The sequence below is a fragment of the Microtus oregoni genome, unplaced genomic scaffold (genome assembly GCF_018167655.1).
Source record: "Microtus oregoni isolate MIOR12 unplaced genomic scaffold, Mior012 000010F_ref0000083, whole genome shotgun sequence".
NCBI classification, from domain to species: Eukaryota; Metazoa; Chordata; class Mammalia; order Rodentia; family Cricetidae; genus Microtus; species Microtus oregoni.
Genome location: NW_024543069.1, coordinates 53,841,115 through 53,985,293, shown reverse-complemented (window position 1 = coordinate 53,985,293; position 144,179 = coordinate 53,841,115). Strand labels below are relative to the sequence as shown.

The 144,179-nt window shown below is 40.9% G+C and overlaps 1 pseudogene; it reads right to left on the bottom strand.

Moving 5' to 3' along the window:
* Nucleotides 1-48,166: 48,166 nt before the first annotated feature.
* On the bottom strand, nt 48,167-91,685 carry LOC121452789 (annotated as a pseudogene).
* Nucleotides 91,686-144,179: the final 52,494 nt, after the last annotated feature.

The window sequence follows — 144,179 nt, the reverse complement described above, 5'->3', positions numbered from 1 at the left end:
CCAGTGTGAAGTTAGTGTCTCATCTCCTGAGCTTTCCATCCCTCAGCCTCTCAGCCAGGATCTCTTAGCTCTTTCCAAAGCCTGAGAGTTTGCTCATCTCCAGAAGAGCTAAGGTTTCAACAGTTCTCAGGGGCATCTCATAGTCAGTGAAACTGATAGCTTGGTACCCGAACATCCCAGCTTGCTTTCGGCTTGGTGAAACCACCCAGAGGTCATCCATTGACACTTTCTAGGAAGAAGCTGATCCCATGTCTCTCCAACAGGAGCAACCTGTCTACCTGCATATTGCTTTGGGTTTTCCCCTCTCCTGCCCCTTTCCTCTGCTCCTGGCACTCCTGAACTCTTTGGGATTACCTTCCCCATACATAGATCCACTGTCATGTTCCTCTGACAAGCTAGGACTTATTCGGACACCCTTGCCTCAGAACTGATGCTCTTAGCCCTACAAACATCATCTCACACACAACTTTTCAAAGTCGCTTACCTACGGCCTAAAATAGCTAAACAAACTCATATTTGTATTATGCCCAAACTGTCAAAAACCGTATCATACACACCCAATGAAGCCATAGATTAGCAGATAGGATTACTTTCCCTCTGGAATAATAAGTTTTAACTTTTAAAAATTAAAGTGAGCATTTCCTTTACTAAAAGCTTTAATTCAACAAATGCTCATCAGACCCTGATTGCACCCTACTGCCCATGCTGGGGAGAGCAATCTTTAATCATTAACTCAAAAGGAGATGGCAGTATGGTGATTATACTTAATTGTCACAGTAACTCGACAACAATAGTATTAATAACTATTATTAATAAAACACACACAGGGACCTACAGTACCTCTGACTCAATAGAGAAAATTGGTTTGCCAGTTCCCTATCTTTTCCCCAGACCTCTTATAAGTGCCCCTGTCACATTGCCCAGCCTCTATCATCATTCTCTGCTGTGTCTCCACAGACCTGAGTTCCACAAGAACTCCTGCACCTAGCACTTTTTCTGCAGATAGCTAAATAATATTCTATTTAAGCCTTGTGGTAAGAGTCTAAACTAAATATTAAGCATATTCCTTCCTTTAATCTGCAAAATAATCCTACAGTGTAGGCTGCATTATTGTATTCACGTTACCTTTCTGGTTCTGCTTTTTCTTTGATTTTGAGATGAGCCTCACACTGTGCCCCAAGTTGATTTGGGACTCCTTATAAAAAATAATTTATTTGATTTTATTTCATGTGCATTGGTGTTCATCTGTGTTCATCTCCTGCTTCAGCCTCTTCAAGACTGAGTTTATGTTACATATTTTTTTAATGGGAGGATAGAAGGGGTGTGCTCAGTTGATACACCTAGTAACTGACCCCGGTGATTCAGTCCTAACACCCGAGGTGACCCATTACTCTTTTCTGTACCGTGTGACCCTGTCACTAAACTCTTCGAAAACCAGAGAGCACTATACACGGTTCTGATCACTTAAAATTGTTCAAATCTTTGCCGCTCTAGCCAAGTATCTCATTGTAGGCTTCGCCCCCAGCTAATGAGACAGCTGCCTTCCTTCAATTAACCTTTACAAAGATCAGGCTGGCTTACCATTAGCTCCCTAAGGACCTCTTAAATCACTCACCCACTCACTCATTCATTCATTCTTGCATTCATGGGTTTTCATTTCAAATTGCTTCTCTGTGAAGCAAGTTGGGAAATTCTCATTTTCACACATCACCTATTTTGATGGATTCTCCTCAGTTATTCTCTGTCTTCATGATTGACCAGCAGCGTTTATATGTTTTTTCCAGCCATCATCTCCATTGTAGCAGCGAGCATTTGACCCTCGATTGCTCTCAAGGAGATACATCACCAGGATTTTATTGTTGTTTTTCACTGAGATTTCCTGATCTTTGTCACTTCCTAATCTTTGAAATCTTAGTTTGCACACATAGTCAAGCAAACACACACACACACACTTAGAGCATTGTGTATTACACTTATATATATACATATATATGTATATATGTGTATTATACATCATCTATAAATCTACTTAACAGAAGTGACAAATTTTAGCACTCTTGTGGGATTAATAGAGAAGTCTTTAATTATTGACTAGGCTGGTAAATATGTCAGGCATAGGCATTTCTGGCAACGTAGTCATGGAGAGTCTTTAGATGAAAATGTATCAGAATATAACCTCACACATTCATTCACATGCTGTCAATGGCAGCTTTTGTATCACCACCACACACTGAATATTCATAAGAGACCATAAAACCGGAAAACCTAAAATATTAATGCCCTATATTATTTTAGAATTCTGCCGTTACCATGTAATAATAATGACACACAAAGACATTTCCGAATGATGGCTTTCTGATTTACAAAATCATCCTAAACATAAATGAGGATGTATAACTGACATACCTTCTAACCTGTAATTTGTGTGTGTGTGTGTGTGTGTGTGTGTGTGTGTGTGTGTGATGCACGCATTCATGTGGGCAAAGGCACGTGTGCATGTGCGTGCACAAATGTGTGAAGGCCTGAGGACAGTGTTCGGTGTTATCTTTGATAGCTCTCCGTCATCTTTTCTGAGATGGGAGCTTCTCACTGAAACTAAAGCACATTGCTTCAGCTCCGTTTGCTAGCCAGCAAGCCCCAGGGATCTGCCCCCTGACAGCCAGAATAGTAGGTACATGCTGCTGCTCCCAGCTTTCCATGTGATTGCTGAAGATCCAAACTCAAGTCTTCATGCTTGCGAGGCACACACTTTGTTACTTTGTTTACTGAGCTGTCTTGCCAGCTCCATAGCTGTCAATTTGCATCACAAACTTAACTGTAAACTGGGTGGAGAGAACAACATTGTGGACACAGCATTTAGATACTTACCATATACTAAATCACTCCCCAAAGTGGTCCAAACCCAACAATTCCTTATTCTTAACTTTTTGGCTTAATTAGGTATTGGTTGACCTTGATTATATTCAATCAAGCAGATTCGGTTTTTACTGGGTTCAGTCACACACTTTGTAGTGGAGTGGAGATTTCACTTTTCTGTTATCTATTTTTAGTCTCTTCTTGGGGTTTCCTCGGTAATAATAGAGGAGCAGAGAGCAACCATTTCTGTGGATTCTCTGAAAAAGAAAGTGCAAACAGAATCAAGAATACAAGCAGCCAGTCAGGCAGCCACCAAGAGGCTTCATGGCAAAGGGTGTGGGCACAGGGGATGGAACAGGCTTGCACTCCCTCATGGATTGTATCAGCTATTGTTTGAGGAGCTGCTGTTTCTCAGACTGTCACAGTGAAGGTGAAAATGGGTAGAATGTCTTTGAGAAACAGTTCAGCAGCACATAAAAACATTACACATATGTGTAGCATCTGACTCTGGGAAAATTATGCTAGCTGAATGAATCATTATGGATATAAATAAATACTTATCAACCAGGATGCTTACTATGCCACTGCTCATAAGGCAAAAACAAACAAACATACAAACACCTAGAAGCAAGGTTTCAAACCTAAAGTCATTGTGAATAAATTATGGCCCACCCAAATGACATAGTCATGTGGAGTCATTAAAATTCAGAATAAAATGTGCCCCTGCATCAGCCAGGGTCTGTGTTGATGTCCAAGACTCCTGCTGCCATCAAGGGCTGTGTCGATGCCTGGGATCTGGGTCCACTCCTGGGACAATGTTGGTGTTCAAGGGCCCTGCTGCCGCGGGGTCCATCTCAATCTGAGTGACCTGCACCGCCTGCCAGGGCGATGGTGACATCCAGTTCTGGTCTGCTTCCAAGGGCCATGTCTGGGTCTGAGGCCCAACTGCAGCCAGGGTCTGTGTTTTGCCATCAAGGTCCACTAGGACATCAGGGGTCTGGACAACCACCTTGTGCTGTGTTACTGTCCGAGGCCATGCAGGGCATACAGATCGGAGTGGCCTGATGTTGTCAGGGCCAGGTCTGCTGCCAAGGGCCATTTCTGGGTCTGTGGCCCTACTGCAGCCACCGTCTGTGTTGATGTCCGTCACTGTTGTTATCATCAAAGGCAGTGAGGCTAAGGCTACAAGGGTTGGCCCCGCCCCTCACTGGCTGCAGTACCTCAGAGAGCAGGCCCCGCCCCTCACCAACTGCAGTACTCCTGAGAGCAGGTCCTGCACCCTGTTGGCTGCGGTGTGAGTGAGCTGGCCCTGAAGGTGTGAGCGTGAGCAAGCTAGCCCCACTATCTTTCTATTACTAGGTGGTGTGGGCAAGGGAGAGATGGCCCTCTCACCCACTGGATCCTTGCCACCTATCGCAGGGAAGTGGATCTTGTGGTCTTGAGAATGGGAGAGCTGACCACCTGTGCCCCACACTAGCATCAGCGCTTGGGAGAATAGGCCCTACACTTCAACTCGGCAGCACAGTAGACCTGGTCCAGTTTATGGGGGCACAGGTAATCCAGCCCTGAAAACATGTGGGGGGATCTGAGCCCGCCTTCACCTGCCATACTGTGGAGTGTGTGAGGGAGAGATGCCCCACCTTGCCACCTGCGGCAGGCAGGACAGCTGGTCTCAGGTGCATGGGAGCAAGAGAACTGGACCTGCCCCTCATCAGCTATAGCACTCAGGAGACTCAGGAGTCTGGGAAAACGGTAGCGGTGTGGGAGCAGATGAACCCACCCAACGGCATGATATCAGAACTGGCCTGACTCCTTGTTGCCTGCTATATTGGATGAGCTATCCCAGAGAATGCTGGAAAGCTCACCCACGGCTGAGGGTAAGGGAAAGCTGACCTGCATGCTGACCAACCCAGCTACCACCCAGGTCGACAAACAGGGCTATGAGTTGGCCCACCCCACCATGTCCCTCATCTACAAACTGCTGGAGCATTTGAAGAGACCAGACACGCAGATCCAAAGCTTCAGAATCTCCATGACTCGGGACATCAACAGTACATATTAGAGGAGTTTAGATGAGCGCCCAGTATCGAGAGTGCAGCAGAAGACAGAGGCCTTGAACCAGACCAACGACTCATTGCAATGAACACTTAAAAGTAAAGACATACTACGGACTAAAGGCCACATTACATTCCACGCCAAGAATTTTGTTTTGTCTTTGTTTTGTTTGGTTGTTTGTTTTTAGATTTTTCTTTTAGATTTTATTTTATGTTGGGGGTGAGGTTGCAAGGGCAGAGGGTGGTTATAAAGGGACAGGGAGATGAATGGGATTGGAATGCATGATATGAAATCCACAAAGGATCAATAAAAAGTTTTAAAAAATCAGAATAAAGGATAATTATGCTGTTCAAAATATATACTATATATATGTGTATATATATATCATATAGTGAAGGTCACAATATTTTCTATACTATGCATGGCTGTGTTGAAAATGCATTTCTTTGCACTGATGAGAAATTGTCTATCTGCTAAAACATCAATAGTGGTTATATATGACAAATAAGATTAGTATTGAAGCTTTTATTTCTTTGCAATTTTGATGGGATTGCTCATGTTTTCAAAATGTTCATGTGCTACTTTTGTAATAAATTTTTTTGCATGAAGGAAAACAAATATTTAATGTGAAAAATTTCAGGAAACAAATCCAGCAAGAACAAGCAATGTAGATACAATGGGCTGCCCATCCTTGCTTTCAAATTTCTTCTTTGTTCTCCCAGAGGCATTGTGAGACAATATGAACTTCATCTATTGATTTTAAACAGCATTTTATAGCAAGCAAGTAACTTGTGGAGCAAGACTCTACTACGTCTGTAGAGTTATGCATCAACTGTATTGTGCTTGTTTAAGTTGTTTACTATGAATTAGAATCATGATTATTCTCTGTCTCTGCTTAAGTATTTTTTTTATGTAGAGCTATTCCTTTGCCACTTGCAAAACTGTTGCTTTAACTTTGAAATACCTGAGCAAAGGCATATTGTAATATTGTTGTCAGTTTTCACATTAAGGTATTAAAAAAAACTACACAATTGGCAGTGATTGGTGTATAAGAATGAAGCTAGATTCAGTCTACAAACGTGATGACTTACATTCGTTTTCCTTCAGTATTTTGTTTACTCTTCTATTATAGTTCATGTTATTCTCTCTATTAAGGTTTATGTCACAGAAAGCATGCCCCCCTTCCACAGCTATCTTTAGTCAACAAGACTGTGTCTAACACAGCTTCGGTTCTCTTTTCAACCACAAACCACTCGTCAATGTTTCTGGATACAATGAAGCAGTGGATCAGCTGTTGAGAATACATGGAAGAACAAAACAGTGACACCCACTAATTTTGACAAGTATATTACTTTAGTGGAAAAATAATATTAACAATAGGAAAATAAAACTAGCTATTGCATGCAGTTATATTTTAGTAACATGTGCTTACAGCGGCAATTGCTCAGTAAAATAAGTGAAATACCTACAAATACTGACTAACAAGCATACTAGCAGCATATACATTGTAGGGTTTGCTATGAGCAAATATTGCTGTCAGTACACACATGCTCCTTTCCTGAATATTTTTAAAACAGACATTGAAAAACTTTGAAAATTGCTTGTAGTTTTTCCCATACCACTACAAACAATGGTGTGGGAAAGATCTTGAAGTGAATGGATAGACAAATTGTAGTAACATTGTATAGTGCTAAAAAGTTATGAAGATAAGTAAACAAGAGCCTTAGATGTCAACATAGATGAATTTTATAAAAATAGTGTTTCCAGGGTGATGATGGCACATGCCTTTAATCCTCTGCCTCAGGAGGCAGAGACAGGTAGATCTCTCTAAGTTCGAGGCCAGCCTGGTCTACAGAATGAGGTCCAGGATACCTAGACTACACAGAAAAACCCTGTCTCAAAAAAAAAAAAACAAAATAACACACACACACACACACACACACACACACACAAAACAAAAAAAAACTGTTGAAAATGTTGCAAAAGTAAGTTTGGGAACTGGAGAAATGTTGGGTACACACATGTAATGCAAGTTCTGATCTCCTGAACTGTAAATGCCAGATGGGTATGGTGGCCTACGTATAATCCCAGTGCTTGGGAGGCAGAGGCAGGAGATCCTCAGAGAAAGGTGAGCAGCTAAACCAGTCATACTGGTGAGCTCTGTGGTCAGCTGAGAGATCTTGCCTCAGTGAGTGAGGTGGAGAGTGACTGAGGAAGATTTCTCAGGCCTCTATGCATACATGTACCCACACACATGTAAACATGTATAAATACACAGACACAAGCACAAAATGATAAATTTGTCATATTTGTAAATGAATCTAGTCAAATATAATTTTAAATCACACAAATAATTATGTGTATTTTATGAAGGTAGACATTTAAACATGAAGAGAATGAATATAAGCATTGTCTCCCCTATCCACTTTCTATATATTAGATGGGCATTATGAATAATAAACTACCACTCAGCAGAAAAATTATTGTTGAGTATAGATTACCCTTGATGAGAAGCCGACACAGAACTTCATATGCACTGAATATGTTTTAATATTGCTTGGTGGGGAAGATAGAATTTCATGTTATTTGTCTATCTGCATATCTCAAGTAAGTGTGATACAAATTAAATAAATAATGTTCTAGAAGAACAAGCTATGCATTGCTAAAAACAAGCCTGACTACAAAGATAAGGAAGTATTTTCATCAATAGATGACAAAAACAGCAAATGGAGAAGAATTACTGCAGGGTGTCGGGATAAAATAAATGTATTAGGATGAAACTCAAATACGCTGGAAGACTATGAACTCAGTTACTACAGAGATCAAAGCGTGTTTCAATGTGTGTCCATTCCGGAAACATATTTATGCTGACACAAATATTTGTACTCACAGGCTCTGACTTTGAACGAACTGCTTACTTAATGTTGTGGATGTTTCCATGCTGGAGAATTTAGCACTGTTAATCTTCTGCCACATTTGTGCTGGGTCCATTAGGCCATTCAAATCTTGTCTATCTTTATTACTTGTTACATTTCTGGTAAATGTTAAAGCTTCACCGTTCCTTGGGTGCCTGTGAAGCTGATGAATTCCTGCGCTGCTGATGGCATCTCATGCTGATCCTCTAATGGGTGTGCTGAAATGCAATCTGTGGGGCTATTTTCTCTCCTTGGCCCGTGCACAATGTTATAATCATAACCATGTAGATACTGTAAACCCCATCACTCAGAGCACATTGCTGCCTTGAACTGTGAACTGCCAAATATTGTCATGAGTACCTGATGATCTGTTACCACCGTAAATGCTGAGCCAGAAATGAGTAGCTGACAGTGTAGGATGCTGGGATAGCTGACAGGTCTCTCTCCCACTCCCACGCATGGTTGGGACACTCTTAAAATCAGTCTTGCACAGAAGAAAGTAAGTGCACTTTCATCCAGGGTGGAACTCAAAATGTATTTCCCTAGATTTAAGAAAACCACCATGAATCTTGTGATAGAACCCTGTTTTTTTTTCTATTAAACTGTGAGGTAATGGCCTGTAAGGTTGGATATTGCAGAGCATGCAAGAGTTATTGCCTTCATTGTGATTTGTGAAGTAGCTAGAAATACACAAAATTATTTCACAGTGCCTGGCATTATCATAGCATCCCAGGCAACACAGCAGTAGAAAACACACATGTCCAATGGGGCTCCAAATTCTCATTTTTCAGGCAATTGAGATATGCTTGGAATTTGCAGCTCCACGTTTCTCTCTGTAAAATGGATCTAGAAACAGTGTTTGTGTCCTGAAGTGTTCTGGGGATTAGATCCTACTTAAAAGAGGAAAAAGCTCAATCACTGGGTATAAGCCAGGAAAATGAGCTACAGGATACCTTTTTTCCTCTTCATCTTGAGACTAAAATTCAATTACAAATTTATTTCATTTGATGCCTTTGTTTATATTTTCCATATTAAAAAATAAAATAAAATATTCTAAAGTTAATATACCAAACGCTTCATATAGCTAGGGGACTAAAGCATCACTTTATGTTCCAAAGACATGAAAACACTCACCATTTCTGTAAATATTTACCTTAGTATGCCCCTTACTCCTTGATATCTGTAAAGAACATGTGTGAATTTTCAATATTTTTTTTTTGGCTTTTTGAGTCAGGCTGTCCTGGAACTAGCTCTTGTAGACCAAAAAGACCTCGAACTCATAGAGATCCACCTGCCTCTTGCCTCCCAAGTGCCGATTAAAGGCGTGTGTCACCACCGCCCGGCTCAATAATCTTTTGAAGATTAATTTTGGCTATAAAACTTAAAGGACATTTGAAATTTAAACATAAATTCCTTTGTATAAATATAAGTTCAATGTGTGCCTTTTGCAGAATTCTGATTTCTTTGATCTTAATAAAGGATTTAGGTTTGTTTATACCTAACCTCCAACCACATGCAGGCAAGATATGGCCTTATGTTACCCATGATAAAATAAGGTGCTGCTTTGCAAGAAGTGTAGTCTTCTGTTCTTTCAGTACTTCTATCACTTATCTGAATTAAAATGTATACCAGTTAATGGCACATATTGTACTCATCTTTCACCCAGTTTAACTGCTGCTATAACCTCACAAGGGAATCATTCTTATCTCTACTGTCCATTCAAGAATGAGACTTGGGAAGACTGATAAATATTCCAAGATTATAAAGAGAGTGAAAAGCAGAGGTAGGATTCAAACCCTTTCCTGTTGAGTGATAATTTTCACCTGGTAACTAAATCAGCTAATTTGATTTTAAAATAGGCCCAGAGTTCTTTAACATCTTTTCCTACAAAAGATGGAGCCCATTCCCATCCCACATCCTGGTGGAAGCGATCGTGGCTTCTGAGGCACATCTCCAGCATGGCTGCTTCCTCTTTGCTCCTCCTCTTGGTTCAGCACACTGGAGAAAGTCACCTCTTGTGTTGGAGGAGCTCTGTGGACGCCATGAGACCTGGCGTCTCCTGGAACAATCAGTACCAGCTTTCCTAACATGAGAGAACCATCTAAAAAGGAGTTGTCTTATTTCAGAGTGACCAATACGCAACCTTTGAATAATATCTTGGTCATAGCCCCATTAAACAAGCTGAATCAGAACAACCTCTCGGGGTTGATGCCAAATTCCTTATAACTGTGTAACATCTCAATGTCAGTTGTTAACTTAAGCAGTTAAGATTTGGGGTAATTTCTTTTGTAACAAGATGGCAGCTCACAGGACACATAAAAACATAATTGACATATGAAATGATCACAACTCTTGGGATCCTACATCAAAATCAATAAAAAAAAAACAAGGCAGTTACTGTTCTAAACAGTTAAAAGCTTTTGCACAAGTTCAATTCCAAATATGAGACAGTTAATTCTGAAATTACAGGAATTGATCGCAATTTCAATCTGGACTAACATTGTGTTTCTCTGGAAAAGAAAGATCAATATTGTGTACTATGTACTCTTATGTGGGCTGTATTCATGGAAACAGAGGGACAGTCCCCACTGTGTTATCTGGACAGATCAGAGTATGTCTGGGAACCTGGATTTCTTCGGGAGATCTATAGTAAAGACACCTGTTCCCTTCTAGGACAGTGACCAGCATTGCTACAGGCTAAAAACGGTACTTCCAAATTTGAGGATCTTGGATGTAGAGAAAGAAAGTCCCATGAAGGTAGCTTTTCAGCCTTGATTCTTTCAGGTAGGCCTCTTTGGCTTCATGGAGCAGACTAATGATTGGTCAGAAGGAAGTCCTAGGTGGTCCAAGGAGGACTCAGAAAAGTTCTGGTCACATCCGTGGCAGAGGTTTGATTGTACAACCCAAAGGTCGTTTATAATTGCAGGTCACTGACATGACATAGTGTTGGGGAGCATCAGCCTAGTTGACCTGAGCTAGTCGTGTTCTTCATTCTTACCTCTTCTTGATCCTAGAAGAACCTGACTGCTTTTTGTGTCACCGTGTATCCTCCAAGTGAGACCCATGCCATCACCCTTGCATGGGGGTGGGATTTGCTCAATTTTCTGGGACACACCTCTGTTTGAGATTAACTTGTAAACAAATTGCTTCACTGTCCTAATCATTCCCCAGTGTATATATACAATCAACATACTGAAATATATGTATTTCAGTTTTGCTTCTTTATGCAAATATACACAATTTCAATATGTGTTCAGGTGGTACATGCTGCTTTTAGTGTGATATATTTTCCACCAGGTGTTGGATTACCATGCCTTTTCCTCCTGTATCTTCCTTAGTCTTCCTCTACACAAAGTTTATCCGTTTTAGCGGTTCAGGGACTGCATTCTTCCATGTGCCTGTCCATGCTCACATACACATAAGCACATACATTTTAGACATCCACAAACACAAAGGGGCTTTTGGTGTTGGCTTATAAATAGGCCATTTTATCACATCTTGCCTCCAGTTCTCATTTCTACTTTCAATACACAAGAGAACTCTTTTGCCCAAAGTGTAATGATTCTTTTGTTTTGGTTTTGTTTTTGTCAAACTAATGCATGATTTTTTCATTGTTACTTTAATTTGCATTTCTCTGACTTCTTTGTCATTTTGAGCTTCTTTTTATGTCTGTTGTCATTTGGATTTTGCTCTGCTATGAATCGCCCATTCATAGTTTTGGCCCTTTTACTACTGGGCCTGTCCTTGTCAATGTCAAGAAAACTTGTTGTGCTAACGATAGTGTCCCTTTAATGACGGCTACTGAATAAGCAGGGCACATGTAAGCCGTGATAAGAGTGAAGACTGCTTTGTGGAATTCCTACTCTTCACTCTGAAGCCCTCATGGCTCCTTCTGTGACAACAGAATATTGATGCATTGGATAAATGGTCTTTCCATGGTCATCTCTATATTAAATTGTTATGAGTGCTTAAATGCAAATTACAGAAAATAAAAGCTGGGGAATTTTCCTTTCACTTACCACAGATTATGTTGTTTCCTATTCAAGAAAAAGTGCAAACTTATTTCATTTTGAGAGGAGTGCCCATTTTTTAGGTCACTATACCAGTCTGGTCTGATTGTGTTTCCTGGAATAGCATAACTGCCTTGTCTTGATGAAGGAATGCAGGGACCTCTGGGTCCTAGGATGCACAGCACCATTCTGCAAAATCTCTATAGCACTTTCTCCCCTCACTTCAATATTTTACCGAAAATCACATATATCTGCCCAGCTGATGTGAGAGAAGTTAGAGGGTAGCTGAGAGAGGGGCTGTTTAAAGTAGCATGCCCTGCATTTGCTCCAGTAAGAAATATTACAAGCCAAAAAGTTGCACAGATGGGGAAGAGAGTATGATTAGTCAGGAGTAAAGGGCACTTATAAACATCCTGGAAATGGACTACAAGGTTGGGACTGAGTTTTCTTGCAGCCAAATAAAAGAGAGAAAAGCAATTACCTGCAAACTCCACAGTATTCACAAAAGTTAAATATTAATCTGTTGCTCGGGACACAACTCAAGAATGCCTATAACTTGACCAAGGTCTAATGTTTCCATAGGGCTTTTCATGCCACAGAGGATGTATGTTAGAGCCTTAGTTTATTTTTAGCTGAGAAAAGGGGCTGACCTGGATCATTGCCTTAATTTCTTCTAAACCTTGTAGACTCTGAAATTTTGCTTTATTATGATGACATGTTGCTTACTGTCCAACTTTCCAGAGATCATGTCATATGGCATGGAATGTGGGCACATGATTCTGGTCTTATAATCTGGTTATTAGAATCTGTCAAAATTAAGCGCAAGATAGAAAATAAGAAAACCTCTTTTTGAACCTAGCATGAGGCTTTGTAAGCATCCAGTATCTATGTTCTATAGAAAGGATGTGGAAAGAGAAAATAATTTTATTATTATTATCTTTATCATCATCGTGTGTGTATTATGTGTGTGTGCAAGCATGCATTTGTGTGTGTGTGTGCATGCATGCATACAAGCTCAGCATTTTTCATGATACACATGTGGAAATCTTATATGGGATTCCCCTTTGTATCCTATGAATACAATTGGTTAATTAATAGAGAAAATTGGCTTGGCCTGATAGAATAGAGTAGAGCTATGCAGGGAAAACTAAACTGAATGCTGGAAGAAAGGAGGCAGAGGCAGAGAGAAGCCATGGAGCCCCTGCCAGAGACAGACACGCCGGAACCTTGCCAGTAGACCACGAGCCTTGTGGTAAAATATAAACTAATGGGAATGGGTTGAATTAAGATGTAAAAGCTAGCCAATAAGAAGTTAGAACTAATAGGCCAAGCAGTGATTTAATCAATACAGTTTCTGTGTGGTTATTTCTGGAGTCTAGGCAGCTGGGAAACAAACAAGTGGCCACCTACAACAAATTGGTGCTTCAATGTGGTTGACTAAATCCATGTAAAACCTTAGAGGGCTTGGAAAGGAATTCTAGACACTAAAAAACAAAATTTAATTGCGTTTTTTTTTGGGGGGGAGGGGTGGGCTCTGCTTGCCGGTGGCATGCTACAGCTCCATTAAGAGAGGATTTCCTAATTCAGAGGTAGCAGAAAAAAAAAAGCCACATGGCTTTGAAAAGACAGTTTTCTGGGCCATGCTGCCAGTGTGAACTGGCTCTTTCAGGAGGCTGAGCATTTAAATGGAGTTTGTGGACAGCATGCTGCAAGTTACTTGATGGCAGTATGGGCCAATTGGTTATCAGAGTTGAAGCTGTGAGGACAGCTCCCACCCAGCAGTCTCAGACACTAACAATCTTCCATTATGTTGTACTGGGTGGAGCAAAGAGGAGGGGCCCTATTTCCCCTAGCAATGTTGCTGCTTACGTTCACAAGAAGGGCTTAGCATTTTAAGAAGCATTTCTTTCTCTTTTTTTTTTTTTGCTATAGATCTTATCATTTTATTTTTGCTGTTCTATTTATTTTCAGGTCTCCCATCTTTTTTTTTTTTATTGAGAAAAAAAAATTTCGGCCTCCTCCCAGCCTCCCACTCCTCTCCCCCTCCCCCTACTCCTCTCCCCCTCCCCCTACTCCTCTCCCCCTCCCTCTCAAGTCTGAAGAGCAGTAAGGGTTCCCTGCCCTGTGGAAAGTCCAAAGTCCTCCCCCCTCCGTCCTGGTCTAGGAAGGTGAACATCCAAACTGGCTAGGCTCCCACAAAGCCAGAACATGTAGTAGGATCAAAACCCAGTGCCATTGTCCTTGGCTTCTCAGCAGCCCTCAATATCTATCACCATGCACAAAACTCAAGTCCAAATGGATCAAAGACCTCAATATCAGTCCGAGCACACTGAACCTGATAGAAGAGAAATTGGGAGGTACCCTACAACAGATGGGCACAGGCGATCGCTTCCTATGTATAACCCCAGCAGCACAGACATTAAGGGCAACTTTGAATAAATGGGACCTACTAAAACTGAGAAGCTTCTGTAAAGCAAAGGACACTGTCATTAAGAAGCATTTCTAATCAGAAAAGAATTATAGATATGCAATAAAGACAAATCCAGATGGAATAAATCTCTAAACAAGTCACAGTGTTGGATAAATGTACATAGGCCTGGGAGAGGAAAGAAAAGAATATAGAGAGTTATAAAAATGAATGGATTTTAAAAAGCCTTTAAAGAGACAGAGTATAAACAGTCATAGATTAAAAGGAATAAAGATAATAAAATAAATATTAATAAGTCATAGAATAAAAATAAATAAGCCACATAATGATGGACTATACCCAGAGATTCTGGATTATGTATTTATTGTGTTTTCTTTGAATTTTTTGACTGTGAAGGAGTTAAGTACAGGGAGATATTTTATCGTATGGTCTGCTAAGATAAACCAACATAAAAGTATCTTGACTTCAGAATTTGGGTCCAAGGATATGTTGCTTTGGAAAAGAGGTTCTTCTTTTGTTTCCACAGAGGATGAGAACTTGTAGATATTTCCAGACTAATGGGTTTTGTGAACTGTGATCCCCCCAAGAAGTCACCTTGAACACCCCTCAAAAAAATTACTTTGTCCAATAGGCAGCAGAAAGCAGTTTGAAGAGAACTATACCCAAATTTCCCAAATAGTGTCTATAAATGTTTCCATTCAAAGGGGGATATGCTCTAGAGATGTACTTTGGTAAGGATCTTGGTCTATTGGTGCAAATTTAAGATCAATCTTGTTATATGTATTTCTGGTCTTTATTAAGGTGTATTTGTCCAGTTCACTTAAAAATGTATTGTATAATTAAGAAATATAGGTTAATAGATAGTCATCCATAATAGCCAAGCCTGTAGTCATGTTAGTTAGGTTTTCTAGATATATAGAGATATATTTCAGTTAGGTTTCTTCAAATCTTTTAGAGACCTTCAGAATATGGCATTTAAAATGGTTTAAGAACTTAGGACTTTTAATGGCAGTGAGACACATATGCTCCTGGCAACACCAACTTACTTGATGAGGAAGATGGGCATTGAAGAGGCTCCTTATGGAGTTTGTTAGCCATTTGGTCAAGAAACTGCTCTTGTATGGACTGCTTGATTCTATACTGTATGAACTGGAAATGTAATACCCACAGAGAAATAACTGCTGAACTTGTCTAAAGGTGAGATAGTCCTTCAGGGTTTCTGCTTCATGGAAGAGTTTGCCAGACATTCTGTAAGACATGGAAGAAAGTGAATGAGAAACTACCAATATAGGCAGAACTGTCTTTGAAATTTCCTGTTTCATGGAAAAGTCTGCTGGATACTATGGGTCTATAGGCTAAAGATGGATGCCCCAATGGTATAAAAGAACTTTGGATGACTATCCAGGCAGTGAAATGTCTCTGTCAATTCTAGAGTTTTGGGAGTTACTTACAATATACTTTCTATTAACTTTGATAATATATCCTTCTGGAGTCTTTGATGGAGTTGAAGAATTTATGGCTATAGTTATAGTTTTCCTTAGTTTTTATAAAAGATAAAGTAGATATAAATACTGTAACTGTAATTCTTGCTTGATACTTGTTTTGTGATATATAATTTTGCTATGTTAAAGTTAAAACCTTCTTTTAAACAGAAAAGGGGAGGTGATGTGGCATTCCCCTCTGTATGCTGTGAATACCATTGGTGAATAAGGAAACTGGCTTGGTCTGATAGGGTAGAACAGAGCTAGGTGGAGAAAAACAAACTGAATGCTGGGAGAAAGGAATCAGAGTCAGGGAAAAGCCATATGGCACCACAGGAGACAGACATTGGAACTTTACCCAGTAAGCCACAGCCTCATGGCAATACACAGATTAATAAAAACGGGTCAAATTTTTTTCTGCTCCCCTCCCTGCCTCTCCCTTCCTCCCTTCATCCTTTCCCTAAGAAAAATGTAGAACTCAATAAAAATCAAGTAAATAAATCTTAAAAAATGGATTAAATTAACATGTAAGAGTTAGCCAATAAGAAGCTAGAGCTAACGGGCCAAGCAGTGTTTTAAATAACATAATTTCTGTGTGAATATTTAGAGGCTGAGCAGTCAGGAACAAACAAGCAGCTCTCCTTTCAACAGAAGCCAGAGAACAACTTTGAAGACTTAATTCTTTCCTTCCACCATAGGCCCTGGGAATCAAATTCAAGTTATCAGCTTGAATGGAAAGCACTTTCAATTGCCAAGCCATCTTTGTAGCCTGTGAAGCAAAGTATCACAGTACTATATCCAGGTACAGTGGATACACCTATAATGCAAGAGAATCTTGAGTTGCAGGCCAGTCTCAAATATACAATTGGGATGCTGTCTTTAAAAAATAAAGGACCAAACCAAACCAAATACAACAACAAAATGTAACAAGAAAGATAGCTCCTCCATCATCATCCTCAGGAACAACATGACGAGACATTTTACCTATGGTCAGGTTAGCACATTTCTAAGTTGACTTTAAGTAAAATAATTCCCACAGTATTTTTTAGCTAGTAGCCTATTCTTTGAACTGCATATCCAGCGAATTGAAAAAGCAGTAGAGCTTGTGCACGTGTACACTCAATAACATGCTGTGCATGTTTTCCTACTCTTCCTTCTAGTTTTCTCTATTGCCGATATTTGCCTTCATATAGAATGTTTGTCATAACTGCTCATCCCATAATGCTATCGATAATTAACCAGAGTACATGATCTGTTTTAGGGTACATTCCTTGGTTTCTGCAGTTCTCAAGGTTTGGCCTGATGCACAGTGTAATGGAGCCACCATTAGAAAATCACAGAGGCCAGTTTCACAGTCTGAATTTAGGTAGAATGCTTCCAGTCCAATTTTTTATCACCTCATTTTAACACCTTGCATGAAGCCCTCTCATTCATATTCAAGGACAAATGTTATTACAATGTTCAAGTCCCCAAATATGCGCACCTATTTCAACTTGGCACATACATGGCCAGTACATCTGTTTTTAGGTTTAATGGATAATCTGAGGAAACTAGGGCTAGGTTTTCACTTTGTGAGTCTAAGTTGACACTTTCCATAGAAATCCAGAAATACTTGAGACTCTTTCAGGGTACTTAGTCCCATCATCAATTTATTATTCCAAGAGAGCACATGGTAGCTTAGTGCAACATTTTGATGCTACAACAAGATGTCTAATTAAATATTCACAACACAGCACCTAAGCAGTCCTTTTCTAAGGAGCATTATACTATTATAAATATTTGATGAATTCAATGGACTGAATTAGTTCTATGAATTTTGGAGTGTTGTAGATTCATACTATGTAGTAAATATTTGAATCTTAGGAATACGGAAGCATACCATTCTCTTGTTAATTTACCACCTGTCTTTGAGATGTATTGTGCACACTCAGGAAGGATCCATTACCCAAACATCTCCAAACACAGCCATACCTTTACTCCTTGTTTCGGTGCTGTTTCCTGAGGTGGCAAGCAGTTTTGCATATCCTAAGTGAAGCCATCACTTAGACACATTATCGCCTTCAGCCAGTGAACAAATCCTAAGCGAATACACACAAAAGTAGAAAGAAAGATTTATGTTTATTTATGTGTGATTATTCATTCAGTCAACAGATCTTATTGAGTCCCTACCACCATGTGCTATGAATTATAGTCAATATAAGAACAAAGGATTTGAGTGGTAAAACAGATGAGATAAATAAATGAAGTTTAGTGTACACAGACATAGTCTTTTAGAGTCCCAACCCTAATTTTATAGTTCCGCTGAGGATGTGTAAGAATTGAATACCAAAACCAGGAACAGAACTCACTTTGGTACACACACACACACACACACACACACACACACACACACACTCTTTTTTTGCTAAATAATACTCTTTTATTCTAAGAGACCTGTGATTTTTTAAATATTTCTATTTGTACGAATAATATTCCTTGGGATAACTAGAGGAGAAGGAAGATGCTCACTAAATTCTTGTAGCGATTAATTTAATTGCCTAAGATGAAAATGAATTTGAAATTGTTAGCTAAACACATTCTCTGGAAACCTAAGTATTGTTGCTCTTTCTCGAGTGTGTTGCAGATTAGAATTTCATCACTGGCATTAAAAGCATCAGGGACATGTTGAATTACTTTTCTGATGATATCTTAACAATTTTTCAACAGCTGAGCTTATTTTAGACATTAATCTTTGAGACAGTCTCAAGAAAATACACACACACAAATAAAATGTTTCTCAAATAACAAGACCTTGCAGCGAGTTCTGAGGGTCACCTTTGTTCAGCTCTGGTACAGAAAAGGCAGATGAACCACTGAGCAATTGAACTGTATCTGTTAAAATTGACCAGATAATATATGTGTCTTCTGTTTCCTATCGCTGCATCTGTGTGATTCACACCAATGCAAATTCTAACCTACCTCTATAATTCAGTTTAAGAAGAGAAGGTACAAAAGATGTATTAGTGCATGCTGCTGGATCACTCACTGTCCTGATTTTATCTCTGCCTTCTCCATTCCTTTACATTAGGTTCTCCATTTTTCTTAAGGTTTCATGTTTCTTCATTTTTATCATGTGGCGTCAATAATTTTTCAGCATTTGCAGCTGTTTTAGGCTGGAGAATAGATCAGCCATATTCTTAACGGAGCACTTGAAATTTCACTATAATATCCCACAGGCAGAAGCCTGAGTTTATTAAATTACAAATGTATGTAGCACGTTCAAGGATGTTGGAATCACAACAAATGGTGTATCATCTAACATATGGAATAGAATGTTTTCTCACTAGGCAAAGATTGCTTTCATCATCTCAATATCATCAAAGCTTTAAGCTGTATTTAAAGTAAGCCAATAGAGTGGGGCACGCATTCAGAGGACATATGCAACATTTTGATGCTGCAAACAGAGCCCAGGGAGCTTTTCTTCTTCCCAGGTCTTCTGCACCTGAGGATTGACCTTCACAGGCTCCATGTGAACCACAGGTTGCAAAGAGCTCAAAATAACTTTTATAGTTTACCACGGTGCTTTCATATAATTATCTCATTCTGATCATGTTTATGACCACATAAGGAATCCGACTCTCAGCACCACACCTATTATACATATGGTGCTTTGTCCTCAGGGTGCTGAGTAGAAAGGAAGATAACAGCATCACATGGCTATTATAGGATTCCGTCCTCAGAGCTTCTATTCAGAGAATCTTTTCACTTTTGTTCCCACAGGAATATGTACGTGATCTGAGCACGAACTGGTTCTCCTCTTAATCAGTAGCAACCAACCAAATTAAAATATGATGGGAAAGTAAATGAGACTATTTTATTTATTCAGATCAATGGTCAGGGAAAAAAAAATCAAAACAACTCCAGTAATGTAAAGTGCTCACCCTTTCTGCCAGAGGATTGTAAGCATCCTGCCCAAAACTCTCCTTTCCTCCTGGACACAATCATAGAGCTCAACAGTCTGCTTATTCACTTGAGTCCAAATTGCAGACATTGTCACATGGTCACCCTCTCTATATGCTCACCTGGAGCCAGGAAAGCACAGTATCCTCAGAGAAGCCCCTGATCTCTGTCTGGTGGCATCTGCTGACCCTGGAAACCTATGGCCACAGTTTAGAGGTCGACGGATGTTAGGGGAGTTATGCCCAAGGAGTACCATCCACCCAGGAGTGGATTCTGATTCTCTAAGAAGCACTCACTAGGAGGGTATTAAGTAGAGACTCATGGGAACTGTACTAAAAGGAGATAAGGTGGATACGGGAAGGGGAAGAGGACCTTCACAAACTAGGCAGGTTTGACTTCAGGGAAGTGGAGGAAAGGGGGTTTCGTTGATTGTGACACAGCAGCCTATGGTTTACCTTCATGGGTCAGCAAAACTGTCAAGAAGTTTACTGAAAAGCAGTCCCTCATCTCCAAATGTATGTTTCCTTTAGCATTTTCAGCTCCCCATAATCACAGGCAGAGAAGAGTATATCAGCGGTATGGTCCCAGCCCCAACCTGGCAGTGGGTTCTGGTGACTGGTCACTGGGGCTGTCATCTGCTTCTGTGAGACATACTGTCGTGGCCTCTTTTTATCTCATGTTGGATGAAAACCCTGGATCTATGAGGGTACATTGCTGAGCCAGGCTCCCCCGCAGATGCTTCTGGTTCTGAGATGGGGTACCAGTGATCCATTGCTTCAATCTTCTTTATTGGCTTTCCTTGTCTCATTTCATACTGTGACTGTGCTTTCTAGGGTCACCTCCCAAATACATGATGCACTGTCAGGTTCTCCTTCCAGGATGTCTTTTGGGAAGACAAGGTCTTTGACTGTTAATTACTGTAACGGCTGATCTTGAGGAATGTTATTCTGTGGTTTGAGTCGCCTTTGTGCCTGTGCTCAACATGGCAGTACTAACTGTACTGAATTCAGTACTGAATTCAGCATCAAAATAATTGGTTATTATCTGTCTGTGAGCACCAGGGTTTTTCTCGCTCTTACTTGTTCCTGAATTTCACCACTGCCTTAATTTCCTAATTGCTGACCCCCATTAAAAAACATTTGAATAGTTCCTAATACACTTCCTCAAAATGTTTAAAATTGTTTTTCTATTTTGACAATGTGAGAGAGTGGATAATTAAGGCTAACAAAGTCATGTCAAACTATTCACAGAAAATTTTCGGTTTTATCTTGGAGAAATACATGTAACGAAATGCATGGTGCCTGGTGATGTGACCCTGGACCAATGCTAGGAAGAGAGGAGCATAGGATTGATACCTAAGGTCCATCCCCAAAGCCTGGAGGACAATATACATATCCCACCCTAGCAGAGCAAGATGGGTTTTTGAATTTTACATCATGACTCATCTTAAAACTTTCATTTTAAAAAGCAAAAGTCAGTCAAGTGATTAGGATAGAGCTCTCATGCCAAAATCCTCAGATTGGGTCCTAACATAGTAGCAGTGTGGGTGTTGTTGCAATGGACACTGCAATAGTCCAATGGACACTGGGGCCTCTTTTTCCGCTACAATGAGTCAAACATAACATGGCTGTATTCCATTTCTGCCTGTTTGCCCCTTACCATAGTGTCTGCCCTCTCCGTGAGTGAGTTCCATCCTTACCGAGTGCCTCAGTCTCTCTGAGGTCTAAAGTGCTCCCAGTACTTGATGACATGCCCTGGGGGATCTTTTTGAATCTTCAATATCAATTCACTTCTATTTATTTTCTCTGTTTCCCCTCCAAATACTAGTAGAAGAAAGTCACAATCATGGTTCTGCTGATCACTCAAGAAAAAGACTGCCCATCTTTAATATCAGGATACTTACAGATCTCAGTGTATTCCAGCAACAAAAATTGGGGACTGTTCTCTCATAAAGCAAACTTGTTCCCACCAAATATTTCAGAGCTTTATATTTTATATATCTATTTATAATTTAAATATAAGGTAATGATATACATATGATTTTTGTCACTCTAGTTCTTGTTCAAGGATAATTAACCCTCACTGTGAGCCAGGCACTGTGCCATTGTTCCACAAGCATTGTCTCTCTCACAGTAGCACTGTGATAAACCATGTTGCAGCTCTCTGTTGGTCGGTGAATAGTAGTCTGGGACAATAAGACATCTTATTAAAGGCTTAACAGGCGAGGAGCAAAGACAGGATTCAGGCCCAGCACTTGCATTCCAGAACACACGTATTTAACCCTTACCATTCGGTGAAGCAGTTCTCAACATGTCCTGGGCACTGAGAGCAATTAGCACTGCCCAGGAACTAAGCATTCTTGGGCTTCACTTTAGATCTACTGGATGAGATACAAGGTAAACCCCAGGAACCTGTTTTTTAACAAGACCTCCTAGAAATTCCAAAGTATGCTAGATTTGAAAACGATACCTGGATGCCACTTTAAGATACTCACACTTCCTATATACCACTGATTGCTTTCTATTTATTCCACTGCTCTTTGGAAAACGACCGTATATTCTTTAAAGATTAGGCAGAGGCGGGCTCAGGGGTTTTATTCTCTGCAGAGTAAGTCCTCATAGGATCTCCCATCTAGTAGCTATTAAGATGAAAGGTAAATGCTGCCATTTATCTTGAATGACTTAAGTTCAATTGGGTGTAAAGAGGAGACTGTAGATTAGTGAACTTTTCTGCCATTCTTTGCATCTCTGGCACCCTGATATTGTTCCTGTCTCTCATCACATGTGTTTGTGATAAGAAGGAGTTACATGACTATAAAACTAATACAGCATTTTGCTTGCATGTGCAATAATCATTAAAAGCACAGCATGAATCATAGCAACATATGGCATTTTAAAATAAGCTTTTCAGTGATGCCAGGGGATGCGGAGCCTGTTTGGCTCTGCCACAGAGTGTATATGGTACTGGTAAGCAAAGGTTGGAAGAAGTGGTTTCTCTGTGGAATACATCTGAAAGATTTCGACTCCCCATGCACAACATTGGCACCACACTCATCTCACAAAAATAGTGAGAACATCGAGAGACTTCTCTGAACTTGATTTTCAAGCAAAGCCCTCTAGAAATACGCAGTTATTATTATTAGAACCATTATAGCGCAGGAAGATTGCAATCCCACAACTGAATTACATTCATGTGGCAAACTCTGGCTATTACATGCAACCGAGCACAAACAATATGTCTTAGAAAGCACTGAGACTTATAATTATAAAAAGAATTTGAAGTGCACAGTGTTCTGCAATTTCTTATCAGAGATTTAATTGAAGAGTTCCTTTATTTTGCTATCTCAAGGATGGCGTTATATGCCCATCACTGAAAGGGGGAGATAAACAAATTTCATGCTCATTTTTCATCTCTTCACCAGTAACAGCATCCTTATTCATCAGGATAAGTTCTCTTTCATAATTTGTTAGATACTGAGACTTATCTATTCATAGCAATGCAAAGGATACTTTCCTCTTAATTCTCACTCCTAGGCATTTCTGTTAGCCTTCAGTAAAGTAAATACATTGATTGCCAATGTATGCCCCAAGTTTCTTCCCAGCTACAGTTTCTATAAACTCCTCTTTCTGCAGGGGCTTTGTCTCTATGGACTAACGTGCTAAGTGTGCCTTTAGCTTTATGTGGGTATATGTGTGTGTACACACATATGTGTGTGTGCATACATTTAGGCCTGTTGGTCCACTTGTACTTGTGCATGCATGCTGAGGGCAGAGATCTATGCTTGGTTCGTTCTTCACTACTTCTCCACCTTATGTTTTCTTTAGAGGTGTCTTTCACTGAACCTGGAGTTTACCAGTTTAACTAGAGTAGCTGGCTAGGGAGCTCCAGGAATCCTCCTGTCTCCACCGCCATTCCTGGGATTATAAAAACACAGCTGGGCCTGGATTACTAGTGGTGCAGGGGATCTGAACTCAGTTCTCCAAACTGTCATGGAAACCACTTTCAATGACCTGAGAATAACTTGTCATTGAGTAGCTTGTTCCAGCTGGTCATTTTAGGGAAAGCAAAAATTAACAACTGAACAATTCTTTCAGATAATTCTGAGCTACAGAATTATTTCAATGTGGTATAAAGGAAGGATTTTGCTATCAGGCCTTGGAACATGTTCCTGGGGGTATGGTCAGGTCTCTGAAATGAGAAATTCACAAGCCACAACTGCCTGTGGACAAATGGTGCTTTTCCTCACACCACATGGCTTCACCCCCCTCTTCGCAGGGTGGCATTACTCAGACTCATGCCTGTCATCAAACAGGTTGGCATCAATGCCAATACCAACCTATGTGGCACTTACATTGCACTTAGAAACAGTTTTTTTCCCTCAATATACTTTGATTCTATTAGTCAGAAAAGTGTCATAATATATTGATTTCATGGCAGCAAGACTCCTTACTGCTGGAAAAATGTCAAAATGAGCAGACAAACTCTCATAGCTGAAATGGGAATGGTGCTCCCTTGGGATGCCATGCTCTGACGCAGCCAGCGCATAACCTGCTCTAGTCTGCACACACCCTTGGGTTCAATGTGAGTTTGACAAGCACCTACACTTGCCTCTAAAGATGGGGACGGTGAGGTTTTAACATGACCAGCAGGAGGACTCGCCATCATAGAACACTTGAGCCTGAGGAATTTGTGGAGACCAACAGAGAATATTCTAGACCTATCAAGCAAGTGGATTCCCATGTGATGAAGGCCAACTCTTCAGAGTGGGATATGGTTGTCAACAGTAGGGCAGTCAAAGAGACACCTACAATAGAACATTGCACATCTCCTCTATTACCATTCGGGGGAGAATTACCACAGCCAGTTTTTTTGGTTTTGATGTTGTGGCTGCACAACCCTGAAGTAATTTTATTCTGTTTGGCCTCACAGTGCTATCATAAAATATTGCCATAATCTTTGTGTGTGTGTGTGTGTGTGTACTAGGCCACATATCACAGGGTTATTTCTTCTCTGTTCAAATTCTATTTCAGCAAAGGAATTATTGTTCTATATTAAATTTGGAGTTTTTCAGTCTTGACATTTTGCTTAGGTTAATGTTCCCGTTGTTTATCCTTAGAAAGTTTGTGAAATGTTCTGTATTCAAAACAAACAAAACAACTTTTAAAAGAAAAAAGCTTGTTTGTGAAGTGGATGCATATTTTCTTGTATTTAAAAAAAAAAGGTGGACAAATATAAGAAAGTGATAAGAAGATGTGATCTTCAGGCCAGTGGTCCCTCCAGGGACAAAAGGAGAAGCCATAACTGGGCTCCATTCTTCATTCAGAACAAAGAGGATGAAGTTTATGATTACAGATAAAAAAAACTGCTTAATTTCAATTTAAAATCTCTTTTTTACCCAAAAAACAAATCCTAAGAGGAGCAAAAGTAAAATATCCTGGTTTTAAACTTTCAAGTTATCTTTGAACCTCCAAACCCCTTCAGGACCTATCAACAGAGGATGATCAAAACCCTACATACCTGTTGAAGAATTATTCTAAATAAATGACAGTTTTAGAAAAGAAAACGCATTTGATCAACATAAAAAAGGGTGACAGTGTACTTCTGTTCCTGTTGATGGACAAGGTCATCAGGGAGAGGAACACAGGCTTGGACAAAGAAGGAAGACGCCACAGAAGCAGCGAGAGGCGGACCCTCACTGACAGAGAGAAAGAGATACTGAAAAGTGGCAAATGCAAGAAGAGAGAGCAAAGTTAAGAGACACTCGGGGTGTCTTGACATAAGAGGTTTTGGCTTTTTTATTAAAAAGAAAATAGTATAAGAAGTGCAGCGAAACTGGCTGTAAAACAAGACAGAGAAGTCAGATGTCCAGGGACCAGCTGGGCAGCCAACTTCCTTCTGGTGTCTGAGCTTTAGAGATTTCATAAAGAAAATCACCCTGTGGGGCTCTCTGGGACTGGGCATGCCATGGTGGAGGGTTTTGACAAATATTTGTTACTCAACAAAGGGGTGGTTTTATTGTTGCCATATCATATCCTCTGCTTTTGAAATGCAAAAAAAAAAAAACCCTTAAAAGGTGACCTTTTGCTTTTCAAAGTCAAAATAATTCAATAATTTTTATGGTAATTTTTGACAAGGTGAAAAAACCAGTTCTTCCTAATTGTTTCTCAAAACTCTTTAACAATGTGACATGTATACAAACATATGTATTCCATATGGGGAGGCGTGTTTGTATGTATGTATACGTATGCATAGAGGCCAGTAGAAAATGAAACCCCCAATGTCATTTTTTAGACACTGATCACCTTTTTGCTTGTTTTGAGGTCTCTCACTGGCCTAGAGCTCACCAAGTATGCTAGGCTAGCTGGCCTCTAAGCACAAGGGATCTGCCGGCTCCACCTCCCCAGTGTTAGGCTGACAAGTGCTTGTGCCACTGTGTGTAGCTGTTGTTGTGAGTTCTAGGGATTGAACTCAGGTCCTGGTGCTTGCAATTCAACCTCTTTACTGACTGAGCCTCCACCCCATTACCACTGGGGAGCACTGAAAAGATCGCGGTTGCCATGTTTTTACCTCTGAAATAGTCTGACTTCCCTGGCCTACGGAGGGTCCAGGCATCTTGAGTTCTTAAATCCTCTTCAGGCGACTCTGATGTGCAGGCAGGATTGACGCCCCAGCCTCCAAGGATGAGCTGGAACTTGGCAAGTCTCCTTGGCAAGGGAGACTACTTTGCAGAAAGGAAGAACAGCATGTGGGGAAAAACACGGGTATATGGATCCAAATGATGTGTTCAGGGAATTGGGTGTCATTTATTTGAAGTTATGGCAGGCGCAAAAGACAGGAGGTGATGAGAGAAGAAACTGGCTGGGCCAATTATAACTGTCTTTTCCAAAGATACACATTTTAAAGATTATTTTATTTTTCTAATTACGTGCATGTGTGTTGTGCACATGTGTATGAGTGTGGGTGCCTATAGAGACCAGAGGCATTAGATTACTCTGGGGTTGGGATTATAGGTGGTTATCCGCTACTTCACGTGGGTATGGAAACTAAACTCTAGTCCTTTGCAAGACCTGCATACGCCCTTAGCCACTGAGTCTTCTTCCCAGGCCTTCTTAAATACACATTTGTGGAAAAATGCACATAACATAAAGCTTATAAAAGTAATTAATTTTTAGTGTCCAACTCAGTGGCATTAGGCACACTCAAATATTGTGGAGCCATCACTACTGTATATTTCTACCCAAACAAGAAACTTGGTAACCATTATACACTAATTCCGTATTTCCCCATTTCCAGCTCTGAGAATCTCCATTACACTCTGGATAAAAGTGTCTATCTTCAACCAGTAACTGATGGAAGTAGATGCAGAGATCCACAGCCAAGTACTAGGCTGAGCTCTGGGAGACTAGTCGAAAAGAAGGAGGAGAGATTATACAAGCAAGGGGGTGTTGGAGGTCCTTCTGTCTATGTGTTGCTTCTGTTGGTTAATGAATAAAGGAACTCCTTGGCCTGTGATAGGGCAGAGTAGAGCTAGGCGGGGGAAACTAAACTGAATGCTGGGAGAAAGAAGGTGGAATCACAGAGATACCATGGAGCAGCCAGAGGAGAAAGACATAAGCTGTTAGCCAGAACCTTGCCGGTAGGCCACAAGCCTCATGGTAAAATATAAAATAATGGAAATAGGTTAATCTATATAATACCTAGCTAGCAATATGCTTAAGCTATTGATCAAGCAGTTTTAATTAATATAGTTTCTAAGTGATTATTTGGGGAGCCTGGGCAGCTGGGAAATGAACAAGGGGTGTCAAGATCATGACGGGAACCCACAGAGACAGCTGACCTGAGCTAGTGGGAGCTCACAGACTCTCTGGATTGACAGCTAGGGAGCCTACATGGGATTGACCTATGTCTCCTGCATGTGGTGACAGCTCTGTATCTTGGTCTGTGGGGCCGACTGGCAGTGGGATCAGGAGGGCATGAATTGACTTTTTGGAACTTTTTCCCATAAAGGGATGTCTTGCCCAGCCTTGACGCAGGGGGAGGAACTTAGTCCTTCCTTAACTTGATATGCTATGCTTTGTTGACTCCCATGGGAGGCCCACCCCTTTCTGAATGGAGGAGGAGTGGACGTGGACGGGGAGGGGGGGCAGCAGGTAGACAGGAAGTGAGGAGAGTGAACAGGAAGAGGGAGGAGAAACTGTGGTTGGTATTTAAAATAAATATAAAAAATTAATTAGAAAGAAGTACCTGCTTTAGCTACCTTACATAAGTGAAACCGCACAGTTTTTGTCCTTTTGTATATGGCTTATTTCACTTATCACAGAGTTTTTATGTTCATCCATGCCTTAGAACATAATACAATTCCATTCTGTTTTGTAGTTGGGTAATAGTCTGCCATCTGCATGAACTTTGTTCATCCATTCATTTACTGGTGTGCTTTGAGTAGCTTCCATCTTTTGATAACATAATAAATGAATGTGCTCTGAATATCTACTCTGCTTATTGACTAGAATAACACGGGGACATTAGGAAATCAGTTCTACGTGGACCTTAAGTCAACCAAATTGGGCTCTCAGAAAATGTTCAAAAAGTTCTGCCAAATGATTCTGATTGAGCAGCCAGAAGTAACCTGCTATTATGCCAGTACAGGTTAAGGCACAGGTGAATTCCTTTCAGGGTGAATTCCTTAAGGATTGGTGTATAACAACTGTCACAGTGAGAATTGCTGTGAAATAGTGTCTTCTGAGAAGTGATGGGACCACTGCACACACGAACCCATCATATCTGTAGTTGCCTGCATGAGAAAAAGCTGGGATCAGCATAGACTGAGGAGGGACTCGCAAGGCCCCATCCTTAGCTGAGGAGCTCTTTGCAGTTGATGGCTACAGCGGGAGGAAGAATTTTCTTGAAGGGTGTGGGCCTTCTATGTTGCCCATGCTCCAGTGTATGCATGCACTTATAGCAGCACTGACTTACTCAATGTGTTATTTTTAAAAAAAAAATGGAAGAAGAGGGATAGAAGTGGAGTTGGAAGATGAATGTGGTAATGATGGGATCCAAGAAGAATTGGAAAGAGGGGGAGTGGAGAGATACAACCACAATACACTGTACACCTGTGTAAAACTGCCTAAGAATAAAACATGGGTGTTTGCTGTTGTTGGTTTTTAAGATCTAGAATACAGAACAATCACTTGGAAATCATGTTGCAGAAGCCTACTAGATGCCATTCTCAGTCTGGAGGAGTCGAATTTCATGAGATTTTTGTTAGGAGGCTGATATAAGTAGCCTAGAACTGGGCTTTGAAAGACATCAACTTCAGAACTGTCCAGGCTCACACAGTAATATCGCGCATCTTTGGCTCATTTTTGAGAACCACACTTGAAATTAAGACTTCAAGAGCCATTTGCCACGGGCGAAACTGAGGAAGATCATGGAGGTGACTGAGAAAATTTGTTCTTTGTAATGGAGAAACAACAGAGACTGATGGAAACACCACATTGCATATGCTTGATAAATAGTATTGTCTGTGTTGTCAGAGAATACTGGGACTCCCATCATGCTGTTATTTTTCTTGCTGCATTAATTTGAAATAATATTTGGAAATTATTACATCTACCAATGACTTCAAAGAAAGACTCAAAGATGATTAAGCACAAACCCTTAAGAAAATCTTTACCATGGCACTCTATGTCATCTGTGTGAGAACGCATGCCCTACAGTGGAGGCTGACTAAGTTAATGTTTGCTTTACAAGGTAATATTCTTTAGATCATGATATCTTAACCCTGAAACATGGATGTTTAACTTTTTGATAATTCATTTGTTTCTTTTTGTTATACTTTCAGGAGTGTTGATCATTTATTCCACACCTAAGTGTGTACGTAATGAAGTGGCAATCTATTTGTCAAGTCCTCATGCTCACTATGATAAGCAAGCTTTAAGGCTCATCCAACCTTCTGTGTTGTCGCACACAAGGTTGTTGGTATTTGATGTGTCCAAAATGAAGAAAATTCTATGTCTTCCCAAGTATGAATAAGAATGCATGTTACTTAACTGTAAAATTATGAATGATACAATTTTGTACTCAAACTTCAATTGCTATAATTCTTTTGATTAACATGCCCTGCTTCTTGTTTACTTATGCCTGGAAGACTTCTTTGTCCATAAGAATAAACAGAATTTTGCTATATGTGCTCTGAAAAGGAAATAAATGTTGGCAGTTACAATATATTTTCTTATTTTTATTGCCCTATAAGTTTAACTCTTGTATTTCGACAGCTTTTAAAAGTCCCATGACATTGTTATACTCCCAGAATGACAGGGTCATGGGGGATTTTGTCTTGTACATGTTGCACAAGGACATGGATCCCCTTTCAAGAACCTATTGGTAGAAAAGCAGTCACGTGTCAACTTTGGCTATCTATACAGTGAGACAGTCATTTCTTTGGGGGTCCTATACTTGATGTACCCTATAGTGAAGATCTCAGTGTCCAGTCTTGGTTTGTGAATCCATAGCCCTACTTAGATGCTCATGGATAGCTTAAAATATGCTAGCCATATTTGGGGATTAATACTAAATCAAAACTAGAATGGCACTCTTAGAGCATCTTCTAGGCATATCTTAAGCCAAAGCCAGATAGACTCTGAAAACCATCTCCTAAAAGGACAACTGACATATGGATGTTTAACCTAGAGGGAGAACTACTCCTGGAAGATCTGCCAGCTGTCTTTGAAGGTGTGAAAGAATGCCAGGTCTTATTTATGTGCAGTAAGAACAGCCCTGTAACTCCTCAGCCCCTTGAGCTAATTTTTATTACCTAAAACTGAGTCCTTTCCCATTGTTTGAAGATCAGAGTTAACATTCAACAATTTCTCTGGAATTCCACTGCCATTTTTTTTAATTTATTTTTTTAAAATCAACACAGTTCTTTTATTGGTTCTTTGGGAATTTCATATTATGCACGCTCATCCCATTTACTTCCCAGTCCTTCTATGTCTGCCCTCCACCCTTGTAGCTTCCCCCACAAAACAGAAAAACAAAAACAAACATTTGCTCCTCTGTCTTTCCCACATCTCCACCACATGTTTATCTTGCAATGGCCTTGTTAGCTGTGGTGTGTCATGAAGTATATCCTTTCTGTTCAACAGCTGTACTTGCAAATGTTCATTGCAAAGAGTTGTTAGTTTTGTTCAAGGTCTCAGATATCTGGTACACCAACAATACTGGACCCTCCCTGAAACTCCCGGAGTCATGGAGATCCTGTGGCTATGGTTCCCCACGACCAGTCCCTTCATGCACTCAAGCAGATCACAGATAGTATAGATGTTGGGGTGGGCCAACTCAAAGCCCTGGATGTGGGCCTGGATGGTAGCTGAGTTGGTCAGTCAGGGTTTTCACCGGGATCACCTATCTCAGGCAAGAAGCCAGCTCTCCATCCCCAACACCACTGGGGCCAGTTCTCCTGGGGAGGAGGGTACAGTTTTCCTGCGGAGGCAGGTAGCAAAAGGCATGGCCATCTCTCAGGTGCCCAGGCTACTCACCAGAGCCAGCTCTCCCATTGCCGCCAGTGGTAACACGAGCCATAGACATCAACATAGGACCAGAGACCCAGACAATGGCCCTAGGCTACAGCGTGGGCTGTGCGTCATTATTGCCTCTGATGGCGGTACAGGCCACTCAGATCAGTATGGCCCTAGTGGCAGTGTGGCCCTCAGACACCAGTGTGGCCTCAGGTGGCATCCCATACCACAGGCATGCTCACAGCTTTTGGTGGTAACACGAGCCACGGGCATCATCACTGACAGTAACTGCAGCAGGGCCTTGGACCCAGATAAAGCTTTTGGTAGCATCGCAGGCCTGGACTTCACATAGCTGTAGCCGGCCGCCCATATCAGCCTGTCCTCACTGCCGGACCATCTCCAGTTCCGCTTCTCTCCACACTGAATCAATCACTCTGCTTCTCCTTTGCTCCCATGTCTCCACACACACCTGTTCATCACAGTGGTGCCTGCCTGCCCAGGCTGCAGGGCGCTGGGCCGACAAGTCCAGCTGCAAGTTGTGACCCAACTCTGACATCATTGTTCTGACATTTGTCTCAAACGATAGAATTCTGTGTGGGGTGGGGGGAATTATAGCTTAGAGAAAGAGGATCTTTTCTAATGGAAGCTTCTTGTAAAAGCAATGAATTCTGAAATATTATTAAATATTAAACTAATAAGACCAGGAGAAACATATCTGCCCAGTGGGGGTTCCCAACAAGAGTCTCTGAGAAGGATTTCTCACTGTTCCCATCAAGTCTCTAGCAGATTCACTGACCTTTTGCTGGACTCTGACAACCCATGGTGTGCTTTCTGGATATTTATACTACCATGCTTATCAAATTATTGTCACTCACTGAACATAATGGATAATGCACAAAATAAATTATTTAAGTAGTATAAATAGAGAAAAAGGCGATATACATATTTTGTGGCTACAATATCGTTACTGAAATAAGCAGTTCCCTTAAGCTGCGGCAAATGTCAATAGTAAGGCCCTGGATCTATGCATTTATTTAGTTCTTGGCTTGAAAGATAATGTTGCACGGCCTCAGCCTTTTGTTAGTGTGCAGCTGTCATAACCTGCAGGACTCGGTACTAACAAATAAACTCACCTCCTTTTGCCTCTGCAGAGGTTTCATTTCACGAGTAAGTTCCTCCAGGAAATGCCTACTGCTTGCTCTAGTTTTTTTTTTTTTTTTTTTTTTCTCATCTGATGCAAAGCCCGCACATGGATGGGGCATCTTAATGGATTCCTTCTATCGAAAGCCAGCACTGAATTTCAGTTCTGCAATATTCCTCAGAAAGTCACACTGATCAGGCTCAACAAAATTATGCAGACACCAAATTAATCAATCTTTCTTTCTTTCTTTCTTTCTTTCTTTCTTGTTTGCTTGCTTTCTTGCTCTTTCTTTCTTTCTTTCTTTCTTTCTTGTATCAAAGTACCTTCTTAAGATAGTCATTTCCTCAGATTATATATCTTGTTCCATTAGACAAATCTACAAAGAAAGATGTTTGATAGTCAGAAGATCACGTTCGCCACTTTGTCATCAGAGCATGGGGGTGTTAGTGATTAACGACATCCAGAAGTCATAGCTAACATTTATCGAGTACTTAATTATGTATTACTCACATCCTACAGGCATTTCTTGCCTTTATCTCCTGGCATCCTTCTGAGAGAGGCAGTTTGTTCTGAGTTTTTCTATATATTCACTTAATTTTGTTATCTATGAAATCAATGCCATTTTCATAATCTCATTTTATATAAGACAGGAAATAAGGCCAAAGGAATCGTGTGTTTTGCCTGAATTCACCCATGGGTGGAAATGCTGAGAATGGATACTAGGTTCAACTTGGTGTTTATATATCTTGGCTGCTACTTGCAGATAAAAAAAAAAGTGCTTGCAAATACAGATTGATGGGACACTCCTCCCACAAGACTAAAAAGGACTCCAAAAATGTTGCTTCTCAAATTCCTTTTCCTGATTTTTTTTTCTTGACTTAGACTGAGTATCCTATATTGCTAGCATATTCTTTTCTTTAAATATGTTAACTCCAGGGCCGAGGAGGAGGCTCAGTGGTTAAGAGTACTTGCTGCTCTTTCAGAGGACCCAGATTTGGTTCTCAGCATTCATTTGGCTGAGAACACAATGACCTGTAACTCCAGTTCCAGAGGATTCAGTGCCTTTCTCTGGTCTTCATATGGTACAAATAAACGCACAAAGGTATACATAACATACTGTAAAAATAAATAAATAATTTGAAAACAATATGTTAACCCTATCTATTGACTAGTCATTGCTAGGGCTTAAATTTCCTTCCTATGCTGTGTCTCTTAAGGCAACTTTTCTGTGTCTGATCTCACCCAACATATGCTCGGCCATCATGTCTTAGTGATAAATATGAAGTTATCACTAAGGGCCAGATGGTAAACACTGCCACAAAAGCCTGGAAGACCTGAGTCAGATCCTCAGAATCCAGACAAGAGTGAAAGGAGAGAACCAATTCCACAAATTTGCCCTCTGACTTCCTCATGCACACCATGGCACACATGCTTCCCTCTCTCTACATACATGATGCATACACACCCATAACAATAATAAATATTAGAACAAGATGAATAAAATGGAACACATGTTTGAAAGTTAAAAAGTGTGAGACATAATAGTGAAAATATGATGAGTGAAGTCACATCATTCTTTACATCGCTTATCTCTGGACTATGCTACTATGGCGTGCCTCTCTTATTATTTATGTTTTCTAAGCACTGTGATTACTGACACGTAACTAGTAAGAAGCAGTAACTTATATTCTATCACATTATATTTATTTGTGTACATGTGGTTAGAGATCAGGAGGCCGTTCTCTATCTGTCTTTCTTTCTTTCTTTCTTTCTTTCTTTCTTTCTTTCTTTCATCTATCTATCTATCTATCATCTATCTATCAATCATCTATCATCTCTCTATCTATCATCTCTCTATCATCTCTCTCTATCTCCATCTATCTATCATCTATCTATCTATTATCTATCTATCTATCTATCTATCTATCTATTTATCTATCTATCATCTATCATCTCTCTATCTCTATCACTCTACCATTCAGATCCTGGGAATTGAAATCAGGTTTGGCAGTAGGCACCATTACTTACTGAGCCATTTCAGCTCAGTCAAGGAATTGAAATTTGATATAAGTCTCATTAGGAGATAGAAGAATGAAGGGGATATGAAGCATTCATGGTAATAGAGAAAACTTAAAATTATTCCTTCGCTACTCTGAGAGAAACACTTGTACAGAATGGGTACTTGCTGTGGTGGAATCTTGTCAATAGCCATGAGTGGATTGGTTCCTTTCGTTCTTGAATGCACCACTGATACCCAGAAGTTGCATCTGTGCCTAGGTAATGGCATTCATCCTAAGCATCCTGGAATTTCCTAACATCTCAATATTTATTGTAATGCTGCGGCGGGGCGGGGGGGAGTCCACGGGCTTCCTTATATTTCAGTAAAAGCAGTTTGTATTGTAAATGCACTATTTGAATCGCTATCTCATGGCTCCTACAATTTGTATACATACATTACATTACATTACTCAATTTGAAGTTTCTAAAATAACCTTAATTGTATTTATTCCAGGCAATACCTTGTCATTATCATTATCAGTACAAACTCAAGAATCACACTGAGATTCTTCATTGCACAAAGTAGTGAGGTTTGTAGGGTCATTTCTATTCATTTGTATCATCTACTTTGATTGTATTCAATCACCATTACTGCCCTGTACTCCTCTCTCATCTCCCTCTCCTTTATTTCTTCTTTCCAAGTAGACTATTTTTATGTTGTGTGCATGTGCGTGTGTGTATGTACGTATGGGTGTGTGTGTATACTCTGGTTTCACATATGAAATACACCATGTAATACTTGTCTTTTTGCATTTAGCTTCACACGGTGATCTCCAATCTGATTTGTTTTCCTGCAAGTGACATAATTTTTTTCTTCCTTATAAAGGAGTAAAGCTCCATTGAATATACATTCCACATTTTCTTTATCTTTTCATTAATCTGTTGATGGGTATCTATGTGCTTTTCTAACCTGTTAATTGTAAACAGTTCTGCAGTGAACATGGATAAACACGTGTCTCTGTGGTGTGCCGACAGTGACAGCTTGGTGTATACATCCAGGCAAAGTATATATACCTGGATTATATGATTGATCAGCTTTTATGGGGAGCATTTTCACTGTTTTATTGTCCTGTGAGTAGTGTATAAAAGACCAATTTTTCCATACAACTCTTCCAGCATTTGTTTCTATTTAATTATTTTTTATTTCTAAATTTATTTATTTCTATATGTCTGTCGCACAAAGTGTTGGGTTTCAGAAAGACAATTTCTTCACAGATACCATATATTTTCAATTTCTCCCTTCTTTCCTTTCTGCTAGTCTCATTCCTTTCTTCCGTCTTCCATTTCCATGTCACCTATATACATCAGTGGTTTTACATGTCTTCAAACATTCTAGGACCACAAATTAGAAGTCTTTCTGAGGTTGGTTTATTTCACTTAATACAATGAGCTCTATCTGTGTTACCTTTCTAGGAAATGAAATGATTTCATGCTTCTTTATGATTCAATAAAATTTCCTTGTGGATGGCATTCTCTTCCTTCTTCCCTCCCTCCTTCCCTCTCTCCCTCCCCCCTTATGTAGTGTTGAGCTCCAACCATAAAATTATTTTTGTAGCTACTTCATAACTGTAATTTTGCTACTGTTATGAACCATAATGTAAAGACCCATGGTTTTCAGATGGTCTTAGACGACCCCTGTGAAAGGGCCATTCAACCCCAAAGGGTTGAGATCCATATGTTGAGAACCACTGGTGTAGACAGTGATGGAAATTCGATAACAATTTAGCTGTAATTCAAAGGGAAAACAGTTCAACAAGGTATAGGCTACTAAGACACAGAAAATCAAGTAAATCTGCAGTGTTATCCTCATATAGAAATATGTAGGTCAGGAAAATGAATCTGAAAATAAAGAAAACCTCTGAAATAATATAGACCCTCATAGAACCCTTAGGGGAAAATGTGTGTGTACATGTGTGTGTGTGTGTGTGTGTGTGTGTGTGTGTGTGTGTTTCAAAGCCTAGAAAACTCACAGATGTTAGAATTGAGACTTTACTGATGCTGTTTGCCTCTTTTTTAGTCTTCTGCTACTTACACTGTCACGGCTTGCTCTCCTGTGTATGACAAAACAAAGGACATCAACAAGGGAATGTATTTCAGAAACGGATGTTTCTTCTAAATGGAATTACACGATACGTCTCCAACACAACCCTGTGTGGAACTGCCTGGAAACACCATCTGAGAGCAAACACCAGGCCAAGATGCACAAGGCAAGAAGGAGAAGTCAATGTACATAAGGTCAGGAAAAATCGCCTGAGCATTCATCATACTTGGCTGAGACGCGCTTAGAAAGCAGCCCCACCCACAGCCAGCCATAAATGGCCTGCCAAATGAAAAAGCCAAGTCGCAGCATATGCTGAAAATGTTGCTGTTTTCGTGATATGCAGAAAGACATTTTCTTTGATATATTCCCTTCTTTTTTACTACTGAGAACTCAGCCTGCCATTTGCTGTGATTTCTCTCAGACTTTTTCTGGGCAAATTTTCCATTTTCTTCTCACCCCGCTCAGTGATCTTCAGCATCCAAGCTGAATGTGTCTGTTTGATATTTCAAAAATATACTTGCTTCGGCACAGCCTCTATTTCCAGCAGGCCCCTCCCTGGCCTTGTCACCGCCACTGCCGTTTACCATGTACTGGCTGCTCTACGTATAGTCCCATTTGTTTCCGTTGCTGCTACTGTGAATATTAAAAATAGACTTTGGGAAGAAAACATGTAGAACCCTCCGTGCTGTACATTTCTCCAAGAAACACAACACTGCATAATTTCCCAAATGCAATCCCATTTTCATCTCTCCAGCAATTTGGCAGTTCTCAAAAGGTTACCACTCTGAATTTGTTTTCTTTGTAATCTTGCAGGCCATTTGTTCTGTCTTAATGCTGCAAATCTATGTGAGAGCCTGACCTCCATCTGCCATACGCCAGTAGATTTACCCTTTTCTTGTTCCCCCCCCCACACACACACACCCTGAAATGAGAAAAAGAATGCATTTCATGATTTGCTAAAATGGTATATGGGTTAAATGTTTAAGGTCAAAATCAAGGGGACTTCAAACCTTAGGTAGGATTTAATTTACCTGTATGCCTCTGGGGACTGTTTTTTTTTTTAATTAAAAAAATTTAAGGATGAAAATATCTTTCTAAATTCCCAAGCCACATTTAAAAGAAAAAAATCTTCTATCTGAAAGGAAATGTGTAGTTAATGTGCCTGGCCTGGTAATTCCACTTTTATTTAAAATAAAAGGTAATTTCACTTTTATTTTAATGACCACATAAAAGAGAGTGATTATAAAATAACAAAACAAAAACCAAAAAAAAAAATCAGCCCTACATACCAAATAATAGCAAGAAAAGTGCTTAAGTGACAGTTACATTTCTGCATGTCTGGCCATGTCCTACTTATTTGTTCATAGTTTTAGTTTTCCAAAGAATTCAACATCATGCTACCTTCCATGGGCCAAAAGAGCCCTCAAGGCAAGCTCTCCTGCTGCAGAGATTTTTTTTCCCCTACTAGTAAGACATAAGATGAACACTGTTAAAATAGTTAGAAAACAGTAAATGCTAAATCACGTGACTCCCTGTGTATTTGGAGAAGAGAGAGCTGCTGGGTTGAGAAGTTGATGCTTCAGAAGGAAGTGAGAAGTGGACATCAGAGTGGAAAGACAAGAAGGGCACCGGGAGGTGGTGGCTTGGCACAGCACAGTATGCCAGACAGAGCAACACCCTGGCAAAGCCAAGAGTGGATGAGGTGAACGGTGGAAGTCTCAGTTGGCTGAGGGTGTAAGTCCAGACTCGTATGGCAAACACTGGGGACAGTCACTGGGGCTCTTCTTGAAGGCAGTGGTGCTATAGAAAGAACAGTTTGGGGTCTTTGTAAGCAAATAGGACCTACACTAACTTACGCCATGTTCCATGGTGAAAGAGAAAAAAAGAATCTTTTGAGGAAGGCTTCAAAGCTGGTCCAAGAGAACTTCCTGATCCTCCAGCTTTCAGTGGCTCCATGCAAGGGGCAGAGTTGGCGGACAGGTGCCGTGGTGGCCCCAACAGACTCTTGTGTTTGAGTGTTTGGCCCATAGGGAGTGACACTATTAGGAGGTGTGGCCTTGTTGGAGGAAGTGTGTCACTGTGGAGGCAGGCTTTGATGTCTCATATATGCTCAACTCCACCCAGCTTCCTTCTACTGCCTACAGATCCAGATGTAGAACTCCCAGCTCCTTCTCCAGCACCATGCCTGTCTGCCCTCTGCCACGTCCCACCATGGTGATAATGGACTAAACCTCTGAAACTTGTCATGTGGCTGGTTCTCATATACATATTGAAGCACCAATCTCCAACAACACAGAAACCAACTGTATAGGAAGATAAGCCAGCCCCAATCAAATGTTTTCTTTTACAAGAGTTACCATGGTCGTGGTGTCTCTTCACAGCAAGAGAAACACTAAGATAGGTGGAGGTGTGGGCTGTGCATTTGATCCTCGTCTTTATGGAAATCAGTACTCTTAGACATACTTTCAGCAAGACCCATGCATCATGTCTATAGCAAACTTGAAAATGAAAAACTTTAAAAATGATGTCACCACCAACAAATGGGTTAACTGTGGACAGAAGCTGTTCTCATTCCTGGCTGGTGTTGCCTGTTTGTCCACATAGATGCGTGCATACATGCATGCAGCCATACACCACTCAGATGCACACATCACAGTGTTCTTAATCAGCCGGTTTCTGCCTCCCAGAATCTTATGCTTTTGAGGCCAGGAACCGCTTTACCTCTTGTCCCACCCCCGCTCCCCCAATGAAGTCTTTGCCACTCTATCTCTCATTACTCCATGCCAGAAAGATCTGGCCTCTGCTTCTGCTTCTCATTTGTCAAGGTCCACTTCGAGATATTCTGCTGAGTCTTTCTTGAGTTGCTTCAGACTAAAGTCACCCCTGTCCTCTGCATCCTACCAGAGCTGCGTCCCCTGCTCTGTGATCCATCTTCCACACTTGTCGGGCTCAGCGAACCTGACTTGCACTCCGAAGTGCGCCAGGGCTTTGCTGACGGCAGCCTGGTGTGGATTAATGTTGAGGGAGCTCACATTCACTAACAGGCCATCGGGCTTTGCAGGCGATTTCATAATTTATAGAAGTCATAGCCCTGCCCCTATAATATAGAGTGGTGGCGCTGTGCATACAAATAAGAGCCTGCAAGCTAAATCATGCTGCAGAATCCTTGGAGGCCGCATATGTGCCAGTTGGTCAGGGGAACTTGGTGAAACAATCGGTAAACAGTGAAGAGGGGGGAATATATTTGTCTGAACTCTACCATGGACACATGGTTCTGCATTAGCCATGCTGTGGGGGAAATGCACTGCATTTAATGCAAGGACACACAGCAGGTGGAGAAAACAAGGAGTTGGAAGGGATAATGTGGCCGGCGATGATCATGAACGTCCTATTGTCTCGTAAAATAAGGTTATCAGTCTTAACATGTGACCATAATGGATGGCTGTCAGAAGCAAAGGTGCAGCCCTGCTATGTGTCACGTCCACAAAGACTGCTTTTGAAACTGTCAGCTGTTCAATTCTTCGGACAGATTCCTGTCTCTCAAAGGTTTGACAGGCTTGTTTGTTTGTTTTTAGAACAATGATGTGGACATGATATAAGGGAATTTTTAACGATTTATTTCATTCAAGCATGCAAAAATAATTGAACTATAAGAGTGCCAACATCTTTAAAAATTTGAAATATGCTTTGTATGAATTTTTATACTGATAAAATTTAGGATTGTAGTAATATGAGCGGTGGGGCTGCGTCCCCAGCACCCTGGCCGCCTGCTAGCTTATGCCTCGAAATAATTACACGGACACTGTATTCTTTTAAACACTGCTTGGCCTATTATATCTAGCCTCTTCTCGGCTAACTCTCGCACCTGGACTAGCCCATTTCTAATAATGTGTCTAGCACCTAGGTGCGCTTACCTGGAAGATTCTAGCCTACGTCCATCCTGGGTCGGAGTTTCATCACGTGTGCCTCAGAGAGCAGAGCTATCGCATCTGCCAGGGAGAGGGGAGCATGGCGTCTCTGAGCTCACTTCCTCCCAGCATTCTGTTCTGTTTACTCCTCCCACCTATGTTTTAACCTATGAGGGCCAACCAAGCAGTTTCTTTATTTTTTAACCAATGACCTTCCTCCATCATAGGATTTTTCAATAAAATAAAGAGGAATATTCTCCAATCTGAGCATTAAAGTATTTAGGGGTGGAAAGGAATCTGGGTAATAGAGATAGCCAAGCAGCTAAAGGGAAGGGAAGCCGTGAACATTGTCTAACTTGGATACATACATACATATGTGTCTGTATATGTAGTTGTTACACATATTTGTGAAGTATAATAATTAAATACATGGATTCATGTATAAACTGAAAGTTGGGTATGTTGTGCATATCCAGCCCTACGGAAACAGAAGCAAGAGAATCAAGAGTTCAAGACCATCTTTAGCTACATAACAAGTCCAAAACCAACTCTTGCTTTATGAAACCCTGTCTCTAAACAAACAAACAAACAAAAACATGTCAGCAGGAGGATGCAAACAGAAGAAAAGTGATTTTAAACTCACAATTGGGAAAGATTTTATGAGAAGGGGGTAGAATTTTAAAAAGCACAAAAGCCTCTATTTGAGAGCCAGGAAGGGAACGCACTGGCCTGCAGGAAAACTAATCACAAGAGGCCAGCAGCTGGGGAAGGGGAGTCTGAGCTCACAGAAGTGTCTCCTGAGCTCACAGAAGTGTCTCCTGAGCAGGCAGCCTTTCCAGAAGGCACTGGGATGTGTAACCGATTCATGGCTCCTCTTATCTTTCTAATCTTATCTCTTTTACACTCAGTGAAACATCCACACCTCTGCACCTGGAGCTAAGGCTCTTATCTTCTGACCTGAATCACCTGGCTCAATACGAATTCAGAGCCATGCCAAACGAAGGGCTGTCATGGCTCCCCCATGGATTCTACATGTTGAAGTACATCATGTAGCAACTCCATGTATTCTGTGTCACAAACAAGTACAGCCTCTGGAAAGTCAGACCTTGTGCTAGCAACATAAGGCAAAGATTGTAACCAACAGTAACCAGAAGGTGCATGTCAATCTGATGTGCAGGCAGGTACTTGGAAGCTGCTCCACACCCTTGGCCCTTACCAGAGATAGTTGATGCACCACTATTCTTCAGGCAGGTCAACCAGGGGTCTAGTTTGTACTAGATAGGAGTGGAGTTGGGGATGATGAAGGGGAAGGACAAATCAAGACAAAGGACTGAATCATCTTTAATTTGAGATCTACAGGAAGAACCAGATCATCCATTTCTGTAGTAGAGGGATCCATGCCTTGTACAAGGATTCAAGCTGGTCAAGAGCATGACTGTCTTGAGAATAAAAGGGCTTTGGCATGGGGGATGCTCTAAGAAATGCTCTAGGATCCTGAAGTGTGGGGTACGTTATCTGTGGGAACCTCGGCTATCAGGCTCTTGCCATTGCGGAACTTTATTTTAAATAATTTGCAGTCTGGGTTAAAATGAAGCACAGTGGGAACTGGGTGCTTTAGCAGACTTTGCATCTCACCACCTCTTTGATTGATCTGTGATTCAAGAGCTCCTTGGGAGATGCATATCAGATATCCTGCATATTAGATATTTACAATAAGATTCATAACAGTAGCAAAATGATTAAATAACAACAAAATCATTGTATGGCTGGGGTCGCTACGATGTAAGGTTAGGAAGGTTGAGAACCATTGCACCAAATGTGACAACTCTAAAATCCCAAAGAGGCCTTAATGTCATGCTTTGTCGCTTCATTGGTTCACACACAATGTCTAGTCCAATGACCTGGCTAACTTTCCTACTTTATAACTATGCTCAAGCCATCACCTCTGGTATACAAGGCCCTGACTTCTACTTCTTTGTGAGCCACCTGTCTGTCTTCTCATTCAAACACCCACCTTTTTCCTGGCCGACTCTAGACCCACTCAAGACCAACTAGAACCATCTTGGCTTTTCCCTTTTCATTTGTTCTTCTGAGACCTCTTAATCCTGCTGATAGAATTTGCATTCCTGGAACATTCTTCCCTTTCTCTCGGCAAATAAGCAACTGCAACCGAAGAACCAGTGACTTGGATTCTTTATTAAGATGAGTGAAAAGGATCAACACAAACCAAGGGCAACATGCTGACTCACAGCCACAAGTTAAAACTGGCAATGATTGGGGCTGGAGAGATGGCTCAGTGGTTAAGACCTTCCAAAGGTCCTGAGTTCAATTCCCGGCAACCACATGGTGGCTCACAACCATCTGTAAAGAGGTCTGGTGCCCTCTTCCGGCCTGCAGGCATACACACAGACAGAATATTGTATATAATAAATAAATATTTAAAAAAAACTGGCAATGATCTATAAGCAAGTGTTGAGAGGCTTAGGTTGTGACAATGTGGTACTGATGTTAAACCCAAAAGACAAACTTTTAAAGCCTAAAATTTCAAAAGTCTAAATTTTGTGAAGTCTAAATTTTCCAGATACCAGATTCCAAAAGATGAAAATTTCAAATGTTAAAGCCAGGTGGTGGTGGCACATATTTTTAATCCCAGCACTCATCCCAGCACTCAGAAGGCAGAACCAGGCAGCAGACAGGGTTTTTACACATAGAAAGGCTGTCTCTAAATGAACATACATACATAAATAAATAAATAAAATGTCAAATGTTGAAACACCAAAACCTGCAATTTTCAGTAGGAAAGTAAAAGAAAAAATAGATGAAAGAAATAGCTAGTTTAGAGGGGTAGAAAACCACATCTAAGGAGGGGTGAGCACACACTCAGCTCTGCATAGGACAGTTGTACCATGTTTGGCATAATGAAGCCCTAGGATTCCAGTAAAGGATTTAGGGGAGATCTGTCTGCCAGAGTCTTTCCATTGGGCTAGGTGGAGAACCATTTTTCTCAGTTTTGGGAGGTACCAGCCTTAATATATTTTATTAAAATAATAAAATATATATTATTATACTATTATATATTATCTATAATTTATAAATAAAGAAATATAAAAGTTATAAATTTATATATAGTGATAAATATATATTTATATATATTTAAAAATTAAATATATTTATATTATATATTTACATATATATGTATATATAGAGAGAGAGAATGAGAGAGAGAGAGAGAGAGAGAGAGAGAGAGAGAATGAGAGAGAGAGAGAGACAGGGTTTCTGTCCAGCCTGATTTCTGTCCTCCCACCAGGTCCCACATCCTTTTAGCCCCAAAGAAATCACACAGAGGTCTATATTAATGATAAACTGATTGGCCCACTAGCTATTAGCTCAGGCTTCTTATTAACTCTCATAACTTATATTAACCCATTATTCTTATTTATGTTAGCCACATTGCTTGGTACCTTTTTCAGTGGGGCAATCACATCTTCCTTCAGTGGTTGGGACAGGACTGGGGAAGACTGGGCTTTCTTCTTCCCGGAATTCTCCTGCTCTCCTTGACCTGCCTCTACTTTCTGTCTGGTTGTCTCGCCTATACTTCTTGCCTGAATACTGGCCAATCAACGTTTATTAAAAACATAATTGACAGAATACAGAATTGTCCCACACCACTTCCCACTCTTTTTTTTTTTTTAAAAAAAGGAAAATATCCACAGTCCATTTTTGGGAAATGAGCGCATAGTTTTTTAGGAGTGCTGATAATCTTATGGGGACCTAAAGAAAATTTAGAATTATGATCAAGTCCTGACTGGAGTATCCTGAGTCTTGATCATCTCAGGCAGCAGTCTTGAATGTGTTCTGGATGTAGAACTCAGACATCCAGACCATCTGTTCCTACTGGAGATTTCTTGGGTGGTCTTCCTTGATCAAACCTGTTTTTTCTTAACTCAGAATGAATCCATAGCCTCTCATTTCCTGTGGAAACAAAAGCAAAACATCTTCTCTAATGTAACATACCTTTTGACTACAATTTTGAAGTCAAGGTATTTTCAAAATACCTATCTTGAATTAATTTAGCAGCATTTATAAACAAATATATTTTAGCAGCTGTTGCTCCTTCCTCAGCATTCAAACAATTCAAAGAGAGCATAATAACATACAGTATCCAGATTCTCTGTGTATTTTTCACCTTTATGTGGCTTTACTTTAACCTCTATTTCTTTTATTTTTACTTTTACTTTTTGAGACAGGTTCTCTGTATATCTTTGGCTGTCCTGGAACTCCCTCTGTAGACCAGACTGTCTTCCACCTGCCTCTGCCTCCCAAGCTTTGGGATTGAAGGAGTGTGACACCAAACCTTGAACTCGCAGAGGTCTCTCTGCCTCTGTCTACCAAGTGTTGGGATTAAAGGTGTGTGCCACCACACCCAACTACTCTCTTTCTTTCTTTTTTATTTTAAGGACTTTAACCTTTAACCTGCATATATTTTTTAACACACTGTAAACCATTTAGAGGTTTTCTTCATCTTTGACTCTCTCTTTACTGTATCTCTCTCTTTTTTCTGAATGTATTATCCCATGTCTGAAATTGTCAAGCGGCAATAACAATTTATGTATGTGGTGTATATGGATGCTGTTGTCAAGTGTTCATTGTGTTGTATTTGTTTCTTAGAACAACTCCTGCCTTAAATGCAATCAACTGCCTTTTAAAGAGTTTTTTCCTGGTTTGATGAGGAATTGTTTATTTTGAGAAACAGATCCCAAAAATTAGCCTGGTCACAAAAACAGACAAACAAACAAACAAAACCCCAAGGTATTAACTTTAGAAAATAGATATTAAAATCATTATATTATTTCCCCATAAGATGCATTTGACTTGACAACTCTTAGTCACTAAAATATATGGTCACAATTATGTTGATGAGCCTCACTCTTCTGAGGGAAAACACACAGCTCAAATCAAAACCAACCATTCTCAGGGTTACAAGTCAGTGGGATGTCTCTGCAGTGAGGGAAGTAACTATTACTGCTGTAGGAATTCCTACAACTCGTAGCCTTTAAGTTACCTACCCACTTGGGCATGGCCTCTTATATTAGTTATGACAAAATAAAATGAACATCTGGCCTTTTTTCTGGATTCAGGATTTGGTTGCTGTTTCCTGTTCCAACAGAGGATTGTGATTTGTGAGTCTACCCCTAAATAAATAACCCTCTATTATTCTCAATTCTGAGCTAATGTGGGATTTCTTTTAAGCATCCATCTTCATCTAGTGCTCCACATGGATCCGAACTCCTATTTGGTGGATAACCTAAAAGCCTAACCCATCCATGGCCCAGAAACTCTCCCATCCCTACCCACTTGACTAGCTTTTCCCTAGTAAGAGGTGTTTTGTTGAACCCCAGCCACAGCAGAGCTAACTGCTTATGGTGATTGGAAAATTCCCAAGGTCAAACATGCCTCCCTCACACTGCCACATTCCCTACCTTGTGGCAATTTATATCCTGGCTCCTGAGTTCTTGGCTTCTTGCTCCATGTACAGAATTGATCTAATTGCTTTTGCTTTGTCAAAGAAAATGCATTTCTCAGTATTTGACCAGCACCAAGGTGGGGAAACCAAAGTGGCTCAGGACTGTTTGTGGCACCAGGTTGCACCTCTAGTCACAACTCTGCAACAACAACAACACCTGCTGGACAATGAAAGATTATTACACCTAAAACAATTTACCAGATTTCATAACAAGTAGTTAATAAATCAATAACGTAAAAGTTATATAATGGCAGACATTGAAAATTTTAGTAACTTTTCTGCTAATCATATGGATTATAGTCTGTAAGGCTTATATGGTTATGGTGATACAACCATTTATTGGATATTGGGACTCAGTTTTTTCCTTCATATTATATCCTTAAGAAATGGTTTGATAACAGAGCCAAGAATGAGGCACTTTTAGAAATGATATAGTCTTTACAGACTAATAATGAACAGCTAGATGACAGGATTAATTCAAAATCAAAAGTTACCTGAAAACATTAAATACTATTGAAAAGGGTAGCATTAATTTGATAGACAAAATTTAATCCATGTCAAAGGATACTGAGAAATTATCTGAAAGAATTTATACTATTGAATTTGACAATCAAAATTTATTAAAATGTAATGATAGGTTAACAAATATAATATCTCTCCAGGATGGCAATCTGCATGCTATCCAAATAATGTCCAAGGATGAGGTGTTATCATTAAAGGATAAACTTCAGACCTTGGAGTCCTATGTGCAGAATGAGGACCAGAGACTAGGTGCCTCAATGAAATCACTAGAAATATATACCAACCAGGAAATTCAGGCTTTACAAAAGACAGTAGTAAAAAGATTTGAAATGGCTGAGGAAATTATTGGAGCTGATGAGCAGGGAAAGAAGGCACAAGGACAGGATTCAACATCGCCAGTAGCTGTCAGAGATGGCTTACCCAGGGTTTTAGTTTCTTCCCCTGTAATCTACTCTGATAAAGCATCAAGTTTAAAGGCCCAAAATAATCCAAAGAAGTTAGATGGATACCTATAGAAATGAATGATCTTAAAGAAATTAAGCAAGCAATTGTAACTTTGGCTTGCATTCCACATTTATTAGGGTGAATGGTAAAAACATGGGCTTCTAGCATTAAAGCCATGCCACATGACTGGCTTCAGTTAGTTTCAGCAGTCCTGGATGATGGGCCTCAAATGATATAAAAGTTCATAAGAAGCCTGAGCTTTGTGGCATAGGGACAAGATTTGTTCATCTTAAAGAGCTTAAGCCTGTGGGTCAGCATAAGTGTTCTCACCAAGAATTTGATTCTGGGAATTCTCAAGTCCTTTTGCTTTTCCCTGTTGTTCTAAAGTTTTAGCATCTTCACTGAAATAGCATTTAAATATTGCACTTCCTGCTTACTTAAGTAATGTTATTTCCCTTCTCTGGTTTTCATTGGGGTTGAAGACTAGATAATTGTAGTTACTTTCTTCTCATGACTTGGCCAAGTTATTTATATACAAGACTCAAACTCATTAGGATAGAACAATTATTGAAACATTTATTACATGTTTCTTGCTTGATATTGTTCATGCTGGTTGTAATTTTTATACCTAATAACATATATATATATAATATACCTAAATAATATACCTAATTTTATACCTAATATTTGTTCTTATTGTATATAACTTTATATTAGGCTTAGAACTTTCTTATTTAAACAAAAGTGGGAGGTGCTGTAGGAATTCCTACTACAAGTAGCCTTTAAGTTACCCGCCCACTTGAGTGTGGCCTCTTATACTATATATGCCGACTGTAAAACATGTATCCAGCCTCTTTTCTGGCTGTGGGATTCCATTGCTGTTCCAGGTTCCAACAGAGGACTGTGATCTGTGAGTCTACCCCTAAAGAAATAACCCTCTATTATACTCAATTCTGAGATAATGTGGGATTTCTTTTCGTCTTTATACTGCAACTGTATAAATGGGCAGAACTGTATTCTCTGCATAGCAAGAGACTATTTTGGAGACAGTTGGTAAAAACCATACATCTTTATTATTAAACCCCAGAGTTTTCAAAATTAAAAGCAAAACTTACAGAATAAGACTTAACAAAACTACTAAGGAGCATCAAAGGAAGTGAAAATGGAACTAGGCACAGGACAGTTATAAATGAATGAACACAGGAAGGATGGGGGGGACAGTGAGAATGATCTGGAGATACCAGGGGGAGGGTCTGCTGTTACTTTGATCTCTCACAAGTGCCCCAGTAAATGAATAATGGAACAAGAGTCTAAACTCCACCATGTGCTTAAGAGTCATCCTGTCCATTGGCGCTGTCACTTTCTTCTTCCTTAGACTCTTTTTCATCTTCCTTGATCAATTCCTGCTGGTCATCCCCCAACCTCCATTGTTGTCATCATCCACCAGGTCACTATCCTCAGAAGCATCCTCTGCACCTGCCTCAGACTCTACCTTCACGCCACTTCCATCTTTCTTCATAGAGGTGCTTCTCCGTTCCTCTTCACACAATTCAATCTTCATGTCTCTTGGGGACAAGAAGGACAAGGCAGCTTGTTTGTATTGTTCTTTTTCTCTTTCCCCCAGGTTTTTCAGCAGAGAATCCACTTTGATTTTATCTGAGTCAGCTCCTTCTTAGCACCTTGGAGGTCATCACCTTTCAGCTTTCCAGACTTAGAAGAAGCTCCCCATTGTCCTCTCTCTGAATTGAATCCACTTTTGCCCCTTCATGAGGTGTTTACTGGCACATGCTGTCATTCGGAAGGCACCACAGCTTGAACAATAGGAGGAGGAGGAACATGAGGTGACTACCTGTACAACATGTCATAACAAACTCATTGAAAGCCATAGTACAAGTCAAGTGAAGAACAGGGTAGAGGGGATGGAGAAGGGTGTACTGACTGTCTGGTACCGACTAGGACATCTCTGCTGCAGGTCATGTCACACTTGCTTTTCCTCAGTTTATGCTTTGTTCTGTAGTTAGTTTAGTATCTAAAGCCCGGGCAATAATCATTCTGCCATCCTCTCTGGCTACTGCAGCTCAGGCATTTCTTTCATTAACATACTAGACAAAGTCAAAACTCCTGTGCACAGAGTAACCCACAATTTTGCCACACTCTGAAAAGACTGCTACCACATCAGACTTCTTGAACATGGCTAGAGTGTTGAGATTCCCAATGAATACATGGAAATTCATGAATCGAGGATCTGTCTTATTGGTAATGTTGATAGCCTTCTCCTTTTATGAAAAGGTTTCTCACAAAGCTGAAAATAGACCTGTAGATTTAAACATAAAATCTCACAAGAGGAAGTAGAGAGAGAAAAGACTGTCTCTCCTCCTGAAATCCTATGCCAAGATGCTCAAGTAGACAGACAAGTAGATAGCACACACTGTATGTTCTCCGTCTCTTCACAAAATGCCTTTTAAAGAACTGTTTAGATGATTTTTTTTCCTAGAATTACATTTTCAAGAATCTTTTGGGATTTTAGACCACAGGAGTTTTGATCTTTCAGGAATGTGAGATTGTAGCATTCAAGATAGCAGCCCCTGGGCTTAATAGCACAAATCTAGGCTAAGCTTACAGCTAAGACGTGCAGTGAATCAGTGTGACGCTGGGTGTAGGGACAGGTGAAGGGTATTGCTGGGGGGATATTTGATCAGACTGTGAACCCTGAGTGTACATTTGTGTTAATTAAATAAAATTAACCTTGGGTGAGGAGGCTGTATTAGCAAGTTGTTGACAGAAAGTAATCTTAGGGTCTCAGAGGGCTCTGGGAGAGAAAGAGAGGCAAAGGAAGTGGTAGGGTGGTGTCTGGAATGGCATAGTTTATTTGGGTTTGGCAAAGTAGAAGCATGGATCTTTCAGAGATGCCATCATGGAGGTTAGGTTACAACCTGGCCTCTCTGAGCTATCAGGTTTTTATCCCGGCCTTTGAATGTTGAGTCTTATTTATTAATAAAATGATAGAGATTTAATTGAAGCTACTTTTAGAGACAGCAACCGAGCCAGTGCCTGCAGGGAACAGAATTCCTGCCAGGTTGCGGCCTGAGTGGTCAGGCCACTGCTAGGGAAGCAGGTGGGCAACTGTAGAGTTGTAATTGCTGGATGAAATAGCAGTAGATTATAGCTTGTGCGCTGCCCAGATGTTAAAACAATAGTGTAGCATTCGAACATGCTGGAGATGAGGAGGAACTAGACTGGGCTCCTGCCACAGGCTCACAGACATACACAGACACTCCTAGATTTGAACAAGAGCAGAGATCACCTCATGTTCTTCTGAATTCTGTGGGTCCCTCATTTGATCCCATGGTGATAGGGCTTGGCAGAACTGAAGACACAAAGGATTATGTGTCAGGATTTAAGCTCATTGTTGGGTACTGCACTTAAATTTTCTACTCACATGAAAGGAGAAACTGTGACTGTGGGCAAATGAGATAATTAGCCCGAGAAACTGGTCATCTGCTAGGCCAGCAGTTCTCAACCTGTGGATCAAGACCATCAGAAAATATGTATTTCCAATAGTTTTAAGAACTGAGACACTGCTTGGTAGCAAAATTACAGTTATGAAGTAGCAATGAAAATAAATTTTTGGTTGGGGGTTTCTAAGACCAGCAGAAATATGTGTTTTCTGATGGTCATGACCCACAGGTTGAGAACCACCATTCTATGCATACAATGCCTTTCTTGTTCTAGTACATCCTTCAGAAAAAAAAATGATTAATATAATCAAGGATGACATCATTTAATAGTAGGAAATTGAGACTTGAGTCACTGCATGGTGCGCGGCCAGCCATTGCAATGTTGACCTAGTGATGAAGTTGCCGGGCTTCTGAGTTGCTCTGAGATAGATGATAACTCTTATTTGTCCAGCTCCAGACTAGCCCTGGTCTAGGCAAAGACTGCTTTGAGTAGGTGAAGCTTGAACAACAATTTTCTCCCATGCTCCTTGGGGTGGTAGAAAGTGCTAGTCACTCACTGTTCATTTCCTTTCTGTAGGCTCCTTGGTTTGGCAAAACTGAAATGTCACGGAAGAGACCATGGTATTTCACTAGAAGCCCTGTGAATCGAAGGTATGCGTGTTGATCTCAGTTTGGAACACAAAGTAAACACGTCTTTGGATACTAGAACTCTAAATTAGGTTGGTGAATCTAAAAACCATGTGATTCCCATCACAATCGACCAGCACCCTACTTAAGCATTTATAACCAGGTGAGAGTAGGATGGATTCCCAAATTGTAATTCCCCCCCCCCCAGAAGATGTTGAAATTAGATGGCTGACAAAACCATGGACCTCAAGCAACACCCCAAACTGTGAAACTTGGCTTACCAAAACTGTATCCACCATTTGACATTATTCATAGGAAAGTTCAGGAAAACTCTAGGAAATTTCACCACAGACTTTCGTATTTAACAATTGTGAGGCATATTTTTCTTTTCTGGGAATTCAACCCATCAAATATGAGGACTATAACAACTTCGTATTAACGACTATCATAGCCAAACCAGTATTTCCCTCAAGATGCAAAAGGAAAGACTTGCAGTTAATAATACATGACACAACTCCCACCCTTGGCAAAGCAATATTTTAAAACTAAAATTATATTGTAATTAGCCTTTCAAAAAATGTGAACAATTCAATATAGGAGTCCATTAATAATCTAACTCTGCTGCAAAGCATGTTCCTCCCACACATGTAACTTAATTAAACCCGGCTTCTCATTCCAACCGTCAGACAGTCACGGCGAACAGGTGGCTCCCAGCTTGGAGATAATGGGAAGCTGGGTCTAGCTATGACTTCGCACACACAAATGAGATTATCTAAACGTCTTCCCTGTTCTTTATTCTGGAAATTTATACTTCAAGCACAGATTTGCCTTCTCTTTTAGAGGATTTAAAGTTCAAGTACTACCTAGGACAATTTTAATGAAGAGTAAATGTAAGCTTCTATAATTGCTGGGGCCATTCTTCATACAAAGATCATTCCAAAAATCATACTGTCTTATGAAGGTGAGAGGTTGGGAGAGTGCTAAGAAAATTACATGCTAGATAGTACAGTTTCCAGAGCACTGATCGAGGATGGCAGTTAAAGGCAAAGCTCTCTAAGAATTGTCGCTCCATTCTCCAGTGTGCTATAGATTATGCATCGTAAATTCAACACCCTGGAGGAGCAGAGGATGCCTGGAATGAGGACTCTGCTAGGGGAAAGGATGACAGGGATGTAGCTAACTGGAGGGAGATGCCTTGTGTGTGGTTGAGGGATTCAGCAACTTGCACTTGACTCTGTCAAGTCCTTCAGCAGGGCAGCTCGGAAGAAGCAATTTCCATTTTTAGTTAAAATTTAAGGTTACAATTACTATCTTTAAAAATTCCCTGCCGATTAAAAGCCTTAAGCTACATGTGGGTCAACCCAGATACACAGACCTAGAACTATCTCTGAAGATCGCTGTGAATCAAGGTGCAGACCTGCTTTGCCTCCTAAGAAGTGAGATGGTTTAAGTTGTCAGTTATATATGCCTTTGGTATAAATCTGTAATCTAAAAGGAGACGCTGAAGAGGGGAAGGCTCCTTGTCACTAAGTGAGAAGAACCCGTGCAAAGGTGTAAGCCTCAGGGCTGACAGGAGAGGGGTCCATTGTCACTGAAAGACAAAAATCCACATTACATCAGAAAAGACACTGGAGAGAAGGCAAGGCTGCACAGCTCACCTGTCTTCTCATTGAGCAGGTTTGGCACTGTGTGCTGCAGGTGGCATTGGGTGATTTTGAAGACACAAGGTACCAGTGCCCTTGGGTTCTGATGTCATGACATGCCCCCGTGTCCTGAAAAAGCCCCTGAAACTCTGGGACCTTTTCTCTCATTTGAACAGAATGCTCAAGTTACTACCCCCTCGCCTTCAAAGGAAAGAATACCCATCATTAGGGTTATGAAACAGCCGTAGAACTAAAATGCATCCTCTGGGGGATCAGTCCACACTGTCTCCCAGAGCTTCCCACCATGACTAAGCTCCCTCAAACTCCTTTTTGTCTCCCACTCCTGTCTGGCTTTAACTCCTCTCCTAGTACCTCCTTGGATCGGCTCTCAGGGAAATCCAAGCCAAACCTGTGTCTCAGGTTCTGCTTCAAAAAGGAGCTCAGGCTAAGTAAGACCTCACACCCCACTAGTTCACACCGTGCTGAGTGACATTGAATTTGGAAGCCATTTTTGTTTGACCTTTGTATATAGTGCTGTGTTCTTTCCTTTACAGAATCATCACTTTAGAAGAACAGCCTCTCCAAGCTCAACATAGAAGTATGAGGACACAATAAGGTAATGCACTCAAATGTGATTCCTACCTTGTAAAGCACCACATGCACGGTACTTTTATTGCTCTTATTGTGCTTAGCAACCAGCCATTTCCAGTGTTTCCAGCAGCAGAGGCAGGACTGGTGGTGGGAGACGAACAAGCAAAATGCTTTTCTGCTCTGCCCACTAAGACTCAGAACAAAAGAACTGCCGGGCTGCAAATGGCAGCATTTCTTAGATGCCTTTGTGTTTATAACACTGCAACAAGGTCGATCAGTTCACTGAGGTGGTGCTGTGGAGGCCAGGACTTCACGACGTCCTGAATGTGTTTGGAAACTGAGTTATAGCACCGAGACTGGTGGAAGGTGAGAGTGGCCTACAGAAGCCATGAAACCACAGCTTCCACTAGATTTCGTTTCTCTAAACTACAGTGACTAATTCAAACAGTGATGTCTATGGTTCTTTATAGTAGAAACTAATGGGTCTTAGTACCTGATCTAATGTCCATGTAAAGAGAAAAAAAATCATCATAGCACAATCGATGAAATGAGTAATATTTACAGATGGAATGATGACTAACTAGCAAAGAGGGACACATTCGTCCAAGCACATTCAATAGTTAAGTAAATAATTTTACTTCTTCTAGACTCTGTGTGTGTGTGTGTGTGTGTTTGAGAGAGAGAGAGAGAAAGAGAGAGAGAGAGAGAGAGAGAGAGAGAGAGAGAGAGAGAGCTTTAAAAAAGTTCTACGTATGTATATCCTGTGACCCCTGGACCATGTGCAGCCAAGGGCAGCTGTGAGTATGACCCAACACAAATTGTTTACTGCACAAAATTATTTTTCAATTTAAAAGAATACATTATGCTGTTCTCAATATGAACTGTGTCATATGAAAAGATTGGATGCACCTGATAGGCAACAAATAGGTGTTATGTATTGATGATTGATTTGCTCGTTGTGGGTGAGTTTTTGTGGCTGCTTTGTTTTGTTTTCTCCTTTGCTAAACCACGTCTGAGAATTTTCTCTCCTAGAATTCCAGACTGATTCCTTTTTCTCCATATTTTGCAATATACTTTTATTTTTCATGTGTGTGAGCATTGTTTTCAGGAGGAGAGCTCCCAGGACATTTCATCTATACATAAGTCTTTTTCCCTCTCTCCACTACTTTCCCCTTGTCTGTACGGTATTTCCTTCAGAAGTGAATGCTTTTGAGGTATTTAAACATGAATACCCCTTTAAGAGACAGCCCTGTACCCAGGTTCACAACCACAGCACTACTGAGATCCTGGGACGAGTGCTTCTGTGTTTGGGGTGTGTGTGTGTGTGTGTGTGTGTGTGTGTGTGTGTGACTTTCTTGTGCCACATGGTTTAGCCATATGTTTGGCCTTTACCCACTAGCTGCCAGTTAAGAACCCCAATAATAACTTTTAAAAGGTGTGTTTGTGTTTGTGTGTGTGTGCAACACACCCTCCTTGAGAACCACTGAACTATGGATGAAACACAAGGTGTCAAAGTTACGTGTGAACTTGATATGACTGTTATCTTTTCCAGGTTCTATGGTTTCTAATAGTAGGAACTCTTATCTGCAAAACATCATGTGAAAATGATAATAAGAATGTAATATCAGTTAAATACCAATTACATCCCAGGCCTTATTCTATATAGTGGTAAGTAAATTCATTGACTCCTTAGGACTAACCTCTGTGATCGGTGCTATAGTTGTCCTGATATTATGGCAGAAATAACTGAGACAGAGGGTTGGGTCATTCCCCCAAGGCCACGCATCTGGTGAGTGATGGCACTAGAATATCACTCCAGGTCTTTTAGTCTCCCTTTTTGCCTCCACGACTTCTTTAAAATTGAGTACACAAAAGCACTTTATAAATACTAACACAGGACAATCAACAACTTTCCAATTCATGTACAGGCGTGCTCACTGTGGCCAAGTCCTCTAAGCATTTCACCAAACACCTTGTTCATTGTAGTATTTTCCGTCTGTACTGTGAACATTTCATCTTTCCAGGTTTAGATAGCCCACATTCTTTTAGGCCTGGCTCAGATGCCAGCAGCTCCCAGGAGATGAGTCCTCCTAGAAAGGCCTTCATTCTATTCATTGTCCTTCTCGCAGCAAGTGACATGGATGTGACTTGTTCCTTCACTGGCACGCTCATGGGGAGAGCACAGTGATAATCCCTCCAGGGGCCAACCCAAAGTGCGGCCAGTGTACACAAAGAATGTCTAAGTCACTGAGCAAGTTGAGTTGATTACCAGATTGAAGAGTAACAATCTCATCTGATGTTGGGGTGTGGAAACAGTTACGCAATAGAGATCATTGGATCCTTTTGATTCCCCCAAAGAAGCCCAGATACAACAAACTCACAGCTTCCTTCTGGGTTCTTAACCACAGACCCAAGGTTCATAACTACAGAGCTAAATCAAACAAAGCCACCTGCATAAAATAGTGACAGAATTCTTGCTGGATAAGCAACTATGTGTTTTAATATTCCTTATGAAGTGAGTGGTCCCTTCAAAGTGGAGACCATTTCTTGCCTATTCATCTTCCTTTTAACCACTCCCAGCAGCAGCAAGCTTCTGCCCTGCTGACTATTTGTCCTAGATGTTGAAAAATATCTCATGGGTCAGATTCTACCAGCTGTCCAGGCATGAAATCAGGAAAGAAGGGACCAACTGACACAGGCCTGATTACTGTGCTTACGGAAGCTTTTTGTAGCTGTCATTACCTGGACTTTGCTCCTGTATTCTACTGTGTCAGTTTCTTAGACAGACTGAGCAGGGCTGCCAAAGGCATTCTTCTTTGTCAAATGTTTCGCTTATTATTGAGTTTATACCCAGGGAAACATTTATCTTTTTGGAAGCAATGCCGCCATGCTTGCTCCCATGCCAAGTTCAGTCCCAGGGATGTTTAAGGAGCTCTTGTTAAAGCAGAAAGGATGGATGTTGAGGGAATGTGAGCAATTAGCTTGAAGATGTGTGATCAGTGTGTCAGCAGAGTAAATTGCCACAAGGATGGGAGCCAGCGGCCGTCACAGCTGGGGCTTACCAGACTTCGATAGCTTGACATTCATCCCCATGTTTTTCATACCCACACCTCTGGCTGACCTTTATTCCAGATTCTGTCTTCAAAAGAGGTAATTCCACAGCATTCTATACTAATGAGAAGCAATATTAGTGTCTGATTTATCATTGATATAAAGAGAATTTTCTCACAATCTCGATGCATTAGAATCTATGTTACTATCATCATGGCGTGCATTATAATCAGAGATGCTGTGGTTAAAATGGCATTGCCTCATGGACTTTTTCCTCCTTTCTATCTACTTTCATAGTAATCATGGGATCAGGACATTCCCCAGAGAAGCAACAGTATCTATCTATTGCAATATCAATTACTATGTGCTATGTGGGACCAGAGTTTATGATACAAGGGGAGACAGGCTGTAATTTATGTATTTGACGCAAGAGGAAGAAAAGGCCCATCTTTGATGAATGTTCCATGTTTAAGCATGCAACAACAACAACAATAAAACCCTTTCTCTCACTTGTGAGACGAGCAAGCATGACACAGATACATCCAAGGAAGACAGATAACCAGCCTTTCAGTATACTAAAGAACTCCACTTAACTCCCTCCACTCCCAGGACCACAGACTAGTGGACAAGGGAAGCTCAGAAACTTGACAACTTCTTTATGTTGCAAGGAGCCTACTCCCCCCTCCCTATCTCTGGCTTTTCTCACGTGAATTCAGAATGCAGACTCTGTTTAAGATTTCTTCAAAACAGAAACATGAACTTGCCTGTAGATGGCACATTTCCCAAGAAAGAACAAGAACAAACAAGATTTCAGTTTCAGGTGGAATGCAGACCTTTTGGGCTATATTTAATTGCAGAAAAAGGAACTTTCCTATCTAGGACTCTACCAATTATCATCCAAGGTATCTTGTTTGAAGAAGACAAGTTAAGATCAGGTTATTTATTTGAAGAGGGAATGGGTGACTAATGATATACAAAATGCAGCTGTGTTTAGCAGTTTTCAGAAGTCAAGGAGCTGGGGAAATTTTCTTCACCCTCTTTTGCTTCCGGTTTGTGCTATCTTCCCAAGCGGCTTTAGTGTGCCTTCAACGTAAACCTGAAAACCCAAAGAGCTGCTCCTCACCAGGCCCTGTGAAGTGTTTGTATCAGCTTCCAAACTGCTTGAGAGTTAATCCCTGTGCACCGTGCCTTTGACTTCCTATTCCACAGAGCAAGAGTCTGGCATCTTCCATTTTATACACTTCTGGGTTTTGAAAATTGGAAGCACATTGTTCAATTAAGATCCAATTAATATGACGTTCCTGCATGAAAGAAGTGTTGGGCAAGAGGAACCCGCTGCACACTAATCAGTGTAAATTTCATCGACTCATGATCCACTGCTTCTCAAAGGCTTGAAAATGTGATGCTTCTCCGTCACCTCCAGCTCATGTAACTTGACTGAGTTCCCAAATGAGGGAAAGTCAAGTTGAGTCAAGATCACATGGCGACCTTCCCAGGGTAGCCCAATTTCTGCAAAATATGTGCACACCATGGGTGTGCCCTTTCTCTTACATTCGTCCTAAGTTATTGCTGTAGCTGAATGTCCCGATTGCCATGTGACTCAAAAGATAAATAGCAACCAGAAACTCAGAAGGCACGCAACGCAATCACATTCTCTTAAGTACAGTTTGTGCCTGTGAGCTTCTGATTCCTCATCTCTTAAGTGGAAACAACGGGGTCTATTCAATAAAATCTGCCAGGAAGGAATAGAACAAGTCCTGTTTTAAACACATGCCAGCCTCAGCAATTAGTCCATTAACTTAAATCCTTCTTGCAGTTTCAATTAGATTGAGCACTCAGGCTGTTGTATGGCATTTCTGCAAGGCAAAACAGCTGTCTTATCCCACCCCAGAGAGAGCTCTGTTTCAGCTACTCCTGTATTCCTAGTTCATAAAGCACTCTAAGATCCAGTGGGTGGAAGACACTCATTAGCACCACAAGATGATGTGTGTTGGTAATAAATAAGTATTGGGAAAAGGCAGCAGTGATCACACTCTTGCTAACAAGTCACTCAACACCCTAGTTGGATCCCTCACCACGTGGCTGAGAAATGAAGACCATTGAGTGACATACTTTACAGGAGATAGTTGTTGTTGCTTTGAGAAACAGAATGAAGTGGGGGAGTTCACAATCTGTCAGCATCGCCTCCCGCTTCAAAATGAACATTCTAGGAGATTCTCTATATAGTCTGTTCTTGAATGGGCTTGTTAGATTTAATACTTTTGTAACATCATTTAAGGATGTTGTCCAAACAACAAAAAGAGAAAGGCTTTGTTAAAATTCTATAAAGTTCCAGTCTATATGGGGTTATCATTTCCTTTATCCGACTCTACATCTTATTCCTACTCCACCCAATTTTATCTCCTTCTGCTTATGGGAGTCTTTAAATATGGCCTCCAGCAAATCTCCACATCACTTGTTTTCCTGTTTCCTGTTCATCTGCAACCCTGCCCTTCCATTTCCTTTTCTATCCTGCTCTGGGCTGAGGACGCTGACCTGGTGTCTAGTCACTAGACTTTCTAGGCAGGCAGCATGAGCAAAATACCGCATTCCTTCCCAGCCTACCTTGTAGCAATGCTTCTCTGCAGCTTTACCCCTAAGTGATTGAACTCCTGCTGTCTGTTCCTAGGCCAGAAAGGCCAGAGCCCCAGTACTCCTGGACCTGGTGGCAACCTCTCTCTCTCTCTCTCTCTCTCTCTCTCTCTCTCTCTCTCTCCCTCTCTCTCTCTCTTTCTCTCTCTTTTCTACCTGAAGGGATATAGCAAATCTCTGCTGTTGCCGGTCTTTGGCCACAATTGTTCTCTCTTCCTGTTGATGCTTTTACAGGTTTTCTATGCATCAAACCATCCCAGTTGGTGTCTGCATCTCTGTGAGACTCTGGTGTTCCTGCCTCCCACTTCCCACAGGCAAATAAAAAAGTAGCAAAAATGAAAATGCATAATTATGTTGAGTGCCTGTGGGGCTTTTCACCTGATCTGAATGGATTTGTTATTTATGAGGTATCTCTTTGTTCTTATCTCCTAGAATAAAAAAATTAGACAAGAGGCATAAATAGTGAGAGCAAAAGTTTATTCAGTAAAGTAAATACTCCAAATAAACTGGAATGACTGCTCCAAGGCGGGGAACAGCTAAGTGCTTTCTGTGTTGTTGATTATATATAAAACAAATATAAACGTATTATATATTAGTTATATAATGTATATTTGTGTACACTATATAGGTCCCAGTGGTTCTTTCCTTCCCCTTCATGTGAACTCCAGGTATGGAATTCACACTGTCAATCTTTCACAGCGAGCTGATTTACTCACTGAGTCCAGGATTTTATTTTTCATTATTTTCTTTTCCTTTTAGATAAGGTCTCATCTCACTGTATAGCCTTGACTAGGTAGATAAAGCTGGCTTCCACCTTACAAAGATTCACCTGCCTCTGCCTACCAAGTGCTGCAATTAAATGCTAGTGTCTTATGCCTTGCTTTACTGTTGATATTAAAGAAGTTTTATGAATTTTTATGAGATAGGTGGGATTTTCATGGACTAAGGTGACACTTTCGTTAACTCTTCCCCCGTCTTAATCATGTTGTACCCCTCTTGAGGGGTTGCAGACCCTTCCTAAACACACACGTGTGAGAGATTGCTCTGTGCCTTTGTTTCTCATATATAGGGAGCAACATAACTGCAACCTGAAGGATGTTTAACCACAAAAGAGCATTTCTGACTGCCAGGAAACACGGATCCCAAGATGCAGATAGAGCCTTCCTCACCTGTCTCTAACTCCTTGCCTGCTAGGTATCAGATTTGCTGCCTGAGATGGCTCTGTACCTGAGACTCTGAGTCCTTATTTCTGTTCTGATAGTTATACAATGAAACTGCTACCACATGGAAGAACATCACAAAATAACCCTACTTTTTTGGGGGGCTACATTGACAACAAAGTAAAAATTGAATAACTCAATTTAACATAGCAAGAAGATTATAATTTGTTCAACTACTTTAATGAGAGTGAAATATGACACAAAATAAAGTTTTGGTTCATTTATATTTCCGTAATAAAAATCTTTTATATTTATTTACTCTAACCTGGTTATATTAGTAGCTCTCTGGAGGACTAAGCCTAATTGCAGAAGGCTCAAAAGAATTCTATTCACTTAAAAGGCAATCAGTATTTAGTGAGAGGACTCTGCTTTAGGAAGGATAAATTTACTCTCATTATGTTATAAAAGATATAAGATACTTTTAAATCTGTAGCCAAATATTTGTAGCTTCTGTATTTTTCTTTCTCATTACAATCTTTGTCATGAAGATGAATTAGTGTTGTGCCATTTTCTGCTCTCATTACAGTCTTGGTCCTGAGATGAAATATTGGAAGTTTAATGTCTTTATGAATTATAGCTGGAAGCTGTATGATGCTGACCTTTTCAATATTCTGGTTTCTGACTGGCTGGCATTTCCACTCCTCCTCTTCCTCAAACAATTGCTAGGAATATAGAAGAAAGGTTGGGGCTGGTAGCCAATGAGAGAACAGAATATTAAAAAGGTCAGCAGTACAGTCTTTTCTATAAATTCAAAAAATATATTAAGGCCTTAAAATTCAAATACTATAACTTATGAAAAAAATATGCAATTCATATTTGTAAGAAATCACCTTGTCTTAAGACTTCCTCCCGACTGTGATAGAATGCAACACAATTGTTCAGCACTAAAGCGAATCTCTTCAATACTTTATGGATAATGAAGAATTCTTCTAAAATCATAAAGTTGTTAACTTGGACATAAAGATCATCTTTTCCTTTATAAAATTTGAATTATTTTGTCTACAATAGCAGTAACACCAACAGATTAATTGTAGACATGTCTGCTTCTTTCTAGTAATTGCAATGTTATTTATTGTTTTAGAATTAAATCCTAGATATTGCTAAGTAAAAACAAAAATCACTTAAGAGGTTAGATTCATATTCACCACTTTATCTGGCTCATTTTAATTATTCAGTAAATATTTTCCAAATAATATATGCTGGACAGGTAAGGTGATAACTATAACAACTGTCTGTTATTTTTTGAAGGTATATGTGAACACTGCAAACAGCAACATGTAAAATATTATAAGATTTAGGCTTTGTAGTTCACAAGTCTGTCTAGCTCAACTCAAGAAATACGCATGGATGACATAAGGAAAAAGAAGGAGAAAGGCGATTATGGTTTGCAGCTTCTAAATTGCATCAGGACCCACTTGCCGCTGTTTACCTGGCTAGGATTCGACCTTTTCTGAATTAACCATTTCTAGTTATACTCCTCACCTCTACCCTCCCTCATGTGGTCGACACATGATCTTCATTGACCAGTCAAGTTTCTTCCTCCCTAGATACTACTGTGGTTGGGGACGATTTGTGGACTGGGTCACGACCAATGCCAACCAAAAGCAGGAGAAGCCACTGGAAAGGCTGCAGGCAGAGGAGCCAGCAAATGTATGCAGCTGGCGACACCATCTGAAAGGCTGGTTCGGGTCTTTCCATGCCTCTCGAATGTTTAATTAGTTAATTCTCTTTTTGCTCATGCTAATTTGAGTAGAGTATCTGTCATTTATAACTAAGTGGAATTATAAAGAGTTCTGAGATTCATATGGCCTCCAAGCCTCCAATGATGACTATGTAATAATATGACTATTTTGAATGAATGCAGATGCTTTCATTAATAAATTATAAATAGATATAAATTCAGAATAAATTTTTGCCATTTCTTAATTAGTGTATATCAAAGCTATTGGTATGTTAACTCCTTAAAGATGTTCTACAACCACCATAGATCTATATTTGAGATCACTACATAAAATACTTTATTTGGGATCAAGGAGTTGGTTCAGTGGGTAAGAGCACTTGCTCTGCTAGCGTGGAGACCCAAGTTCAAATCTCCAGCATGCACATAAAAGTTAGGCATGGTTGCTTACGCCTATAACTCAGCATTGAGGAACAGATCCTAAGAGCTTGCTGGCCAGTCAGTCTAGCTAAAACAGGGAGCTTCCTGTTTGCTGACACATCCTGTCTCAAGGCAATAGAGAAAAAAGATAAAGAAAGACATTCAATGCCCTGGTCTGACCTCCATATGTGGGCATATCAGCTCACAAAACTAAACATTCACATTCATGCAACACACACACACACACACACACACACACACACACACACACACACCTTTGCAATTGATCTTGGATCTCTTCCTCCATAGATGAACTAGCCATAGCTAGTTCTAATAGGAGGAAGCTCCTCTGATAAAAAGCATACAAATGCAAATTTTACCCTGTCTATGAATCATCAATAAATAACTACCATTATATATCTTACCAGAGTACTTTCCCATGTTCTAATATGACTCCAACCCCATTGCTGCCTCCAAGAAACCAAAATCTAGGTTTGGGGGAGCATGCACACACAATAAAGAATTTCTGAGATGTGAGACTTTCTGCTTTCTGCTTTGATTTGTGCTCCTTCCTCTGCCTAGTGTTGTAGGAGCTGTGGGCCTCTTCCCACAACCCAGTTCCCTGCCACTGGTAGCTTGTACCCCAAAATAACAACACACAAATTGTATTCTTTTAAACACTGCGTGGCCCATTATCTCTAGCCTCTTCTCGGCTAACTCTCACACCTGGACTAGCCCATTTCTAATAATGTGTGTATCACCCCAAGGTGCACTTACCGGGAAGATTCTAGCCTATGTCCATCCTGGGTCAGAGTTTCTCATGGTGTCTGACCGGGAAAGGGGAGCATGGCCTCTGAGCTCACTTCCTCTTCCTCCCAGCATTCTGTTCTGTTTACTCCTCCCACCTATGTTTTAACCTATGAGGGCCAAGCAATTTCTTTATTATAATTAACCAATGACCTTCCTCCATTATGTTTACCTATAAATCTGGCGAGTGTGCTCCCTAAGGAGCTGGACTTATCCCTACAGCCTAGCTTGCCCTCAGCTTTTCTACAGTGTCCTATAGACACGTTTTTATCCTCTTTCTCTCCTCCTGTTACAAGGGTCATCTCTACATTTCTGAATACTATTTTTCATGATAACTGTCTGTCCTGCTTGTGCCTATACTCATCAGTTGTACCTTTCAGTCCCTCTCTTTATGTTAGGTTTGACAACTGAAGTGTTAATCTAATTAATATTTATCAATAAAAAGGTAGGAAGTCAGATATGGGGGTAAGAACCTGAAAGATCAGAGAAGCAGGGGAGTGGCCACCAGTGACTTCCTACCTTTTCTGTTCCTCAGCCCAAAAGGGGCCGAGATCCTCCCTCAGCCCCCTTACGGCTTTCTGTATGCTCTCTGTCCTCAGTACTTCAAACCTCTATGGTCAGCTAGTGCCTGGCTTTGCCCTCTGACTCCAAGTAAGTTATATTAGTGAGAACACAATGAAAATATCACACAACAGACAAAGGCAGATGGAGGAGAGTCACCTGTTAGGTCATCTGTCATGGTAGTACAGCTTCATCTTCTACCATCAACCATAGAGACTTTCTCTGGATCCTAGAGGCAACCCTTCCATTTGGCACTCTTTGTCCCAGGGGTCGCAAAGGGTTCTTGTAGTTGTATCATAGTAGGTGGCTCCCGCACTGCTGCTGGTTTCCTAGGGCATCTTTCACTGGATTACTTTTCACTGCCACCTCCTGAGTGTGCCACACCTTTCTTGCCAGCATGTTAGCTGACCTGTTGCCCTTTGAATCCTGCCTTATGTCCTTTCTCCAATGACCTGTTGAAGAGAGCACTACTTCTTTTGTTCCCCTCTTAGCTGTGTCTCTCTTTGAGTCTTTGCTCTTTGTCCTGTGTTGCCCACACTGGTTTTCCTGTTCATAGCTGCTATGGTCTGGAAGTTGCTTGGGAGCAGGCACCTCTGCTCAGTCCTGGGGCTCACCTATAGGGTGGATGGGACCACTGCCAGCGCACATGTCAGGACTGTGTACATGAATACCAGAGCAGCTGGAATGTCACTCTGCTAACAGTTGTAATTAACCTCATCATGGCCCTACTCTAGTCAAAGGCTAATTATTCAAATTCATCAGATTTAGATAGAAATCCATTCTGTATCTCAGTCTGTTTGAAATTTACTATAGTCAAAAGATAAGCATTTTTGTAACAGCTAAAGCATTCTAACTACAAAACTGCAAACCGTAATAGTTGATGATAAAACTACAATGAGTTGCTACTGTAAATGTAAAAACAGTATTTTGAGAAAATAGAACATCTTTTTATTTACTATGTAGGTTTACAAATTATGGCATTTTTATACTTCTATCTTCAACAACCAAGGTTCATTTGTACATCATACATATATGTATGTGTGTGATATATATTTTTCAAACTATTATATGTGTTATAAACATTATATATAATATATTACATACATTATATATAATAGTTTGAAAATAATCCCAAGCATCATCAACCACTGACTCCTATACACTCCTGAATACATTTATTTTTAAAACTGGGCTTATTCTGCTTTTCCAGTAGCATTTCTAGGAATACCAGCAACTATTGCCTGATAGTATCTAATGCACAGTGAGGCAGTTGTGTTGTCTGCCAGACTTGAGTAGTACAGGCACCTTTATACCAATTGTTGCTCTGGTCTATATCAATTTTCATCTAACCTGCAGCACAGTTACTAATAACTTTCAGGTTCGACTGCAGTTATGGAAATCAACACATTTAACTCTGCAAGGATCTGAGAGTCTAGCAGTAAAAGGAGTCCCTTCTGGAAGTGCCTTTTCTGGGAGAAGGACCAAGGACCAGTCCTGTTGAGAAGAGCAGGAGGTCAGGGTTCAGCTGGAACTTGAAAGTATTCTCTTTTTACTTTATCTCGATCTTTTTAATCCCAGTTCAAAATATTTTTTTTTATTTATTTATTAAGGATTTCTGCCTCGTCCCCACAACCGCTTCCCATTTCCCTCCCCCTCCCCCGATCAAGTCCCCCCCCCATCTGCTCAAAGAGCAATCAGGGTTCCCTGACCTGTGGGAAGCCCAAGGACTGCCCACCTCTATCCAGGTCTCGTAAGGTGAGCATTCAAACTGCCTAGGCTCCCACAAAGCCAGTACGTGCAGTAGGATCAAAAACCCACTGCAATTGTTCTTGAATTCTCAGTATTCCTCATTGACACGGGAGCACCGGACAGAAATCTCAAGGTCCAAATCAAGAGCAGAAGGAGACTGAGAACGAGCAAGGAACTCAGGACCACAAGGGGTGCACCCACACACTAAGACAATGGGGATGTTCTATTGGGATCTCACCAAGGCCAGCTGGCCTAGGTCTGAAAAAGCATGGGATAAATCCGGACTAGCTGAACATAGCGGACAATGAGGAATACTGAGAATCCAGTTCAAAATATTTAATCCTGGGCCAGAAATAAATTCTGTTTTTGTTTGTTTGTTTTTAAGGGAAGAGAAAAATGTACATACAAAAGATGGTCTCAATAAAGACCTTGTAAAAAAAAACTCACACAGCTCCATAACTCTTGCTGGAGACCACCCTGGACCTTCTTCCCTCACTGAAACACAGCTTTATGGCCTAGACACCCCAGGGCCTCTGGGAGGGATGAATTGTCAGTCTTTCTTTTTTTTTTTTCTCTGATAAACGCCATCATCAAAAGTTACCTAGGGAAGGAAGGGGTTTGTTTTCTTATAGCTTACTGTATTGCTGAAAAGAAGCCAAGGCAGAAATTTGGGACAGGAACCCAAAGTCAGGAACCAAAGCAGAAAATGGAAGAACGGTGTTTACCCATTTGTCCCCTGGGGCTTGTTCAGTTATCTTCTTTTACAGCCAAGGCCAGCCTGCCCAGGGGTGGTAGTGCCCACGGTGGGCTGGGTCCTCTGGCACTAATAATAAAGCAAGACATTGTCCCTACAGACTTGCCCACAAGCCAATTTTATGAAAGTATTTTCTCAATTGAGATTCTGTCTTCCGAAATGAACCTAGCTATGTCAAGTTGACAAGGAACTAACTAGCCAGCAGTTAGAAAGCAACACAACCCAGAATAGCACACATTACCCTCTGAGAGTCAGTTCAGAGGCTGGAGTAGAAAAGAAATTGGGCCTCGGTGTTGAGGTGTGTACCCCTTGATGGGATGTATTCATCTCACATGTCTTTCACTTAGTTACTCAGACATATTTTTTTAATTAAAATATAGTTACGCCATTGAGGTTTTTTTTTTATTGAGAAAAGGAGAAAGAAAAAAAAAACAAGTTTCCACCTCCTCCCAGCTTCCCATTTCCCTCCCCCTCCTCCCACCCTTCTCCCCCACCTCCCACCCTTCTCCCCCTCCCCCCACTCCTTTCCCCCTCCCTCTCCAGTCCAAAGAGCAGTCAGGGTTTTCTGCCCTATGGTAAGTCCTAGGTCCTCCCCCCTCCGTCCATATCTAGGAAGGTGAACATCCAAACTGGCTAGGCTCCCACAAAGCCAGCACATTAAGCAGGATCAAAACCCCGTGCCATTGTCCTTTGCGTCTCATCAGCCCTCATTGTTCGCCATGTTCAGAGAGTCCAGTTTTATCCCATGCTTTTTCAGTCATAGTCCAGCTGGCCTTGGTAAGCTCCCAATAGATCAGCTCCACTGTCTCAGTGGGTGGGTGCACGCCTCGTGGTCCCGACTTCTTTGCTCATGTTCTCCCTCCTTCTGCTTCTCATTGGGACCTTGGGATTATCTGAGTTACAACAAAGCAGTTTCTGTGAGGACCTAAGAAGAAAGCAGCCACCTAGATAAACTTTGAAAGTAGATTCACATAACAACTGAGCAGTTCAGACACACTGATGATTTTTCGGTTCCTGTAGTCTTTCTCAAATAAGTTGAATTCAGTTAAACCTCTTGCACTTGAACACTGAGTTCTTGTTACTTTATAACAACTTAATCTCTTTGGGACAATTGCTTATGGTACTAGACTAAGTGAAGGGCCTTGTAAAAATGGTTTCTGTGGAGGAAGAATGGTTTATCTTTTCACTGTGGACAAGCAGCAAGATACTGAGTTAGCTATGAAGCAGACAAGGAAAATGGTAACTGTGTCTTGGTAGTTATGTATCCCGGTGAGCATGCTGCTTTGTGGTTAATTATTGAAGCCGTACTTGGTTGTTTCTGCTCCATCAAAGGCCAAGGTCTCAGGGCACTTTCCCACGCATGGGCATTGGTGAAGAATATAAATCTTCACAAGACCCTGACTTTGTTATAATATTGTATACATTGTGATTTTGGTCTCTTCTTCCCATAGACTTTTCTAGCAGATTATATGAAGATAAATCCTAAAGGGAGATCCTGTCCAGTTCCCCAACATTTTGGAAGGGAAAAGTATTACCTTACTCCATGAACATGACACCCACCCCATAAATAGCTACAAAAATGTCTTTAGAAATCTATAATGCAGAACCCAATGGCATGCTCCCTCTTCTGGGCAGCCACCACAATCTCTCTTAGGAACATAGCCTTTGCTTTGCTAAATAAGCTTCTGTCCAAACTGTTTGTGTCTCTCAGCAAAATTCGTTCCTTTGATAAAACCAGGCTGGAGAGATTCCAGGAGCAAGGACATGGTCTGTCCAGTCTCAGTGGAAGAGCAGAAGGAAGGGTCATGGAGGTACAACGGTGAAGAGTGGAGGCAGCTGTTTCTCTACGGAAGTGTAAAGAAAGAAGAAATCTTCACTGGAGGACCACAGTCACGTGATGTATTTTAAGGTGTGTTTTCAAAGGAAGTACATGGCCATATTGTTCTCAAAAGGTTTATAACTGAAATATGAAGTACTTTTAAAAAAAGACTCGCAGATAGGGACAAAATACACATCAGCTTTATTGAGCAATTAACACAAAACCAGGTTTCGATTCTGAAGCAAACTGGATTTTACACACAGCAGGTTCACCCCCTGACAGGAAGCCCGCAGCATTTGACAGCATCTTCTGCGATGCTGCTGTGTTGTGTGCGGTTTCTATGGCTTCCCATTGTTCCTCATTGTGGACACAGAACGTGGATTTCATCTCACAGGAAGCCCTGGCTATTATCACCCAATCCTCTCTGGGCTTGTGCTGAGAATGGAAGAGACTCCATTGGCTGCCCTTGCCTTTCCCACAGTACTAGAATCTGTGTCCCTTACTTCCTGGCAGTGATCAGCTGTTTCTTTTGTGGTGTAGGAAACACAGGCGGTGCCTAGGAGACTGAGACCAACTTTACCAGCAGCAGAGCTGGCCCCTACTCCACCCACTCCCCATAGCCCCATCTTGGGCACTCTGCCAAGCAGCTCCTGGCAGCCAAGTGATTCTCAGAAACACTAAAATCTCCCATTCCCACTCTAGCTGCAGCAGGACAACTCCACAGGGGTCCATTCTGCAAGTGGATGCTGACCGTTTAGTCTTCTGTGACAGTCCAGGTATAAAAGGCCAGCGAAGACACATTAGTGTCCTGTGCAAGCTGGTGTCCTCAGCAAAGGAAGATTCACAAATTACTTTAGCTTCTAATTGTTTTTGTTTGCTCTTAGCCATGACCTCATTTCAATTCACAGAAAGCAGAAAGTATCTGTTAAAAAAAGGTAAGCTAGACTTTATATAACAGAACATCCCAAGGATGTGGTCTGCATATAGCATAAGTGTAATATTTTCACATAGAAAGAATGCTGAGATTAATGTGGCACTTTGTACCCTACATATGGTTCAAGGCCGCTTTTCAAGACTGTTGATTTCAGGATCTTTTTCTCTTCTCCCATTTAAAAATCACCAAGCCTGTCCAACAAAGAACTTTGCCTTAGGTAGTTTACCACATTAGAAATTGAAACTGAGATATTTTTACATGTTTAATTTATTTAAAATAACTTATATCCATACCATTGGAACAAAAATAGATGTATAAAAATAATAGTATTTTACAGGGTAAATTATTGAGAGGAGTAACACTATTTTATATTTTTACCAACTTCCATCTGGTTTAGTAGCAAACAATTTGAATATTATATATGCTACTAAATATACTCTGTTGCATAGTATTGTTTGGTTCAAATGCACTAAAGAATTCATAAAGAATACATATGTGGTTAGAAAAAGGAGACTCCTGTGGATTTTTCTGGACAAGCCTCCTGTTTCCTCAGCCTATATTTAAAGAATTGTTGCTATATGCCTCACAGCTTATAACAGCTGCTGACACACCAGCCACTGTGCTCAACAGAGGTATCATGACAGAGGGAAAGTCGGAAGAAAAATTGGTGCCCACCTTTCTTTTAAGAACTCCTGAATGGCACACACAACATTCCAGCCTAATCTCTCTGGGTGAACATCTGCATGGCAGCATTAAGGTGCAAAGTAAAGTTGTAGCAATGTGCTCAGCTCAAACTTTCTCTGAAAGGACTGGGGAAAGGCTAGTGAGAAGCAATTAGCAGCCTTGGCCCCTAGAAGAACAAGTTCAAAGCATTCCAGTGGCCCATGCACTTCACCAGTTGTTTCCATGGCTGCAGATGGCCCCAACGCCACAGGACCCAGGAGCCCCCCACAAGGGATTTACTGTTTAATGCACTCGGTGATTGCTGTGTGCTCAAGCGGTTTCTAAAGTTATCTTCTGAGGAGTAAGGTTTGGGAAACAAGAGCATAATTTGGGTGCCCCAAAGACTGACCAGAACTGTAGTGTAAAATAGAAATGAAAGTTCCCAGCAATGAAAGACTCTCCTGGCAAAGTATGACTGCTTTGAAGGACATTCCTCCCGTGTGAAAGACGTTGAGTAGTGCTCAGGAAATAGCTGTGGAGGGGGGCAGAACCTGCTGGGAGAACACGAAAATGCTTTCTCTCAGTCAAGAGCAGACGTGCAGGAATTCTTGGAGTCCATAAATAAGTGTTATGGAACAATTTAAAATAATTCCACTCAGTGTTTGCTTTGTGCCAGTCATGGTTCAAAGGTCTTTGCCTATATCGCTGGCATCTTTGATCCTCCCAGCAAATTTAGGGTCAAGGTAAGTGACCAGAAGGGGAGATGGCTTGGCCGCTAACAGTTCAGGACTCGAGTTCATTGCTGAATTCCATGTGATCAAAGTAGAGACTCGACTCCGCTAAGTTGTCCTCCACCCTCCACAGGCATGTGAGTGTCTCTCCTCCCACACACACGAAATTAGTTAGTTTAAAATGTTACCGTAATTTTTTTTTCTTAAAGAAATGGACCCAAGAGGAATTGTGTGCAGATTTCTGTCCATCCTAATAAAAAGGACACAGTGCAATGTCTCATGTGCGGCAGTGGGAGCAAGAGGCAAAAGCTGTTCACATCAAGGTAGACCAGGAGCCAGACTAGCCGCTTCCAAGGCTTTCTTGCAGCATAGACCTACTGCCATCATCTCCAGGCTCCACCACCTGGAAGTCCTACCACATCCCCAAATAAGGCCACCAACTGGAGGACAAGTGTTCCAAACATGACCTATAGGAGACATATTAGATCAAATACTAACCCATGCATTTGGCCCCGAGGTCTGTAATCTGAAACCACTGTGCTCTGCCTGCATGATGCTGAACTTAACCCCTAAAGAAGTCCATTGAATGAGAAAAACTCATCACTCTGCGGTCTGGGGAGCTGAGGTTTTGTCGTGAGTGCTGCTGGTCTGTAACTGGATGCTGGTGGTCACTTGCGCGGACCTTTCCACTTTGGTCAGTATTTAGGAGAGAGCGGTTAGGAAAGCAAGCCTTTAAATTTGTTAGGGATGTTTCTCTGGAAGGTCTGTCCTCCGAGGTGAGCTTTATGCGCTCCTTTCATCTCTCTGGGTAATCCAAACGCGGCAGAGCATCAGCGCACACAGCCTGCAGCATCGCATGCACCTCCATCATTAACCCCGTGGCAGCTACCTGAAGCGTGAGCACAGAGCCTGGCAGGAATAATCAGCCTCATGGGATCTATGTTAATAACTCGAACCTTTTCAGCAGAGGGTGCAAATTGGTAGCCTGTAGGCGGAATTCTGCTTATGGATATGCCTTATTTGGTTCATAAGGTGTAATTTTAAGTTCACGGCATGATTTTTGAAAATGTACTTTCCTTTTGTTGGGGGGGGGGGATTCAAATTAAAGGTTTTACGTAAGAACCCAGAGATGTTGCATTAGTGGGGTGATGTCGTGAGTTCTGCTTTACACCCAGTGCTCTGGCTTCTTACACCTGGCCTCTTCAGGCAATTATGCTACCTACCTATCTGTCCCCTCAAGGTGTTCACACTGGCAGCCCTGCCTTACAGGCATTAAATCACATTAAACTCCACATCCCATTGTAGAAGAGTCTATTCAGGAACGATCGCTCCTGCAGTCTCCACTTGATCTGATTACACGGCCCCCAGCTCATCTGCATGGTGGACTCAGCAATCAGTGGAACTCACAGCCCTGATTCAGAACAGCCTCCTGAAAGAGGAATAACAGGCTGAATCGACAGGCCTGAGCAAAACCATCAAATGATCAGATCAGTCTCTGCAGCAGGATGATATGGTCCAGCCGCATAGCAGGGGTTAAACGTTTACTGCCTCCGCCTTGACGGTGCTGAGGCTCAGATCCACTAAAGCTGCAGGGATTTCTATTCTGCCCGGATTTTCATCTTGCTTATCACCAAGGTCATCCTGCTGTTCACTGAGAATTTCTGCCTTTCTGGTGCATGGTGAGCAGCAGGATGGCACTTCCTGACCTTGAAGTCAGTGGGGTCACATGACTACTTATGTCCAGTAAGTTGTGATCAGAACTCATCTGATCGCTTGGGGTCAGATCACAGAATTCCAAGAGCTTAATCCCCCTAAAGCAGTGCTTCTCAGCCTTCCTAATTCTTCAACCCTTTAAACAGTTCCTCATGCTGTGGTGACCCCCAATCATAAAATTATTTTCATTGCTACTTCATAACTGAAATGTTGCCACTGTTATGAATTTTAATGTAAATATCCGGCATGCAAGAATATCTGATGTGTGACCCTGTGAAAGCGTCATTCACCCTAAAGAGGCCTCAACCCTCAGGTTGAGAACCACTGCCCTAGATCATTCTTCTAGCTTGGAGACCAGCAGAGCTTGACCTAGTGCACCCATTCCACCAGCTGGAACAGTGGCTTGTGCCACCCTACAATAGGTAGGTTTCATGAATGAGAACGAGATCCTAGCTAGAGTAACCTACTAAAATATTTGGAGGGGTTGCTTGTTTGTCTGTTTGTTTTATTTTTTCAACTTAGCAATGTAACTACTACATTCCCGATTTAAACAGTGTTTTAGTTAGGGTTCTCATTGCTGTGGTGCAATATTATGACCAAAAAGCAACTTGCGGAGGAATAGGTTTGTTGACCGAGGTTTCTGTTGACAGAGGTTTCTGTCCCACCTAGTCCTGCAGCTGTTCAGTCCCAAAGAAATACACAGAGGTCTACATTACTTATAAACTGGCTGACCAAGTAGCTCAGACTTCTTATTAATTAATTCTAATAGCTTATATTAGCCCATAATTCTTGTCTGTGTTAGCCATGCGGCTTGCTACCTTTTTCGGAGAGACAGTCACATCTTGCTTGCTCTGTGTCTGGCTTACCTCTCTGTCCAGGTGACCACTGCAGACCGAAGCTTCCCTCTTCCCAGAATTCTCTTTACCCCGCCTTTACTTCCTGCCTGGTCATCCCTCCTATGCTTCCTTCCTGGCTACTGTCCAATCAGTGATTATTTAAAATACAAGTGACAAGGTACCCACCATTGTCCCACAGCAAAGGTTTATTTGGCTTATACTTCCACATTACTGCTTATCGTCAAAGGAAATCAGGACAAGAACTCAAGCAGGGCAGGAATCTGGAGGCAGGAACTGATATAAAGGCCATGGAGGGGTGTTGCTTACTGACTTGTTTCTCAGAGCTTGCTCAGCCTGATTTCTTATAGAACCTAAGATCACTAGCCCAGGGATGGTACCGCCCACAATGAGTTGGACCCTTCAATACAATATCAATCACTAATTAAGAAAATGTCTTACAGACTCGCATTACAGATCATCTTAGGTAAGCATTTTCTTAATCGAGATTCCCTTCTCTCAGGTGACTTCAGCATGTGCCAAGTTGACATAAAACTATCCAGCATAAACAGTCACTAAGGATACATGAACAAGATCAATATGAAGGCCTGATGGAACTGGAGAGATGCTCCACTGTTAGAGCACATACTGTCCTTGCAGAGGCCCTAGGTTTGGTTTCTAGCACCCACATGGATGCTCACAACTGCCTTTAACTCCCGCTCTGGGGGACCTAATGCCACACTGGCCTGTATGGGCACTGCACATCCATGGTACACACACATTCATGCAGGCAAAGGCTCATATACATAAAAGAATAGAAATAAAACTTTAATAAAAGGATTTGGGAAACATCTGAATTCAGTGACCTAAGCCACAATTGGTAATAAAGTGTTTATTTAGACCCTGTCTGCATGCAGAATTGGTTCTTGAACTCTTTTCTCCAGGCTTCAACTTTGATCTCTGAGACTGTCTTTTTATTTAAACAGAAAAGCTTATAAAGCATCTAGACTTAGGGGATGTACAGTGTCACCCCAAAGGTGCACCTCAGAGCACCATCATAGCCACAATGTAGCAAATCGTTTGCTTCCTGGCTGTGCTGAGCACAACTCCTGCTCAAATGGTGCTCGTGTGTGTGTGAGTGTGTGTGAGTGTGTGTGCTCATGTGTGTGTGTGTGTGTGAGTGTGTGTGCTCGTGTGTGTGAGTGTGTGAATGTGTGTGTGAGTGTGTGTGAGTGTGTGTGAGTGTGTGTGCTCGTGTGTGTGCTCGTGTGTGTGTGTCTGCTCGTGTGTGTGAGTGTGTGTGTGCTCGTGTGTGTGAGTGTGTGCGTGTGAGTGTGTGTGCGTGTGAGTGTGTGCTCGTGTGTGTGTGAGTGTGTGTGAGTGTGTGTGCTCATGTGTGTGTGTGTGTGTGAGTGTGTGTGCTCGTGTGTGTGAGTGTGTGAATGTGTGTGTGAGTGTGTGTGCTCGTGTGTGTGTGTCTGCTCGTGTGTGTGAGTGTGTGTGTGAGTGTGTGTGAGTGTGTGCGTGTGAGTGTGTGTGTGAGTGTGTGTGAGTGTGTGTGCTCGTGTGTGTGAGTGTGTGTGCTCATGTGTGTGAGTGTGTGAGTGTGTGTGTGAGTGTATGTGTGAGTGTGTGTGTGAGTGTGAGTGTGTGTGTGAGTGTGTGTGAGTGTGTGTGTGAGTGTGTGTGTGAGTGTGTGTGCTCCTGTGTGCTCGTGTGTGTGCTCGTGTGTGCTCGTGTGTGCGTGTGAGTGTGTGCTTGTGTGTGTGCGCGTGTGTGTGTGAGTGTGTGTGTGCTCGTGTGTGTGCTCGTGTGTGAGTGTGTGTGCTTGTGTGTGCGTGTGAGTGTGTGTGCGTGTGAGTGTGTGCTCGTGTGTGTGCGTGTGAGTGTGTGTGAGTGTGAGTGTGTGTGTGAGTGTGTGTGAGTGTGTGTGAGTCTGTGTGTGTGTGAGTCTCTGTGTGTGTGTATGTGTGTGTGTGTGTGTGTGGAGAGAGAGAGAGAGAGAAGCTCTACTTTCCACTGATGTTTAAAAGATATGGACTTGATTTATTCCTCCTGTAGAGTGATGTCTGTTCCCTCGTGTTTGTTTCCAGCTGCCCAGAACAGAAATAATCACACAAAAACTATATTATTTGCAATACTATTTGACCAATAGCTTAAGCATATTTCTGGCTTACTCTCTTTTTTTAAATTTATTTATTAAAAATTTCCACCTCCTCCCCTCCTCAATTTCCCTCCCACTCCCCTCTCTCCCCCTCCCTCTCCAGTCCAAAGAGCAGTCAGGGTTCCCTGCCCTGTGGGAAGTCCAAGGTCCTCCCCGCTCCATCCAGGTCTAGGAAGGTGAACATCCAAACAGGCTACGTTCCCACAAAGCCAGGTCCATGCAGTAGAATCAAAACCCAGTGTCTGGCCGGGCGGTGGTGGCGCATGCCTTTAATCCCAGCACTCGGGAGGCAGAGGCAGGCGGATCTCTGTGAGTTCGAGGCCAGCCTGGTCTACAAGAGCTAGTTCCAGGACAGGCACCAAAGCTACAGAGAAACCCTGTCTCAAAAAACCAAAAAAAAAAAAACAAAAAAAAAAACAAAAAAAAAAACCCAGTGTCTGGCTTACTCTTGTATCTAAATTGACCCATTTCTATTGATCTGTGTATTGCCACATGGATGTGGCTTACCAGGTAAAGTTCCTTCCCTGGCGTCTGTCTCTAGTGGGGCTACATGGCTTCTCTCTGACTCGACCTACTCTCTCCTCCTCTAACAGCTTTGAACTCCCACCTTGCCCTATTCTGCTAATCCACTGGCAGAAACAGCTTTATTTATTAACCAATAAAAGCAATACATATACAGAAAAACTTCCTACATCAGATCTATTTTCTGTAAATTTCTTCCTTCATGTGAACATGTCCATCTTTGGATTTACCCTGTAAGCTATGGGTGCGTTTTCTTGCTGTTGTTATTGCCGCTGATGCTGCTGTCAATATGTTACAAATAAACTCTCTTTTGAGTTTATTTTTCCATGAACTTGGAAACACATGATCTTATTTGTCAGTGAAAAGCAATGGCCTGGGTAGGAAGTTTTATTGAATGTGATTTCAGACATGTTTGTTCTGAAAAATAGAAGTTTGCCAGTGACCATTAGTGATCTCAATACATAGCTGGAAATGTTGGTGTCTGTTCAGCTTTCACTACAGGTTACAATTTTAAATATGTTTTTTTAAAGTATTTAGGTAAATCTTGTGCTGTTAACTAGGCAGAACAAGCCTGTTCTGGTTTCACGATCCATTTACTTAATCAGTGAGGAATTTATTGAGCATCTATTAGACTGTGACTCGCCTTCTCAGTGGAAGAGAAAATGCCTATTTCACCGTTTATCTCTCCTGCCTGCTGCCTTTGATGGAAAGAATGCCTAATATGTTTTCATAATTAGCTCTTCAGAGCTCCACAGCAATGCTTCCTAAGAACTAAGAGAAAGCCCTCACACTTTAGGAGCTAATGTTCTGGTGGGTCTGTTAAATAAAAATGCAACTGCACTTCGTGGCAGTAAGAAAAGCATTGTTTGTTGTGAAGTATGATCAAAGGAGAAGGGATATTTGATGGGTCTCACAATACAGAAATTTGAATCTGAGCTTTACTGAGTCCTCAGTGATTATTTGTGTGACTGACAAATTTTCTCAACTTTTGGGGACTCCTGGATTTTAACAGTTACAGGAAGGAATTAAGAAGAGACTGAGAGGGGCTGGAGAAACACACTGCTTAGAACCAAATTTGATTTCCAGCACCCATATAGGGCAGTGACAACCACCTATAACTACTGTTCTTGAGGACCTGGTACCTTCTTCCAGCCACTACTGGAACCTTAAGTTACATGCACATACCCTCATACTGACACACATATATACACATAATTGTTTTTAATCTTAAAAAAATGGATGCTTTTCAAATTATTCCTAGATGCACTCTTAAAGTTTCAAACAACTTAGGGAGAGAAAGGTTTCCAAATGTTTTTGTTGGATATATTTCATTTTTGTTCAACTCAAAATACTTTCTAATTTTCCATGCTTTTTTTCTTTGATCTGTTAGTTTGGGGGAGTATATACTGAATTTTCAGATATTTGGGAATGTCTCCCATTTTCTCCAGTTTTTATGTTTGTTTCTACCTTAATTCCATGGCAACCGAGGAGTGTTCTCTGTAACACTGAAATCATTTTAAGTTCACTGAGACTTGTTTTATGGATAACTCTATGTTCTATCCTGAAGATTGTTCTGGGAGCACTGGAGAAAAACATTGCTTCTGATGTTGGTTGTTCTTTAGTTCTCTGTTAGGACTGGCTGGTAAAGCATTTGTCAAGCGTTCTAGTGTCTTGTTTTTTGTCAAGTGGCACCATCCATTATCAGGAGTAGTATGTTGAAATCTCCTGTTATTGTTGCTGAATTGTGTATTTCTTCCCTTCTATTCTGTAAGAATTTTGTCTCATGTATTTTGAGTCTATGTTAGGTGCATATGGTTTTAATTATTTTATATTCTACATAAAATGGTTCTTTATCATTGTAAAATGTTTTCTTTTAGCTTTTTTTCAGGTATAGTTGGTATGGGAACATAGCTACTCTAGGGCTTTGTACTAATACATATGACATACTTTCATTAATTTATTTTCAACCTTTCATATCTCATAATCTAAAGTCTGTCTCTAACAGATAGTATATAGTTAAATCATGCAATTTCAAAAATGTTTTTGTTGATCATTGTTTTTTGATCAAAACGATTATTCACACTTACTATCGATGGCAAAATTCCATTGTTCTCCATGTATATGACATCTTTTTATTCCTCTCTTACTCCATCTTCTGTATTAAATGAATATTATCTATGTATCATTTAAATTTTCTTTGCTATATACTTTTGGATTAATTTCTTAGTAGTTACCCTAAAAGTTACAATTAACATTTTAATTTTAAAATGTCTAGTTTGGATTAATTACAACTTAATAGTACATTAAAAGCTACAGTCCTATAAAGTATTTTTTACTGTTATTGTTATGAAAAATCACCATTATAATCTATATGTCTATCTACACAAATTTATTGGTTTATGTAATTTTTCTTCACTAATATTTGAGTGAAAAGTTACAAAAATGAGGTAATTATATATTCAGTTTTCATGTGAAAAAAATCTAGAATTCTTCTTTCATTATTACTTTTGCAGAGTACCCAAGTTCAGTTCCATGTACCTCCATGGCAGCTAACACCCATGTGTAGCTTCAGTTCCAGAGGCTCTGACATCCTTTTTCATCTTCTGTAGACACTGAACATACATGTATGTACACAAACATACATGCAAACAAAGCATCCATACACACAAAATAAAAAGGAATAATTTTCTTTTTTATTTTATTACTTTATAATAATACCAATCAAAATTTCCACTTCCTCCCATCCTCCCACTTTCCTCCAGCTCCCCCACATACCCTCCCCCTCCAGTCCTGAGAGAGGGCAAGGTATTCTGCTCTGTGAGAAGTCCAAGGCCCTCCCCCCATCCATCCAGGCTTAGGAAGGTATGCATCCAAATAGAATAGGATCCCAAAAAGCCAGTACAGGCAGTAGAGACAAATCCCAGTGCCATTATCATTGGCTTCTCAGTCTGCCCCAATTGCCAGCCACATTCAGAGTGTCCAGTTTGATCCCATGCTCATTCAGTTCCAGTCCAGCTGAATTTGGTGAGAAAAAGAAGTTATTATTTTATTTTTAGGTAGTTATGTAACAGTATGCTTCGTATAACTTTTTTTATTGAAAAAATTTCTGCCTCCTCCCCGCCTCCCACCACCCTGCCCCTCCCCAAACTCCACTCCCCTCCCTCTCCAATCCAAAGAGCAGTCAGGGTTCCCTTCCCTGTGGGAAGTCCAAGGTCCTCCCCCCTCCATCCAGGTCTAGTAAGGTGAGCATCCAAACAGGCTAGGCTCCCACAAAGCCAGTCCATGCAGCAGGATCAAAACCCAGTGTCATTGTCCTTGGCCTATAACTTTTTATGAAATTTTTCCATCTTGGCCAATAATGCTTCCTCCAAGAGGCAAAGACCGTCTAACAAAAACCCCATCACACAGGGACAATGGACCCTCTTTCAAGCTATTAGTCAGGGTTGTCTAAGAGACTCCTAAAACAGTATAGGACATTGCTATTTCCTCTGGCTCCCCCCAAATGCAGAAAGTAAGTCCCTATTGCTGGAGACACTGGACTGCAGATGCAGGACCCCAAGGCCCCTGAGCTGGAACTGACCTGAAAGCCTCCTACTTAAGGACTATCTTACATGGTCCCAGAGAGCACCACACAAGCTTCCAAAGGAGGGAGGCAACCAACAGTCCTATCCAGCTATGATGCCTATGAATGACAACAATGACCAGCATAGCATAATAACCCGTAGGGTGCAATAGTGATACGCATATCTTAGCAGTAACCAGCAGCTCTCTAATTGAACTTAAGACCCACCGAGCAAGAGGGAAACGATGCCTGGTACCAGAAACCTAGCCAACTACCCAGGTTTAGTGAAGCCATGGATCTTGGAGAAGACTCTGCAATCACCACTTTACTAAACAAGTACAATCCCTACATTCTAAATGTTTGTCCTTATGACCACAGATAAGTATAGTACTCACCCCTCATCAAAGAAAATTCTCTTTGCAACAGACATAGACCATTACAAACAACCACAACCAATCAAAATATGGTCATGTGGAGCCCAGTCTGAACTGATACATCTACAAAGCAACCCTCACCCCTAAGGAATCGTTGTAGAAGAGAAAGACTGTAAGACCCCGAGGATCTCAGAGTTTGCAGTGAGATTGTGTCTTCTAGGATTGTCAGAAGCTACACACAAATTCTCACTTGCATGATTGCCTAAACACAATCCGAACAAGAACAACAATGAGCTAACGTGGACAGGGGAAAGACCACAAGGCCTCACCCTGCACAAAGAACTAGAGGAAGCTAAGGAATGTTGAGAGTGGGAGAAAGAGTCTTCCCCAGGGAAGAGCCCCCACAGTTGATTCTCCAAAACCAAACGGTAAGCCCTGACAACATTTATACAGGTAACATTATACAGAAGAGCAGGATGAACTTATGTATGTAGAAATGTAATCCAGCTACATATACAGTTGTACCAACAATTAATGAAAGAAAAGGCCATGAATTTGAAGAAGAACAAGGAAGGGTAGTTATGGTATATGGGAGATTATGTATGGAGGTAAAGGAAGGAGGAAATGATGTAATTATGTTATAATCTAAAAAATAAAGAAATAATTAAAAACTTTTTTTCTGATACAAACTTTTTTGTTGAAATAATCTTTCACTGTTTCTAGTTTCTCAGTTTAAACAAATTTGTGAAGAGCTTCTTGCCTGTGAAGAGTGGCCACTTTCGTGCTATTTTTCCTTCTTTTATGACTTTAGATAGGTTGGTTGCACTGTCCACCTCAGAATCTGAGTTTTCCCTGTGTAAGGTTTATTGAGCTTCTTGGATGTATACATTAATATTTTTCATCAAATTGGGATAGTTTTCAGCCATTATTTCTCAGCATGTCTCCCTCTCTTTGAGACCTGTTATACATGTTTATATGCTTGATGCTTTAGTACAGATCTCTTGAGACTTTGTTCATACTTATATTCCTTGAGCAAACCTTCATGGTTAGCTACTGATTTGTCAGAGAAAAGAAATAGCTGAGGAGCCTCTCAAGTCTTTTTTGATCATAGATATGGTCCATGTCAATAACTCTATGCTACATATAAAATAATTGTAAGTACACAATTTACATGCCAAAACTTCTGTATTCAAATGTAGTTCATTCTTACCAAAAAATGTGGCAGCCCCACATAAAATTCACTCAGTTGTCTAGTTCTGTGTGGGTTGATTTTGACACCCTGGGAGTTGAACCTTGGACTTCACACATGCTATGCACGTGTCCTTTCACTACCCCACATTGTTATCTGTAGCTGCTTTTATTTCACACTTTGATATATGAACATTTTACCATCTCTCTTTCCTTACAGTCTGGCGATAAAGAAAATTGAACATAGGATGGTATATCTTCCTTTATGGGATTATAATAGAAAAGTCTTAAAATTTACCAAGAACAGAGGTCCTCAACCTTCCTAATGTTGTGATCTTTTAAGACAGATCCTTATGTTAGGGTGACCCCTCAAACATAAAATTATTTTCATTGCTACTTCATAACTGTAATTATTCTACTGTTATGATTCATAATGTAAATATCTGTGTTCTCCAATGGTCTTTGGTGACCCCTGTGAAAGGCCCATTCGATTTCCAAAAGGGGTCACAAACCACATGTTCAAGACCACTGACCTAGAGCAAAGAAGACAGAAGTTAGTAAGAAAGCAAACCATGTGTTCAGGACCACTGACGGAGAGCTACAAAGAGTGAAGTTAGTAAGAAACACTAGAGCAGCTTGGAGGCCATTTGCATTTCTTCAGCACTATTGTCTTCTTTTCTTGTTTGGAGCTAACTTCTGGTTTACTAGAAAGGAAAGTGATGTGGGAGAGTCTTCTGTTTTGTGTTGATTTCATTGGTTAATAAAGAAACTGCCTTGGCCCTTTAATGGAACAGAAAATTAGGTAGGCGGAGTAGACAGAGAGAATGCTGGGAGAAAGAAGCCGAGTCAGACATTCGCCATGATTCTCCTCTCTGACACAGATGCAGGTTAAGATCTTTCCTGGTAGGCCACCACTTCGTGGTGTTACAGAGATTATTAGAAATGGGTTAATTGAGATGTGAGAGTTAGCCAATAAGAGGCTAGAGCTAATGGGCCAAGCAGTGTTTAAAAGAATACAGTTTCCGTGTAATTATTTTGGGTAAAGCTAGCTGTGCGGAGCCGGCTTGGCGGGAAGTGGCCCACTGCTCTCTATAACAGCAAAGTCTCGAGGTTTCCAGTGTTCATACTTGCTCATATCTAGATGCAACTGGCCTTAAATCTCACCGACATCCATGCAGCAAGAGTCCACCAAAATTCGTTGCTATTCGAGCATCATGAATACCGCATACAATTGAAGCAGCGTGGACCAGTGAGTGTGTACAATGTACATCTCTCCTCGGATTGTGTGCACATTTCATGTGCCTCACTACTCCTAATTATAAAACTTTCAAAGATAAAGTACTAAGATTCTTATGAAATCCCTACGAGGGCATTAAACCATCCATGAAATCCCTATGACTACATTGATCTCACATCTACGAATCTGGCCTTTTGGACAAATGTTCCTAAGTACTCACCCAGTTAAGTTCCCTTTCCTTTCCATGAAGAAGACAAAAGATACGTAGTTTATTGTGGCAATGTGTCAAACTGAAAATCTGTACAAACTTTCATTTTCTTTTAGTATTTTGTCTATACTTAAATGAAATTTGTTTATAATATATAACATATAATATATATAATATATATTATAATATATATAATATAATAATATAATATATATAAATATATAATAATATATATAATTATAATAATATATAATATATAATATATTATATAATATTATATGTATTATATAATATATATTATATATATATATATATTAAAGAATGGCTACAATGAACAAATTAAGATGCATTGCTGTTAGGATGGAAGCTTCACCCTAGCCCTTGACATCCATATTTCTAAAGAACCTAGAATGTTTGGATAGAAGCCACACCCAGCCCCTGGTATCCACATCTCCAAAGAGGCTGGAATGTTCATACATAAGTTCTGCTCCAAGTTTCCTCCCCTGGGAGGTTTCTCAGTCCAGACTCCACCCCTGAGAAGGCCTGCTAAATGATGACTCCTCCCCAGAGATACTCAAGACAGCTCCCACATGGTATTTAAATTGCCCCCCAGAGAACAAACATGTGTTGCATCCATTAAACCTGGGCTTTTTCTAATTCGGTTTGATTTGGTCTGGTATGGATTGTTGCAGCAGCGGAGAGGCTTATTGGGGTGTAGAAACTTTTCGATTACTTTGCATATTTGTGGGTATTTTTGTGTTAATAGCCACACACACACACACAGTCGACAGATAGATGATAGATGATAGATAGATAGATAGATAGATAGATAGATAGATAGATAGATAGATAGATGATAGATAGATAGAATCTATAATAACTCTCCAGAATGAAATAGTCACCATGTTGTGTCATAGGTTTCTCGAACCTGTTCCTCCATACAACTATGGTTTACCATGCTTGGATTAGCAACTTCACCACCTCTCCCCAACCCATCCTTTCTCATTGCTCAAGGGGCAGCAGGACAGTTCTGACCCCTGAATAGGTGGTGGAAGTCTGAGTGCTGCTTTGATTTCTTAAGAGATTCTACAAACAACACATACCTGCTCCTCTTTTTGTGCTTGTCCTTGAAGTAGACTAGAGGCAGCAGCAGGGTGCATAGGCATACTGTGTTTGAAGGCTGGAATTTAGGCAAAAGGCTAGAATAGAAAAATGAACAAAGAATAAATCACCCAAGACTTTGCTCAACCCAGGACTGACTTCCTGTTACAAGAAGAAAATTATTCGCTGCTTGTTTAAGTTACAGTTTTTCAGATGTCTGTGACGAATTGTTGAATACAGTCATAACTTACATGGATTAATACCTTCTTTGTCATGTACTAAATTCTAACAGAGACGTGATTTTCTTTCTGTGGTGCTGCTGTCTCACTGATTTTAAAAATAATTTTATGTGCTAAAAATCACACCATTTTAATCGTTATAGTTATAGTATGGTCCTCAATCTGTCCAAGCAATACCTCTTTGTTCTTTTTTGCTTAAGTATTAGTTATTTTTGTCCCTATTCATTTCCATGAAAATTTAGAGCATGCTTGTTAGATTCCATGAAAATGAGTAGAATTTTGATTAGAATCATGATGAATTTATGGACTAATTTGGGAAGACTCAAACTTTAACATTTTAATGACTTCCATCCAGGAATAGTACATAACCCTCCATTTATTTTGGTCCCCTTCAGTAGATTTTAGTTTCATTGACTTAGGTCTTGCAAATTATTCTTAGATTTATTGGTAGGTGCCCTATCTTCAATTACTGGTTAGGACTAGGAATTATCCATACTGTATTGTCAAATTCATTTTTTTTTCTAACTCATAAAAAGCTGGTTTTAGAATTAGCCTTGATTTTTTTTTCAGCCATCTGGATAGAGTTCTGCTATCTTCCTGACACTTTGCAGCATCTCTTTTCAGCTCTGAGAATGCAACAACACAGCTCTGTCACACAACTCTGTTGCTGAAAAAGTTCCATTTGGGTCAAGGAACAAGCATCGTGGAATGAGTGAGCTGCCAGCATCCCCTTTATTCAAGGCTATCTAGTTCATTTGGTGCCAACGTCACATCCCTTCCTGTTTAGTGATAGCTTACCTATCACTAAATAGTACCTCAGACTATTTTGTCATTTAATTTCAGACATTTATTTATTGTTAAATTTTCCATGGTTGCTCCCAAAGGTGGTATGACATAAAAAGCTGTAGGACCCAGCCATGACAAGCTTAACAGAGGCCTGAGTCTCAGGAGTTTACCCTCAGGCAATACCTGGTTCCAAGAAAGACCACAAACTAAGACTACTTAGGCACCACCTAGGAACAGGTCATCCAAAGGAAATTCCTAACATTCCAACCATTGTAAATAGGATCACCTGCCAGCACACACCCATTGCTTTTCATCAAGACACCTCTAGACAAATGTCAGCCTATCAGGGGTCCTGAACCTTAGAAATCACTAACCCCCACTTTTGCTACTATAAAAACCCAATACTAACTGAGCTTGGGGCTCTCCAACTGCTCCAATACACTGGAAACACGGAGAGTCCAAATTTGCAAACTTGTGTGAGAATAAAGGCTCTTTGCTTTTACATACAGGACTCAATCTCATTGTTATCTGTTGACCTCCTAAAGGCTATAGTCTCCTATTTAAAGGAGAAGAGGATCGCCTGGGTTGAAAATGTTTTTTAGCTAATTTAGAGCACCGCTTAAATTTTTGGCATTGTATCAAAATCTAAAATTTTTTAAAATACGCATTAAACCTAAACATTTACAGGGCGGTAAACCTTTTTCAACATTTATAACCAGTTACAGCATTATCAGGTTAATACCATAATTCTCAGCATTATTGGTCAATACCAACTTTTCTCAACATCTTATAAACAGTTACAAATATTATCAGGTCATTACCACAATTAACAATAAATCCACAATTAAACATTATCAGGTCAATACCAAAATTAACAATAAATCAACAATTAAACATATCACAACTTTCTTTTCTTAAATCCACATTAACCAAAAGACAAGAAAAGTTCTTCTGATGGGTACAGTGACATTGCTGTTATTCCAGTCTCTGAGCAGCAGTTAAGCCCTTACTCTGCCCCCTTCTTAAGTGAAGAGGGGTTTCAGTCATTTATTATTTTGAGTCTTTCTTTTCTGAAGGGGAAAGCTTAGGTTTTAGTTCTTAGGTTCAACATTTTAATCAAAATGAGTTCTATGACTCAAAGATGTCCAGTCTGTATCTCAGCTCCAAAGCAAACAGGATTTCAACTGAAGAAAATTGTAGTCACTGTGGTCAGGTCATCTCAGCAGGGCCTCTGGGTCTCTGTCCCAAGCCTGGAAGCAGCTCAGCAACTGTTCCTTGGCATGGCACCCTGCGGTGGAGAGTGGTGGTAGCAGGTCCTGCGATCAGGCACTCCTCTCTGTGGGGGCAGGGAAGACTGGATCAAGGATTCCTCTCCAACTCCTTTCTTGAACTCCTCTATGGGGGCCTTTGCAGCTAAGATATCATCAGGTCTGCCACTCCTTTCTGTATATGCAGTCATTTTACCCAGCTTTATTTTCTTTTTGTGAAGAAAGAACAAACACATCCTTGACCCCAAATTAATAAAGCCCGGGTCTTTTCATAATTCTTTGCAAGGGCTTTTTTACCTTGCCTTAGCAAAGCTCACCTTGGTGCCATCATGCCAGACCTGTCTGCAACTTTTTTTCTTCTAAGCTGTTTTGAAGGAGCAATGTCACGTTCCATATTTTTTTTTATTATTAACCACATATGCAGCTCTTCCATTGGGAGAGCCATTTGTAAAATTTAATATAACATCCTTTAAGGAATCTTAAGCTATAATATTAGCAAATTATAGTTGTGTGAATCACAGCAACAATCACCCGGGAAAAGATTACTACTCTGGCTTTTGAGTTGAGCAAACAAAATCGTCCAAGAATCACTATCTTAAAATGATCAATTAATCTATTGCTTAATATAAGAAACATTGATAGCAGTCAATTCTCTGCTAAACTATCCCCTAGATTTCATCCTGCACTTTTATATTAGACAAGCTACTATTTTAAATTAAAAGTTTAATATCTTAACTGGAAAAACTGGTAAGGTGCAGTCATAAAAAGCATTTTGGTTTTTTTTTTTTTTTATAAAACTGTTGTAGGGTAACTTTTGTACTTAATGCACATACCTGCTATAGCTGAATCATAATTAATATATTCTACTTGCTGATTGTTGTATATTCTATCTGTTGATATATACTCTACCTGCTTGAGTACCTATTTGGCAGTTTCTATAAGTTCTCTGTTGGAAATTGGCTCATTGCTCCTTTTAAGAATCTTGCTTAGTAGTTCAATATCTCCCTTAAGAATATTATAACTAAGGTTTTAACCATTTTATATCTAATTAAAAGTTTGTAAACTATCCTCCTCTTAAGTTGCGAGTCTGCCTAGCTAACAGGAAACTGGAAGAAAGCATATGCAACTAATGATGCTTGCCTAATTAGACATCAACAGGTAGAAGAAGGAAAACAGATCCCTATTTATCTCTGTGCACACAATTGAAGTTTAAATGAATCAAAGACCTCAACATAAGACCAACCACATTGAGCCTTACAGAAGAAAGAATTAGAAGTACACCAATGCATTGGCACATCTCAGACACAGCCTCAGTGGCACAGACATTAAGAGAAACACTTAATGAGATCTCCTGAACTGAGAAACTTCTGTATAACAAAGGACATAGTCAACAAGACAAGATATCAGCCAATAGAATGAGAAAAGATATTTACTTATCATTAATCCCCTTTAAAAATATAAAAAGAACTCAGGAAGTTAGTAATCAATAGAACAAATAATCCAATAAAATTATATGGTACAGACCTAAACTGAAAACTCTCAACAGATGAACTTAAAATGACTGAAAGACACTAAAAAAAAAAAAAGCTCAAACACAACATCCTTTAGCCATTAGAGAAATGCAAATCAAAACTCTGAGACTTCATTTTATCCTTGTAAGAACGACCAAGATTAAATATACTGCTAACAATTTATGCTGAAGAGAATGTGGGGTAAAGAAAAAACAAACAAACTCCTCCACTGCTGGTGGAAGTGCTAACTGGCATAGCTGCTTTGGATACTAGTATGGCGAATTCTCAGGAAATTAGGCAACAATCTACCTTAAAACTCAGCAATGCCTTTTGAGCCTATATATAAAAGATGCTCAACCATACCGTAAGGACATGTGCTCAACTATGCTTACAGCAGAATTACTTTGTCATAGACAGAATCTGAAAACAACGCAAAATGCACCTCTTTTACACCAATGATAAATGAGAGACCTCATCCTTTACAATAGCCATAAATACCATAAAATGTCTTGGAGTAACTCTAACCACACAAATGGAAAAACTTGTATGATAAGAACTTTAAATCTTTTAAGAAGGAAATTTAACACATCAGAAAATGGAAAAATCTCTTGGGAAAATACAGCAAACATAGCAAAAATGATAATCTTACTGAAATCAATCTACAGATTTAATGCAAATGCTCATTAAAATTATAACAAAATTCTTTACAGACCTCAAAAGAACAATCCTCAACTTTATAAGAAAAGATAAAAACTCAGGACAGCCTAAACAATATTAAAATCCTATACAATCAAGGAACTTCTGAATGCATCACAATCTCTGACTTTAAAACTTTACTACAGAGCCACAGTACTAAAAAAAGGTTAAAACCGGATATGAAGATCAAAGGAAATGATTATCAATCCACCTTGGATATGAATTCACATGCCTACAAACAGCAGACTTATGACAAAGAAGCAAAATTGTGAGATGTAAAAGAAGCATATTTAACCTGTTTATTTATTTTTTAATTGTCCTGAAGCTGCAGTTCTCTGAGGCTACCTTTTATGCAAACCTGTCTTTCAGTTTCCAGCGGGTGCCAAGCCATAGGACACAGGCAGGACACAGTCTCTCTCTCCCTTTGCAGCCTGCCCTCACAAGCTCTGCTTCAGTTTTTAACTATTTTTTTTATTCTAATTTGTAATCATAAAATTAAGAAAATTTCTGAATCCTCTCTTCTGTTCTACTCTGGGTTGCTGACTGTGTGGGGTTAAATTTCCTTTCTAAACTTCACTGTTGTTCCGCCTTGCCTTTTCCTCATAGGTGGGTTAGATTTAGCTGGCTACTGCGTCTTCATGTGATGCCTCAATCTCAGTGGTAACCTAGGCAATTCCTTCACTTTTCCTACCCGTTTAGTAAGCAATGAAAGTTTTATTTCTGTGTCTATCATGCGTACAGATTCTAAATATCTCTGCCATTGTTTCTGCTCCACTCTGATGTCTTTTAGCTATCAGCATATATAACTGAAAACTTTGTTCTTATCCCATATTTATATATAACTTATTATATACAAATTTTTACTCCTGATTTAAATTTTGTCCTGCTTCTCTATATTTTTTTAAAATCTATTTCTGAGCACTCATTACTCACGTATAAACCTGTGATGAATTTTTTTTCTTACGGGTTCTTCACATTCTCCTCTGTACTTCTTCCTGTTTTGGTGGGGGGGGTTCACAGATCAGCCCCATGTTGGGTGCCATTATGTTGTGGTCTGGTGGTAGCCCAGACCATAAATTATTTCTCTAGACCGGCATGGAGGTGCAGGAATAAAGACATAACTCACATGGCTTTATCAGGAGGGAGATTTTCCATAATCCCTCATGAAATTCTGAGTTTACATCCTGAAAATGCCTCTGCTTTATTCTCCAAGCAGCCTTATATATCAAAACATAAACGGAGGGGGAAATTCATTAGCATTCTGTTTCCTAGGTAACTAGGTGAATGGCTTTTAGTCAGGTCCACATCTACCTGTGCTTGCTGTCAGTCTTCCTGGTCAGTATGCTAACTCAGTCATCTAGGCTTGAATCAGCATCTCTATTCAGGCATCCTCCAAATTACAAAGAAAGAAGCAAAACAACATCCTGATCTTTTGTTAGGGCAGCAATAGCCTGTCTGGAAGGCTATTCGTACTTCAGGTACGAACTATGGCTTGAGCCTGGCTGCCATACCATATAGAAATAGGGGCCTACAATACCCCAGCTCCCTCTGTGTGGTGTCTGTCTCTCACCTGCTGGTGGTCTCCCACCAGCCAAGGCCTCCGCTGCCCCTTGGGGGACCTCTTGGGACAGGCCTTGAACCTCCTACCTCTTTGTAAATGATAACAGGTCTCTTAGTTGGTTTTGGGGGAGACTCCATAAACTGGGCATAACAGTTGCCACTGAAATTTCTAGACATCACCAGCATTGTTCTGTGCTCATTCCCAATACAAAAAAACAAAACAAAACAAAAAAAAAACCACAAAATTTTAAATTTAGTTTCTTCCCTGATTAGTTTTTATTGTCAACCTCAAGTCACCTGAGAAGAAGGAACTTTAGTTGAAGAAGTCTCTGGATCCCATTGGCCTGGGCATGTGTGTCTGGGGGGTGGGGAATGTCATTTATTATTGCTAATTGGCCGAGCAGGGTTCTCTCCCTGTGGACAGCACCATCCCTAGGCAGGTGGGCCTGGGCTAAATAAGAAGTTAGCTGATCAGAGAGAGTTGATAAGAAACATTCCTCCTTGGTTTCTGTTTCGGTTCTTGCTTGAGTTCCTGTCCTGAGGTCCCTTGATGATGTGAGCTACAAGTGTAAACTGCAGTCAAACCTCCCCTCTCTAGCTTCCCTTTGATCATCGTGTTATACAACAAACCATCAAACTAGAAGAAATTCCCTTCTGAGGGAATGGACTGCAAGGCTGTAGACACTGCTTCTATTACATAATAAGTGGTTTGTGCTTACTCAATTAAAATAGAGCTTCATATGCCTGTGAAGTCATATCTGTTCACTTCACATTCCCAAGTCCTTAAGAAATGTATCTCTGATCAATGACTATTTTTTAAACTCAGCACTTAACACCAATGTCTTGTTTTTGATTGTGGGACTAGACATTATTTAACGGAGCTTGGAGAACTCAGACTTGAACTTCCAGAGATAAACAAAGATGTGACGCATCTTCATTTTCATAGTTGTAATGTCTAGTCCCACAATCAAACAGGCAATGAAAGAACAAAGTAAAGAGGAGGGAGATTCTTTGTTACCCAAATATGTTAATCCTTGCAGTTTTGAAGTTGATTTTTCATTTGTTTGTTTTTTAATCTTTAAGGTACCTGTTAGAGTGTTGCCAACTTGATATAATTAGCCTCACCTGGGATGTTTCAGTAAAGAATTATCTAGATCTTCTTGTCCAGTAGGGATTGTCTGAATTGACCTAGTTGATGTGGGAAGAATTGGCCTGAAAGTGAGTTTGGGACCCTGGGCTGTGTGAGAACAGAGAGAGCTTATCCCCTTCTGGTACAGCTTTAGATGTGGGGTGTCTACCTGCCTCAAGCTTCTGCCTTGACTTCCCTACAACGATGGGCTGGAACCTGGAATTGCAAGGTGGCTAAACTTTTTTCTCTCCTAAATCGTTTTCTGTCAGAGTATGGTATTACCGAAATGAAAATAGAACAGAAATTGGTACTGGAAGTATGAATTTGCTTTTCTCAGGATATTTTATCAAAACAATAGGAAACCAAACCAGAGCAGCGACTCTGAAAGATTTTCACTGTATAATCTAGAGGTTTGTGTGATCCTGGTTCTCGCTTACAGTCTATGCCAAACTCATCTTAACCCATGTCTAGGTTTATGCTCAGAGATGTTGCTAGAATAAAGTAGGATGAGATCTACAAAACGCTATGTAAACTGTAAAGTGCATTTAATACATGAGTTGTCACAGTTAAGGAATGTTGAACACTTCTCCTTACCTGCTACCAGTCTGGGAGAGTACAACTTCAAAATGGTCTCAATATATGAGAAAGTCACATTCAAGCATGGCAAAAGCCTTACAAAATATATAATTAAACTAAAACTCATAAGTTCATAATAAAATATTAATGAAAATACTCAAAAACCAGTCATAAAATATAAATGCAAAGCAGTTAGCATTGTTTTAATGTCTGAAGGTGTCGCTTGGAAATCTACAGAAGAAGAACCACAGAGGCAGGATTGAATCCATCACACAAAACCATTTTATTGTCATCAAGGCCCCTCTCTGATGCAACAGCCTAGGGCTGGAGCACAGGGTTGCGTGATTGCAGGTGAAAATTGCTGACTATCAGCAGTAATAGCCACATCTGCATCACGGCATTAGATCTCTACTGCTGTAGTCATTGCTTAGCAAGAAGTCACTGAGATTTCTTATTTCCTATGCTGGAGATCAGATTTAAAATGGGTCTAGAGGAGTATGTTTCTTCTGGGTCTCAGGAGGCAAATCTGGTTTTGTTTTTGTGGGGTATAGAGACCTCCTGCATACCCCAGCCATTGTTTCTTTCTTCCGTTACTCCGAGCTCTACCTTAGCGCTGATGTCTCCTCTGACCTAAGCATCCAGTCTTTCCTTGACCCAGCTGCTCCCATCTCAAGAACTGTAACTGAGCTGGAAAGGTGGCTCAGTGGTTAAGGAGATGTACTTCTCTTTCAGAGGCCCCAAGTGCAGTTCCAAGCAGTATATCACTTAACTCACAATCACCTGCGACTCCAACTTCAGGTGATCTGACACAGTCTTCTGGACTCTGCGGACACTTGCACACATGTATGCGAATGCCTCCCCCACCCCATGTACACAGAACTTAAAAGAATAAAAGAAACTGTGTGCTGGGAAAACGGCTCTGATATTAAGTGCATATACTGCTCTTGCAGAAGATCTGAGTTTAGTTCTCAGGACCCATATGAACTGACTCACAACCTTCTGTATTCCCAACTCCAGGATGTCTGAGTCCTCTGGACTCTATAAGCACCTGCATAAATGCACAGCAATGCATATACACAGTTAAAATGATAAAAACAAATATTTTTTAAAATGAATAAATATAAAAAATATTCTTAATCATATATGCAAAGTATCTCTAGTCACATAAAGATAGCATATTCACAGATATTTGGGGATATGGACATTGTTCAGCCTTACATTCATCAACAGTTGATGCTGGACATTTGTTATATTCCAAGACCTGTTGTAAGCACAGCATGCAAGAATACATTAGCATTTTCTTTACTTTAAGGCCCTAGCAATGAAGTTGGAGAGGTTAAGGAACTTGTCCAAGGTCACATAGCTAAGGTTTAACCTAGGACTGACTGCAGAGTCCAAATGCTGTCCCAGTGTTCTTGACTCAGGGTGTCAGGAGGATGCAGAGTCCCTAACTTTTACCTTTGAAGAGAAACTGGCTTCCAAGGAGAAGCACCAATGGGTATTATTCAAAGTGGTTTATAATGTGTAAAGCCCATTATATTTTTCATGAACCTTCCCTGTAACTCTGTAGTTTAAGACAATTTTCCCTGTACTCAATACTTTGCTTCCAATTAAATGACAAGTATTCATCTCAAGCTTTTCACTAGAGTTTATATGTTCATCTGTGAATTTTAGTACAAATAGACAAGCCACACACACACACACACACACACACACACACACACACAGTACACTGAATGTTAAACATCTTCAATAAATCTGTAGTTTGAATTGAATTAATTGAAATGGATACCTGAAACAGAGTATTGCTTTAATAACACTACAAAACCTCCAATAATTTTTTAAAAGAATGGTGTATTTGGTGTTGCTGTGTGTATGTGTGCATCCCCATGCCACAGTGTGAGCTGTAGAGGTATTAAGACAATCTGTGTTGGTTCTCTCCTTCCACCATGTGAGCTCCAGGCATGGAATTCAGTCTTCAGTCTTGTTGATGATGCATTTCACTGGTTCTCATCTACATTTTTGCTGACTCCCAATGAACTTCAGGTATTTGTGCGTTGTGTGAACCTTCTTCTATTGACTCTAAACTGAACCTAGAACTATTGTAACCAACTGGATAAAGCTTATGCAACAGTCCTGGGCTAGTCCTGTTAGGTCTAGTTGTTCCAAGTTCTGGCACTCTCACTAAGGGAATACTATTTTAGGAACTCAACTGCCCAAGGAGGCAATCCCAGGAGTTACATAGAGAGATTTAAACAGAGGGGAGTAAGCCTCATAAATGGCTCAGAATTTTAGTAAAGCCTGCAGATGTCTGCACATCTGATACCACCTACAGAACTGTTGGGGAAAAACAGTCACTGTTCCTGAGCTTCTAGGTTTGGGAGTGTTTGTGATGCAGCAGTAGATAATTGGGATATCATGGCAGAGTGTATCTCAGGGAGTCCATGCTCTCATCTCTTCCTTACGAAGTACTGTCAGTGACATTATGGCTTCTGGGTCAGGAAGTAGAGACTCTGCCATCTACTAGCCCATAGAATGGCTCCTACCCTTCCATTCCGTTTTTCTTCTTGCTAAAGTAAAGTCTATTCTGCACTAGCATTGAGTTAATGGGAGGACTGGGATTGGACCATACATAAGTAATTATCTAAAGTAACAGCGGAGACCACCACAGGAATAGCAGAGCCCAACTTGGAGGCTGCTTGGAATAAAAGGGACATCAGGAAGGTAGTAGAAATCACTGTACTAAAAGATAAGTAGATCTCTTATTCAGAAAACTTACACTTGTGTGTTTATAAAACAAAGCACATACATTTGTCAACGTAAAGCCCATGTAGACAGCCGGAAAAGATGGTTAGGTAGATGTCCTTTTATTTAACAATTATCTATTCACACTTCTCATCTGCCAAGTTCTGTTCTAAGCACTTTATAAAGTATTGGTTCTATGTAACAATTCGGGAAGGTAGAGATTCAGTGTGTGTGTGTGTGTGTGTGTGTGTGTGTGTGTCCATGTTACAAATAAAGAAACTGAGGTCCAGATGGATTCAAAGTACAAAATAGGATCACCGGTTTGGCAAATAAAACCAAAGCTCCTGCTGAAATTGAATTTCTGATAGCGATTGATGTGCTCTAGTCCGCGTGTTTCACATGTCCCCTGCTCACAAACTCTCTTTAACAAACCGAGTACTGTATGCCACATCTGGATTGATCTTGAACTAAAACTAGCTGTTCATCTGAAATTCAAGCACAGCCAGAAATCTAATATTTTATCTGGCCCTCTCAGCTTCCAGAACATACTTCCAGCAAGTGCTGACTTGAGAATTGAATCCTGACAACAAAGTATTTGAGTCCACTGGACCCTGGAAGCCATGAGGTTGAATTCCTATAGGTTTTCCCCAGGACTGAGGGCATTAGGAGGGTCTGAGAACTCACTAGGCTGGGGGGTTGCTCTCAGAAGCCAGGCACCCATGGATCTGGAGTGTCTAGACCCTACTTGCCATACTCAAAACTACAGCCAAGTCCTACAACCCTAGGATGGCACAGTGGTACCTTCCAGTGGACCAAGAGGGTTTTAGGTGAAGAACTTAGGGAAGCTGTATCTTTATCTTGGTTGTGCTTGAACCATACAATTCACAAATGACTTCAAAGGGAGAAAGGAGAAGATTTTTTTATTTTTTTTTAAATATTTATTTATTTATTATGTATACAATGTTCTGTCTGTATGCCTGAAGGCCAGAAGAGGGCACCAGACCTCATTACAGATGGTTGTGAGCCACCATGTGGTTGCTGGGAATTGAACTCAGGACCTCTGGAAGAGCAGGCAATGCTCTTAACCACTGAGCCATCTCTCCAGCCCCGAAAGGAGAAGATTTTATCTGTAGTGTATAAAAACACACCCCAGTTGTGGACACAGTAATCTATTATGTAAGAATCTATTATGTAAGTAGTTACTAAATGCCTTCCACTTACATATGATGCTTTCTCAGCAGAGCCTTCCACCATCCTTACTAGCATCAGGACCAAAGGATTAAGCTAGGGAACATTTGTACTTACAAACACAGACTGTCACCATCTAAAACTCAGGGTCTTACCATCCCCTTCGTACCAACTTTTCCAGTTCAATCTCTAAGTTAAAACTTGAGCTAAATTTAGTAAATTCACCCCCAAAGCCTAGTGTGCCTGTTGAGAACCAAGTTTACAACCATTTTTCTTCTTGGACTCTACAGACGAAAATCTCGCATAAACACAGGGTGCCATCAGCAAAGATATTCTACTTTAGAACTGCAAACTTTTCAAACCAAATGCTCTCCCCTTCAAAAATCCTGGCACAGACCCCTGAGACAAGATCTGGAGCAACAACTGAGTTGACTTCTCTGCACAGCACATTCTGGGGGGTTAACTATAGAGCTCTGGTCTACTACGGCCATGGCTTCAGCCACGTGGGCCCCATGACTGAACTTCTCCGGCACAGTTATGGCTGAGTCACCATTTCTTGACTGACAGGGCTCCACTGGACCACAAAAATGTCCCCGAGGGGACCAGAAATGCAGTGCACTCACAAGATTAAAAAATGTTTACAATGTGAGTCAGCGATTAATAGCAACTTTCCCCCCTAAGTGACATCTTTCATCTAAGCAATGCTAATTACGCTGTTTCGTTCTGTTTTCCTAAGGCAAATGACAAGAAAAATGTATAACCGAGGGGCTGTTTGACAGAAGTGGAGAAATATGGGGCAGCTAAAACCGAATGAAAAATAATGAGAAAGATGATTAGAAGAGCTGAATTGTGTGGCTTGCCCTACTGGTAATGAGCCTGAACTAAATGCAGAAGTCGTGTGTATTTACGGGACCTGAAGAGACAGAGTGTGGAGTAGCTGTCTCCAGACCTCTAGTTGGATCTTGTTTCAGGCCGGATGAGTAGGTAAGAGGAAGCGCTCCTTTCTGGGGTCGCCCCAGGAGTGGCTCCACGGGATAATGTGTCTCAGTCAATTTTGCCCCTTCGCCTTGTGTCCTTGGATTGTCTCTGATGGATTTGCCTGGAACTTCCCCTATTCATGCTCAGCCTTCTTCTACATCTATACTCACATCCACTCCCCTGGCTCCACCTCCAGGCCTATTGAACAAGAATAAATTTACCTGCCATATTTATTAATACTTTCTGTTCTATATTGGTTTCGTGGGTGTGTAGTAGGTTGCATCAGGTGGAGCATCTTCAAAACAACATAGCAAATTCTGTCACTATTCTGAGCCCAGAAATCTGAGGTGAAGATACCAGTGGGACTTCGTTTTCTCTTAAGACTAAGAAGAGCATTCTTTCGCTGCTTCCAGCTTCTGATAGCTCTGAGTTCCTGGACCTTTGCCTGTGGCCTTCCTACTCCTGTCCTGGCTCTTAGAATGACACTGGTCGCTGAGTTTAAAACTCACGTACATACTGCAAGGTGATCTTGTCCTGAGATCTTTGGCTTAATTACAGCCACAGAAACCATTTTTTTTTTTAAGAAAATCACACTCACAAGCTTCAGATGACATGTATTTGGGAGGATCCACCCTTGAACCCAGTGTTCCTCTTTTCTTAAACATGGATAGCTCTTGTTCTCTGGATAAGAACTAATTCTCCTGTAGTGAGCCGGACAGGATCGCCATTACAAGATGGCGCCGACATCCTGTCTTGTTGGTTATAAACAACTCCATATTTGGCTATGGCTTTGAGAGCTGCGCATCCCTGCATGCGCAGTGGATGAGGATCTTTGAGCCTATCCCGATGCGGTCTGGTGTCAGCTGTTGGTGGCAGCCAATCACAGGGCGACCCGTGTGCCAATTCCCTATTTAAGCGGCTGCCTAAGTGCACCCCGGTCCCTTCGCTTCCTGCTGCCTCTCCCCTTAGCTCTCTGCCCCTTAGCTCCCTGCCCCTCCGGTTCCTGTTCCTTGTTCTCCTGCCCCCCTCATTCCATGCTCCCCATCAATCAAGGGCACTCCAGTAAAAGCGTGATCTGAGTGGAATCCTGGTGTGGTGGTCATTCTTTCTCGCTGGTCGAGAGGTCCGCCACATTCTCCAAACAAGGGCAAGTTTCCAGCCCACCAAGGCACTTGTAAACCCTCTCTCCGTCTCCCCAGTGTTTTCAGTCACAGAACTGATCAGGACTGTCTTCAGTCCCTTGTAAATGTCTCCCCAAGCCTCTGGCCAGAGCTTTACATCCACAGCTCTGGTCTACTGCCCTAGTCCTTCCTTCATTGCTCTGTTCTGTAGGTGAATGCAGTTTTCCAGCCAATGACTGTGCACCCTGGTTTGACAGTCTTTCTATGTGTTGATTTCATTGGCTAATTAATAAAGAAACTGCTTGGCCTGATAGATCAGAACATAGGTGGGTGGAGTAGACAGAACAGAATGCTGGGAAGAAGGGAAGTGAGGCAGATGCAATGAAGCTCCTGCCCAAGATGGACGTAGGTTAGAATCTTCCCGGTAAGCCACTACCTCATGGTGCTACACACATTAATAGAAACGGGTTAATCAAGATGTGAGAGGTAGCTAGTAAGAAGCTAGAGATAATGGGCCAGGCAGTGTTTAAATGAATACAGTTTCCGTGTAATTATTCTGGGGCTAAGCTAGCCTTGCGGGAGTCGGGCAGGACGAAAAGCAGGCCTGCTCGCCTCATCACTACAGTCCTGGCTGAAACCTTTTGGTTCTGGGGTCTTTTCTGGTTTGCACCCTTCTAGCTTTCCAAATCCCTCCTTCATATATTCTCTTCTGGAGAGAGGGTCTGAGGGATAACAGATGATGAGATGGGGGAAGATTGTCTGAACTTGCAAATTTAGAAACAAAGTATGAAAGGAAGAGATTTGACTGTTTAGAATTATGGTACTACTACTGAAGGTATTTATAAGTTGTAGGAGGTCCTTGGTAGAATCTTTGGGGTCGTTTATGTAAACTATCATAACATCAGCAAATAGTGAGAGTTTGACTTCTTCTTTTTCTATTTGTATCCCCTTGATCTCCTTTTGTTGTTTTATTGCTCTAGCTAGAAGCAACCTAAATGCCCCCTGACCAAAGAATGGATATTGAAAATGTGGTACATTTACACAATGGAGTACTATACAATGGCAATAAATGACATCTTGAAATTTGCAGGCAAATGGATGTATCTAGAAAATATCATATTTATTGAGGTAACCCAGACCCAGAAAGAAAAATATAATATGTACTCACTCATAAGTGGCTTTTAGACATAAAGCAAAGAAAAACAGCCCACAATTCACAACCCCAGAGAACCTAGATAACAAAGAAGACCCTAGGAGAGACATACATGGATCTCATCTACATGGGAAGTAGAAAAAGACAAGATCTCCTGAGTAAACTGGGAACAAGAGGACCATGGGAGAGGGTTGAAGGAGAGGAGGAAGGAAGGGAGGGAATCAAAGAAACATAGCTCAATATAAACAATATTAAAAATGCAAAAAAGAATTATGGTAACACATGGTTTCAGACAAAATTCCTGTAATGCTATGAGCATTTGTTAAACTTAAGATCTAGGTGTCCTTGTCTCAGATAGTCTAGGAGACAGAGCTGGAGCTGTGACTCAGGATTAATAGCACTTGCTACTCTGTGGAGGACTGGGGTTTGATTCCCAGAGTCCACATGGTGATTCATAGTCATCTGTAACTCCAGTTTCAGGAGATCTAATACCCTCATCTACTTCTAGATGGGTACCAGACAGGCCTGTACATGTAGGCAAAATACTCATAGATAAAATATATCTAAAAACAATTTTAGGATTGTCTGAGAATAAATATCGTCTGAGGTGTAAATGTTTGTTTTTATCTCAGGACTTGATTTGTCAAGTATCATCTGTACAAGTATGCAAGGAAAATATTCCCTAGAATCAGTAACTATGTAAGGAATATTTAGACAAAAATAATCCAAACCAAATCCAAGCAAAAAAAAAATGAACAAACAAAAAACAGGGAGAGAGTCTAAGTCCCAGAGACTCTGCTCAGAGGAGGATAGCCTGCTCTTCCCCTTTGTCTCTTCTAGCACACAAAACATGGAGTGGGATAAGGAGCTGGACATATTGTTCCTTGGTGTAAGGGAACAGAAACATATTGGCTTTCTTAACCACCAGCGTCATTCAGGACATCATCAAGGGGAGTGATCACTTTGTGAGGCAGAGTGGCAGTTTCTTAAAGAGCTGAATATACCCCCCACTGTGATCCAGCAATTTCATTCTCGGGTATTTATCCAAGAGCAATGAAATTATATGTTCATAGTGGGAGTGGTGTGAGCACTGATAGCAAGACTCTCACGCTAGCCCCAAACTAGACACATCCCAGAACAGATAATCACATGATACAGTCCTGTAATAGGCACCAAGAAGCATTTAATTGGGCAAGTGCTATGGATCAAACTCTGTACCTCATACTTTTGAGACAAGTGGTCTACCACTGAGCAGCACCCCTCCCATTGTTAATTAAAATAAATCACTGGTTCAGTCAAGCAACCAATTACTACGTTCTAGGGTTGCTACCTTGAGGACTGTACCTGCTTCTCCCTGTCTGGCCACTCTTGTCTAAGCTTGCATAATTATCACTTCCTAATCATAGTCACCTAGCATCTTCTTTTTCTCCTTCCTCAAATCCATTCTGCACAAAGCAACCATTTGTACAGCCCTTCCATGACCACCTTTCTCTAAGCGTGTAAAATCTTGATGTGCACACAGCCAGCCAGAATCTGTTTTCTGAGAGTCCTGCTGCAGGGGTGGCCTGGTACAGATCTCGGCACCTCTGTGGGTTCTAAAGGACAGCCTATGCTCTTACCTTTTCCACTATGGAAGTTCACCTCCTTTCATTGTCTTCTGACATTTTTCTCTATCTTCAAAGTCAGCCACCTCGCAGTTCTCTACTCCAGGGTCAATTTCATTGTCATGTCTGAACCTTTAGCCTCCCTCATGTAGAAGGACATTTGTGATTCTACTGGGCCCACTGATAACCCAAGAAAATATTTCAATCTTGAGATTTTCAGTTATCATGCCTGCAAAATCAGGTCACATGTTCACATGATCTTAGACTAGAACATTGGTGTTTGTGACTATATTGCACTAAGACACCTTTCTTTTCTTTTTTTTAAAAAATTTATTTATTTATTAAAAATTTCTCCCTCCTCCCCTACTCCCATTTCTCTCCCCCTCCCTCCTCCTCCACCCCCTCCTCCTTCCTCTCCAGTCCTAAAAGAAGTCAGGGTGCCCTGCCCTGTGGGAAGTCCAAGGCCCTTGCCCCTCCATGCAGGTCTAGGAAGGTGAGCATCCAAACAGACTAGGCTCCCAAAAAGCCAGTACATGCAGTAGAATCAAAACCCAGTGCCATTATCATTGGCTTCTCAGTCAGCCCTCATTGTCAGTCACATTCAGAGAGTTCGGTCTGATCACATTCTCATTCAGCCCCAGTCTAGCTGGCCTTGGTGAGCTCCCACTAGATCAGTCCCACCATCTCAGTGGGTGGTCGCACCCCTTGCGGTCCTGACTTCCTTGCTCATGTTCTCCCTCCTTCTGATCTTCATCTGGACCTTGGGTGTTCAGTCCAGTCCTCCAATGTGGGTCTCTGTCTCTATCCTAAGACATCTTTCTTTGGCCAATTTTTAAGCCGAGGGAAGGGTGTGCCATGTCAATGCTGGCCGCAGGTAGCCCTGATACTTTAGAGGCACTTCACACATATATAAAAGTTAATTTGCTAGACAAAGTAATGGAATTGAGGCCATGCACATATTTTATAATTTATTTTTTATTTTCATTCCCAAGTTGCAGACTGGGTCTTCTTTTGCAACTATTAAGGATGCAGCACCCGTAAGATCTAGAGTCTCTTTTCCCAAGTCAAAGTTGTTCCAAGGAACTGTCTGACGTGACAAATTCTGTCTCCCTGAGTTTTTCTGAGTTGAACTGTCTTTGCCTAATCCTCACACACCCAGCAGGAGACTCTCAAGAATGTCTTTTGCCTTCAAAGTTCTGTCACCTGCCTGACAGTTCTTATAATCAGACTGCTGCCTCCGGGGAGGGTTTCCCCAGTGCTTCTGTAAGCCAGATTTCTTGAGACTCTGTTCCCAGCCTCAGTACACCACTATTTCACCACGGAGCATGTGCAAGTCAGCTCACTGCTTGTCTGTAGCCATTATCACACACAAGGAGACATTTACAACCCCAGTGTGACAACCGTCTCCCCACAGGTCTTTTCCTGTCTGGCCCAGAAAGGAGGTTGCTCAGTTCTCTGCATTTTCTCTCCCAGGCTGCTGATCCTCTCAGAAGGACTTTAGTGGACTTGGGTTTTTTCACACAGATGACTTATCTATGTTATTAAGAAAGTTTCACCAATGAAGAATGGTTATGACTTAACTTCAGTATAATGGTTTGAATTGATGATGGCCTGAAGAAACTCAAGTATTAAAAGTTTGGTCCCTAGATGGTGGTACTGTTGAGACTTGATTGTATAATCATTCACATAATCTGTGGATTAACCCACGGACGAGTTCATAGCTGAATGGGCATATAGGAGGTGGGATCTCCTTGGAGGAAGCAGGTCGGTGGGGACATGCCACTGAAGGAGACGTCTAGTCCCCAGGTCTTCTCTCTTCTCGTGTTAAGTCTTTTCCTTCCCTTGTCTTTCTCACTATTCTCCTCCTCCTGTCTTTCTGATTCTTTTTTCTCTCTCTTCCTTGCTTTTCTCCCTTCTTCCCTTTCTTCTACTTATGCCTTACCTCAGACCCAAAGCTAAAGAGTCAAGGAACCCCAAATTAAAATTTTAAAGATAAATCTTTCCCGAAGTTCTTGTTCTTAGGTGTTTTGCCATAATGAGGAAAAAATAGCTCACAGATACTACAAAAGCATCCAGGATTCATGATAAAAAAGTTTATTGAATAATTACTATTCAATTATTTTAAGTATTGTAAAGTAACTAGAAAGAAACTAGGACCAAAACTGAAATATAAGGAATCCCTTATTTTGAATATGAAAGCCCATTGTGGTGGTTTGGGTGAGGATTGTCCCTCAACAGTCTGGGTATTAGGACACTTGACCTCAGCTGCTGCTGCTGCTTATGGAGGTTATGGTACTTCTAGGTCATGAAGCCTTCCTGGAGGAAGTCCACCACTGTATGGGAGGGCTTTGAGAGCTCGTTGCCTTACAAGAGTAAGTTCCAGTGTGTGCTGTGCTTCCTATGTGTGATATGGTCTCTCTGCTTCCTGTTCCAGCTGCTTGCTGCCAGATCTCTGCTACCGTTATTGAGTCTCAGCTTCTGGAACTGTAGGCCAAAATAAACGCTTTCTTCTATAAGTCACCTTGGGTCATGGTGTTTTATCATGACCACAAAAAGAAACCGATACACCCATGGTTCTAAATGTAAATATTTGAGAAGGAGACTTAAATTTTCATAATGATGAAAATATTTAATGGTATCTAACTTGCATCTGTAGATCCATTTCTTTCCTTCATCTCCTGTGGAACCCGGATGCATTTGGAGGAAGGTGAGGACTGAAGACAGCACAGGCACCAGTGTTGCTACCAGCACCTGGTTAAGAGCCAGCCTTCATTGCTGTCAGTTCAGTGCATCAAGAGCAGCTAACAGAAAGGAACACATCTGGAGTTTAATTCTTCATATACCAACAGGTAAAGGATGTTCATGTGAAGAGGCCTGCAGATACAAACTTCAGTCCCTGGTTATCTTCTTATGGGTAGAAGAACTGAAGGAAGCACTTCTAATTACTAACTATGTGATCACTAAGTAATCTAAAAACATAACCTTACCTTCTCATATAGTTCTGGAGTTCCAATGCCTAAAATGGGTCATGGCTGGCCTTACCTTAAGATTTTAAGAGAGATGTTTTCCTTCTGGAAGCATTAAGGTAAAATATTTTGTTTGTTTATTTGTTTGTATTTCTCAGCTTCTGGAGGCTGCCTTCAGTTCTTGGCTTCTGGGTCCACATCACCTTACAGTCCCACCATCATCATATTGCTTTTCAAAGAATTCTCACTCTTGTAATGAAATGACAATTTACATGTTCAACTCTCTGTCTTCTATGTCTGCATCTCTGACCTTACTGCCTCCATCTTCCTCTTATAAGGACCACAGTGACTATGTTGGATCTACCTAAGCAGCCAAGATAATCTCCTAGGCCATGATCATTTCAATACCTGGGCTAATCTGCAAAGTCAAGTTTCCCAGTCTTTGTGATCAGGATTCAGTCTCGTTCAAGAATGTGTTCTTCTGTCTAGCAGAACTACCTTTTCTGTTTTCAAACTGGAAGCTTTTGCTGGTCCTGTACTTATGCCTTCCTTATGTTTCTCTCAACCTCATACCTGAGTCTTCATACCCCAAAGATGATTTGCAAGCTTCTGATTTCTTTATAAATTAATAACACCTTAGAAAATCAAATACTGTTATTTATGAAATAACTAAGCAAAAATAGAGACAAAATATCATGCAGCCATTGTGAGTATTTTGGGCATCAAGCAATGAAAAGTAGTGAGTCTGGATGTATGAGAGAGAGAGATGTGTCCATTGCCTAGATCAACCATTTACAACCTGGGGGACGAAACCCCAAAAGACCATCAGAAAACATATATTTACATAATGATTCATAACAGTGGACAAATTACAGGCATAAAATAGTAACAAAAATAATTTTTTGGTGGGGGTCCCTATATCATGAGGAACTGTAATAAAGGGTCACAGCATTAGGAAGGTTGAGAACCACTGGCCTAGATATTCTGGCTATGGTGCAGAAGGGAATGATCACAAGAGAGTGCAGTGGCCTCCTAAGATGGGCAAGAGGAGGGTGTTAGTGTAGTTAGAGGTTGTGGAAGAAGAGAAAACAGAGGTGAACTGACCATCCTATCCCAGACCTCCGTGTTTCAGTCTTTACCGGAGATGTCTTTGGTACATGTTTGCATATATACTCTACAATCCTGGAAGAAAACCTCCCTGAAAAGATTAGGGAACTCTTAAGTGCTGTTGCAGCCAGTGATGTTCCCTGTTCTCACCAGCCAGGGAGCAGAACTTCATCATTAACAGGAAGCTATGTAGAGCTTGCAGGAGGATTGACCAGAGTGTTGAAGCTAAATAGCCTCGAAAAGACAGGCTGCTCTCCTTCCATACAGCAACAATCAGAAATAAATTCAAACAATGGTTCAAGTGCATTCTACAGACAAACTCAAGAATATTTACAAGGATTCAAACTTTCCTCTCAAACATAAAGTTCACATGTCAAACATTTATTGGAAATTAACAGAATTAGCATTTGGAGCAAGAAAGTGTGACTCATAATGAGGGGGAAAAATTAATCAATGGAAACGGATGAGACCGACAATAAAGTTCAGAAATAAATAACAGCATTCTTAGGCTCAGAAAGCAAAGGAGAGACAGCTCAGCATTATGGTGTGGACATTAAAGACCCAGCAGATTGCCTAGCAGTGTAAACTAGTCTCCAGGAGGGAGGAAGCATATTACCTAGTGTAAAAGGAAAGATCTGTAATCTCGAAGACATAAGCAGTAGAAGCTACCTGAAATAAAAAACCAGAAAGAATTGTTTTCAAAACTTGCAAAAGCAAAGGAGCAGAAGTCAAGACTGATGAACAACTTAAAACCTCAAACACGCAGGAATCTAGAGTCCCCAAAGAAGGAGAGTTTCCAGTTGTGGGTCATTTTGGATAAAGCCACCACGAATATCCCATATATTTGTGTGGGAATTGCGCTTTCTGCTCACTCAAGTACACGCTTAGGAGAGAAATCATGGGATCTTGGGTATCATACATGCTTAACCCTTCAAAGAAATTCTCAAACATCTTTTGAAAGTCATCTTATCATTTTTAAAATTCTTCCATCGATGTATTAAAACTCTAAATACCGACATCCTCACCAATGTTGTGTACTGTTGTTATTATTATGTTTAATTTCAGCAACCCTCTGAATGTGTAGTCTCACTATAGAGAGTGATTTTCCTTTATTTTACCCAATGATGTGTAAGTGTTTTTGAATGGCCTTACTGGGCATTCATAAAAGCATATGAATGGGTATCTCTATAGCTACCTACCTACACACATATATGTTATATACTTGCACAGACACAAATATCTAATTGGTTTCGGAGAGCTATTTCTCTCCTATTAAATGTCAAGAATTCTTTGTATTCTAGAGTTGAGTCAACTATACCTATTGCAATTGTTTAAACGTTTTCCCTTCTGCTGTTGTCATGCCAACACCAAGGAGCTAAGCACTGAGTGGGTCTTTCTTCCCTTTCTGAACTTAAACTCTGGCAATATTACTACTTTCTTCTCTTGAACTTAATGCCTGAAGTTTTATATCTGTTCCATCCTTCTTGGCAATATCAGGTATGCAGCTACACAGGGAGTTCTGGGACAGCCTGGGCGACATCAGTCTTTGTTTTCACAAAAAATTAAAACAAATATGAATTAGAAAATGTCATCAATATATTGAATACATACTTCCTGTCTGGGAGCCAAGTACAGACTGTAAGTTGGAATGCCAGTTTATGTCTCTAAAAAGGTACATCATTTAAAAGCCCTTTCCCACAGGGAACCACTTCCTAAATATAACCCCAGTAGCACAGATACTGAGAGAAACAATTAATAAACAAAACCTCCTGAAACTAAGAAGCTTCTGTAAAGCAAAGGACATGGTCAACAAGATAAAATGACAGCCTACAGAATGGGAAAAGATCTTCACTAACCCCACACCAAACAGAGGTCTGATCTCCAAAATATACAAAGAACTCAAGAAATTGGTCATCAAAGGAAAAAATAATCCAGTAAAAAAAAAAAAATGGAGTACAGACCTAAACAGAGAACTCTTAACACAGGAATCTAAAATGTCTGAAAGACACTTAAGGAAATGCTCAACATCCTTAGTCATCAGAGAAATGCAAATCAAAACAACTCTGAGATTCCATCTTATACCTGTAAGAATGGCCAAGATCAAAAACACTGATGACAATTTATGCTGGAGAAGTTGTGGGGAAAGGGTACACTCCCGCATTGCTAGTGGGAGTGGAAGGTGGTACAGCCCCTTTGGATGTCAGTGTAGCAATTTCTCAGAAAATTTGGAAACAACCTTCCTCAAGATCCAGCAATACCACTTTTGAGTATATACCCAAAGGATGTTCAATTGTGCCACAAGGACATGTGCTCAACTATGTCCATAGCAGCTTTGTGTTGTAATGAGAAGCAAGCTGCGTTCCTGCCACCTGGCTAGCTAAACCCCCGAAATAACCATACACAAATTATACTAATTTAAACACTGCCTGGCCCATTATATCTAGCCTTTTGGCTAACTCTCACAACTTGCTTTAACTGATATCTACTAATCTGTGTATCACCATGGGGTCATGGCTTACCGGGAAGATTCAAACCTACCTCCGTCTCGGGTCGGAGAATCATGGCATCTGCCTGACTCTGCTTTCTTTCTCCCAGCATCCAGTCCTCTCTTCCCCACCTATCTAAGTTCTGCCCTATCAAAAGGCCTAGGCAGTATCTTTATTTGACCAATTAAAGCAACACATAGAAAGAAGACCCTCCTACACCAGCTTTGTTTGTCATAGCCAGAACCTGGAAACAACCTAAATGCCCCTTGACCTAAGAATGGATAAGAAAATGTGGTACATTTACACAACAGAGTACTACACAGCAGAAAAAAATAATGATAACTTGAAATTTACAGGCATATGAATGGAGCTGGAAAACATCACATTGAGGTAATCCATACTCAGAAAGACAATTATCATATGTAACCACTCATTAGTAGTTTTTAAACATAAAGCAAAGAAAGCAGGCCTACAAATCACAATCCCAGAGAACCTAGACAACAATGAGGACACTAAGAGAGACTTACATAGATCTAATCTACATAGGAAGTATAAAAAGACAAGATCTCCCGAGTAAATTAGGAGCATGGGGACCTTGTGGGAGAGTTGAAGGGGAGGGGAAAGGCAGGGAGGGGAGCAGAGAAAAATGTGTAGCACAATAAAATCAATAAAATAAAACCCCCTTCCATTCACTCAGCTTCTGCTAAACACCAATAATGATTAATTAATCTCCCCCCAGGCCCGCTTACAGGCCTAAAATAAACACCGCAACAAAATTCTGACAGATTAAAGCCCTTCCAGAGTTTCTTCCGACACGTCCTAGTCCCTCTGCTTGTAAAATGACTGCCGGCGATATCAAAACTCTTTCAACAGCTCGACTCTTATTTGGAGTATCTTTCCCCCTGGCTTGGTTCAGTTTTCCTCTGATGATCTCTAGTTTATATTTTTTTCCCCTGTAAAAAAAATATTCAGCACAAGAATTTCAGCCATCAGAACCTGACTGATTTTTTTCCTAAGCTGTTATCAAATTTGATTCCTGTTCCTTTGTGTCGGTCCCTCTCTGCGCATGCGTGGTAGCTGGGATTTCCAGATGCGTAGATGTGGCATGAAGACCATTCTGACCCAGCCTGCATCAGTGAAAAATCAGTTTGCTTCCCAATATAAACGGCAGCATGCTTTCAAATCCAGCAAGTCCTGGTGTCTCCCCACTGTCTGTGAAATAGCTCAGCCTCGCAGCCTCCTGAGACTGTGACAGCCTTTGTCTTTGCTTTGAGAGCAGACATGCAGACTGGTGCCTGATTCGCTTGAAGTAGGGGATCTACACGGCCATACAGTAAGAAAAGAGCTGATTTTTGCGATCATTCTGTTTCCCCTCTCCACGTATTACAGCCATTATTATCTGTAAATAATATTTTTAATAATTGTAGCTACATTCTCAAAATGCGCTGCATAATGCAACTCCATATATTTCGGAAGCTGACAGCTACCCTCTGATGGATAGCCTGACAGTCTAAAATTTAGAAATCAATCACTGAGATATAATGACGCCGTGCCGTGGCTCCCAGGATGTATTGCGGCACCCAGGAACCACTTATTTGAGATATGCCATCGTAACTCTGATAGATTAGAGCACCGTATCCAGGAACAATTGTGTGTGTGTGTGTGTGTGTGTGTGTGTGTGTGTGTGTGTGTGTGCCGGGGAGTGGGGGGCGGGGGACAGTGGAGGATGCTATCATAGATCTGCCACGTTACAGTCCAGGACCCAGAACCAGCCCAGCAAGCCAGTGCTGCATGGAAGCTCCCAGAAACCTGTGAAACAGCAGGATGACAATTCTGTTCTTCAACAGCCCATTATGAACTAATTAGCATACATGAATTGCAGATTTGAAGCATTAAAGTGATGTACAAATCATTAATTTTTTGTCAAATCTATGTCATCCTTGTGTATGCTCCTCTTTTAATGTTGCATGACAGTGGAAGAAGTACAATCCCCTGTATGTAAAGAAGAGAGATCTGGCGAGGCTGATATAATGAGATCTATTTAAACACTATGCATTTTGCGGCTTTGAGTCTAGAGGCTGGGGGAAATGCTGCACTGCTCCCATTAGAGTTAATTGTGAAAGGATATTAATATATTCAAAACCCCAGGGGTAGTTCTACATGTTGTTTGAATGAAACAGGAGATGTTAGGGCAACTTCACATTTGAGCTTTCTTTTTAAAAAGTCCTCCTTTTGATTAATATAAAACATCATGACATCCTTCTCCCTGACTGTGGGAGGTGGAACTGCTTACAAAGAGAGCGGAGACCATAGGTGTGCACTAGGCAGCAGATCCAGTCTTCTTAACCCAGTGCCAAACTTAATTAATAAAGATGTCGATTGTTGGTGATGTGGAGAGGGGGAACCAGCATCAAAGCTTATTTTGATACTGGGAAAGGCTCCTAGATATTAATTTGTGGTCTTCTGTATTGTCTTGATGGATTTAATTACTAAAGCTTTTGGCGCTTAAACAACTGCTTGGTGTCTCATTTGAATTTCTTATTTCATACTACAGTGGAGACACAATGCTTAATTTGTTAGTGCTGTAATCATTTCCATAGCAACAAGCCTAATGTTTTATATATAAATATGTATGCAGTATGTGTATATATATATATATACATAATAAATGTGTAGTAGAGACGATTATGATTTCATTCCAAGAGCATGCCGTGAAAAGGCTTAGCTATCAATGAAAATCCTAACTGAAAATGCAGATCTACGTCGCGAGGCTAACGAGATGGCCACGGTTGGAGTGGGGGTTCTAAGAAGAGGAGGTTGTCAGTTCTCTTCTTATAAAGTTTCTTACTAGCTGGGAGCACAGTTGTTTATGACGACCCCTCCCAGGATGCTCTTTTAACCACATAAGTTCAGAATAAAATGAAATTTAGACCAAAGTCGGGGAAGAGGGGTGTTGTTCAAAAGATAATATACAAAAAAAAAAAAAAACAAAACCGGGGATGCACCCAAAAATAAGTTGGAAAGGGTGAGATTATTTGTTCTGCTTTCCTGAAAGAAGTGTTTCCAGACATATCATTTGTATCAGGCATTTCTCTTTAAGGTTTATATTGCAGTTGCATTAAAGGTAAGGCTCAGGGTAGGGAAGCAAACTCTCAGCCTCAAAGGTTAGATTTGCTGTCACCTTACTGTATGGAAGCCCTTTAAATTGAGGTACCAGAGACATAAATCCATTAGCTCCAAGCTAAACATCACCTTGATCCTCTGTACAAAGGAAGCTGGGGTATGACAATGATGTGCCCTATGGTGAACATGACTCTTCTAAAAATTAACCTAATTGTAGGGGACATGTCCATTTATCACTGTGAATTTTCAGCTCCATGCAACAGCAATGCAGTAAGTACAGTGACTTACCTAAAAGAGGGTTTATTTTCCATGACTCACTGTACGTGTAAAAATGAGCCAGCTGAGGCCAGTATGGAGGCTGCACAATTATTCTACCAGGGACTCGGGTTGATTGCCTTTCTACCATTTCATACTAAGTGTAATACTATAACTTTTATTCTCATATGACACTTGCTGCCCAGCTGCATATCACAATCCCATTCCAGGCTGATCTGAGAGAATGAGAACGGCGAATGCTTGAGCTACTTGACATCCTCCCACCCCCATTTTCCAAAGTGAAAACATCATTTCAATCCTGGCTGCCACACACCACACTTGGATATAGCCTTTTTGTATTTGGGATTAATCAGCAAAGTGCTGACCGACTTCCAGGAACGGCACGAAATATAGAACACTTCATAAATTTACATGTCATTCTTCCAAGGGGGCATATGAAATCTTGTCTGTATCATTCAAATTTCAGTATTCACACTGCCAGATAGAGCACAAGCTTGCTTCTTTTGAGCAAGTAACAATGACTTTGCAGGTAGTTTCAACCAAATTCTGTATTTAGGTACATGTAACTGACCAGCATGTGGCCATGTCATAGATCCAAAAAGGATTGTAAAGGTGAGTTGGTTTGAGTGAGCCTAGTGCTGCTATTAGTAAAACGAGGGCTGTTAGTAAGGAAGCACAGTCAATAAGTAGGCGGAAAGTGTCCTCCTCTTCTCCAGGAATATACAGGGAGCTAAGCCAAGAGGCATTGGTGACATGGAAAAAGGTCAAGTATTTCTTCCACACAAGGTGGACACTATTCACCTCCTCATTTCATAAATATTTTATTTCTATTCCCAGCTCCACCTCTCACTAATTTCTTCTTTAATTTGCAGCAATGGTGTTGGCATTAGGAAGGTCATTAGGTTATGAAGAGTCTACCTTCTAAGAGAGTTTAGATGAACTAACTGTTTTCTTCCACCCCATCTACCAGCTAGGGCTGCAAGCAGAGGCACCATCTTAACAGAAGACAGTAAATCTTTGCCAGACACACAGGCTGTGGGTACCTTGAACTGGTCTCCAAACAGTGAGAGTAAGTTTCTATTATTTACAGATTACTCAGTCTGGTTATTTTGCCATGGTGGACAGAGACATCTGCCTTGTGCATATTTAATTTGCTCATCGATGATGAAAACACACAGTTTGATCAGGTGATTTTTGCAAAAAATGTGGTGAAGACTGGTCCCAAGCTAAGGAGTCACATAGAACGAGGCTCAGACTTGAGTTTCTCTTGTGGAACTCATGTGACTTTAATTATTTTCTTTGTTTATCTAAACTTTGGAATTCTTGCCTGATAAATAATTAATATGAAAATAGCTTCCTCAGAAAGTTTCTGTACAGAAATGAATCAAAGAACATAAAAATGCCTAGAGAAATATCTAACCTAAGGCAAACACTTGACCAATGTTGACTATGTGCTATTATTATTATATGTTGTTATCATTATTATCATTAATGTATTAGTCAAACTGACTTGGATTTAATCATGAATGTCATTTTATTTCTTTTTTCCCTCTTTCTCACTCTTTCTTCCTCCCTCCCCCATCCTCCTCTCTCATATATAGTTTCGATATGTACACGAGAATGACTTAAATACAAATCTTGCTTCAATCATTGAAATTACATTCAAGTATTGAACTCACAGGTGCATACCACCATGTCTGACTACTTTTTTCTTAAACAAATTATTAGAAGTATTTAGTACTCAGTTATATTATGCATATAGTTGTTACTATACAAAGGCAGAGATATGAGACATATAAGTTATCTGATAAAGAGACTAGCAAATGCAGAAATGGTAAATAATAACAGTTGCTTGTCAATATCCATTTTCTTCTTGCTTAATGTCAGTATTTCATTTTGTTCAAGATGGTAAAATACCTGTCTAAAACCACTCTCTCCCAATTCCTTTGAAAGTAGATGATGTCAAAATTCTGGCCAAGGTAAGTGGGATTTTTTTGAGAGATTTTTTTTTTGAATAAAAAGGCAAAAGTTGTTTTCTTATTCTTCTTCCCCATTATTCACCTGATGTTACCAAGTCATCTGGAAAGAATGAGGACAAGACCCACTAAAGAAATGGCAACAGCGACATTCGATAAATCTTGGATATCTAATATCAGCTTTGGAATATCTACCTCTAGTTCATTAGATGAGGCAAAATGCCATGGCGGCTTATTCCAATGTTCCTTGATTATTACTAAATTTTTTTGTATAACCAAACAGAAACCAAGGTTTTTTCATATGTATTCATTATTACCCTCACCAAAATCTTATATATCTATGACATACCCCAGCTATCTATATCTGTGTTCCATTCTTGTGAATTATTCCAAATGGGTTGATCCTGGCTCATGTGCCAAGGTCCCACTGCAGTCCTGGTTCAGGTTCTGAGATGGGGAAGGGGCATCGGGGAAAGAATTGTCTGACCACCAGACAAGTTTCACACAGTGGCCAGCCCCCAATACCACAAGTAATCTTTATTTATACCTCAAAAACAAGCATGTTCTTTTTACACCCTCCAGGATTAACCTCCATTAATTGTTTGATACTTAATAAAGTATATTTACAGAAATAGGAGTGATTTGCCATAAACTACTGGAATACACTTAGCTTGTATTTCTTCAACTATTCCCTTGTCATGCAAAAGGATCCTACATGCCTAAGAAATCTGAGATGCATCAGTTCCCAAAGAATTTTAGGGGGAAATAAGGGTTTCCAGGAATACCCACATTTCTGGATAAAAAAAGGTTTCCAGGAATACTCACATCTGTCCCATGTGAGACTGACAAGTGACACTGACCACCAAGAGAATCATCAATGCTATGAGAGGATCATGCAGGCTGCGCAGGCTCTGCAGTGTGCTGCTCTGGCCTGAGGACCTTTAGTTCTTGCTGAGTGAAAGATCATTTTCATGGGTATTACCTCTTGGAGATCTATTCATATGTGGCCAAAAGTGGGCCACAATGCACTCAACACACACAGAAGAAAATTAGCAGGATGTATTCATCAGACATTCATAGGATCTTTATAGTTCCCATGGGGAAGGGGATTGGAGAAATCTAAAAAGCCTCTGAGACTCAGGAGAAAATAATCAAGCAATAGTTAGATGGTCCTAACATGGCTGCTAATATAGGCAAATCCTATGCATGTGTTAAATCCCACAGATTCACTCAGAACCTATTGTCTGGAGATCTATGTCTATCACCATCTGTTAATAATGGGAGTCATCAAGAACATCTGGAATAGAATGGAGCTGAAAGATAGCTCATTTGTTAAGTTTGCCTTCCCAGAAGACCTGGGTTCAATTCCCAGAATGCATATAGCATCCTTCAATCATCTATAACTTTGGTTCTAGGAGATCTGCTGCCCTGTTCTGGCTTCTGTGGGCACCAAGCATGCAGGCAAATAGTGCATAGGTATATATGCAGATAAACACATCCATGCACATTAACGAACAAGAAGAGGAGGAGGAATGGGAGACGAAGAGCATTGGCACAGGGCTTCTCCCCAATTAATCAGATGTTTAACGATTCCCATTGCACCAATAATTTGGTTCAACAGTCTTAACTCAGATGTGAAGCAGTTTTGAAGGTTGAACATTCTCCTTCCAGTACCTCTTTAAGATTAAGGAGGAAGAGATACTCAAAGGGGTCGTAAAATAATGGTCAGGATAATCATGGAGCCAAGCAACATGGTTCTCCTGTTCTTTTTCTTTATTATTGTTTTTATTGAGCTATATATTTCATGTGTTCTCCTATCCTTAATAGAGAATCTTACCTACCCAATTTCTCTCCTTCCCTTAATTATGAATGAAATGTGCCTATCTCTTATCGCCTTATCATTACAAGGAAGAACTCCACGGGAATAAGATAACGTCAGAATATTCCCAAAGACAAACTGGCCATTAATCTGTATTTTACATGGGAAAGTCATCTTAAACCCAGAAGGGAATTTTACAGATCTCTCCAAGAACTCAATAAAATGCCTACTTTCGTTCCTGTCACTGGGCAGCCTGAGTTTCCAAAACCAAGTTCTGCTCCCTTTTCCTCAATCCGTTCCTTTCCAATTGGAATTTTCCTGGGAGAATTCATGACATATGTGTGTGTGTATGCATATATTTATACACAAATTTATCTGTTTATATGGGGTGAGGCTAAAGAATGATTAAGTACTGAGCAAAGAAAAATAATGAGCTTTTTGCGAATAACAGTAATCACCAACAATTAGAGATGGGCAATGAGTGTCCAGTCTCCCTATAACCTCTTTGTTGGTTTATATTAAAGTTAAATCCCCAAGCAAATTTGACTTCAGATAGAAGCAAATATTGAAAATTTAATAGGAGCTAAACACAATCTGCAATACAATCTATTCTACAAGTTTGATGGAGTTCAAAGTCTAGGTCTTCAGATATTCTAACAAATAGTACTTGTAGTGTTTCCTTGAGGTCCACTTGACAAAATTCTAGAGACTGTGTTCAGTTAACCTTAGAGGAGCCACCACAGCCCTGGGAGACTGAGAATTCCGTCCATGGCCCCAAACAGCACAGTCTAGAAAGCAGCTTCCAGACAGTTTGTTTAGAGTGCAAGGCAGAGGATTTTCTATAGGACTCGACTGTGGAGGCAGAGAGCGAGTGTAGACTATGCATCCCCACATTTTCACCTGGTAAGTTCCATGTGTAGCATCACTAATGCAACTTGACAAGTCATTAATTTTACCACTGCAAATCTATTTTAACATGAATTATGCTAATTAAGAGCCCTGTGATGTTCTTGGGGGAGATTGAGATAGTCTAAGCACCTGTGGAAGAAGGCGATTCTAATTGGAAAGCTAACTGAGTATGAATTTTTGGTCAGGACAAATGACCAGCCTTATGGTGTGCCTTCAGCAAGCTAATATCTATGTGATTTTATGCTCTCTATACACTATAAGGGGGTTCTAAATGGCAGGCATCCTATTAAGCAGTCTATGCGCTAATAAAATGCAAAATGAGAAGTAAGCGTTTCATTTTATGACTTGCAAATTTAAAGCGCTTACCAGTACAGCGTCCAAACTTGACATTAATCCCCCAAAATTGCCCAAGCCACTGCTTTAAGAAGTGACCTATTTTAAGTTAGCTTACTTAAAGCATCCAGTGTTTCACTTAGAGTGAACACAACAAATTTAGTTACTGTTGTCTCTCCTGGATCAGCGTTTGAATGAAGAAAGGCAGAATTACAAAACACCATCAACTGATGAATGTTGGGGTCCTAGGAGATAGTCAAAGGCAAGCTGACAATTCTACCAGAACACTAAGAGGGAAACATAAATGTTCACTAACCTCATCTTATCGTCCCTGCTGTTCTGACCCTGCAATGTCTTCATTGTGCAGACTTGCTATGATTTCATGACCACTTATATGTATCAGTTTGATAATTTCTTTTTCTGTGTTGTTGTTAATAAGCATCCACTCCATGATTTCTAATTTACAAAGGAAATTATGAGAAGGCAAAGAATTACCAAATGTGATAAGTGGATGGTAGTGGCACTATTTATAGTTACAAAGAGAAAGGATCCTGATGGGCAGATTCCCAACATCTGGACATGCTTTCCATCCGTAGCCCCGTGCTTCTGTTTTAGCGTACTTTACATTAGCTATTTTTCTGCACAGCTATGAGAACTTGATGGATGACAGATTTATTTTAGTTTATAGTTTCGCCGAGCTCTGTCCATGACCACTTGGCTCCACACTTTGGGCAGAAGCTCATGGAGACTCAAGTATATTGTAGAAAAGAACTGTTTATGTCATGGCCAAACAGAAAGTAGAGAGCTTGGCAGAAGGGCACATGAACACTATACCTCACAGAGTCGACATCCAGTGGCATACTTCCTCTAGCCCAATGTCCCTTCATTAAGTTGTCACAGGTCTCAAAGTAGTATGTCCATCTGGGAACCAACATTCCAAATAAGCCTGTCGAAGACATTTCAATACAAGCTCTGACACACACTATACTCCTCACAAGGCAAGGCTGACTCTCTGAACACCAAACACGAAAGGGAACTGGCTCATTCCTACATTTGCTTTAGAGCTCTCTGCAAATATGGTTGGTGCAACTTGGCTGATCTGATGGAAACTCATTCTTAATGGTTCTCTTGTGTTTGTTCAGTCACTGTAGGAATGGAGTCTGAGTAGTGCCAACCTAACATGCATTACCCCATTTCCTGCTATTAATAACTTAATAACATGGAGTAGGTCTCTTACAAATGAAAGTGTTTTCCTTTGACTTAGAATCCTGGTCTAAAGTGAAGTGTTCCATCTTGTCTCTGCCTGATAGAGTCTTGAGGCGGTGGAGGGCATCATATGGCATGGATGTGGAGCTCTCTGGAATAAACTGGTTTGTTGTGTAATATCTGGGTACATCGTAAAGATGTGTCTTTGCTTAAGGGGCTGTCTGATTGGTTTGATAAAGAGCTGAGTGGTCAATAGCTGGACAGAAAAGGTTAGGCAAGATTTCCGAGGAGAGAGAGAGGAAGAGGAGGAGGAATCCAGGCCCATGAATTTTGCTGACAGCTTGAAGCAAGTCAGACATGCCAAACTGAGAAGAGTTAACCAAGCCATATGGCAGAACATAGATTTTAAATATGGGCTAATTCAAGTTTTAAGAGCTTGTTGGTAACAAATGTAAGCTAAGGCTAAGCTTTCATAGTTAATATCAAGTCTCCGTGTCATTATTGGAGATCTGGTGTTCCCACAAAGGAAAGTCTGACTACATTTGAAAAAGCTTACTACACTGGGTTTTATAGCAGATTTACTCTCAAGATAATTCATTAGCACAGCACTCTATTAACTATACAAATGGATTTATCCATTCATGAGCATAACCCCCTAAGCACCTATTAAAGATGGTCCTATAGCTTAGTATCTCACATGGAAATTAAATTTCAATGTGAAACAAACTATTTTATAGGTAGGAAGCAAACTGTTCAAACTGTAGTATATCAAGATTTCTTTAATGGAGAATTTAATTCACACTGATCAAAGTCAAAGCCATAGAGAAATTGTTTAATATTCTTGAAGGAGTGATGAGAGATAGAATTAATTTCTACCTAAAGAAACCACCACTTCACTTTATCCTCCCCCCTCAACTAAAAAAAAAAAAAGATGATCACCTCATATTTACTTTTCCCTCTGTAAAAACAAAGATAATTTTTCTTCTTTTTTCTAGACAGGATGAGAGCGCATGAGAGGCTATAAATGGCTTATTTAAATACTAAAGATTCAGCCAGTTTTTAATGACAACCTACTGACGTCTTCAGGGTTTGATCTTCTGGGAATTAAAACCCTCTAGACCCTCCTTGAAGCTCTCTGCTGGGAATAGCCTGTGTGGCTCCCAGAGTGGTAATTAAACTTCCTGGAAAGGTGGGGGGCTGGGAGACTACAGACTTTGGGATCGATAGATTAAAAACAACAGCAGAGGCAATAATTAGCAGGTGGAGGGGTTAAATGGTTAAGTGATGATCCATCTGCACAGTGGCCCTTTCGCTACCAACCCTACCATCAAAGGATGAATGCTATGATAAGGTTCACTGAAGCACCCTGAGCCTGCAACAGCTTTGGAAACCCTAAGCTGGTTTAACTGATATAATTATTGTGGATTCATTGAAGTCTGCACAGGCAAGTATTTAAAGCACTGTCAGGAAGTATTAAATCTCCCTTCTGAGACCAGAGCTGAAAGAGGTAGGACAGCTCATTTTTTACATTAAAGCTGGATTGAGCCTGATTAGTATTTGAAATATTTCTTTCCCAATTTTGGGCAGCATTAGATTTTGGCTAGTGAAATATAAATGAACATCAATTGTACATGACAACCGCTGATCCAAAGCACTTAAAATTCCCAGAATGTTCTTTTCTGTCTTAGACTGGCTGTCAGGGTCTCCTCATCAAAGCCAGCTACCAGAGGCAGCTGAGTGGAGGAGGCCTGTGATGGGCCTGGGGTTCGAGAGATAGCCGTCAGGGCCATTATAACCTTTCAAGCTAGAGCGCAGTACTCCAAATCACTTTGCATTTCTTCTCAGAAGAGAAGTCAGAGACTGGTTCGTGTGTCTTTGTTTCTGTGGAAATGATACCCACTTGCATCCGCTCTGTTCCAGACTGAGACCAGAGAGCTTAAGAGGAAATGTTAGCCTCATATGTCAAAGCCTGTTTACCTAGCAAAGCTTTTCCTCTCGTGACTTGGAAATTTGTGAAGACTGAAAAATGTTAATGACCCTTCAGTGTGTCCTGGGAGGGAAATGAAATCACAGTCAGTCTTTGGCATTCTGATGGGTCCCTTGAAGCAACCTCTTGGCCGAAATAAGCATTTCATTACATACAAGCCCATTCAACAGAGAGCAATGATTCTGCTCGTCAGAACCAACTCTGTTGTCTCTCCATTAGTCTAGGGTGGAAATACGGAAATCAGATCCACCTAAGACACCAACTTCTCTCCAGCACCCTCCTCCCCAACAGTGCTCATTTCAAGATGCTGGTTTTATTGTCTCTTAGAAGAAAAAAACCCCTAATTAACCAGGGCTTTAGCCTGGGCTGTGGGTAGGGGGAACTTGCTTTCTTCTGTTCCTTACATAGTTGCTGCTTCACATCCAGTGCTTATCAGTATAAGGGCTACCTCTACCTACTTAGAAGAGAGGAGACACAGTAATTTGCCTTCATGGGAACTCAATATTATAACAGTTTAGACTGGCTAGCCCAACATGTCCCTTTGTTAATGAACTCGAAAAATCACCTTTTGGGTGTTTCAGGAGAACCTTTCTTCTTTATTACCCATGCAAATGTCTTATGTTTATAGCTAAACCAGCAGCGGATACAACCAAATGCGTAGCAGATTTGGAATTGATTCTCCACAGCCCAGTCTGCTCTTTGCTGTATGAATTGAGCACAAAGGTCACTGTGAATCAATCCTTGAAAAAAAAAGCGAATAGAAGGTAGTCAGTCATGGTAGCTCCCTTTCGTGCCATGGTTATTAAAGTCCACTGGAAAACAATTTCCCCAATCCCACATTGATAATTGAGTACTGCTGTCATGAAGTTTCAATGAGATGAAGTGTGTGAAAATGACTTGTAAACCCTGCAAAATCAAAGTTTGAATGAAGAACTGCATAGCTATTATGATCTTCTGCATGCTGAAGATCAGGGGAGGTGGAAGAATTCACTGTCTAATTTATTGTTTTCTTTCTTTTATACACCAGTGCTATATCGTCATAATTTCCAACCATCCCTCTACCCCTCTAAATCCTGTGTTCCTGTCACTCACTCTCAAATTATTGGCCTCTTCTTAAATTATTATTGTTATATATCTGTGTGTGTGTGAGTGTGTGTGTGTGTTTATACCCACACATACATCTCCTGATTAATCTATTTGTATGTTTAGGGCTTACCAAGTGGTACTGGGTGACTTGTCCCTGGGGAAGACCATTTCTCCCTCTCTCAACAACCACTAGTTGCCTATAGCTCTTTGTCTAGGGGTAGACTCTCGTGAGATTTCTCCTGTCAATATTGACAAGTCAACTAGCTTTGTCATCACACAGGTCTTGCTTAAGTTACCATAGTGTTGAGATCTCATGAGTCAGCCCTCTTCATACATAGAAGATGCTAGCTCCCGGTAGACGTTCTGGTCCTCTCTGGCTCTTACTCTGCCCCCTCTTTCCTGATGTTCCCTGACCCTACTTAGGTGTATGGGTTGTGCTCTGACTGTATCAGCTGGGGTTGGGCACCCCAAGGTCTTGTGCTCTGTGCATTTTGACCAGCTGTGGATTTCTGTAGGAGTCTCCATCTGAATCAACATGAAACTCCTGAAGAAAGGTGAAAACTGCATTTATGAGGGACAGCTAGTACAGAATCAGGGGGCCTAGATTATGGGGTGGTGCTGGTGGCTGAGGCTCTGAGGGGGGGATCGCCAGTCAAAGTGGGAACATGTTTGGATATAGAAAACCTTTTTAAAGGTGAAAATATTAAAACCACAAGGATGTGTTACTTACAAAATAAGAAAAATACATTTTTTCTTTTTTTCAATGTGTTTTTCTCACACCAAAAAAGTAATGATAGTCTGCAACTTACTATTATAACACTGTTCATCTTCTGAAACAGGGGTAATTATCAACAATTTTGCAAAGAAAAACATTTAGTATCATGTAAGTAGTCAAAGAAAATGATACTAGATTTTTCCAGCACCAGAACTCACTGTGTAGTTGTAGCTAAGCACTTGTTCTGTTACTGAGCAATATCCCTACCTCTGTAGTTATTTTAGCATTGCTCCTTAAAAATCTTGAAACAAAATCTCACTGTATTAGTGTGTTCAACAACAACAACAAAGCAGTCTTTGGGCTTCAGAGATGTCTCACTGAGTAGAGCATATGCCCTGCAAGTGTGAGGACCAGGTTCAAATCCCCAGAACACATCCAAAGCCAGATGTGGTAGCACTGGTCTGTGACCCCGGTGTTCTTGTGTTACGATGGGTGATGGGGGCTCTACTGGCCAGCAGGCCTGGAGTACCCCAGCAAGCACACAGGGATAATCTGTCTCAAAAAACAAGGCACAAAGCAACAGCAGCTGAGGTTGTCCTCTGTCTTCTATCATGGCCCTCATACAGTGACAAATGGGTTTCTAATCTTACATATCAGAATGCGCTTCCCCCCACATACAAATAAACAAGTAAATAATAAACAAACAACCTTAATCTTGACTATCCTACGAGTCCTGTATCGAGAATTATTTGGGAATTGAATGTGCAGGCATCCCAAGTCTTAAAAGGATTGTTCTCGCTCCAGAGCAAGTATGACATGGAGAAATATAGAGACCCTAAGATATACTAAAGGCCCCCACGTGAAGGAGAAGAACAGCCCACTCCTAGCCCCTTAAGAAGTCCTCACCCTGCTGCTCTTGCATTCTTTGGTGCTGACATTCAGGCAGTCAAGCCTCGTTTGGATGGTGGGGACTTCAGTAGATAGAAGTGCAGATTCGGTTCCAGAGGTGGGGTCCATTCTGAAGCTTATTGAACCTCTTCTCTTAAAGACCTGTGAGAACACAATGAGACTGGCAACAGAAGACATCTGGAAGGAAAGTTCATATTCCATAACAAATGTAAAATGTAATATTCATTTCCATATTCTCTTCTCTCATGGTACTTAGGCAGCTAGTGTGCCTTGTTCTAGGAACTTGTATTCTGTTGTCCCTTTGCTAAGCTATCTGCTTTAAGAGTTGAGTTAACTTATTGCTCAATAACTCAGGTTCTGTGTTTAGACTTCATGGCAATGGAAAGGATCTTGCCATACTTATGTTTGGAAAGGGGAGAAGAGCATGGGAGCAAATCTTTTGGGTCACAGATGTGGTCTTAGAAAGGATTAGCCTCACCTCCTCTGCAGCTTCTTTCCCTTCCCAGGCCCAAGGCAACCTGAGCTGTGGCCTTATATACTTCCTAGTACCTTCATAAAGTTGCTAAACCCAGAGGCCCCTCCCCTCTAAAGTCTATAAATTAAGGAATCCCCTTTGTCCTGTGAGTATCTGGGTCTCCTGTTTCAGCATCTCTGGCTGTGGGTATCTGGTACTAAAAGATGTTTTGCATAAAATCCATTTTAAGACTTCTTGGTATGTATCAAATCTGAAAATATTATTTTTATTTGAAACAATGTCTCTACTTGGTACCTTTCCCATGTGCCATAGGAAACAAGTCTGCTGTATTTTTCAAATCTTCACAACAATCCTATGAAGTATAGAGAGGCTCAAGTTTTCAAAAGAAGTCTTAATGATATACCCTTGCATCAATGTATTAGGGAAATGCTACAAGGATAATAAGACCCAATCATGTACTGCAATATGATTGGGAAGTTCCAGCCTAGGAAAAAAATGTTGTCACTCACAACTTAACTGTATCATGTTTTGTTTATCTTAATAACAGATAATCAGAATTATAAGAATGTGCATACAACCCAAGGCTAATAATGGTTCTAAAGGCAGTAAGAAAAGGAAAAAGTCTCTCTAAAAATTTAAAAAGCAAAAACTATTCTGTAAGCTGCTGTTCTGTCTTGTTGACTGTGTTCTTTGCTTTACAGAAGCTTCTCAATTTCAGGAGGTCCCATTTATTAGTTGTTGCTCTCAGTGTTGGTGCTACTCACGTTATATTTAAGAAGTAGTCTCCTGTGCCAATGTGTTCAAGTGTACTTTCCCACTTTCTCTTCTATGAGGTTCAGGTGGTCAATTTTATGTTGAGGTCTTTGATTTATTTGGACTCGAGTTTTGTGCATGGCAATAGATGTGGATCTATTTTCATTCATCCGCATGTTGATATCATTATGCCAGCACCATTTGTTGAATAAAATCAGTGTGGCAATTTCTCAGAAAATTAGGAAACAACCTACGTCAAGACCCAGCAATAAGACTCTTAGGTATATACCCAAAGGATGCTCAATCATACCACAAAGACATGTGCTCAACTATATTCATAGCAGCATTATTTATCATAGCCAGACCTGGAAACAATCTAAATGCCCTTCAATCGAAGAATGGATAAGGACAATGTGGTACACTTACACAATGGAGTATTATACAGCAGAAAAAATAATGACATCTTGAAATTTGCAGGCAAATGGGTGGAGCTAGAAAACATCATATTGAGTCAGGTAAGTCAGACCCAGAAAGACAATTATCGTATATACTAACTCATAAGTGGTTTTTAGACATAAAACAAAGAAAAACCAGCCTACAATTCACAACCTCAGAAAATCTAGACTACAAAGAGGTCCCTAAGAGAAACATACATGGATCTAATCTACATGAGAAGTAGAAAAAGACAAGATCTCCTGAGTAAATTGGGAGCACATGTAGATCATGGGAGAGAGTTGAAGGGAAGAACGGAGGGGAGTAGAGAAAAATTTATAGCTCAATAAGAACAATTTAGAAAAAATTCAGACACAGAAATACATTTTCAATTTAGATTCAACATTGAGATTCCCCTCCCTTGTTCTGTTTATTTCCTTTTTCATTCTGAAATCTATTCAAGTAAATCAAAGACTTCATGTTATTTCAGCCTTACAAAATGATGGTGGAAAATGATCACTTTTCTTTATGGAAGACCTTTCTTTCACCAATGTGAATTAACTGCATACCCTACAAAACATCATTATAGGAAAGTTATACTATTTCCTCCAGCATTGTCAATTGTCAGAGTGAGGTATTACAAACAAGTTATTACTCCTGGTGAAAAGGGAGTGTGTGTGTGTGTGTGCGCGCGCGCACTCACACACTTACATGGGCATGTTAGTTTGACTTTATTGCTTTGCCTGATGCCCTGCCTTTATCAAATATGATAATGGATCCATGGAGTTTCTATGTTTACAATGTTATACAAGGTATTGTCTGTGCTTGGCCAACATCATCTCAACACTCACCATCCCTAATTATGAAGATATAAGTACCTGTCACTCTCTACCAGAAAGTTATAGCTCACCCTATACACAGAAAGAAGCACCAGAGCTTTGGCACACTGGGACTATGACAAGATTAGTCTAGGCTGTACCCCACATTTTCCCAGGATATTCTGTAGTACTGAGCACTAGTTCCCTCTACGGCAATGTGTTTCTTTATATACTTTTAAAAAGAAGTAATATTACTGACTTCCCACCTTTCCTGTCTTCCTTTGTTACTCCCTCAACATCTTCTCCCTGGAATCATCCCCCAGTATACCACAGGCAAATGAGTTTTTGTGTCAGGATCTACTTCCGAGAGATCTCGGCCTAAGAAAGTTAATCCGAGAGTCATTGCAGGAAGCACACATTCAGAACTGAATGGCAACAGAGAGATGGGACAGCTCCAGTGCTAGTGAGTGTGGTGGTGTTTACCTTTGGTAGAACTTTGCATTATTTTGCCTGTGGTAGATAGATATGGACAACATATGGAAGGAGATGTACTGGTTTAAAGAGTAGACCTGATGCATGAACAATGGATTGGTGTAATTAAAGATTTTAAGATTAATTGTTAATGTCCACAAGAAGAAGGAAAATAAGAGTTAAATCAGTAACTTATGAATTCCAGGATGGTTCAGTGGTGGTATTTAAAAACAAAACAAAACAAAAAAACAAAACTTCATCTGCATTCAGAAAGATTTAAAAAAAAAAAACAGTCCCAGGATTCAATATAAGGCTGATGGAATGCTGAATTCACAGTTCCAGTATCTCCTATACTGAAATTAGGACCCAGAGACCTAGGATGGGATCCTCTGGCTGGAATCCTTGAACATTATAAATACCCAAAGATATTTCTGAGCCATATGAAGCAGAAAGGATGGTCCTTTACTACTTGGTACTTAGAAGCAACCTCCCATTTCTCCGAGACGGCAAAAACTCCCAAGATAATAAGTGCTCTCCCCATGATCTCTGTTCTTCAATGTCTTCTTCATGGTCTCCAGGCTCATGTTGTTCAACACAGTAGCTTTTAGCTATGTGCAAACTATAAATCAAATGCAATAAAATTGAATTTTAAAAGCACTTTTCTCTGGCTTCAGTAGCTGAATTGAAAGGATTTAACAAGTGCATGTGTCCAGTGGCTCCTATGTTAGAGGCGACTGTGGATCGTCTGTCACTTCAGAAAGTTCTGTGGTACAGCACTGGGCTAAACCAGGTATTAGCAAACGCCTTTTAAAAGAGTCAATACAGTGAATACTCTATAGAGTCAATATAGTGAATACTTCATCGCCTTTGCAGTAAATGTTCCCTGTTGCGCTGCTATTGTACTCTTCCACAGTCCTCTTATGAACCATACATAAACTAGCGGGCATGGCTCAATTTGATAGCAGTTTTCCGTGGCCATTCCATGGGATTTCATTTGCCAAATCTTGGTCTATGCCCTTCTGTACTAAAAATTAGTACCAATTTTTAGCATAAGGTTAAATATTAAACACTCTTCGTGCTATGAAAATAAAGACTATTCTCTAAGAGTTTTGTTTTTATGCATATCCCAACATGTTTGAGGAAATGTAACTTGAGAATGCTGTGAAAGCTGATTATAAGGTTGGATGCTGAAGAGTATTGATATGTGTGCAGACAAGATACAAAATCCTGGCAAGAACTTCTGGAGCTAAGCCTAATATGCTGTAGGGATGGCTCCTTAACTCTCAAGACTAGCATTTTCTGGTGGCCTACAGTAACTGAGCTGGAGAACCAGAACTCTCTTAGTAGAGTATTAAGAAACGGCCAAAAGGATCAAAGATGTTTAAATGAATTTACTACATTACATTCAAAAGCTCAGTTCTGTTCCCTATAAAGACCCAGATCACATCCCTCCACTAACGCAGTAAGAATGAGGGAATCTAATAGTTGTTGGCATTTGTGGGCCAAGGGGTGTAATGGGAGGCTGTTAGAAACCTTGGTCCCTTAGTATCAATGGAATGAAAAGTTTCAGGCATGCAAGAGACCAGGTGGCAGCACTTAACCATGAGAAGCAAGGTGAATATAATTTCCAAAATGGGTAGAACAGCTGAGATGGCAATAAGAAATCGTTGCCGTGCAGAAATCTGTTAGCCGGTTCAGTGACTCTGTTCCAGGAACTATCTGACTATAAAGTTAGATTATAATCTTGAGAAACGGGGAGTTACCCCCTTTCATTGGTATTTTATGAATTTCCCAATGATCACTGCTATTTTTGGAGTTTTCCAATGATGCCCTCCCTACCCCTTTTGGGTTATTGGGTTATGGTTTTTTCACTTAAATACCCCTTCTCCAAGCTACTGGGGTCAAACTCCTCCCCTGTGTGGGATATGAATCTCAGCCCAGTGCACTGGTTCCAGTCCTGTCAATAAACCTTGTGTGATTGCAGCAAGGACGATCTCTCTTGAGTTCCTGGGGGGTCATGTTATCCCGAGTCTTGAATGAGAGTCTCCCTGCTCTGGGGGTCTTTCAGTAGAACTCCCAGGTTCCTCTCCTGTGCCAGAGGTAGCAAAACAGACGTTTGGCGCTTGGAATGCAGGTGTGTGTTTGTTATGCCCAGTCTATGCAGACCCCAAAAGACCACCAGGGAGACTGACTCACTGAAATGCAAAAGCAAGGTTTATTGTGTGCTCAATTACAAGCCAGCAGGGACCTCATCAAAGCCACTGAAACAGCAATAGCAAGAGGAGGTAACTTGCCCTTCCAGAGGGCTTAAGGCAAAACCCAACAAAGTTAGATTGACAGGGTGTGTACTCGCAGGGGATTCTATCTACAATGGTTGGAATGTTGGGAATTTCCTTTGGATGGTCTTGGGTGGTACCTGGGTAGTCTCAGTTTGTGGTCTTTCTTGCAACCAGGTATTGCCTTAGTGAAAACTACTGAAACTCGGGGCTCTTGTCCTGGCTACATCCTACAGTGACCTGGTAAAGACATTCTCTTTTGTACCTATCATTTGGGAGGATAAAATAAAAAAGAGTTCCAGTTTACCCCAGCATGGCAACAAGACACATTCACCAACAGTTGTGTCTCAAGGCTGTGCTGCTCCCTTACATTCCAAAGAATATCATTTTGACTCAACCTATTAGCATTCTAGGAGTAATAAGATATAATGAGCAAGAAATAACAAGTGTTCCAAATGTCCTGAAACACATAAGCACAGCACAGTGAGAATGAATTCTTAGTGAAAACCTTGGATCTTTCCTAATGGATATTATTTTCAAGGATGCTATTGTCTAGGGTATGCCAGGACATTTCCCCCATCAATATAAAAGACAGGTTGTATCACCTTGAGAATTCTACCACCAAGAAATAGATGGGCCTCTGAGAATTCTTCATTTGTGCAATTTTGCATATATTATAATACATAAATCTTAAGTATATAACTATTGAAAGGCCTCCGGAGTGGGGAGACTCTCACTCAAGTCTCGGGATAACACGACCCCTAAGGAACTCATGAGAGACCATCCTTACTGCAATCACAGGAGGTTTATTGACAGGACTGGAACCAGTGCACTGGGGCCGAAACTCATTTCCCATGCAGGGGTAGAGAGTTCGACCCCCGAGTAGCTGGGAAAATGGGGTATTTAAGGGAAGAAACCACAACCCAGTAATCGAAAGGCAATAGGGAGGGTGTCATTGGAAAATTCCAAAACTGCCAGTGATCATTGAAAAATTCAGAAAATACCGGTGATAATCACAAGGGGTTAACTCCCTGTTTCTCTAGATTATTCTCAAGATTAAAATCTAACTTTGTCTTCAGCTAGTTCCTGAAACAGAGTCACCGAAGCGGCTAATCCTAGATTTTTTGGCTCTATTTTTCCTGCTAGAGGGGTCTGGATTTTTCTGGGTCTTTCACTATAGCTTGATGGTATATTTATAATTAAATTTATTTTTAATTGATACACAAAGTGAAAATATAAATATTTATGGAGTAGTAAGCAACATATCAAGACATGTATATATTACCCAGCACACACATATATACATGCATACATAGAGGAGAGGTCTAAATAGCATGACCAAGAAGGAGAGCAGACATTTTCTCCTGCCCTTTTCAATAACTTCCCCCAGGTACCAATTGCCATTTGACTTCGGTCACTACAGATCAGGTCACTACAGATCAGCTTGGCCAGTTTTTTCCTTGTCTACATGGAAGCACAGTGCTCACAACTTTCGAATCTTATTTTCCTCACTGCGATGCTAGGAACTGCTGAAGAGTTGTTCAAGCATTTTTTCTTTCACACCGCTGCCAGCCACACACTCCACATACTTGAGATACTCTCAGACACTAGGCCAGTGCTCGCCTTCAACACAGTCTTTGTCCTGTGCGACTTTTGTGCAGCATATGGAATAGCTTCTAATTGTGACTTTAGTTTTCAGATCCCTAAAGATTAATGCTGCTGGGTGCCTTTCCATATATCATTGACTACATGGCTTTCTTATCTTGTGAACTGCCTATTAAAAAGCTTGCCTATTGTCTTATTATGATTTTTGTTCTTTCTTTATTGGTTTGTAGTTCATTATATACTCAGGATATTAATCCTTTGTCGGATATATGTATGGCAAATATTATCTCTTAGCCAAAGGCTTCTATTTTTACTTTCTTAAACATGTCTTTTTGATGAGACATTTTAAATTTTGATGAAGTCCAATTATAATTTTTTGTGGTTAGTGCCTTTTGCATTCTCCCCAAGAAATCTTTCTTCACTTCAAGGTCACTGATATTTTCCTCTAGAAACTATGAGGAATTGTATCCTTCCATGTATGTCCATGATTCAGCTCAAGTTAATTTATATGTATGAGTTAGTGGTCAAGGTTTACTTTGTCCCTATAGAGCACATTGTGTTGTTTCAGCATTGTTTATAGCAAACACCTTCCTTCCTTTGTGGAAATGCTTTGGACCTCTGTTGAAAATTAAGTGAGGGTCTGTTTCTAAAACTTTCCTTGAACCCCACCCATATCTTAATATCATACTATCAGAATTGTATAATTTTGGGTGGCAAGTCTTAAAAGTTGACAACACAAATATTAATGTCTTTATCTGCAAGATTGTCTTGGCCATTCTAAGTCCTCTATATTTTCATATAAAATCTAAAACCATGTTGTCAATTTGCATAAGTAAATCTTGCTTGGATTTTGACATAGATTATATTAATCTATAGGTAAATCTGATGATTTAAATAGAATGTTTTGATAGATCATGAATGCCTCTTGACTATGTACACAATTTTATCATATGCAAATAAGGAGAGCTCTACATTTTTTCTGGTCTCTATCTAGTTATTTCCTGTTCATTTTATACCACTGGCTAGGACTCTAACTAAGACTTCTATTTAGAGGCAGTGAAATCCGTCACCCTGATCAAATTTTTATTAGGTTAATCAATCCATAAAGGGATTGCATGCCATAACTTTGTGGGGGAAAGTGCTGGGCCTGTTCAAAACTATCCACTGTCTGAATCATCTAGCAAATGACTTAGAACAACAGTCCCAAACGTGACATATGCTGTCTAGGTTTCTACTTCCGGTTAGTTTGGAGAGGCTTTTACAGTGCATTGTTCCCAGGGTGAAAATGAAAAATGAGCTTTAGCAAAGACATATTTTAATAGATTTATTTTTAGAGATGTTTAGGGCCCCCATAAAACTGAACAGAAGGCTCAGGGAGTTCCCATGTACTCTGAGTTTCTGAACACAGATACACACACATACAGACACACATGCACACTGACACAAACATACACACACCCTCCTATACTATCAACAAGTGGCCCATAGGAGTAGTGCTATGGTTTGGTCTTAAATGTCCCTAAAAACCCCTATGTTAAAGACTTGGTCTCCAGCCCAGTGTACCACTGGGAACCTGTGGAACTTTAATAAGGAGGAGTGGTATGGAAGAAGGAAGTGTAGTCATTAGTGTTTGCCCTTGAAGGGAATTCTGGGACTCTGGCCCCTTCTTCTCTCTTCCTGCTTCTCAGCCTTCCTGTTCTCCTTGCCACTAAGCTCTGTCTCACCCAATAATGGTATCAAACAGTCCTCACCCAAAGCTTCTGGAAACATGAGCCAAGATAAATCTCAGTATTTTTTTTTAATTTAAGTTGATTTTATTGTAAGTGGATTTTCTCAGGCATTTTGCCACAATGACAGAAAGCTGACTAACACAGGTATATCTTTTTATAATTCACATCTCTATGTTGAAACATTATGAGCACAAATCCCACGGTTCACTTTGTAGTTAACTCTTGATTTTTCTTCCAGACAGACTTTGCCCCCTTAGTAATATGCATTTCCATCTCTTCTCTGTTGTTTTATGACTTGGTTTCTCATTTATTTTCTTATTAAATAAAAATCTGTTTGGACATACCACAGTTTATCTACCCATTGACATAGAAACAGAGATCCTGGTTGTTCCAAGTCCTATCAAATAAGTAAAGCTGTTGTTAGCAGCAGGGTGCCAGCTTCAAATGAACGCAAGTTTGCAGCTCATCCAGACTGAGAACCCAGGGGTCCCTGGCTTCAAGAACACTGCTGCTGGACTACACAGTAAAGATATGCTAAGTTCTCAGGAGAAACCACCAAACTGCATTTTAACCAGCATTTACATAGCAATGACAGAGCATTCCTGTTCATCCACATCCTCTCCCACTTGAGTGTTTTGTAGATAGGTGGTGTTGTTCATAATTCCTGCGGGTTAGACGAGGGTTACACGAGGAAAGACACAGACACGCGGCAGTCCCACGTGGTACACTTTTAATGGGAGGGGAAAACACACTAGGAAAAGTGGAAGGAAGGGACAAAGGGAAGGGACAAGAAGGGAAGGGAAGGGGCGAACTCGTGGCTTGTCTTTGCTTTTAACAGAGGATGCAAAGACTTCTGGGAAATGTGTCCCGCGCTTGCGTGTGCTGGAGTCCAGAGGGATGCTGGAAGTTGTAGTGTTGCAAGGGAACAACATTTCACCCTTTTGGTTTGATTAAAAAAAATTGGGGGACCTTAAAGGGTAGGGAATGGGGGCGTAGTCCAGTCTCTCATGGCTGCTTCCTGCTGACTTTGGGCGTTGAGGGGTCCAGGGAATGTCCGATTATCTTGGCAATGTCCCATTGGCGTTTGTGGTCGCTGGTGTAGTTGGTCAATGATGTCCAGGGTTGCTGGCTGGTGTAGTCGGTCACTGATGTCCAGGGTTGCTGGCTGGTGTAGTCGGTCACTGATGTTCGAAGTCCTGGCTGTCGTCTGAGGCGGCTGATTGAAGAAATCTGTGTGGCTTTTCCTGAGTAGCTGGGTCATCATTAAGATGCTGGAAGGCAAAAGTTGCATTAGTAAAAGAAAAAATTTAAAGAAGGGGGGGGGGGAATTTTGGGGGAGCTGGGGTGAAGTGGGGGGGAGAGGGTCTTAGGATATCTGGGGTTAAGAAATGATTAAAAAAAATTAAGTGATACTTATTCCTTTGTGTTTGATCCGTTGGGCTGGCATCCCGGAGCTTAAGGAAACTGTCTTAAAAGAAATAGATTCTAACCATACATCTCTTAACATTTCAGGGGCCACTGCTGCAGTCAGCGGCTGGCCTGTTACGTAAAAGAGCTTTGTAGAGGAGAATCTGCTTACCACTTGCCTTCGTATTTGATGGGGGTACCTGTAACAACAGCTAGACGGTTATTTATGAATTTAAAGAAGGGAGGGTATGTTAACACAGCGACGGATCGGGACCATTGTTTTCCTTAGACTGTAGCAGAGGGAACTGAATCTGGCGTCCTTTGGAACCTAAGAGAATAGGGTCCGGTTTGGGTCACCGTGTATGAAGGATTATCTTGAGCTGTGGAGACAAACGGTTAAGTGAATATTTGGTCCTGGGATCTGACTTTTGGCAGATCTGACAGGAGGCTGCTGTAGCTTTTAGGAGCCTGATATCCTTAGGTGTAACAAAGGGAGAGTGGAGGTTAGTGACAGCAGGAGCCTAGAGGGGCCTTGGAAGATCGAGGGGGAGGCGTAGGACAGGGAGGAGACGCTCCAAGCTGCCTGTGTGGCCTGTGGCGGAGAGGAGACAGGGAAGAATCAGAAGACACGCACGACCTGTTGCGGGAGAAGTGGGGCGAGGCTGGCCCGGAGAAGGAACGGTAATGGGTGAGCTGTCGCTGTCGCTCAACTGGGCGGAGCGAGAGCGAGTGGCCCCCCCGAGGCGCGGTGGGGGGGGTGTGGAGGCAGGGGGGTTGAGGTTTGTCCGTGGGATCCATAGCGGCGGCGGGAGCAGAGGGTCCCCGGAGGGATGGCATTGCACCAGCCTTCCAGATGTGGGGGTTGGTTACAGAGCCCACGACTGAAACAAACTCTGTCCGCAAAAGGTAACTGGCCCGAACCCAGCTACCGTACGGGGGGAGGAAAAGCCCCGGCACCGGCTCGGAGGAGACAATTACCGCGAACACGGCAAGCCAAGAGCGCTGGCGTCCCGGGCGTTCTTGGGGCGTGCTAACTCTTTAGGGCCTGCATACGGCCCGAAGGGGACAGGAAAAAGTTAGAAAAAAAAGGAAGAAAAAAGAGATAAAGCCCGGAGCACCGAACTCCGGGTGCGCGGACTGAGCGTTTCGGCCGAGGGCAAAGAACCGGGGGAGGCGGGTTAGCAACCTAGCCCTAGCCCGAGGTGCGCAAAGAAAGCCGGCCAGACAGTCTTTGAATGCCCCAGGGGGAAGGAAGTGAACCCGGGGTAACTCACGGATCAGGATGAAGCAGTGGAAATGGCCGCGGAGAACAGGTGGCAGTGAGCGAAAGCTGTCGGTTCTTTGGACCTTGTCGGCGAAACCCAGAGGCAAAGCCTCGGGCACCGGACGGAGAGGTCTCCAAGTCATGGCACCAAAATGTTGTTCTTAATTCCTGCGGGTTAGACGAGGGTTACACGAGGAAAGACACAGACACGCGGCAGTCCCACGTGGTACACTTTTAATGGGAGGGGAAAACACACTAGGAAAAGTAAAAGGAAGGGACAAAGGGAAGGGACAAGAAGGGAAGGGAAGGGGCGAACTCGTGGCTTGTCCTTGCTTTTAACAGAGGCTGCAAAGACTTCTGGGAAATGTGTCCCGCGCTTGCGTGCGCTGGAGTCCAGAGGGATGTTGGGAGTTGTAGTGTTGCAAGAGAACAACAGGTGGAGCAACCTCATTGTATTAATTTGAAGTATTCTTATGATAGATGCTGTTGATCATTGCTAGAATACTTACTATTGTGTGTCTTCCTTGATGAGGTGCCCTTTTCATTCAAGTGTGCATTTTTAATTGCATTTTAATTGTTGATTTTCTTATTGTAAATTAAAAGTATCTTAAGATACTTTGGTTGAAGCCATTCCCCATTATGATGGCATTTGAGGGTAGGACCTTTGGAAGGTGACTGGCCCTTGCAAATGACACTATTGCTTTTCTAAGAGACCCCAGAAAGCATCCTATATATAGCTTTTGCAAATATTTTTATCTGAGTTTACGGCCTATATTTTCATTCACTTTACAGTATTTCTGAAGACTGTGAGCTTTTAGTTTCAACAAAAACCAGATCATTAGTTGCTTCATAGTTTTTTTCCTATGTTGTCATGCTTAAGAAGATAACTCCTGGCTAGCACATGACTCAGTGACTAAAAGTGTCTGCCACCAAACTTGACTATCTGAGTTCAAATCTTGGGACCTACACAGTAGAAGAAAGGGATTGATTCCCATGACTTTTCTTCTCATCAACCATACACACACATGCATCCAACTCCTCATTCCCTGACAAGCACAATGTAGTTAAAATTTTGTAATTATAGTTTATATATATATATATATATATATATATATATATAGATATAGTTTTTTTATATTTGTAGTTTATAATATAACTTTTCTTCCTTTGGTTTTTTTCAAGAGCCTGTCCTGGAACTAGCTCTTGTAGCCCAGGTTGGCCTTGAACTCACAGGGATCTGCCTCCTGAGTGCTGGGATTAAAGTCGTGTGCCACTACCACCAGGCTACAACTTTTCTCAGTTATGATAAAAGATAAATTAGATATAAAAGTTTAGATTCACAAAGGTAAGATAAAATATTTTCTTTAATGTTTGCCTTATACAAATAGACAAGATATTGTCACTGTAATTCTTGCCTGATAACTGTTTTAATACATGTAATTTTACTATGTTAAAGTTAAAAGCTTCCTGTATATGTGTTGCTTTTATTGGCTAATGAATAAAGCTGTTTTGGTCAATGGTTTAGCAAAAGTAAAACCAGAGGGGAAATCTAAAGAGAGATACATAGAGAGAGTAGGCAGAGTCAAGGAGCTGCCAAAGGAGAAAAATGCCAGCCGCATGGCAATATATAGCTTAATAGAAAAGAACTTACGATGTAAGAACTAGCTAGGAAATACATCTGAGTCATTGACTAAATAGTATTATAATTAATATAGTTTCTGTGTGATTACTCGGGTCTGGGAGATCAGGAACTGAAAGTGCAGTGTCCTTTTTACAAGTCTCCACCACCTACTGCAGTTATCTAAGTTTCTCATATGTTATCTTCTGGGATTTTATAGTTCTGTCTTTTACACTGAAGTCTGTGAGTTAATTCTTGTGAAGGATGTACGATCTATTACGTCAATCTAATCAGAGATTCATATATTACAGGTAAACATTCTATCCCCGAGCTGCATCCCTGGGCATTTTGTAAAACATTGTGGTGGCCTAGCTGCCCCAGCACCGGCTGTGGAAAGGTGATCTTTTCTCCAAGGTCATGTATTTTAAAAGCATACTAACTCCAGAAGTAAATTCCAGAGAGGGCCTGTCTGATGGGCAGAGACCATAGGCCTCTCATAACAGTTCTGTGAAGTAGCAATTGTTATTAAACTACTTGTTCAAGGTCACACAGCTCAATTCCCACGAATGCAGAGAAAATTAAGGAAAAAAAAAAACCAAACCACCAGTGACCCTTTAGTTACCAAACCCAATGGAAGCACTTTAACTCTTCCAAGCAACAGCTTTTCAGTGCTAACCGAAGTCTTGCCACTCTCTGCCCCGACTCCCAGACACTGGCTTTTCCTCTCTTCTCTCTGGCTTTCCTTACCGTCGTCTCATCCCTTTGATTCCTAGAAATCCCTAGACTTCCAACCTTAGTCTTTTTATTGCCAGTGTCTTTCCTGGATGATGACATTTCTATGTCATCCCTTGGCCCTAATGGGTGCTGTTGCTTCCCCTAATAGTTGCCAGTGTATATCTTTCTCTTAAGGGATTAGCACCATTTCTACCTGAGATTTGCCAGAGCTCCAAACCAACTGCCCAAGGCTTACTCTGTCCCAGAACAACAGGAATCTAAAAGGCTCTGGAGTATCAACCTTGGGCTTTCAAATCTTTCAAATGTCTTAATTCTGACATTTCTTTTATCCATTTCTTTTCAGATAGTCCCCATTTCTTGACTGTTTATTGCAGGGGGAGAGGAAGGCATCACATGACTCCTCTCTTGCCTCTAGCACAATTCTCCCATCCATCATCAACCATAGCCTTGGGAAGACCCCTCAACATCCACATTCACTCATGTGCCTCATGTGATTCTCTTATTTAAAACCTTGAAGAGCCTCCTACTGGTTTGGGAGAAAAGAAAATGCACCTCTCAGTGTGGTTTCTCACCCTTTCAGGAGGTAGAGCCCAGCCCATCTCTGATGTTAGTTCTCATGACTCATTTGCATTTGGGGGGAAAGAGCCCCATGCCTTCTATCTAAGAACCTTCCTGTGTGCTGTTTCTTCCTTTCAGGAAATGAGATGGTTCTCCTTATGGCCCCATAAGACTCCTCTGTGCTCTTTATCGTACATTGCATTGGTTAGGTGTTTATGCTTGTCCTTCCCAGTGGCAGAATAGCCTGTAGGAGCAAGCACAAACTGGCATAAGCCTCTCTGGTCTGGTTGGCGCCTGTTTAACAAATGAATGAGGGCCTCCCTTGACTGCTGAGCTCTGCTGGCTGTTACTGGCTATTCTACTGCTCCCGATTTTTTTCTGCCTTAACATGACAATTCCAACTCCTCCTCAGCGCTTCTTGGCTTGATTGATCATGCACGTGGTCATACTGTTACTTCTCCATATGACGTCCTATGATCACTCCGCTGCTTATCTTCAGACTTCTGTCTTTGAGGCTATAGACACTGGACTGTGGATTGGCTCCATAGAAACAGCACTCCTCCCCCACAACCCTTAGACCCAGTCTAGTTCAGGCTGGAATCTCCCTGGCTGCATGCTGAAAATGGCAGACAGCTTCTGCCCAGGGAGCTAGCCTCTGCCGCGTCCTGGCCTACTTGCCATCTTAATTATAATTGACTTTTGGAGCCTCAGTTGCCTGGAAATAAAAATCACCCATCATTATGATCATTACCCCCAAGGGTTTTTAATAGCCCGGTGACTATTGATGTTTCATTTAGAATTATAACTGAGGTGGATATCTGTTAGAAATCCTTGGCATAAATAAAAAAGAAAACAAAGTAGCTTTCAACCTAGCAAATGGAAAAACTGAATGCCCTTTCTACCCCTGCCCAGACATGTGGTCATGTGCCTTTCTATAAGGAAGAAGAGAGCCAAGAATGAAAACAGCAACCCAGAAATAGAGGAACAGAGGAACACTATTCCAGGCAAGAATACTCCTAGAAGTTACTTTTGACAGGAGTCTGCAAAGAATTTATGGTGCATGGTGGGAACCTTAGAGGCCTCTGTCTACGGGAGGTGAGTAGAACAGGCTCCCAGTAAAGGAAGTCCCCAGGGAATAGTGATGATGGGGAGAGCTCAGGCTCTGGTACTAGCGAGTGGTTCTTGTTATACCCAGTGAAATTACCTGGCGTGAGTGAGAAAGAATCATGAAACACACAACCAAACTGCTTAGGAGTTTATTAGAGGAGATGTGTGCAGACTTGGTGAAGCTGGTGTGCAGAGAGAGAGAGAGCTGAAGATGGCCCATCCAGCTTTCAAAGGCTGCCTAGCGCAGGCACACAGAGGGATGATGTAGTACGTCATACACAGATGACAGAGCTCACGCATATGCACAGGGTTTATGTAGCTGTGCCATACATAGGTGGTGTAACTAAAAGACCCCTGGAGTGGGGAGACTCTCACTCAAGTCTCAGGATAACACAACCCCCCAGGAACTCATGAGAGATCGTCCTTGCTGCAAACACACAAAGTTTATTGACAGGATCCAGCGCACTGGGGCCTAACCTCATTTCCCATGCAGGGGTAGAGGAGTTCGACCCTGAGTAGCTGCGAGAGGGGGTATTTAGTGGAAGAAACCACAACCCAAAAAGGGTAGGGAGGGCGTCACTGGAAAATTCCGAAAATACCAGTGATAATCACAAGGGGTAACTTCCCGTTTCTCAAGATTATTCTCAAGATTATAATCTAACTTTATGGTCAGCTAGTTCCTGGAACAGAGTCACTGAACCGGCTAACCTAGAGTTTTGGTTCTTCTCTTCCTGCTAAATTTTTGGCTCTGTTTCTCCTGCTTGATTTTTGGCTCTATTCTTTCTGCTAGAGGGGTATGGATTTATCCAGGTCTTTCATAACCATGTGACCACATGCGAAATGGTTATAAAAGACCTGGACAAATCCAGACCCCTCTAGCAGGAAAAATAGAGCCAAATATCTAGGTGACTCTGTTTCAGGAACTAGCTGAAGATAAAGTTAAATTGTAATCTTGAGAATAATCTTGAGAAACAGGGAGTTACCCCGTTGTGATTATCACTGGTATTTTCAGAATTTTCAATGATGCCCTTCCTACCCCCTTTGGATTACTGGGTTGTGGTTTCTTCCCTTAAATACCCCCTTCTCCCAGTTACTCAAGGTCGAACTTTTTCCCTGCATGGGTTATGAGTCCAGGCCCCAGTGCACTGGTTTCTGTCCTGTCAGATAAACCTCGTGTGATTGCAGCAAGGACGGTCTCTCGTGAGTTACCGAGGGGGGGGGGGGGGCTCGTGTTATCCTGAGACTTGAGTGAGAGTCTTCCCACACCGGGGGTCTTTCAGTCTGTTCCTGGGTGGAGCAAGGGTGGTCTCAGTTTGTGGTCTTTCTTGGAACCAGGTATTACCTCAGGGTAAACTGAGAGTAAGGCCTACCTATAAAGCTTCTCTTGGCAGATGTGTATCAGGTTCTACAGTTCTGAAACTGCTCATGTCTCAACTGAAAGATCAGGATAAATCCAGACCCCTCTAGCAGAAAAAATAGAGCCCAAAATCTAGCAGAAAAATAGAGCCAAAAACCTAAGCAAAGAGAGAAGAATCAAAAATCTAGGTTAGCCAGTTCAGTGACTGTTTCAGGAACTAGCTGAAGATAAAGTTAGATTATAATCTTGAGAATAATCTTGAGAAACAGGGAGTATTTTTGGAATTTTCCAATGATCACTGGTATTTTCAGAATTTTATGGTTTCTTCCTTTAATAAATACCCCTTCTCCCAGCTACTTGGGGTTGAACTCTCTCCTCTGCATGGGAAATGAGTTTTGGCCCCAGTGCACTGGTTCCTGTCCTGTCAATAAACCTCCTGTGATTGCGGCAAGGATGGTCTCTCATGAATTCCTGTGGGGTTGGGTTATCCCGAGACTTGAGTGAGAGTCTCCCCACTCCGGAAGTCTTTCACAACAAGGTTGTTTTAATGATTCTACCTTTATTAGGAAAAGTCTTACAGCTTCATGCCTCAGCTTTCTCACAGACTTAGTGGGGTTATAAATGTATGTACCAGGGGATAATATGATAAGAGGAACTCAATGCTGAGTTCAGTACATTTCCCTTATGTGCCAATATGTTAGCACTAAGTAAGCTCAAGGAAACTTGGCAGGGACTTGCATATACCTTTATTGATAGAGATTTAAGGTCAATTTTGTTATATGTATAAGTGTTTCTGATTTTGATTAAGGTATTGTGATTGTGTTGTTCATTTAAATATGTACTGTATAATTAAGAAATATAGGTTGTTAATGGATAATCATCGATAATAGTAAAGCTTGTAGTCATGTTAGTTAGATTTTCTAGATTTATAGAGATATATTTTAGATAGACATTCTTCATGTCTTTCAAAGATTACAGAATAGGACATTTAATGTTTTAATAACTGAGGACTTTTCATGACAATGAGACACTCTGCTCCTGGCAGCACCAATCTACTTCAAGAGGAAGATGGGCATCGAAGAGGCACCTTATGGAGTTTGATAGCCATTTGGGCAAGAAACTGCTCTTGCCTGGACTATTGCATAAACTGGACACAGGGAACCCGCAGAGAGAGGACTACTGAACTTGCCTAAAGGTGAGAAGATCTTTCGGGGTTCCTGATTCATGAAAGAGTCTGCAAGACATTCCTCAAGACAAGCAGATAGTGACTGCCTTTAAAATTTCCTGCTTTGTGAAAATGTCTGCTGGAAACTATGGGCCTGTAGGCAGAAGATGGATGCCCCAACGGTACAGAGGAACTTTGGGTGACTGTCCAGGCAGTGAGATGTCTCTGTCATTTCTAGAGTTTTAAAAGTTGCTTACTTTTTGTTTGCTTAGGTAATATTGTATTCTTCTGGAGTCTTTGATGGAGTTGAAGAATAGATAGATAGTTATAGTTATAGTTTTCCAGTGTTATGATAAAAGACAAAATAGATATAAATATTGTAACTGTAATTCTTGCTTGATAACTGTTTTGTTGTATGTAATTTTGCTATGTTAAGTTAAAGCCTTCCTTTTTTTTTGTTTAAACAGAAAAAGGGGAAATGATGGAGGAAGGTCATTGGTTAAAAAAAATAAAGAAACTGCCTTGGCCCATTTGATTGGTTAGAACATAGGTGGGTGGAGTAAACAGACCAGAATGCTGGGAGGAAGAGGAAGTTAGCTCAGACTCCACAGCTCTCCTCTCGGGAGCAGATACCTCAGAGATACGCCATGCTCTCAGCTCCCAGGCAAATGAAGCTCCAACCCCAGGATGGACATAGGCTAGAATCTTCCTGGTAAGCACACCTATCTGTGCTACATAGAATATTAGAAATGGGCTAGTCCAAGTGCGAGAGTTAGCCTAGAAGAGGCTAGATAGAAATGGGCCAATCAGTGATTAAATGAATACAGTTTGTGTGTTGTTATTTCGGAGCATAAGCTAGCCATGTGGGCAGCCGGGGTGCTGGGGACGCAGCCCCGCCGCTTCTTATTACTACATATACCTAATTGAAACTGCAGGGTTGGGTGACTTGTTCATCCATGCCACTGAGTCCTGCCATCCCATGCCATCTTATTTGCTTTTAGGTTCACCCCAATTCATTCTTGTTCAGCTCTCTATGGCAGGCTGGCATTCCAGCTTCCCTCGTGCGAGTCCTTCTGATTCATGTGGTGAGAGACACAAGAAGATGGGAAGAAAATAGCCAGTACCAGTCTACCTCTCCCTGGCTGACAGGGATATGTCTCCGGCTGGCACCAAGTCCCTTCTTCAACTCCACACTGTAAAATCCAAATTAGAACAAATCATGTTTTGACCTTCACTGTTCTCTTTCCATTCCCCTCCATCTAAGGCTCAGGAAGATCTCTGACCTTACTGAGTTCTGAGATGTCTTTTTGTCTTCAATTTGATTTGGAGCTCATCTGTTAATTGTGCAAACAACTTCTGATGTTAAATTCTATCTTTTAAAATGATTTTTAAAAACTGTGTGTGTGTGTGTGTGTGTGTGTGTGTGTGTGTGTGTGTGTGTGTTGGGGAGATATGTACATGTGAGTGTAGGGGCTCATACCATCCAGAACAGAATGTTGGATCCCATGGAACTAGTGCTGCGGGGAACTGAACTCAGGTCCTTTGCAAAAGCTCTTAACCACTGAACCATTTCTCCGAGCTCTCCCAAAATACCTAATCTTTTCAATAGAGTGATTTTCAGTTTGGGCTCTGACCAACGCCTCCTCATTCCTGCCCCAGTCACTGGTCACTGTGGGTTGCCTGGAGTGCAGGAACACTGGTGCACATACAGCAAAAGCAGATGCTGCCCAGCTCCCCTGCCACTCCCGGAAACTCTCAGGCCCAGGGGCGGGAAGTCCCTCAGTAGCACAAGGACTGTTACACAGCAGCCCTGCCTAGCCTGAGCTGTGTTTGATTCCCCAACAGCCCCAAACATTGCTGCTATCTATATGACAGCAAAGAAATGTTTTGGCAGAAGTCAGTCTGGGCATCAGAATGCTGAGGCCCATATGTTTCTGCTAACTTTCTGCCAAAATGTTGTTGCTTAAATTATGAAGACTCCAACTTTTTAACTCAGAATATAAAAAAGGAAATCTAACCCAGGAATATATTTTAAGCTGAAAACAACAAAGCAAAAAGGAATGAGTCAAAGATATAATAAAAATGACAAATGAGAAGTGATAATTGAGATTGGAGGATGAAAAAAAAATGCAAAAACGGTTAACATACTGTCTTCCATATCCCAGGCTTTCAATGCTCGGCCTCATTCTTGCTCAGTAACCGACTGACTCTCACGAGGAAACTGAAGAGGACATTTCTGTGCAAAAGCATCTTCCCACTTAACACTTGTTCCCCCTTACCGGGCTGGTGTTTGGGTTTGGGTGTTTCCTCTGTGTAGAGGGTTGTTTCTTCCCTGGTATCATGTTTGGCTCAGCATCCCTCCCTTTCTCATCCTGTTTATCCGCCTTTCACTGTTGCCTTGTTTTCAGCTCTGCTTCTACTGTGAGAAGAGCCACCTGTTCTGCCTCAAGAAAAAAGTCCCTTGCATTTCTTAAGGCCTGCTGGGCCTTTTCATAGTCTCCTGCCAAATCAGAACTCGCTATTTTAAAAATATAGCCCACACTGGGACTGAAGGTCCAGGCCTGAGCTCCAGACTGAGGTCAATGCCAGTCAGTACAACTTAATGAGACTCTGTTTCCAAATAAGAAGTAAGCAGAGGACTATGATGGAGCTCAGCAGAAAAGCTCCACCTGTACACATCAAGGCTCTAAGCTCAATCCTCAGCACTAACATAAATACTACAGGTATGTTTGTATATGTCTCAAGAAGAAAATGCATGATAGCTCCTAGAACAGAGAGATACCAAAGATGGAGCTAGGTGATAAGAAAGGTTCCAATGAATGACTTTTTCCCTCCTTGTCAGAGACTAAAATTTGCCTATTTAAGGATCTTCAGGAGCTGAAAATAGTGAAACGGAGATGGCAATAACGATGGATGGGAATGGGGCCCTGGGGAATGATGGCTACACGATTCCAAGGGGAATTCTTTTAACCCAGGAGTCATTCTGTTGACTACAGCCCTGTTTCCACTCCCCAATAGAGTTCCCCTTTAGATTGCTTCCAGGTATTTTCATGGCATCTTAGTTCCTTCTGCCTGGTCTCTGACATGCTTTTCAGTGTGTGAGGCCAGACAGATGTGTTGGAGAATGAAGACCTTGAAAGAATCTTGATTATTCATAGACAGATGTTGCAGAATAAATACTCAAGTTTTTGGAGCCCTAATGAAACAATTACAAAATGTCCCATCACAGCGTCCAAGAAGTTGGCAGACAACTTCCAGTGGCCCCCAGTGATAAGCTCCTTACTAACCCACCTTTTACTTCCTCTCCTTCCTCCCTTGCCTCAGTTTCCCCTCTCCTCTGGTGCATTTCTGCACTTCCCTCCCAAACCAGTTACATGCAATAAAATCTTCATCCTAATTGCTTCTTTGTAGTAAACCAAGCCACGTGTATGTTGTCCACCACCGTCTTTATCAGAGCAACTGAGACTACTTGAAAGAGACCCTTAAGATCAGGATTGTTGACTGTTGATGTTTGGCTGGGACAGATATTCGTGATGGCGGTTAGTTCAGTGGCTAGCACTGGTAATATTTATTTGTAAATTGGACAAAAACTAAAACGATTTGGGAAGAAGGGATCTCAGTTGAGAAATAGCCTGATTGGCCTGTGAGTACATCTGTGGGAACTTTTCTTGATTTCTGATTGATGTGGGAGGGCCCAGGCCCCCACCAATGGTGCCACCTGTGGACAGGTACTTTTGTTGTATTAGGAGCAGGTTGAACAATCAAGTCATGGAGAACAAGCCAAAGGAGCAGACTCCCTCCACAGCCTCTGCTTCAGTTCCTGGCTCCAGGTTCCATCCTCAAGATCCCTTTGCCCTGGATTCCCTTGACGGTGGCCCATGACCTGTAAGCCAAATAAACTTTCTCCTCCTGAAAGTCATTTTGGTCCGTGTTTATCACAACAACCAAGAAGATAACTCCACAACAAACCCTGACCATCTTCTAATATTTTCCGACTCTGCCTCTCTGTACTCTATAATGTTTCCCAACTTCCCTGTTGAAAGATACAGGTCAAAAAATCCCAGGCTAACTACAAGATAGGCCAATTATACATTTTTATTATAAGGGGCAAACTCAAGAAACAGGAATGAGAAGTCCAAACTTGGCTGTGTAGTGTGGGAAACACAGAAAGAGATAGAACACTGGGCAGGCGGTGGCTTTTCTCTAGGTACCCAAATGGTCATGCCCTAACCTGGTCCAACCTCTTAAAGATCATTGGCTAACAGAGACTCCCCATCTCCTCCCTATTTTCTCTAAATAAGAGAGTTTTAAACCCAATATAAAACTATATACACTAGGAACAGATATTAAGTATAAAATTAGGATTACAGCTAACATAAATAATATTAAGGAACACATGTTAAATGTTTTAATAAACATTTTATTTTAAAGAGTCTAAATTTTGTATTGGAAATGGCTTAGCTAAATTATAAGAGGAAGGTAGCTATGACTATTTAATTGTTAACCCCATAGAAAGCCTGAGACGGGAGATAATATTACTTGAGTAAGCAGGAAGTACAATTAAGCAACTTTTAAAGTGCATAGTATATGACAGAGACAACTGACTACTTGAGCAATTACTTAAAGTCTCATTTGCAATGTTGAAGCAACCAACTTTGGCTAAGGCCTAGCATAACTGACAGACTATTTTAAGAGGCAGGAAAAATTTTTAGAACCATCTTACCCTGTCTTGGCAAGGTTGGGCACTTTTTTGCGTGTGTGTCTTCTTGATACACCATGTACTTAGTCAGTGGTTGAGGCATGGGCAGTTTCTCTCCCAAAGACCAATTGTGCCAAGAAGAAAATAAACTTCAAGTTGACTGTCCTTGGCACTTAACATATTTTTTGGAATAGAGTGGTGCTGTCAGGAGTAACAGTGCCTGATGTCAACAGAACCCTAAGTTATTTAAATGCCATGTTTTACAGATCCTTTAAGTGGTTGAAGATTACCTATCTAAGTAGAATACAATCTCTATGTATCTAAGAAGCCTAATTAATTTGACTATATATATAACAAACATGAATAAATATTAACCTATAATACTTAATACCTGTATAACTTAAAGACTAAGACTTTATATTAGAATATTAAATAATCTGTAAACAACTTTGCAGTAAATGAGGACAATGACCTCAAAATGTAAACAATGTGTAAGTATCTTGAATAGAGGTGGGACTATCTAATGCAATATGATAAATACATTTTAAAATTGTATCAATATGCAAAATGTCTTAAACAGAGGTAGAAACATGTATACATAAAATCTGACAAAATAACTTTGTATAACTGTACAAATATTATAAACAGAAATAGAAAATATAATTTTAACTTGTATCAATATATAAGAAACTATACCAATGTAAATTATCCATAAATAATAGCTCACAGTATTTGTTTTATCACTCACTATTATTATTATTAGTGTGAATAAGTTTACAATAAATTACCTATTATTCTATCCAATTTTTCCCTTCAGTTAGGTTGAACCAATGAGGAAGGAGTTGAGTCTGCCATTTCTGGACTGTTCCTAAAAATTTTCAGTGTAATTCTCCAGTCCTTATATTTCCCAGCTTCAGTCAAGGATCCAAGAAAGTGCAGACATAAGGTAGACACGCCACCTGCCACACACTCCATGCTAAAGTGTTGGAAACAACCTTTATTTTAGGGTCACTGAAGGTTAAAAGGTTGACAACTCTGGAGAAGTAGTTTTGTTTTTATTTTTTGTTATATTCCTGAATATAAGTGGACCAATATATTACATGGGATTAGTGAGTAACCAATCGGTGGCAAAGTGAGGGGAACAGGTCAGGCTTGCTCTGCATTGCACTGCTTTGGAGAA